The sequence below is a fragment of the Astyanax mexicanus genome, chromosome 19 (genome assembly GCF_023375975.1).
Source record: "Astyanax mexicanus isolate ESR-SI-001 chromosome 19, AstMex3_surface, whole genome shotgun sequence".
NCBI classification, from domain to species: Eukaryota; Metazoa; Chordata; class Actinopteri; order Characiformes; family Acestrorhamphidae; genus Astyanax; species Astyanax mexicanus.
The window spans coordinates 17,663,043-17,766,338 of record NC_064426.1 but is presented as its reverse complement, the minus strand read 5'-3'; the positions used below and the strand labels follow the sequence as shown (position 1 = coordinate 17,766,338).

General features: G+C 37.8%; 1 protein-coding gene across 4 annotated transcripts; it reads left to right on the top strand.

Annotated features, from left to right (window-relative positions):
• The first annotated feature begins 25,090 nt into the window (after window positions 1-25,090).
• ppfia3 (PTPRF interacting protein alpha 3) lies at window positions 25,091-100,450 on the top strand. Of its 4 annotated transcripts, none has more exons than XM_049467975.1 (32): window positions 25,094-25,261; window positions 33,688-34,797; window positions 47,647-47,748; window positions 50,227-50,391; window positions 51,195-51,269; window positions 51,580-51,639; window positions 51,747-51,875; window positions 53,656-53,748; window positions 59,225-59,277; window positions 62,791-62,884; window positions 65,415-65,549; window positions 67,817-67,900; window positions 69,612-69,743; window positions 70,145-70,207; window positions 70,992-71,071; window positions 71,178-71,343; window positions 71,529-71,722; window positions 72,778-73,018; window positions 73,109-73,242; window positions 73,722-73,873; window positions 74,924-75,017; window positions 75,682-75,763; window positions 75,949-76,149; window positions 77,899-77,961; window positions 79,221-79,247; window positions 81,038-81,213; window positions 83,201-83,298; window positions 89,758-89,933; window positions 90,524-90,592; window positions 92,330-92,492; window positions 92,864-92,919; window positions 98,899-100,450. In XM_049467975.1, exons 2-31 carry the CDS (start codon window positions 34,465-34,467, stop codon window positions 92,908-92,910), a joined length of 3,681 nt encoding a protein of 1,226 aa, XP_049323932.1. In that variant the 5' UTR covers window positions 25,094-25,261; window positions 33,688-34,464; the 3' UTR covers window positions 92,911-92,919; window positions 98,899-100,450. The 4 variants fall into 4 exon arrangements, with proteins under 4 accessions (XP_049323933.1, XP_049323932.1, XP_049323930.1 ...); XM_049467973.1 differs by having other exon boundaries at window positions 25,095-25,261; window positions 71,178-71,361; XM_049467974.1 differs by having other exon boundaries at window positions 25,095-25,269; window positions 71,178-71,361.
• Window positions 100,451-103,296: the final 2,846 nt, after the last annotated feature.

Here is a 103,296-nt window from a genome sequence, read left to right as displayed (position 1 = left end):
TGAAATTAATTCCCAAAAAGCCTGTTTCCACAGGTCAGCAAGGATTAATTTGACCAATATCAGAGTTGTAGTATGTCATGTGGGTGGGACTTGATCTAATACAACTTGTTCTGCATCAATAACCTTAACGGTTCAAAAGCTATTAAAATTAATTAACAAAAAACTGTTGCTACAAATCAGCAAGGGTTAAATTGACCAATATCAGAGTTGTAGTATGTCATGTGGGTGGGACTTGATCTAATACAACTTGTTCTGTTGTGATACCCTCAACGGTTCAAAAGCTATTGAAATTAATTCACAAAAAACCTGTTGCTACAAATCAGCAAGGGTTAAATTGACCAATATCAGAGTTGTAGTATGTCATGTGGGTGGGACTTGATCTAATACAACTTGTTCTGTATCAATAACCTTAACGGTTCAAAAGCTATTAAAATTAATTAACAAAAAACTGTTGCTACAAATCAGCAAGGGTTAAATTGACCAATATCAGAGTTGTAGTATGTCATGTGGGTGGGACTTGATCTAATACAACTTGTTCTGTTGTGATACCCTCAACGGTTCAAAAGCTATTGAAATTAATTCACAAAAAACCTGTTGCTACAAATCAGCAAGGGTTAAATTGACCAATATCAGAGTTGTAGTATGTCATGTGGGTGGGACTTGATCTAATACAACTTGTTCTGTTGTGATACCCTCAACGGTTCAAAAGCTATTGAAATTAATTCACAAAAAACCTGTTGCTACAAATCAGCAAGGGTTAAATTGACCAATATCAGAGTTGTAGTATGTCATGTGGGTGGGACTTGATCTAATACAACTTGTTCTGTTGTGATACCCTCAACGGTTCAAAAGCTATTGAAATTAATTCACAAAAAACCTGTTGCTACAAATCAGCAAGGGTTAATTTGACCAATATCAGAGTTGTAGTATGTCATGTGGGTGGGACTTGATCTAATACAACTTGTTCTGTTGTGATACCCTCAACGGTTCAAAAGCTATTGAAATTAATTCACAAAAAAACCTGTTGCTACAAATCAGCAAGGGTTAAATTGACCAATATCAGAGTTGTAGTATGTCATGTGGGTGGGACTTGATCTAATACAACTTGTTCTGTTGTGATACCCTCAACGGTTCAAAAGCTATTGAAATTAATTCACAAAAAACTGTTGCTACAAATCAGCAAGGGTTAAATTGACCAATATCAGAGTTGTAGTATGTCATATGGGTGGGACTTGATCTAATACAACTTGTTCTGTTGTGATACCCTCAACGGTTCAAAAGCTATTGAAATTAATTCACAAAAAACCTGTTGCTACAAATCAGCAAGGGTTAATTTGACCAATATCAGAGTTGTAGTATGTCACGTGGGTGGGACTTGATCTAATACAACTTGTTCTGTTGTGATACCCTCAACGGTTCAAAAGCTATTGAAATTAATTCACAAAAAACTGTTGCTACAAATCAGCAATGGTTAAATTGACCAATATCATAGTTGTAGTATGTCATGTTGGTTAGACTTGATATAACTTGATGTGTGCAGTCCACACCTAGTCAGTATTTTCAGCAACCGTTAGATTTCATCAAGAAATTTTTGCTTTGGTTTACATAAAGGCTCATTTGCAAAACACTAAGAGCTTTTCAAAGTAAACAAGGTATTGGAAGTAATTGATATTGTTACAACAAAGATTCAGCAAGAAACAGATAAATAAAAAATTTATTAGAAGAAAAAAAATAACATTAAACAAAAATTAGTTAAAAATACAACTCAAATATTTAGACAGTAACATTTATAATTGTCCAACTTTGGTGCCACCTGCTGAAACAATTGTGCAAGTGAAGAGGTATTAGTTATATTTCATAATATTTATTTCAGAAGTAGTCACAATAGAATGTAAACCTTTTAATACTATCATTTGACAATTCTTACATGGTTTAATTACGGTTCTGTATACTCAACTAAAATTAAACAAACCAATGGTTACTACCCACCAATGACAGTATTACTATCAACAGTAAAACAGAAAAAGAAACCCTGAAAGCCCTCTGTTGAACTGCAGGTCAAATGACAGTAAGACTTGCAAAATGGGCTACAAGTGATTATTTGATAAAATATATACTCAGTTGAAACTTTGTCACAAAATCAGAATGAAATACTTTATGAAATATTTTTTAAAAAGGTTTTTTAAAAACAGTTACAAATTGAACAAAAAATGAGTGTAACCTTTATATTTTTAGATTGTTTTTAACAAAACAATTATTATAAAAAAATATTGTCAGGAACTCCTGAAGTCTTGTCATTTGTGACCAGCTAAAAACACTAAAGTACACTACACTTTCATATAATGAAGCATAAAGCATTTGCCCCGCCCATCTTCATTCGCCTTTTTGCTGTGTCGCGTAGTTTGTAGACGGTCCCTTAGCTCTCGTGCAGGTCGCGGCAGCCCATAGACGACAATGTGTTCTGTGGTTTTCTAAAGGCAGATGTTTGAGAGGGGAAAGACGTTGTAGCTGCTTGCTTTGGATGTCAGCATATAAAATAAGCAAGTATTAACCATTTTGTACGGTGGCCGAGAAAGCCCAACGCAGTGCAAATTGAAAAGCGCTGCAAAAGCACAAAACACATCCATCAAAATTACAACACAGGCGCAGCAAATAGAAAAACGCGCTGCAAATAGAAAAACGCGCTGCAAATAGAACCACAACACAACGGAAGTGAGTCACAACACAACGGATTTTTCCCGGGGGACCTTAAAAGATGCTGTACAAAGGACAATAAGTGGCAAACAAGGCGTTTTGTGAAGCAGAACTTTTAATAATATGCACACAACCGTGGTAATCACAGGTAATAAACATAACTTACTTTTCAGAAGCTTGTTTGCCACTTATTGTCCTTTGTACACAGCTGGTACAGCATCTTTTAAGGTCCCCCGGGAAAATTCCGTTGTGTTGTGACTCACTTCCGTTGTGTTGTGGTTCTATTTGCAGCGCGTTTTTCTATTTGCAGCGCGTTTTTCTTTTTGCTGCGCCTGTGTTGTATTTTTGATGGATGTGTTTTGTGCTTTTGCAGCGCTTTTCAATTTGCACTGCGCTGGGCTTTCTCGGCCACCGTAATTTTGCACACACAGTTCAAAAGCTATTGAAGAAAGAAATCCGAATATGCGAATATGAAACCAACTTTACCGGAGTGATCCTGATACCCAAATCTGCGCAGTGGAGACCAGAGGAGGGAGAAAGACTGTGGAGAGCAGCCTGCAGAGCGGAGAAGCTGACGGTCTGTTATTGGTCCCGCCCATAACCAGCCCTTTTACAATAACCACACCTTTTTTAATAGAGCTGAAAAACATTTTAAAAACGAATTCTGTGGGGATATAAAAATTTACAATATAAGCAGAGGTTACACTCGCTGTTGCATTTAAATAAAGTAGGTAGGATTACAGTATATTAGAAAAAAACGTGATTGAAAGTTGTTTGTTTTGCCCTTGAAACCTATGGGGATGGGTGGGGTTACACAGCTTTCTGAAACCGAACAGCAGGGGGAGCCCGACCTGTGGTGGCTTTACTTTTGAAAGAGATGCTCTGTCCAGCTATATACAGTCTATGCCCCAAACCAGGGGTCACTAATAGGCGGACCGCGGTCCGGATCCGGACCCAGACGTTGTCCAATCCGGACCCAAACCGATAAACTACTGAGAAGGATTTAATTCTGACAGCGTTTATTTAAAGCGGCGGAACGTTTGTTGTCTTTACGGTTTACGTGCTTTACAGGGCAGTATATGGAAGTAAAACAGTGTCAACAGATTTTGAATTTTAAAAGCACTTGAATATTTAGCACTGAATTATTTTACATTGAATTATTGCATGTGATTTTTTTTGCCTCTGAATTAAACACTTTAATTTTTCAGTATATCATTTTCACTTATTTTATTTTAATTTTATTTTAGTGTACTGGCCACTGTCTAAATAAATATATTAAGGTATATTACACTTACTGTACCCCTCTCAGGCCGGTCCTCTCATTAAATAAAGGAGATTTATTAGAATTGCTTTTTGTCTCTTTACTAACTAATTTAACAGAGATAAATTAAGATATGACCAGTATTTATTTTATGATATTGATTTTAATGTTTATATTTAATATATATTTTATAAATTTGTTAACAATTCAACTCAGGCTTTAACTGAGGATATCAACAGTAAATAATAGTCCTAAAATGCTTGTGTAATTAAGATACAGCATGATTAGTCCTGTTTACTAGTGCATCTCAATAGTGAAAAATATATATTTGTGTTTAATATCGTTCAGTAAACGGTCACATTTAAGACTGAATCGATTGCTCATCCTGTGTGTCCCGGATGTTTACAGCGAATTTTGAGCGTTGTATTTTAGCAGTCGAATTTGACAGGTCGAATTTGAGCAACCTGAATGTATTTTAATTGAATTTTTAAAACTTGAATTTTTGCTTTTGAATTTTTTTACATTAAAATAAAATAAGTGAAAATGATATACTGAAAAATTAAAGTGTTTAATTCAGAGGCAAAAAAAATCACATGCAATAATTCAATGTAAAATAATTCAGTGCTAAATATTCAAGTGCTTTTAAAATTCAAAATCTGTTGACACTGTTTTACTTCCATAGGGGTGGGTTTCCCGAAAACGATCAACCTTAGCGAATAACGAACGACCTAACGAATGACGTGAGTAAAGAACGAGCCAGTTCTGCGAGTGTCTTCCAAAGAGCTTCGCAAAGCGAAAATTAACGAAGGAGGTTAAAGAACGTCTTTGTTGACTCCTCCCCCGAAACAGCGCACTCAATCGATCCACAAATATCGATCCAACACTGCCAATATGCAGTATTTATTCACTATTACACCCTAAAAACGTAGAAATGTGTTATACAAATTATAATATTTAAATTACAAAAGGATGTATTTTGGCATTAATAAAATACTCCTAAAGATACATATGACTAAATAAATAGTCGAAAATCTAATCTATTTTAAAACATTAAACTTTTTTTACTTTAAAAAAAATATTATTGTTAATATATATTATATTAATAGATATTATACTAATATTATTAATAGTAATATTCATAGTAATATTAATTAATTATTATTATAAATATTAATAATATAAAAATAATATAATAATACATACATATATATATATAAATATATATTATATTATATTATATTATTATATTATATATATATATTATATTATTATGTTATATATATATATATATATATATATATATATATATATATATATATATATATTAAAACCAACAGGAGTATGTTTTATTATACTTTATACACTCTGTAAAGCTCCAGCTCATCCTAAATCACCATCTCAGTTGGGTTTAGGTCAGGGTATTGTAGATGTCATGCACCTTTTTGTTTACTAGATAATTCCATATGCGTCAATTAATAGTTTTCATGGTTTTAATATTAATCGACAATGTAAAAAAAAAATAATAATAAAAACATTGAATGAGACGTGTCCAACTTTTGATTGGTATTTATGAGCTGACACACCCCAGAGTTTGCCCAGATGAACGGCCACCTGATCAGGTTAGAAGCACCTGATTAATATTAAATATTACCTGCACATTCACTGATTCCCTTTACAATATGTGTAGGTGTGATTTAAGACACTGCAGGCGTCCCCTGCACCGGACCTACAATACCAGGAATTTTCCCAATAGCTTGGAAATATATTGTGTTGTGCTGTAATTCCCTGGTTGGAAGTGTATAAGTGTGTATATGGCACAGTAACAGCCTGATTACAGAATCCACAGACTTGGTGACTTTGCAGCTTTGCTTAGACCGTGAACATCATCCGCAGGAATCTGGATTTTAATTATTTATTCGTGGGTTTGATTGGTCAATTCCAATATGCCCAGTTAGACTACAAGCCACAGACAAAGTTGGCATTATAATATAATATAATATAATATAATATAATATAATATAATATAATATAATATAATATAATATAATATAATATAACTCATTCACTCACTCATCGTCAACCGCTTTATCCGTTAAGGGTCGCGGGGGGTGGCTGGAGTCTATACCAACCGGCATTGGGCGGAAGGCAGTATACACCCTGGACAGGCCGCCAATCCATCGCAGGGCAGACAGACACACAGGCACATCCACTCACACACTCACACCTAAGGGGCAATTTTTATCCGACATCCAATTAGGCTGAAGTCTTTGGACTGTGGGAGGAAACCGGAGCACCCGCAGACACGGGAAATAATATAATATAATATAATATAATATAATATAATTATACAATTATATAATTGATTATAATTAATTGTAACATAATATAATTGCTTCAACCACGGAAATTATAATTTTTCTCCCTCAAAATTGGCGGTCCCTGGTGTTTATGGTGCTGAACTGCCAGTCGAGATCCCCAAAGAAGCTCTTAAAAATAACGATTGGGTGAGGGCACTCCTTAATCGTTTACGTAGTACTTTAGTTACGCACGGGTTTGGGAAACACTCTTTAATTAACGATCAATCTTAAGTACGAGTTAACGAAGTTCTTAGCGTTACGAAGCTTTCGGGAAACCCACCCCTGTGCTATATTTAGTTTTAAATTGCAAGTAACATATTTCTGGGGGCTGTGGAAAGTGCAAGAGAGTTCAGTAGGTAACTAGCTGCTGCTCGACTGTATAGACTATACAGTCTGTGCTTGTTATTGATTTTAGGAGTGGAGTGAGTGCTGGTTAGGTGTGGTAGTGTTCGCAGCAGAGAATATACTCCAAGCAAGATGAAGACAACTGTTTTTTTCTTTATTAGCCAAGGTAGCTCCAAAACTAACCCATACAAGAGGAAGATTTTACCCAACTGAAACAGTGTGTGCTGAACTCTAAGTAGCAGCCAATTAGAAGCCCCTCCCCCATTAGATTGAACACACCTGGTGCTCATTCCCTTAATTACGTCTCTGATTGGCTGCCTGGCTGGCCTTCCTAACAGTGCTCAAATCAATTACCTAAAGGGTCATATTTAAAAAATCTCAACAAAGCTAAGGCAGAGAAGACTTTATTCATTTTTTGAATAATGTTTTGCTTTAATAATACTTTATTACTTTATTTACTTTAATAGTAAATACACTTAGTTAGTTCTAATGATTTAAAATATGGCATAAATGCATGGGGTCTCTGTGGGCTCCATCATTAAAGACTAAGCTAAGTGGAGTCCAGCTGTCTGATGAGAGTTTTAGCTGGAGGAATTTGGGTGAGAAGCTGTAAAAGTTTGTTCTACCAAACCTCTAAAATGTGTCATGTTTTGTGACTAAATGAAAGAGTTGTACTAATCGCTGCAGTAGTTTATTACATGGTTAAATACTGTGCTATAGGCTGTAGGTTTCTTTTAGTATTATTACCCTGTGTACATTTAAATCACCCCAACATTTTAAATTCTGTTTACCCATTTCACAAGAAATCATTCTCACCTTTATACTACTGATACTGACAGCTCTCTACAACTGCTCTCAACTTCAACAGCCAAATGGGAAGTTTATCTTCTGACGTATTTCTTTTTGAATGTACCAATATTTTTTGGTGATTGATTAATTGCACTGTCATCTTGGATATTGTTCAGAAATATAATGTATAATTTGAAATGTTTTTGTTTTAAATGAACATGTATAAATAGATAGACTCATTGATTATTTCGCTAACCTATATGTACTTGAAATGGTAAATTTATTGTCTGAAATGTGTTTGTTTTTAATTGTATCAATACTGTTGGTTACACAGGGGTTTCAGAGATCTAGATTTTATTTTTTAGTAGTTAGGTAGAGACACAGGGGTTTTTAAGATGTAGATTAAAATTTTAGTTGGTAGGTACACAAGTGTACCAATATAGATAGACAGATTGTGAGATTGATTCTTTCACTATCATCCATGTACTTTTTGGAATTTTGTCCAGAAATTATACATTTATAGTGTAAAATGTGTAACAATAGTTTTAATTATACAGAATTTTGAAAGATTTAGATAGATAGATAGATAGATAGATAGATAGATAGATAGATAGATAAATAGAAAGGGGTATAGATAGGTAGATAAAAAGGGGATGATAGATGAATGGAAAAGGGAGGATAGATAGGTAGATAGAAAGAAAGGGGCACTGATTTTTTTCCAGAAAATGAAGTATTTCTCCCAGACAATTATTACAATTACACGTTTTGTTATACACATTATTTCCTTTGTGTGTACTGGAACAACACAAAAAAACAGAGGAAAAAATGGCAAATTTGACATAATTTTACACAAAACTCCAAAAATGGGCCGGACAAAATTATTGGCACCCCCAACATAATATTTGGTTGCACATGCTTTGGTATAAATAACTGAAATCATTCGCTTCCTATAACCATCAACAAGCTTCTTACACCTCTCAACTGGAAACTTGGACCACTCTTCTTTTGCAAACTGCTCCAAGTCTCTCATATTTAAAGGGTGCTTCTCCCAACAGCAATTTTAACATCTCTCCTCAGGTTTTCAATGGGATTTAGATCTGGACTCATTGCTGGCCACTTTAGAACTCTGCTGGGTCTGCGGTTGGCGTGGAGCTGGACTCTGTGGTAACGGTGGCAGAGAGAAGGACACTGCACAAACTGCTCTCCATCATGGAAGATAATGGTCACCCACTGCATTCCATCATCATAGATCATAGGAGCAGTTTCAGTGGCAGGTTCTTGTCACAGAGCTGCTCTACGGACAGACTGAGAAGATCGTTCGTTCCGAGAGCCATCAGACTCTTCAACTCCCCCCAGTGGAGCCGGAAGAGAGAGGACAGATGCTTTCTTAATCACGGCCTATTTTTATCTCTACTGGAAAAATACTGTACCATGTACATCTACACCCTGGGACTTTTTTTTTTTTTACTTTTTTTCTTTTTTTTACATTTTACTGTATATACTGTTCATTTGCACCCCTGGACACTTTGTCACTTTACTGTACATCCTGTACATTTGCACTCCTGGACACTACACTATGCACCTTACTTAAATGAAATACATGGACAGATTTATGTTTAGTTTTTGTCATATCTGCTAATACCTGTTATCTCCTATACTAAATTTAATGTATTCTGTTACTGCACTACCTCATATCTATGACTGATTGCTTCCACACTTTGTATAGTTTTTGTATTTATATATTTATGTATCTATCTATCTATCTATCTATCTATCTATCTATCTATCTATCTATCTATCTATCTATCTATCTATCTATGTATCTATGTTTCTATCTGTCTGTCTGTCTGTCTGTCTGTCTGAGCTTTAATAAATAACTCTAATATTGAGGAGAATACCCGTTTTTTACCACCAGAGGGCGCTCCACAGTGAGTTAAAAATGAATAGACCGTTTCAGAGGAATATTCATGAGCGCAGGAAGTGACGTAGCTGTTCCTAAGAAACTTCCGTTTTGCAGTAAACACTGTTCAAAACAGTGGATGTAATTTAATTTAAACCTTGCCATACACACTGTTCCACAGCCACAAGAACTGCTGCAACATGACTGCAAACTAAACAAATAAATAAATGTTGAAATAAATAAATAAATATATAAATAAATGCACATATAAATGAATGAATGAATAAATAAATAAATAAATAAATATATAAATAAATTAAAACATGCATAAATAATTGTATAGGTTAATAAATACATTTCTTATTATTTATTTATTTATTAATTCATTTATACGTGCATTTATTTATTTCAACATTTATTTATTTATTTATTGATTTATTTCCACATTTCCACATATTTATTCATTTATTTATTTACCTATTCAATTATTTACATGTGTATTTATTAATTTATTTATTCATTTATATGTGCATTTATTAATATATTTATTTATTTCAACATTTATATATTTATTCATTTATTTATATATTTATTTATTTCTACATTTATTGCATTTATTTATTTATACTTATGTTATTTTTGGTCCTCCATAGTAAACACGCCTGCTTTCGTTTTTCTCACAACGTCTCCCTCCTTCTTATCTATAAATCATGCAGAGTACGTGTTGGACAGCGTTTGACTTGCTACAACCTCATCATACACTATAGTGATGCCTTCTCTACTATAGGAACAAATATTCCCAACTTGTCCACTGAGAAAGTAAAAGTTTTAAATCCGAGGAAAAAAACTCCCTCTTAAATCCTTATCAAAAGGATCAGGAATTTGATCACTTTTTACTAATTTCTGACCATATGTTTTTGCTTTGTGTTCGGGAGACTTGCAAAATATGCGCTCTCATTTTGACAGCTGTATACTTGAAAGTAGCGCCACCGGAAGCGTCGAAGGAACAGACATGCGCAGTAGCTTTGTTATTGTTTTCCTCATTGAAATGGTCTATATGTTCATAGGAGCAATTAGGCAAAATCCGATTTTAAAATGTTTAATCTTTTTTTTACTGAAAACTCATTTTCTAAACACAGAACTATAACATGTGTCCAAAAACATATTTATTAAATCTTTTAACCTTATTTATAAACTTTTAAAACCCAAGGGTCAACAACCAGTCAGAAATGCATTTCAGAAAAACTGAAATATATAAATACGTTTTATGTTATTTATTAGCTGAACACGTTAATGTACTTTCAAAGATTAAAGGAAAATCCTGGACTATTTTACTATTTTTATTATTTGTATTATATATTTATATATTATTTTTTATTATATTACTTAGCTTTATTCACCTCCAATAATTGTGGACTCACTCGCGGGCTCCCTCTAGCGGTTATCAGTGATTTTCTGATGTAACGGGGGAGATAAGAAGTGAGGCTCTCCATAAACCAGCTCTGGTTTTACTGAACTTTCACTGAAGCAGGACTGTGCACTGTTAACCCCAAAAGTTATTAAATTATATACATAATGCTGGTGGGTTTGTGTTTCAGAAAAATCTAGTCCATGAACCATACTTACAGTATCAAAATATATCAGAATAGATTGAATGGAGGGTTATTTGTGACAGTATTATATAAATAAATGAATAAAGAAATAATGTATTACAACGTTAAATAATTAATTAATTAATCAGATTTAATTAATTAAATTCTTAATGTATTTACTTAAATATGAAAACGAAGCATAAATCATTTTATGTAATTATTTTTGTTTGTTAGTTGATTGGGATATTTATATTTAATTAATTGTTGAACTTTAATAATGTAATTAATTATTTATTTATTTAATGATTTCATGCGCACCGTTGCACTATGAAATAACAAAAAATCTGTCAACATCAACCATAAAGCTCAGTGGGCGTTCGGTTCTCCGATCGGTTCAGACTGATTAGTTAGATTGCACAGTAAATCATGATAGAGAGATTACAGATGCTCGAGAGCAGCTCTAACATGCTTTCATTCTTTTCTAACTGCGATAAAGACAAAATAGCCTGTTTTGTGTTTAACTACAGTGGTAAGGATTTGTGGCAGAATTGGACAAGTACCATACTGCATTAATAGTGGAAGTGATTTTATGTAATCCCATAAATATTTTGGTTTATATTTGATTTGTCTTAAATTATTTATTTATGTATTTAATGGACTCTTTTGTGCTAAAAAATAATGAGCTGTTCATCCACCAGTTAGTGGGCGGACCTCCAATTGGTGCAGGTTGATTGGCTAGTAGATAGATTGCTAGTCAGTTGTATATCAGTTAGCTATGTATGTTTTGTGCCATTTTTTTATAAATAAATACTTATTAAAATGAGAAATACATTGTTAATATTTTTATTAATTTGATCTTTATTTAATTTTGCTCTTTATGTTTATTCAGTTGTGTAATTCAAATAATTAATTTCTTTATTTAATTAAATTTTTTCATGGGCACTTTATGAAATAACTATATCTGTCAACATCATAAATCAGTTAGTGAATGGGCCTGCGGTACTTCTGACTGATGCAGTCTGATTGGTCTGCAGTTTCTCTTGTCCACAACATGACAGCTCCATACAATTCAAGGATGTTTAAGAGATATAATAAATACATTTAGAAATGTAGAAATACATCAATCAATAAATATATAAATACAATATTAATTAATTTAGTCATCAAGACAAATTTTTATGTATGTCTTATTTATTTAGTTATGTATTTTCCATTTATATGTGCATTTATTTATTAATTCTTTTCATCCTCCATAATGCATAGGGTTATGTATAGGTTTTGAGGAGGTTTTACATGGGTGCACACCCTTTTCAGTGACAGCAGTGTGTGTGCGTGCATGTGTGTGTATGTGTATGTGTGTGTGTGTGTGGGCATGCATGCTCCTAATCACATGACACATTCCAGCCTCAGATTCCTTCCCATATCTGTTTGACACCCTATAACCCTTGTGACCCCGCAGCTCCGCCTCCAGCAGCTGTCACCTGTCAGTCAAACCTCAGTGCAGGGCCAGGGTGTGGCAGAGTGTTAAAGCTTCACTGAAATGTTCACTTTTACAGCTTCAATTCTTTACCATCTGTGACTTTTATTACTGACTGTTGTTTTCCCTCATTACTTCCAGTGGTTGAGTTTGATACACTCTGTAGACTAAAGTGTTGGGACAGCTGCTCATTCTTGTTTCTTCTGAAATTAAGATTTTTAAAAAGAGTTTATTCTGCTTGTGTTGGAGGAACTGTCTCTACTGTCCAGAGAAAGCATTCCAGTAGAGTGTGGAGCACTGCTGAAATCAGTGAGAAGGGTTTTAGAGAGATGGATGTTGAGTGATTACGACCCCAACTCTGGTGGTGGGCTGTAACAAGTAAACGTAATTTGTTAAATAAATATATATATTTTTTTCGTATATCTTTACTGAAGTACTTCTTGTTTGTTAGTTATTCATAGTCACTTTGTTCGACTTGATATGAACTGTTTGCCTTCAATGTGATAGTATTCAATATGATTTTTATTTATAGATTAATTAATGAAAGAATAAGAATACTTTTGTACTTTTGTTCAAGTGGGAGTTTTTTTTTTTTACTGGAGTGATGTTTTACTTTGGGTATCTCTACTTTACCTCAAATATATAGGTGTACTCCATTGACCACTGCCCATCTCCTCAACCCATCCCAAAGCTATGACCAGTATAATCACGCTAGTTTAAAATCATGACCAGAATAACTAGCCTGTTAAGTAAAGAGGTCATCCAGTATGTCCAGTAAAACATACTGGGCAAGCAGTATGATCAGTCTGGAAATGTTTGCCCACCAGCATGACCAGCTTGTCCAAACTAGTAAGCCAGGATCACCAGCTTCACAACCAGCTTGTCAACTAACTAGTACATGAAGCTCAAATAAAAACAATAATTAGGAACTAAGCTGGTCAACTTGTTTAACCAGCTTTTGAACCAGTATAGTGTACGTTTTCCCCTGGATGACCAGCTATTCAAGCATTTTGGCATCATTACATGCATAATAATCAGTTTCTTTGATTTAGCTATTTATAGGTTTATGTTTGAGTAAAATGAACATTGTTGTTTTATTCTATAAACTACAAACAACATTTCTCCCAAATTCGCTTTCAGACTTCAAATAATGCCAAGAAATCAAGTTAATATTCATAAAGATTTAAAAGTTCAGAAATCAATATTTGGTGGAATAACACTGTTTTTTAATCAAAATTTTCATCGTGGCATGTTCTCCTCCACCAGTCTTACAGACTGCTTTTGGATAACTTTATGCCACTCCTGGTGCAAACATTCAAGCAGTTCAGCTTGGTTTAATGACTTGTGATCATCCATCTTCTTCTTGATTATATTCCAGAGGTTTTCAATTTGGTAAAATCAAAGAAACTCATCATTTTGGTGGGCGTCCCTTATTTTCATTTCTGAAAGGTGGCAACCCGAAGGCTGGTATGCATGGCAGAAAAGACAAACACTCACTCCCCACAGTCAAATTTAGTGGTGGCTCCATCATGCTGTGGGGCTGTGTAGTCAGTGCAGGTACTGGGAATCTTGTTAAAGTTGAGAGTCGCATGGATTTCAGTAAATAGAAAAAAGATTCTTAAGAACAATGTTCAGGAATTAGTGACAAAGTTGAAGTTGTGCCGGTGCAGGAAAAGCACCCCCTCTTGGGAGCGCACACACACGTCTTCTTGGCTTTAACTTTACTTAGAAAATGGAAATACCCAAGATACTCTTCTAAGCTATGAAAAACAAATAATGAAAAAGAAACATGTCGCCTGCAGCCTCTCCCGAGAGAGGGTGCTTTTCCTGGAGGGGGTGCTGAATTCGGCACCATAGTAGTACCTAAATCTGCACCCCTGCCATAAAAAGCAGCCCCTCTCAGCGGAGATAATTGCTTGAACTTAGAAATACGCTCACGAGAAGGGGTGACCTAAATATTATTGAAAATTTGTACTGACCTGACTGAACTAGAGATGTTTTGTAAATAAAAATGGTCCAAAATACCTTTAACCAGAAGCCAGACTCTCATTGGGAGCTATAGGAAGCTTTTAGAGGCTGTTATTCGTGCAAAAGGAGGATCTTCTAAATTTTTATGTAATATTTCTGTTCCGTGCCCTCATTTATGCACCTGCCTAATTTTGTTTAAAGAATTATTGCACACTTTTTGTAAATTCTATAAACTTAGTTTCACTTCTCAAATGTTACTGTGTTTGTCTGCTATATGATATATTTAACTGAAATTGCTGATCTGAACCACCAATGATCTCTGAAAGAAAATCCTAAAAATTATTAGGGGTGCCCAAACTTTTATATACCACTGTTGAGGTATGAACGCCACAGGACCTCTGAAGGTGTCCTGTGGTATCTGTCACTAATGTTATCCCGTAAGTTGTGATGTGGAACCTCTATGGATAGCATCAGTGAGCTTTGGGTCTCCATGAGCCTGTTTCCAGTTCACAGGTGGTTCCTTTTTGAAGATACTTTTGGTAGGTACTGACCACTGCAAACCACCTTCAACGTTGAAATGTGGTTGAAATATGACTAAAGTAATGTATGTTGTTGTTTCATGAACATTTAATGTTCAATGGTTGTGCTAACGTTGAAATTTTAACATTGAATCAACATTTAATGTTCAATGGTTGTGCTAACGTTGAAATTTTAACATTGAATTAACATTTAATGTTCAATGGTTGTGCTAACGTTGAAATTTTAACATTGAATTAACATTTAATGTTCAATGGTTGTGCTATCGTTGAAATTTTAACGTTGAATCAACATTTAATGTTCAATGGTTGTGCTAACGTTGAAATTTTAACATTGAATTAACATTTAATGTTCAATGGTTGTGCTAACGTTGAAATTTTAACATTGAATTAACATTTAATGTTCAATGGTTGTGCTATCGTTGAAATTTTAACGTTGAATCAACATTTAATGTTCAATGGTTGTGCTAACGTTGAAGTTTTAACGTTGAATCAACATTTAATGTTCAATGGTTGTGCTAACTGAAATTTTAATGTTGATTCAACATTTAATGTTCAATGGTTGTGCTAACTTTGAAATTTTAATGTTGATTCAACATTTAATGTTCAATGGTTGTGCTAACGTTGAAATTTTAATGTTGATTCAACATTTAATGTTCAATGGTTGTGCTAACGTTGAAATTTTAACATTGAATTAACATTTAATGTTCAATGGTTGTGCTATCGTTGAAATTTTAACGTTGAATCAACATTTAATGTTCAATGGTTGTGCTAACGTTGAAGTTTTAACGTTGAATCAACATTTAATGTTCAATGGTTGTGCTAACTTTGAAATTTTAATGTTGATTCAACATTTAATGTTCAATGGTTGTGCTAACTTTGAAATTTTAATGTTGATTCAACATTTAATGTTCAATGGTTGTGCTAACGTTGAAATTTTAACATTGAATTAACATTTAATGTTCAATGGTTGTGCTATCGTTGAAATTTTAACATTGAATCAACATTTAATGTTCAATGGTTGTGCTAACGTTGAAATTTTAATGTTGATTCAACATTTAATGTTCAATGGTTGTGCTATCGTTGAAATTTTAACGTTGAATCAACATTTAATGTTCAGTGGTTGTGCTAACGTTGAAGTTTTAACGTTGAATCAACATTTAATGTTCAATGGTTGTGCTAACGTTGAAATTTTAACATTGAATCAACATAATGTTCTCAACCTTCTGCCTTTTCAATCAGCATTTTACATATCAGCACCATATCATTTCTAAAAACGGTTGGATGGAGGGATAAACCTCATGTTCTAATAGTTTTACTGTTTTCATGTTTTTGACATCAGATGTTGAATCAGATTGGTAGTGGTGGGTAACTTTCGTTATGCTCAGCTTTACTACAGTGATGTAAGTTTATTGTTAACACTTTGATAACCGTAGGATTTTCTAATTTTAGTGAGCTATGGTTTATTAAAGGTTGAACGTATGACGTTGAAACAACGTTGCCATATCAACGTTGATTCACTTTTCAAAATCAACAGTTGATTCAACGTTGATTCAACCATAACATCAACGTTGATCAACGTTTATTCAACGTTGCAATGCCAGCTGGAAGTAGGGTCTATTTAATATTTTTTTTTCTTCTTCAGCACATCAACTTAAATAATGGCCAATCAAGGACCAGGCATCATGTGATGTCATTTTTGGGGCTAAATCTGGTTGGTTTGTAATGTACGGTGGCCGAGAAAGCCCAACGCAGTGCAAATTAAAAAGCGCTGCAAAAGCACAAAACACATCCATCAAAATTACAACACAGGCGCAGCAAATAGAAAAACGCGCTGCAAATAGAAAAACGCGCTGCAAATAGAACCACAACACAACGGAAGTGAGTCACAACACAACAGAATTTTCCCGGGGGACCTTAAAAGATGCTGTACCAGCTAAGCTTCATCTTCAGTAACGTCTCGGACTTCACTATGTGTACAAAGGACAATAAGTGGCAAACAAGGCGTTTTGTGAAGCAGAACTTTTAATAATATGCACACAACCGTGGTAATCACAGGTAATAAACATAACTTACTTTTCAGAAGCTTGTTTGCCACTTATTGTCCTTTGTATACAGCTGGTACAGCATCTTTTAAGGTCCCCCGGGAAAATTCCGTTGTGTTGTGACTCACTTCCGTTGTGTTGTGGTTCTATTTGCAGCGCGTTTTTCTAGTTGCAGCGCGTTTTTCTATTTGCTGCGCCTGTGTTGTAATTTTGATGGATGTGTTTTGTGCTTTTGCAGCGCATTTCAATTTGCACTGCGCTGGGCTTTCTTGGACACCGTAGTAATGACTTTATTTAAACAAATTAGTTGTGCTAAATTGTTGAAAGTTGGGCTTTGTTTTGTGCGTCTAAATTCTTTTTCGGACCACATTTAGCGCTAACGTTAATGACTGTTTACTTGCTGCCTAGCATATCCACCTCTTGACAGATCCCACTATGTTAATGTTATGGCTGATCAGCTGCTGTAATGGTAAGTTGTGTATGAAATGATGGCTGCTGCTACGGCTACTGTGTGTGAAAGAGGATGGGATGGAAATTTAGTACAAAAGAACCCAAAGAGATGAGTCAGAGTCTGTGGGAAGAGTCAGATTAGTGCGAGCTGTTTCATGTGTTGATAATGTGGAAGGCTTTGAGTCATTTGCATGGCTGAGTGGGCTAACTGCGTTAGTGAATCATTCCTGCTTTGTTGTGCCGCCTGTTTCTGTTGGAGGCTAACGCAGGGTGAGCGAGGGTTTAGCTCCTGCAGCTCAGCAGTGTGCAAAAGTGTTTCTCTCATCCCCACTTACACACACTCCTTATTATCTGTTTCTAAGATCATTTGTTGGGTGTTTTTACAGTTTGACACAGTATAACATGCAGTAACCCTGTTTATAAGAACTGAGAGAACTACTATTTCTACTAGCTCTATTAGCTAAAATGCACTGTTGGGCATTCCACCGTATGGGTGCCATTTGCTTGTTGTAAATAAATTTTTAATTTTTTTTATCTCTGATACACAAGTATTTACACATGTATCTGATAACACACTCTCCAGGATGTACAGGGGTTGGACAATGAAACTAAAACACCTGTCATTTTAGTGTAGGAGGTTTCATGGCTAAATTGGTAGCCACTGGTAGACAATCTTCATTAATTACACATTGCACCAGTAAGAGCAGAGTGTGAAGGTTCAATTAGCAGGGTAAGAGCACAATTTTGCTCAAAATATTGCAAATCACACAACATTATGTGTGACATACCAGAGTTCAAAAGAGGACAAATTGTTGATGCACGTCTTGCTGGCGCATCTGTGACCAAGACAGCAAGTCTTTGTGATGAGTCAAGAGCCACGGTATCCAGGGTAATGTCAGCATACCACCAAGAAGGACGAACCACATCCAACAGGATTAACTGTGGACCCAAGAGGAAGCTGTCTGAAAGGGATGTTCGGGTGCTAACCCGGATTGTATCCAAAAAACATAAAACCACGGCTGCCCAAATCACGGCAGAATTCAATGTTAACCTTAACTCTCCTGTTTCCTCCAGAACTGTCCGTCGGGCCAGATTAGACTTTACCAAAAAAAACTTCTCAGGAAGCCAGCTCAGTTCTGGAACAGCGTTCTTTGGACAGTTAAAATTAAAATCTACCTGTGACAGAATGATGGCAGGGAGAAAGTATGAATAATTTTTTTTAGGCACAGAAGTTAAATATTCTCAGTCAGCAGGTCTAAACCATGATCAAGCAGCATTTCCCTCACTTAAGACAAAACGAAAGTCAGAAAGACTCACAAACCTGCAACAACTAGATCATTAAATGAAAAAGAATGTAAATTAATAAGCAACATTTTACAATATTTTTTTAAATAAATGCATTGTTTATGCTATTGTTTCCAGTCATTGTAATTGTGTGTAAATGTGTACAGTCAATGTAACCATTATAAGTCCATCTTTAATATTTAAATATTTTCCATTTGATCCAGTAAAGAAGTAATGTGTTTTCATTTTCTTATTTTTAAGATTTTCATTTTTGCCTCTTACAATCAGAAATACAGGAAACAGGAAAATACAATATTTTTATTCAGATTTGTTTTAGTTTGGTTTTTTTTTTTTTTTCATTTTTTTCAGTTTTGTAATAAAAAATCTGATGATATAATCCAACATATTTTCTAATGAAAAAACTATTTAAAAAATATATATATTTTTTTTATTTTCCTGAAATTCAGATTCTTAAGGGCAAAAATATAAAAGAAGAAGAAAAAAAAAAACCAGATAAAAACCAGCATCTTATTGACAATGCCAAAACAGACAAAACACAATAAATTGTTTTTACAACCTACAACTTCCTATTTTCAAACTTAGTTTAAAAAAATCAGAAAATGTATTTGATAAACATTACACTGACCGTATATCATTACATTATTTAGGTTTACCTTTATTATTAGCTTCATTACCAATGCAGTTCTACTGTTAAACTAAAATAAATCATAATTAAACAGTGAAAATATAAATGAAGTCATTCAGAGTGAGTTTGCTGTGAAATTGTGGTCTAGAGGAACACAGTCAGAACTGGGGGTGGTGAATGGAAGCAGATGTCTCTAAAAACTCACAGAAAGTTAGATGATTATAAATATACTGTTTGATGCCAGATACACTGCACTGTTTTTGCCATATATTCAAGGCTGATAGTTTTTTCACACTTACAGGGCTGTCAGAAGAGTGGTTTTGGCCGAAGATAAATGAGCTGTTATTTATACAGAAGTCTCTATGTGGGCCACATTGCTGTACCACTGCTAACCATCAGAGGGCGCACTAAACACACCAACACCACTCTGCAATCAAAACCTGCTCTGCAAAATACAGAACACAGAATACAAACTACAGAACTTCAAAATAAATATTCACATGCTAACGATCCCTCTTGTCTTCATGATTCAGCAGTAACATAAAATAATTACCAGAATAATATGAATATAAATATATTATATACCATCACTGATTGTAGAAACTTCACACTAGACCTCAAGCAGCTTGGACTGGTCTATCCACTCTTCCTCCAGACTCTGCTCCCTTGATTTACAAATAAAATGTAATTTTAAAAGTTACCGATGATCAGTAATGTTTTGGAGATTCATGTCATTTGCTGGTGTTAGTCCTCTGTCAGTGTAGTGTTTTCCCAAAGATTCTTACAGCACTTCATGCTTCCCACTATTGACAACTTTTATGAAGATGTGGATTTCATTTTCCAGCAGGACTTGGCACACTGCCCACACTGCCAAAAGTACCTTTTGGTCTTATATAACATTATAATTTTCTGAGATACTGATTTTTGGGTTTCTATTAGCTGTAAGCCATAATCATCAACAATAATAAAAAAATAGATCATTCTATGTGTAATACATCTTTATAATATATGATTTTAACTGAATTACTGATATATATATATATATTTATATATATATATATAGAGAGAGAGAGAGAGATGGGGAGAGAGAGAGCTTTTTTTATAAATTGTTTGTTTGATCTTCTGACTAGTTTATAAAAATATATGAAAAATATAGTTATAGCTCCTGCTTGATGTATATGTTGTATCATGTTGGATACATTCAGTGGACAAATCTGCCTGTAATTTTACAGATAAACTACAGATAAAATCATAATCATATGCAGAATACCTGTATTTAATTTTATTTTGTTATTTATGTAATAATTGTAATTTATTTAATGTATTGTACATTGTTATGTATTAATTATGTAATAATTACAAGTATTTATAATTGTTTTCTTCATTATTAATGATTGTTTATTTATATCAAACTCACTCATGCATCACATAAAATACACTTGCTTTTAAAGTCTAACACATAGATGATTATGTTTCAATTCTACTTTAATTCTACCAATAAAGTGCGGAGCTACTTTGACATGATAATGGTGTAAAAGTAGTGATTTCTTTGCGTGGACAGCACTATGCCCCTATCACTAGCATTGTAAGCCTGTTCGAATCATTGGCTAAAAGCTCTGTATTTCAATATGCTGGCAGTGAATGGAGGTAAACAAAATGTTTACTCATTATCATGTTTCAGTACACCCCAAGTCCATTTCACACCAGATTTCTCCTTTAAATTGGGTTCAGGCTCAAACAAAACATACACGGGCTCAGGTAGGGTCGGCCCAATCTAAGCTTTGGTTTGGTAATGTTGAGCAATGTAGCCTGAGACCAGGTCAGCCTACAGGGCTGTACAGAAATCCCAATCCTGTTTCAGTGGTACTGAGGAACAAATTACTGCACTATTTTACTTCCCTGCTAAAAAAAAGTCAGAATAACATCAGCTTCATCTACCTGGTTTTATTTAAGCTGGTCCTTAATGGTCAAGGTTTCAAGGTTCAAAAGCTGCTCACCCAGAGCAAAACATACCCTTACACTGGAAATTGAGCAAGCTGAACAGCTTAGCTCTTCAACAGAACATCATATGATTTTATTTAGTTGATGGTAAGCTTAGTGTGAATGAGGTGGTTGACCAAATTGACAATGCTGCTTATTATGATGGAGAAGCATGGTAAACAGCTGCTTCTCAAAGTAAACTTGCTTATATCACTTAACTACACTAAGGAAACGTGTTGAATTGGGCAGCTGTAAGATACTGCAGTCCAGTAAGACTATGTTGTTAAGATTGCTAAGAGGGAGTGGGTCAAATACTGATATTGCTTTCAATTGCATTTTGTTTTCAAATGTTTTTTATTTTGTAGAATTTTTCTAATGCCAATATAAACTAATCATAAATGCATCAATAGATCAATGTTGCCGTAAAAAATATCCACTATTTGACCAGCCACTATTCAGTCCTTCTGGTGTGCCCGACGGGCCATAGCTATGTGTGATTGATTGGATTGTTGATCTTTTTATTCTTTTACAATAAAGAATTCCCACCAAGATGGAAAGCACAGAATGTCTTTCTCTCAGTGGCTGCATGCACATGCAGGTACATATAGAACAGTTGTGGGGATGAGGAGGCAGGGCTTAAAGAGGTGTGTTTAAACCTGAAAAAACCCATACACAGACTTTAAAAGGAAATGCTGACATAAAATCAATGTGACATCCTGGCCGGACGCATGTTTAGATCCAAGAAGGAGGACTTATGGTCACCCTAATTTAAAACAATGACAAAACAGCAGCACTAGGCTGGACCACCTGCTTTGACCCCTGGCCCTGACCTTTTTCTGACCCCAGTGAGAGTCAGGAAAAGAAAGAAGGGGGGAGGGGTGTCCCAGTGTCTCTGGGAAGGGGCTTCCCCCGTCCCGCATGCTGGCACCAGGCTGGGAGGTGATGCTGAAGCTCCAAAAGAGCCCCGACTGCCGTGCCTGCTGCCTCTGTTGCCATGGAAACCGGCAGCCTGGAGATGCTGAGAGAATCAGCTGCGTAGACGGAGAGCCAGCCGGTTAGTTAACAGGGCTGATAGAAAGAACCACACCACATTAATGCAGTGTGTGTGTATTCGTGTGTTTGTGTGTGTGTGTGTGTTTGAGAAAGCGAGAGAGAGAGAGCACGCGAGAGAGAGAGACAGAGAGAGAGAGAGAGAGAGAGAGAGAGAGAGAGAGAGACGAAAAAGGGGCACAATGCTGTTTCCTTTCAAACAAATCCTAAAAAAGACACCAAATGAGCAATATCTGACCTAAACACACACACGCGCGCACACACACATACCTCTGTCCTCGCACGGCCCCTCACGTGCATCTTCAGATCCCCCCCCCTCCTCCTTCCTCCCCCATTTCTTGTGCCTGGGGATGACATCATTCTCTAAAACCACATTACGTCATCCATTTTCAGGACGCTTCTCGCGCTACCCCACCCTATTGCACCCCTTTCTACACACACGCGCGCAGGCGCGCGCGCACCCGTACTTATTCACTCTCGCTTTTCACTTCCATTGGCTCGTTATCGGCACGCTGTCCCCGCCTCTTCTTCGCTCCTCATTGGCTCAGAGGTCCCCTGTGGCTCATGCTGATTGGCTCGTTCCTGTCTGCTGCTCGCGGGCCGTTTGGTTTCCAATGACGTCACGTAGTGAGATTCCCATTATCAATATGCAGAAAATAGAAAAAAATGCAGAAAATAGATTTGCAATGAAAAATAGTGTGTGTGTTTGGGGGGGGCGAACACACAAACACATAAAATACTGAAGAGGAAACCGTACATGACACATTAAACACACATATTAAGCACAAATATTAAATTATTATAAATACAATAATTAAATAATTATTTATTATTGAATTATAATAATTTGGACATTATTATAAATTATATTATATGAATATTATATTCATTAGATCTTTTTACTTTGTAAATTAAATTACAAAAATAATTTTGGCTTAAAATGAATTAAAAGTGTGTGTGTGTGTGTGTGTGTGTGGGCACATGTGTGTGTATGTATGTATACTAAGTGTGTCGTGTGCATGTGTAAACGGTTTATGTATATGAATAATGTGTGTTTTTTAAGAAAGTTGAAGTGTGTATATGCAGTTTAAGTGTGTTTTTGTGCCTTTATGAACATTGTATACAATGTTTGTGTAGGGAGGGGGTGAGATGTGTGTATGTGTAATAATAATGGCAGGTATCTGGGAGCACATCTGAATTTTAATCTGAAAGTATCTCAGACTGTCTTCATTGACGTTACAGCTCAAAAGCAGAGTGAATTTTCCCCCTGGAAAACCCAATTTGTTTAATGTAACGTTTACACAGCAAAAGTTCAGTTCATGAGCAAGTTCAAGTTTCACAACAATTCAGCTGCTCCATGTAACGAACAGAAAAGGTGTGATACAGCTTGTGCAGATGGTCTATTCAGTTTGTATCTGTTTTAAATGATACAGCAGAATACTGTAAAAACTCATTTCTGGGGGACAAATGTGCCAATATTAGCACAAGGAAAACGAACTGTTGAAATTAGAAACAGGAGGTGGAAAGAGAGTTTGGATAAAAAAATAGGCGGAGGAGAAGCTACACATCATAATTTAACCAGTCTAGAACGGTTGTGGCCTTACTTTCAAGAGACATTGTGCTGTAATTGCTGTATCTTAAAATAACTCAAAATACAAATTTATAGCTATGCTATATGAAACCCGGGGTGCCCACTTCAATTGGAAAGTGGATTGGTTTAAAAGTTACATTAGTTGCTTATATATATGTTTTGCAATGGTGGTAAAACTGTGGTAAAACTGTGAAAATCAAATAATAGCAAACATTTTACAGCATCACAGTATGTGATATTTATCGTTATTAATTAAAACTAATAAACACTTAAAGGGATAAAAAAACAGAGTTTCTTTAGTTGAACAAAAGCTTTGGTTTAATTGATTGAAAAGTGTGTAAAATGTCTCCCTTTTCATTATGGATACATTTTCTGATTTATAAATTTATTTAATTATTTAGACTATTTGCATATATCAAAGACACACATAAGGATAGTTCTGGAGAAGTTTTAACAAACACAGTGAAGTAAAACACTACTTTTTGTATGAATGTTATTTAGGCTCAGATAAGGAGCTTTAAATAAGCTATAATTTTTGTAAAGGTTTTTTTATACAAGATGTGTGCAGGCCGTGTATGTAGTTTGTGCCTGCGCTTGTGCGTGCGCGCTCCCGCGAGGTGGCGCGCATGAGCGTGCTCGGGCTCCGGTTGTCCGTGGTAACGGCGCTGATGTTGTTTATAGATGTGTATGAAGGTGGGGGGATGCAGGTTCAACCACACACACACACACACACACACACACACACGCACACACACATACGCACACAAACACACACACACATACACAAACACACTCTCTCTCTCTCTCTCTCTCTCTCTCTCTCTCTCTCTCTCTCTCGTGCACACACACACCTGTCATAACCATGGGCAATGAGGTGTGTGTTAAAGGTGATGGCTGAGGTTTCTTTTATGTAAGTTACTAGACTGGGTGCGTATATATTCATATGTATGTATATATGTATGTATATATGTATTAATATATGTATATATTTATGCATATATGTATATACGTTTATGTATGTAAGTGCACGCGCGCGCGCGTGTGTAGTCTGCGTGTGCGCGCATGCGCGTTCCTATAGAAGAGGCAGGGTTTCTTTAAGACCGCGCGCGCACCTTTTTATTGCATGGGGAGAGAGGGCGAGAGAGAGGGGTAGAGAGAGGTTGAGTGTGTGAAGTGTAGAGCTGAGAGAGCGAGAGAGAGAGAGGAGAGAACGACAAACCGGAGGAGAATAACGACGAACTGGTTCGTCGCTCCGGTTTTCACGATGACCTGCAGAGATTCTGGACCGTGAGCGGGGTGAGCGCGTGCGTGCTGTATTTTGCAGCTTTTTTTGCAGCGTGTGCGTGCGTGCGTTTGTCGCCCAGCTGTGAGGCTGTATGTATGGATGGATGGGATGGATGGATGGATGGATGGATGGATGGGAGGAAGGAGTGGGGGTGGGGGGTATATATAGCTAAGGAGTGGGGGAAAAGGGTCTGAATGGGGCTCGTGCATGGATATTCATCGATACAGTAGCTGAAATTGGCATTATATCTTTATTATATATATTGTTTTGCAATGCATGTGCACTGGCTTCGTTGATTCTGCGCGAACACGAGCACGTCATACACACACGTATATATACATAGTGTTTATAACATTGCACATTATGTCAGCTTTCCAATTGCATTGGAAACATGATGCTGATGCTCATTATTGCACAAACACAAACCAAACACCCATCTGTGAATGTTTTAATCATATATATATATATATATATATATATATATATATATATATATATATATATATATATATATATATATATATATATATGTAATGCTTCCCAATCCCCTCCCTGTCTTCAGTTTTCAGCCATAGCTCTCCACACACCACACACACACACACACACAACACATACACTCTCACACATCATCATACAAACATACACACTCAGCCTCACCGTGCCTTTCTCTCTCCTGCGCCTCCATTATTATTAGCCTCATGACTAACAGCTCAGCTCTGCACAGGAGAGAGCAGCTACAGCCTTACATCACACAAATCACTCACATATCTGCCTGACAGGCCCTTTTTCTACCGAGAAAATGCGTCTGCTATGTAGCTGCAAGTGTTTGCGTGTGTTTTCCTGTGAGTCCGTGTGTTTATATGTTTATATGAGATGAGAATAAAACAAATGGAGCCAAAAAAATAAGAAATAAACTCCAGAGCTGCATGTGTCTATACAGACAGCTGGCAGTAAAAAGGCATTTTTCCAGTAATGGGTTTATGTTGTCTTATTTTGTTTTCTCCTTCTATCTCGATCCTGGTGTAGATATATAGGCTACATATGGTGTTGCATGGTTTGTGGCCTACCGAGACTAGCTTTAAGCCTCAGCCCTAGCTAATGAGTCTGGCTAATCTAGCTAACCTAGCTGTGGGAAGGCACTGCCAGCATTTTTCCAAGCACTGCTAGTTTTCAGCGTGTGTCTTCAGTGTGTCTGTGCCGTCTGATACTTTATGTTAAGATTTTGAGCTTTATTAGGTCAAACAGATAATTCTAATGCTAATTCAACATAAATGAGTGAAAACAAAGAGCCACAAATGAGAAGTAAACAGATGAATGATAAAATAGATCTGCTAATGTTGTATATTGTTAATGTTCATTCATTGTTAGCAACATTGGCCTGTTCAGTCAAGTTGTATCTTTCATTTTCTCACATTTAGATACATCATCCGAGCCTGCATTTTTATGTAGGGCTCACATGGGTGGAACGTGGGTTTCAGGTCAGTTTTAGGTGGGTATGGGCTCTCAGTGGGTTTATACCTGTGTTTTTACTGGGACCCAGTTGGGCTTTCCAAATGGGCACCCTTGTTACAGCCAACCTGTGTGAGCAAACCTCACATGGGTCCCATCTAGACCAACAGTTGTGTAGTGTACAATCTAGATGGGGCCCAAAGAGCCCATCACTGACATCCATATGTGATGTCAACATAGCCCCTTTGGACAGAACTTAATTGTTCCCATGCTGTAAGCCTTGATGAGTCAAATTTAACTAAATTTAAGTAATGTTTACTGAAAACTTGTGTTAGACTAAAAACTTTTAGTTATGTCTAAATTGTAAGTACATTTGATTACATTACATTTTTTTTACATTTATTTATCAATTGCTTTGCATAATAATTCTACTTTGAATGTTATGGTCAGGTGAATAAAATAGAAATAAATTGTATTTAGACTTCTCTCTGATTTAATTTAAGTAAAATACATGTTTAAAATACTAGTAGAAAATTAGATAGAAGATGATAGAAAATGATATAGAGAGAACAGTAGAACAGTACAGCCAACACAGAATCAGCAGCATGCTTGTTCTTACAGCCTACAACATAGGGGCGAAGCAGTTAATCATCATATATGATCTACAAGTTCACCAGAGGTAGCTCGGGGGACAGGGTGTAACTGTACACTGATGAGACACACCCAGTATGCAAATAGTTTGTGCTAAAAGCCAATGGAAAAGAAACTGCCAATGGCAATAGACTAAACTAAAAAGTTATTATAAGTTGATTAAACTCAAAGATCTCCACAAATGTTTACCTAATGTTTGGAAATATCCAATTTTGCATAAAACAGACAACATGCAGTTGGGCTTCCAGTTCAGACAGTTGGGCCTCCCATAGCTTCCAGAATGAAACATTTGTAAAGTACTCCTGTTGGCTTTTCTTATAATTCTTGAGCAGTATCTTGTCGTAAAACAGTAGTAATTGTCTGTAGTAATTAGGGGTGTCACGATTCTCTAAATCCTCGATTCGATTTCATTTTCGATTTGAGGGTCACGATTCGATTCGATTCTCGATTTTCTTGTTTTTTTTTCTTGTTATTATTTTATGCCTCATAAAATTTAAATAATATATTTATTATTATTATTATTATTATTATTATTATTATTATAAATATTATAAATATTATTATTATTATTTATTAAGATATATATGGTAATGCCATCTAGTGACTTTTTTTGGTAGCAACAGTGTGCACTATTAAAACAAGCAGTTTATCAGAGCTGTGTGTGGATGGCTGGTGAAACTGCTCATTACATGAAGCTGCAGTTCTTCATCCAACCACTAGCAGCAGCAGCACAAGCCCCGCTCTTTTCACTCAGTCACTACTTCAGTACAGCCCAGCCACGGGCTACAGAGCTCAGCCAGTCCGTTTTTACTGTTTCTGTAAACAAATAAAGGTTTTAACCCCACTAACCGGATAATACAGCTCACTACAGTTCATCTTTCAGCCCAAGCAGCTAACAGCAGCAGGTTAGAACAGCCGACACGGAGGCACTGCTCGGAATACATTATAAACAGGTCAGTTAGCGCGCTGCTAACCTCAGGATGTTTATAACTACGGAGTTTAGTGGACACACCACGGCCGCCAGGTAAGTCTTTTAAAGGCTACTGAAGACTATTAAAGGCTATTAGAGTGTAACCCCTGGCTCCCAGGGGTTACAAGAGGTTATTGAAAGCATTATTGGGGGGCAGAAATCAGTACAGGCTGGTTAGATAAGTGATGTGGGTATTGTCTTATAAATATTTACACATAACTTATATCTCTCCTGAAAAGCTTTTATTTTAGTCAGAAACACGCTTGTGTTTACTTTATCTGAGAGAAAGATGTTTTTTTAATTCAATGGAAAGCAACAGGTGTAGTCAATTATAAGTTTAAGATTTTTAATCCACCTGACTGTGATCTATAGTCAGTGTTCTCAAGTCACACTGACACACGCATTTCAGCGAGTTCACACGCTCTCACCTGCGCGCACCCACCCCTCCGTTAGATACAGATACAAAACCTGCGCGCCCAACCCCCGCCCCCCCTCCCCCGTTGGCCAGATAAAAACAGTGATCACACTCCCGCCGACTGCGCTCATGCAGTGGCTATCTCTATTTAAATGAATAGGATGCGCTGTGTTGGTGCCGCGCCATTTGCGTAGCGCGCTGCGCTATTTGCGTAGCGCGCGCGGGAGGGATCGTCGATCCTCTTTTTGACTTCGATACTCGAGATCGTGACCTCATTTCGATTCGATTTCGATAAAATATCGAGATCGTGACACCCCTAGTAGTAATGTATAGTGTTATCATCTATCTACAGTACTCAGGCTATTCTGATAAACACGACAAAAACGACTTAAACAGGCTGACATAACTATGTATAGATGAGAAATTCTAACTACTACAAAGTCTCAGACAGAGCCAAAGCCAGTTGTTAAACATGCCTGTAGTATTTTGCTGGGATATGATATGGGGCTCACATGAGTGGAACCTGGAGTAGGTGGGTTTTAGGTGAGCATGGCCGAGTGGTTTTATACATACTGTCCGTTGTTAGTGCGACCCAGCTGGGCTTTCCAAATTGGCCCAATCATTACAGCCCATCTTAATCTCAAACAGATCCTATCTGTTTCAATATGGGCCCCAAATACAGTGTACAACCCAGACAGGGCCCATGTTTAACCCCCCTGGTCCCATTACAGATCTGAGTAGGCATCTCTGTGTGGGGCAAACAGGGAAGTTCCTAGTTGGGCTTACCCGTACAGGCCTCCCACGGGCATGTTATCTGGGGTTCATTTTCTTCCACTTTTCCATTTTGTTTACAATGTAAATACTGAAAAAACGGACCTGACTATTTAAGTAATATACATTGCTTTAAAATAAAAATCAACAAACAAAACGTAAAAAAGCCTGTCACAATAATTTTTTTTAGATATGTAATTCCAGGAATGATTGCGATAAATGATACTATTGTCATTTTAAGACCAATAAATGCCACTGATATAATGATAATAGAATAGCATAACAATTTTTTATTAATCATAGATTGGGAAATTACATAACTACTGCAGTTCACTCTGTGTGTCTGGAGTCACAGTTATTAAAGCATTGGTCATTGCATGACTGTCTAAAATACTGTTCACTGTTATACATGTGAACACATACAAATAAACACAATAGACGATTAACAAATATTATTGAGGCCATTGACAGTTTGCTGACCTGTTTTATAGTAATTTATAGTAACAATTGTAGAATATCCTGTGGGAAAAATAGTAACTGTCGGTAAGCACTATAAGATTTCTACAGTGCTACCACTGATCTTCTTCTATAGGGTTCTTATCTGTTATACAATCTGTGTGTGTAACAATTTTACAGGATTTTGGTTAATTCTGAATGATGTTGTGGTAACTGAGGATTACTGTCTCCAATATAGACAATACTGTATTCTACAGTCCCTGATTATGTGCTGGTGGCCGACTGATAATGTGTTTGCAGTAGTAGTAGTAAGTACAGTAATTAGCTCCCATGATAGAGAGTTAAATACTATAAGAAGTAAATTTAGTTTAGCTACAAATACCCATGACAGTATTACAGTAGTAAATACTGTTATAACTACCTATACCTGCCACTAAAATGATATATTTACATTATACAATTACATATTATTAACTTATTATAAAATATATGGACAAGAGCTCTATACATTTTTGCTGACCTTAATGTAGCTCATCGTGTTTGTTTAGTAAGAAGAGTCCATAAACCTTAATCAACTGTATGTATGCATGGATTTATTTTATGTCTGTTTTATTTATTTAGGACATTCAAGCATTGTCTTGATATTACTAGTTCAGCAGTTGTTCTTTAAAAGTAAAATATTATCATGCTATTGTATTATCATTATATAAGCAATATATAATTAGATAATATAATATAATTAGACTTTCAGTTCAGGTAGTGAGTGTTGATAAATGCTTGGTTGCAGGTGTAAATAGCTAGGTGGCAGATGGTTATACTATAATTAATTACATTTCTGTTCACACACAATGCAATTGTTTTGTATCTTAATTTTCATTTCTGGCAGATATATAGTATGTATTATTAAAAAACTTCATGATAAATGGACCAACAGGAATTAAGCATCACAAGCATTTCCAGCATGCATAATTGCCCTGACATATATCAAATAAACCTTGATGTAACTAATATGTACCTAGTAGTGGTCAGTAGTGGTCACGAACATCCTTAATCACAAAAACTGACAAATGGAGCAGTATGGTTTTAATATACATAATTTGTCCCTATTGTGTTGCCTTGCTGTGTATACAGCTCTGGAAAAAAATAAGAGACCGCTTCAGTTTTCAGAATCAGTTTCTCTGATTTTGCTATTTATAGATATATGTTTGAATAAAATGAACATTATTGTTTTATTCTATAAAATACGGAAAACATTTCTCCCAAATTCCAAATAAAAAATTGTAATTTAGAGCATTTATTTGCAGAAAATGAGTAATGGCTGAAATAACAAAAAAGATGCAGAGCTTTCAGACCTCAAATAATGCAAAGAAAACAAGTTTATATTCATAAAGATTTAAGAATTAAGAAATCAATATTTGGTGGAATAACTTTTTGGTGTTTTTTTAATCACAGTTTTCATGCATCTTGACATGTTCTCCTCCACCATTCTTACACACTGCTTTTGAATAACGTTATGCCACCCCTGGTGCAAAAAGTCAAGCAGATCAGCTTGGGTTGATGGCTTGTAATCATCATACATCTTCCTCTTGATTATATTCCAGAGGTTTTCAATTTGGTAAAATCAAAGAAACTCATCATTTTTTTAAGTGGTCTCTTATTTTTTTTCCAGAGCTGTATATTTTTATAATCCCTAATCAGAAAAGTTGGGACAGCATGGAAAGTGCAAATACACTGTTTCTTGCATTTATTTTGACCTTTTTTTATGGGTAAGAACCCGAGTTCATATTTTGTCTGCTGAAACTATGCAATACATCTGCAATACATTCCAAAAAAAGTTGAGACAGAGACAATTTAGGGATAGCAATGAGGTAACAAACGTAATGATGTTATTTTAAATGGGTAATAATAATGATTTGGTATGAAGATAAAAAATCAATGAGAAGACTTGGGCAAAGATGGGCATTTGATCTCTAGTTTGTAGCAAATTCATGAATATTTTCTTAAATATTTAAAAACGATGTTGCTCGGCGCCGAGTGGTCCAGCAGTCTAAAGCGCTGCCACTATGAGCGAGAGGTCACAGGTTGGAACCCCCGCTCATGCAGCTTTGCCATCAAGCTGCTGGCACTGAGAGGGAGCATAATTGGCCCTGCTCCCTCCGGGTGGGTAGATGGCGCTCTTTCCCCACATCACTCCTAAGGTGATGTCGCAACACAGGGCGACTGTGAGCTGATGTATCGGAACCGAGTTGCTCTTAGAAAGATTGGAAGGAATTTGCATTGTGTGCATTTTTTGGAATAAATTATGGACATGAGCTTCAGACCAAAGATGAAAAGAAATATCCGGACAGTTATCAACAACAAGTCCAAATACCAGGATCTGTCCTGGTATGGGGTATTGTTAGTAAATTTTTATAATGCAAGATTAATTGAGAAAAGTACATTACGATCTAAAAGCAACAGATGTCTTGTTTAAACAAGACAATGCAAAACCACATGCACCAAAAGCCTTTACAAAGCCATGGTGAAAGAAGGGGGTAGGGGTACTGGATTGGCCTGCTTCAGCCCTGACCTGTCCCTGATAGAAAATGTATGGAGAATTTAGAAACAAAAAATGTGGCAATGTCTTCATATTATTGCACACCTTAAGACGTGTTTGCAGGAAGAATGGAACAAAATAACACCTGAGACACTTCAGGTGTCACTTCAGGAACATCGCTTGGTATTATCTGTGCCAAAACATTTAATTTAATCTTTTAATTGTTCTGAAAAGGAGTGGCAACTTTATAAAGTGGGAAATGCTTTACTGACACAAATGTTTTGGTGATGTGTTACAGATCTGAAATATAGGAATGGATGTACTGTATACTAATAAATAAAGGAATATTAAATATACTGACTGCTATCAAATAAAGAGCAAAGTACAGGGGTTGGACAGTGAAACTGAAACACCTGGTTTTAGACCACAAAAATGTATTGTCCCGACGGATAGTTCTGTTGAGGTGCACATTGAATTCTGCCGTGATTTGGGCAGCCATGGTTTTATGTTTTTTGAATACAATCCGGGTTAGCACCCAAACATCCCTTTCAGACAGCTTCCACTTGCGTCCACAGTTAATCCTGTTGGATGTGACTCGTCCTTCTTGTTGGTATGCTGACATTACCCTGGATACCGTAGCTCTTGATACATCACAAATACTTGGTTGGTCTTGGTCACAGATGCACAAGAGCAAGACATTCACCAACAATTTGTTCTCTTTTGACCTCTGGTATGTCACCCATTATGTTGTGTGCTTTGCAATATTTTGAGCAAAACTGTGCTCTTACCCTGCTAATTGAACCTTCACACTCTGCTCTTACTGGTGCAATGTGCAATTAATGAAGATTGGCCACCAGGCTGCTCCAATTTAGCCATGAAACCTCCCACACTAAACAGGTGACAGGTGTTTCAGTTTCATTGTCCAACCCCTGTAAATCTATGAAACACTGCACTTTTTCCTTGATTTTTTTGGTAAAATTTTGTAAAGTTAATTTTATAGTCTGGTATTAGTGTATGCCAGTAGTTCACAACTGGGTCACATCCCTATTATCCTGTATTTGGTAGCGTATAACATTTGTTTACTACTTATGTTATATAAATTATACTATATCACGCATCTTACTGGAGCAAATGATTAGCATTTTAATTCTGCTTTTAATTCTTCTTCTTTTTTTTCTGTTTTCCTCAGCTCTCTCTCAGGCGTCTGATGCCCTGGCCCATCCGTGGATACACAGCGGACCTCTCCCACCTTCTGCTGCTACTGCTTCCAGCTTTCAGCTAAAAACAGGACCACACCCAAATTCTCCACCCAAAAAAGGATCAAGCTCCTGAGAGGCAGATCAGTCGTTACTGAAACTGGGGTGCCAGAGCTGGGAAGAGCAAAGCAACGAAAAATGGATGATTTGAGGACAATTCGAGACAGTGACAGGCTTGTTGTGAATGTTGGCTTGTGAAGAATCTTGTGCAGAGGTGTCACACGGATCGCGAGAAAGCAGAGCGGAAGGGAAAAATACTCACCGTGTGTCACACACTTTCTGACCACCTCCTACAGACAAGCACACACACATGATTAAGCGCTAATACATTCATCTTACACTCATCCATGCTCACATTCACACTGACAGATGCACACAAACATACACACACAAGCATACATACACACACAAATACACATGCATGTGCAGATGCTATTTGCATCACCCATTAAACTCTAGTAGTTTAGGCATTATGATTGCAAACTGAATAAGCTTTTCAATAGGCTGTAGGCTCCCCCCACACACATACTCATATACATACATACTTTTATATTGATAATTCCCTTACATTCCTTACTCCATTCTGCTTACTAATTAGGGGGCCAAACCCTTTTTTTTACAGGCTTCAGAGGCCACACACACACAAACACACACACACACACACACACACACACACACACACAAAGACCAGTCTACTCTCCAGCCTCAAGATGATGTGTGAAGTGATGCCCACTATATCGGAGGATGGACGTGGTGGAAGTGGCGGGGGTCCGTCCTCTCCGGCCGGCAGTGGCGGCAGTATGGGTGGCGGAATGGGAGGTATGGGTGGTTACGGAGGCCGCGAGCAACGAGGCGGAGGCGACGAAGGAGGCAGTACAGGAAATCTGGAGAGTCTGATGGTGAACATGCTGACGGAGAGAGAGCGGCTGCTGGAGAGTCTGAGAGAGACACAGGATAGTCTGGGCACTGCACAGCTCCGGCTCCGAGAACTGGGCCACGAGAAAGACTCGCTACAGAGACAACTCTCTATCGCACTGCCACAGGTACAGCACCCCTGCCTGTGTGTGTGTGTGTGTGTGTCTGTATGTGTTTATGAGACACATAGATAAGTTACACATCTCAAAGTTCATCTTGAAAAATTTGAATATCATTACAACTTGTATAAAAAAAATGTGAAACTCATATATTATATAGATTTATTACAGACACAGAGTGATCTATTTTAGGCCTTCATTTCTTTTATTGTTGATGATTATGGCTCACGGCTAATGCAATCCCAAAAATCAGTGTTTTTGGACTTTTTAACACAGTGGACCAACACCAGCAGATTACATGGCTCTTCTGAGGTTGGTCCACTGTGTTAAATCAAGTCCAAATTGATCAAGTCAGTGCAGTGTTTTCCCGTAAAATCTTCATGCTTCTCTCTGCTGAGAACTTTTAAGGAGATGTGGATTTCATTTTCCAGCAGGACTTGTACCAATAGGTCTTATATAATATTCTAACTGATATTTTGGGTTTGGATATTACTGGTTTTTGGGTTTTCATTGGCTGTAAGCCATAATCATCAACAATAAAAGAACTAAACGCTTAAAATGGATCACTCTGTGTGTAATACATCTATATAATATATGAGTTTCGCATTTTAATCTGAATGAATACAAATAAAGTAACTTTTCAGTGATATTCCAATTTTTTGAATGACACTAGTCCTTAATTCATGTGTGACATAGACGGATATGCCAGATTTTGAAGTGAATATTAATGCCATTGCCTAATGCTGCGTTCTATATGAACTGGGATGTCGGAATTCTATAGTAACAGTTTTTAACTGAAACCTTACTACAGGTCGGAAATCCTACTCAGAAAGTCAGAAGAGCCTCACCAACCCAAATCCAAGATATGGAATCCCTTCCATATCAACAGAATTAAAATCACTAGTATTATATTAAGTCAATCATACACACAGTAGTGTCCAACATCTCTCTGTGGACATGCTTTAATGAGGTTTAGATGGTACAGCAGTTACTATTATGACAGTGTTCAATTTTTTCAGACATAGGTGGCAACCCTAATGATAACTGTTTCATTACAATGTAACAAACTCGGGTGTGATGTCATTCCCTTTTCGACATGCGAGGTAAATGAAATATAGCATAAATTCTTCATGGTAATCTTTTACTAAGATATATGCTATGCATCTATATTGTCCAGTATGCACAGGTAATGAAAATTCTAATCCATTTAGTTCAGTCTTGAGTATCAAGTATTTTCCATCATAAGATAGAATAGATATAATTTAAACTGGCTCCAACTAAAGCTTGAGATACTGGATACCATTGGCTTGTTTTAAAATGATATTTTACACAAATTTGAACGCATTTAATGGGGTAGATGCAGAATTTAGGGTGGAATAACTATAACAGTAAGAAACCAGCTTGTAACCAGGTTGAATTTAACAGCTTCATTGTTTAAGGTGGAACACAAAAAACAAACAAGCTGCTGGCCAGTACTAATTCTATAACAGATGCAGAACATTAGGTGGAATAGAAGAAAAAGAAGCCAACATATATGTTTATTCTCAAGCTTTCAGCTTTATGTCACCTTAAACAGTGCAGCAGTTGCATCCAGGCACCTGTAACTGCTTCAGTGTTTAAGGTGTAACTGAGATGTAAAATAAGCTATTGTTAGTGTGAATATAGTGACAGCATTGTATGTGGAACTGAAACTTTGAAGAACTCAACTTAGAGTGGAATGGAAAAGTAAGTTTCAGAGTGTATTTGGGGGAGTTTATAAGAGTACTAAACAGTATAAAAGCATCAATATGTGTTCACTGGTCACTTTGCCAGACACAGACTTTTTTTTCCCAATCGTGCATGTGAGAGAGAGGAAGAGAAAGGCACTCGTGCATACTCATGAAGTGCATGCAAAACAGGGAGGGTTCTGATTTCAGTTTTTAGTGTGGGCAGGCAGAGTTTTTTTCTACTCCTAAACAGGATGCGTTCAGGAGCATCATGGCTCCCATCAAAATTCATTTCACATCTGAATTCTCTAAAGTAAATGCATGTCTGCTAAAAGTAAAAAGTACAGTACAGTACTGTACAGTTTGTAATAGTGATTTTAGCATTGCCCACAGGGGACTAAATGAGAGGACTAAACTCATAAATGAATATGAGTTTGGTTTATGTATGCTTACTGTGGATCTGCAAAGCTTTTAAAGTTGTGGAGAGGTTTTCTTTACCACTTTTCATGTCCTGAAGGATAGTTTCGCTTTATCTTCTGATTAACATGGGACACTAACTCTCCCTAAGTTGACGAAAACAGTGTGCATTGTGAGAGTATAAGTTGGTCCAGCTCTGACAGAATGATCTGTCAGATCTATAGTGTGCAATAACTGATGTTAAATTGTGTATTTTATTTATGTCATGCTAGATGTAACAGGGTTTGTATTGGAGCCCATTGACCTGAGTGACCCATAACCAGACAGAGAGATAGGTGAAGAATGCAGTTTAGTGCATAAGAGTGTACTGAGAGAGAGAGATGGAAATAGAGGAGGAAGACAGTGACCCGGTTTAGCTTGCACTGACCTGTTCTTGCCTGAATCAGACTCGTCTGGTGTGTGATACTGTGTGTGTGTGTGTGTGTGTGTGTGTGTGAATGGAGTGGCCTGCATTTATACTACAGCCCAGCCAACAGATACTTTCTCAGTCTGCACTGGCGAGGCGAGGGGGTGTGTTCTGGTTCATTTAGTTTCCTTGATCTAATCTGAGAGTCGTACCTGTCTGTGATTTGCTGTTGACTGTCTTATGCTCAAGACAAGAGTGTGGCTTTGGTTCCTCGGTACTATTCTCAAAATGCATGAAAAAATCTGACATAAGGCATTATATTTGTGCGGGACGATATTACATTAAATTAATATCACAATTAATTAAACATTTTACTATGTTAATGATTTAATGAATGGTCGCCTAAATAAAAAAAAAACAGACACAACACAAGATTTATTAAAAAAAGATGAGATTAAGGCAGAGTTTCTGTGTGTTTGGTTTAACTACTGGTCAGTGCTCACCTGAAGGTCAGCCTTTTTCCCAGTTCCCTTCCTACACATAGATTGTGTACTAATACCTTTATTAAAGTGAATTAGAATGAAGATCTGTAAAACTCTAAATAATATTCTTCTAACTGTGTTTTCTACTCAACATGCTGATTACATTACTGACTTCACTGCATATTTATACTATAAGGTATGTAGAGTTTTACAGGCAAACACTTAATGTTTATTTGTAGATATGGGTTTATTCTATACCGGACACTCACAAAAAAGGTGCTCCAAAGGGTTTTATGAGCAGTGGCATAGTAGAACCACTATTACCACTATCACACCAGTTACCTTTACCAATTACCATCCATTGCTTAAGAAAGCACTGATGAAAAAAAAGCATCCAAAATGATGTATTTCACTTCAACTGTCCTGTCTTGGCATAGCCACCATCCCAACACTAGCTCTTAAAGGTGCTGTGTTTTTCAATAAATGCAGTATAAAAGCAGCTCACCACAGTTTAATTTGCTACCAAAATGAGTGAACAAGATAGTATTTTACTAGGGATGCATAATAACGTTGAAACTATAATGATATTGGCAGAAAATAGCTTTTTTTAGTCATGATGCCTAGATTTCAAACCCATACATGTTAATACAATTGTCCAACACTGTCAATGCTACTTTAAAATAGCTAGGCATTGTTTAAATTTATTTAAAAGATATATTGTTTTATATAAATAAAGAGGATATAACAGTGACCGGTCTATGTAAGGACCAGTTAGCTTAATAAATGTGGGGAAAAAAATCTCTGGAGACACCTTTGGTTTTATTTTTTGTTTACAGTTTACAGAAATCTAAAATGTAAGGTTAATAAATGTTACATTTGGTTCTAAATTTATTCCAGAATGTCGAATCTAGGAAGATATGTATATACAGCTCGGAAAAAATAAGAGACCACTTCAAAATGATGAATTTCTTTAAATCTACCAAATTAAAAACCTCCGGAATATAATCAAGAGGAAGATGAATGATCACAAGCCATCAAACCAAGCTGAACTGCTTGAATTTTTGCACCACAAGTGCCATAAAGTTATCCAAAAGCAGTGTGTAAGACTTGTGGAGGAAAACATAATAATACAGTTAATAAAAGATGTACAGTGTGTGTGTGCGAAAGAAGAAGAGCTGTAATATGTTTCTGGTGTTTTTTGTCTGTGACTGATCAGCTGTTTGACTGTGTGTTTGCTCAGCCTGGAATAACAGATATTATAGGGCAGCATCCAGCAGCAGAGTGACTGGACGTTTAAGGGCTATATCAGGAGGAGCTAAATCAATATAACTCAGAGAGAGAGAGGGAGAGAGACATGGCAAAAGAAAAGAGAGAGGAATCAGGGAGTGGGAGAGGAAAAGGGGGGAGGGGAAAAGAAGAAGAGAGGGAGTGTTGAAGTGAAAACAGAGAGAGGGAATGAAAAAGCAAAAGACATAAGAGAAGGAGATGAGAGCTGGTATAACAATGATAAGGAGAGGAAGGACAGAAATCTGGTTTAGTGTTTCAGATTAGATCTGATTCTATTGCTGCGTTCACACAACAAATGAAAGTGGCATAAATACGATTTATTGCCCAAATCTGCTTGTTTTGTTTGGTTGCCTCTTTTTCACTTCAGAACGAACGCAATATAGTTATAGTTTTAGGAGCATGGAGTATAGTAGTAAGAGTGGCTTTTCTACACAGAAACAAATTCTTTTCAGTTTGTCTGTTTGCATAGACTTTTAACAGCAGTCACATTTTTTGTCTCCCACTGCACTGTCCCAAGTGGGTGGTAATGTCTTCTATTATATATTTCTGGCATGCAGGTGACACTGTGTTTGAAGAAGGTTTAGTAGCCGCACAACTACAAAATAGGATGTTCGATCCATCTGGCACCCACTTTCATGGCAGTATATTTACACTACATGACAGTAAAAAATGGTACAGAAATTGTTTTTGAAAATAGCTTTCAAAAAACTTGCAATTCTCCATTTTGCATTTAATTAGTATGCTCCATTTTACAAATTAGCATGCCAGCTTGCTAACTCTGTGAAATTAGGGTGAAAATGTGAGACTGGCACATCCGATGAGAGCAACTGTCGCATAATTATTATGTGATGAAATGCACTTACTGAGCCTGGTTTAACAAAAAAGTGCTACTCAAATGAGTCTTTGACATTTTCATTTCTGAATATTTTCTTTTAACAGTTCAAAAAGTGTTTAGTATCTATTAGAGGATCTCAGAGATGTTTGCTTATTGGGTATTTATTGTATTTCCATATTGATAACAAACCTGTAAAATATTAGGAAGAATGGCCTACCGTATTTTTCGCACTATAATGTGCATTTAAAATTCTTTTAATTTTCCCAAAAATCACCAGTGCCTTTTAATCCGCCTTATGTCTGAATTTTACAAGTCAGGATTTAAGGAGCAGTAAAATCACTCCGCTGAAGTAAGTTACAGTGTTATAAGGGAGTTTCAGTGAAGTTTCTCCAACGCTGAGCCTGCATTAGCATTAGCCGCTAACTGCAGCGCTAGCTCTTTCACTGTTCAGAGACGAGTATATCGGACTGTAGTCTGCATGTTTACAGTGTTAAAACAAGCTACATGGGACGAACCGCTAACTAATAGCACCCAGGGTTACCGGAACACTCAGGGTTCTTCAGTGTAGCTCTGCTAACTGGGGCTGTTTAAGCACTTGCTATCCGTGACTAGCGGTCACCCATGGACAAAATACTGGAATTTGTAAGCTTACTGTAAATAAACAGAAGTGCTTTACTAACCCAAATTAACTGTTTTCAGGAGAAAAATCTGTGCAGGCTAATGTTCAGTGCTGGTTGGGAAAGAAAAGGGTTGCTTTTGTGGAGTCAGTGGAACCACCTTTTCCATGAGCAAAGTCAAAGTCAAAAAAGTCAAAGTGGTTTTTATTGTCATTTCAGCTATATACAGAGTACACAGTGAAACGAAACAACGTTCCTCCAAGGACCATGGTGCACATAAACACAGTGTAGACAGAACAATAGTGCAACAGTACAAAAAGTGCAGACAGACAATACAACACCATACAGACAAAGAATAATAAATAACAAGACAGTGTGCAAATTTTGCAGTGTGCAAAAAAGACCAGGTGAGGTAGTAATTACTCTATTGCACAGTGTGCAATAGAGTCCAGTGAGGTAGTAGGGTTTTTAGTGCTTTCCATTTTCTGGGGTAAGTGGGGTGTAGAGTGTGTGTGCATGTACAGAAAAAACATCAGTTCAGTCTCTGCAGTTAAGGAGTCTGATGGCTTGGGGGTAGAAGCTGTTGCAGAATCTGGTCGTGCTGGACCGGATGCTGCGGTACCTTCTTCCCGAAGGCAGGAGGGAGAACAGTTCGTGTGAGGGATGAGTGGGGTCATTCACAATGCTGGTTGCTTTGCGGATGCTGCGGGTGGTGTAAATGGAGGGGAGAGAGACGCCGATGATCCTCTCAGCTGTCCTCACAATACGCTGGAGGGTCTTGCGGTCAGAGACGGTGCAGGTCCCAAACCAGGCAGTGATGCAGCTGCTTAGGATGCTCTCAATGGTCCCTCTATAGAAGAGTGTGAGGATGGGTGGAGGGAGACGGGCCTTTCTCAGCTTCCGGAGGAAGTAGAGACGCTGCTGGGCTTTCTTGGCTGTAGAGCTGGTGTTCAGGGTCCAGGTGAGGTTATCTGCTAAGTGGACACCAAGGAACTTGGTGCTCTTAACAATCTCCACAGAGGACCCGTCGATGTTGAGTGGAGAGTGGGTGTGTTGTGCTCTCCTGAAGTCAACAACCATTTCCTTTGTCTTGTCCACATTCAGGTGAAGGTTGTTGACTGTACACCAGTCTGTCAGCCGCTGCACCTCCTCTCTGTATGCTGACTCGTCGCCTTTGGTGATGAGACCCAGCACGGTTGTATCATCGGCGAACTTGATAAAGCTGTTAGAACTGTGTTTTGCAGCACAGTCATGAGTCAGCAGGGTGAACAGCAGAGGACTCAGGACACTGCCCTGGGGGGCCCCCGTGTTCAGTGTGATGGTGCTGGAGGTGCTGCCCCCGAACCGGACTGACTGGGGTCTCCCCGTCAGAAAGTCCAGGATCCAGTTGCAGAGGGGGGTGTTGAGGCCGAGCATGGACCAAAACAAAGATGAACATACAGCATATTTAGAATGATGAACTGTTGTTGCTTCAAACATTTACCCACTACCCTGTACTCTGCACTACCTGGACCCCCTGCTCATCCTGCTGACCAATTTCCATAAAAATGCAGCAAATTGGGGCCAGACAAAAATTCAATTTCCATATGCATTGCAATATATGTTTCAATTATAGTTTACTGTTCTTTTTAGATTCTGTTCTTTACAGTATCCATTATTTACAGTATCTGTCAGTGTTTGATGCTCAATACTTGAATTGTGGAATTTCTTTTTTCACAGGTTTGTAGGTACAAACTGTGAAGAAAAACTTAGAATTATTTAGGAAACCAAAGTGTTAAACAAAGCAGAATAAATGTTGTATTTTAGATGCTTTTAAGTTTTTTAATGTGTTTGAGAGCATCAGTTGTGTTGTGAAGAGGTAGAATTGGTAAACAGTGACTAAAACCATTTGAGTAATGTTCTAAATAATGGCAGGAACTTTGAAAGTATCCTAAGGTGCAGTTGAAAGACCATCAAAAATGTTATGATGAAACCGCTGTCATCAGGACAACCCCACGAAGACAGAGTTCATTAGAGTTGCCAGCCTCACAAACTGCAAGTTAACAGCACCCACCTAAATTCATTATAGAATATTTTGGTTTGTTTTGGTTTAACACTTCTGAGTTTACTACGATTCCTTATGTGTTTCTTCATTGTCTGCATGACTTTAGTATTAATTAAAAAAAAAACTTTTGTCATAGCATCTAGTCCAATGCAAATAGCTATACAGATGATTCCATTAAGCAGGCTTAGTTAAATTTCTCTATTTTGTTTGTTTCGAAATGGCCACTAATCAGGGTATCTAACATTGTCTTATTACTGAAGTGAATGAAGACAAAACTTATTTAATAATTTTGTAGTTATGCATATCTTTTGCGAAACTTTTGGCTGGAAACCTGGATAGTGTAGAGGTGATGTGTTAACAGTTCTGAATGTAAAGTTCTGGGTTCTCTGTTAGATAGTAACTGTCAGTTGTCCTTGTCAACATGTTGGACATGGAGAGGAAATGAGCAGCCTGAAAACCTCAGACACTTTAATGGGGGTCAGATTGTTATATCTAGATAACTGGGGCGGAGCATACATGAAGAGGTGCTACAACACACAGTGCAGCACCCCCTGCTGGGTATGGGACTGCAGAGACATGGACATGTCATGCTGACCCTATCTACAATTTATCAGACACTCACTGAAATACTAATGTCATGTTTTTTTATGCATCATGTGCACGGCCAAGTGTGTGTGCTTTGTTTACCTGAGGGAGGTGCTAGAACAATGAGACTCTGCTGGAACATCTTGGTGCTAAATCGAACAGAGAGGGAGGGACATGTGAAGGGAGGGTTCATTATGAGGCTGGTGGTCATAATGTTTTGCCTTATTGCTTGACATCTTGTGCTATTTAAGGCCTTTACACACCATACCTGATTTATTCATGCCTTTATGCAGACGTCTTTTAATAATTGAACACAAGGAAACGGATGATAGTTTCCAATAACTGTCGACCTGGCGTTGGCATGGCAACCACCAAGATGACGGATCCACTGTGTCCCAGCAGTGAGAATTGTTCAACAAATGTTTAAAAGTTTCACGTGTCATCTAATGGACTAAAATACATAGCATCCAGGTAAACACGTTCTCTGTGATTCATTTGTGTTAAATGCGGTACCTGGTATTTAAGCCTGAACAACTTGATTAAGCAAATCGTTCAAAGGGCCCTATTTTAAGTGTGTCTTTGATATTGTGTGGAAAATATGCCTTGCGTGGTTCGAAATGCACAAAAAGCATGTACTAATTCTCTTAATAGGTGTGTTTTGGCCGTAACGTGAAATAAACATATCAGCGTGTCACTTGCCATTCCATTTGAACTTGCCAATCTCTTTAAGGTCCACGTGCACTCTGACTTTGGAGTATTGGTATCTTAATGGCGCAGCGCTTCTGTGCGTCTCAGCAGAGAAAAATTTACCTGCTCGTTTATGTTGTGGGTTGGGTAATTGGCTTTGTAAATTTTGGAGAAAAAAGTGCAGATAAAAAAAAGTGCAGGTGCCAGTCATGAAAATAGACTGTTTGCAGGTGTGAGATAGCATTGAGCATTGCAACTTGCCTTGCACAGAGCTAGTTGACCAGTTTGGTCAAGTTAGTCATACCGGTGGACATACAGTGTGTTCATGGTTGACTAATGGTCATGCTGGGCAGTCAGCTTAGTTATATTGGTTGGTCATGCTTAAAGACCTGCTAAACCTGCTTGAAGAAAAGCCAAACTTTACCTCTGACTTTACATCTACATGGTGGAGCAGCTAGGTAGGAGTGTCTAATTGGGTGATAGTGAGTAAGCAAAGTGTTTAAATCAGACACACTGCTGTACCAACACTTGTACCAGCATAACATTAACACGTCATGACCCAAATAATACTTTTCTCTGTGGTGGTCCGGTAAGGTCCTTACCATTAAAGAACAGGCTGAACAGGCAGAAAAACTTTAGCATCTCAAATCCTGAATTTTGTCTGCGCATTTGTTTATGTTGTAGGTAACAGTGAAAAATATAGTCTCAGAAATCACATCAAGTCTACTAGAGAGTACTAAACAGTTACACTCACTGATAAAAAATAGTGCAACCTGGATTTCTGCAATACTGACTGATTTTGTGGCCAGGCTAAAGGTGACCCAATGGGATACTAAAGCCTTCTATCTCACAGTAAGCTTATCCTATCACATTCTAATATTTTAATCATTTCATTCATCATCTATCCTGTAAAGTTTCATTCCAACAAGTACTTCTTTGTGCATTTATTTGTCAACGAGTGTATTACGCTCCTAAAATTGTAAGAGCTATAATTTTCTATTACCTATTTGGAGCTACATTTAAAGTAAGAGAGAAAACTGTGAATTTGATGCTAAATGTAGTTCCAGGTTTCTCTCAGTTATTTCCACAATGCCGAAGTGCTACAGACCCACTGTGCTACCATCTGTACTATTGTCCTAAGCTTTTTTTCTATCCCTTCCTTTTTCTCTTTTCTAATTTCTTTATCTTTCTTTCCTTTTTCCTATTTTTCCCTTTTTTATTATATTTTTCTTGCTTGTTTACTTTTTTTCCTCCCTCTCCTATCGCTATTTTTTTCGCTTTTTTTAACTCTCATTTTCTCCCTTAGCTCTTCTGTCATTTGTTCTTCGATCATATTCTAATTTCTCTCTCCTATTTTCTCCTTCTTTTCTCTTATTTTTTTCTTTTTCATGTTTTCTCTCTTTTCTTACTTTTTATTTGTTCTCATCTATGCTATCCATTTTATTCATTTCTATATTTTCAATACCTTTTCCCTCGCTCTTGTTAACTTTTTACTTTTCCTTTCTTATATTTTTATTCTTTCTCACTCTTTCTTCTCTCCCGCTTTTCACTTTTCTCTGACTTTCTTTTTTTTGTTTCCCTTTTCCTATTTTCCCTTTTGTTTTTCCTTTCTCACTTGTCTTATTTGTTCTCGCTTTTTGACACTTTGTCATATCTTTCCTCCCTATTTTATTCTTTTTATTTCTGTTATATCTCTTTCTGCTGCATTTTGTCTTTAATTCCCTTTCTTGCTTGTTTCTGCTCTCTATCTCACCTTTTCTCTTCATCTTTTTCTCCTCTGTATCTGTTTATATACACGTTATTGTACTTTTTGGCCTGTTGTGCGCACATACACACACAAATACACACACACACACACACACACACATGTAGCATGTGTTGTGTTACGTCAGAGTGAATACGTGTCAGGTGTGTACTCAGCCAGTTATGGCGTGAGGAGTACAGTAAGTGGCAAATGGGGCCATATGTCAGCTTACACAACGTGGTGTGTGTGTGTTTGTGAGTATGTTTGTGTGTGTATAAAACCCTCCAGCCAGTGATCTGCTCACTGAAGCATTGAGGATTCAGAATACCCAAATACAGCCAACACAACAAACGCAAACACGCGCACACACACATGTTCGTTCCAAAACCATTTAGAATACAATCTGTTGAAAGTTCAGATATTGTTCTTTAGTCCTTCCTCTGTAAAATTATTATTTTAGAGATATATTGTAAGTCGCTTTGGACAAAAGCGTCTACCAAATGTAATGTAATGTAATATAAGCTGCATTATGTGAAAATATATATATTTTTTTTTTTAGCCCCCTCAGTTGGGAAGTGTAATTCACTTTTACTTTATTGCAGTAAATACTAATCACTCTTTGATTGTCCCCTTATGAACAGCAGTTTACATGCATTTGTTGGCAAGCTGAGAGATACAGAACTGTCACATACATTGTATTTACCATTATTAGTCATGGTTTAGTACCAAAAACCACTCAGTTCTTGTTGCTACCAGTTAGACCAGACCACAGAACCTGTAGAGATTCCCAATACATTCAGCCAGACTGAAGTTATTATCCAGCCCACCCTTCCTCTCTGAACTGTAGCAGTGCTTTGGTGCTTCTGTGTTACTAAACAAGTTCCTCCAGTAAAAAATGATCTTGTGTCTATCTGTCTGCATTGGAAACTGCCAGCAGGCCCGACAGAACATCACATCCTTCTGAAAATCACACTCCAGACGCATGTTCTCTCTTCCCCTCTTCTCAAAAAGTTTGTGGACACCTGCTCATCCAATGTTTCTTCTGAAATCAAGGGTAACACAGGGAGTCTTTTCTATTTGTCTTCAGAATCAGCTTCTACTCTTCTTCAATAAAAAAGTGTACTAACTTGCAACTAAGCTTTACTTGTTCACAAAAAGTTATTTACAGCAAATTGGTTCTACCTGATGGAAACTGGTTGGCTTTATTGTTTTGTGATTATAATTTTTTTTGACTAAAATTATTTCATTAGCCGTATAATAAATCATGGTAGTTTTACTTTTGATACCTCAGTACATTTTAAGGCAAATGCTTTTGTAGGTAGGACTGGAGTACAATTTAACCTGGGATAACTCAACTATATCTCAACTACATAGTTTGTGTTCTTTGTCAACCAGTGATGTTTAGACATAAAAAGCCATTCAATTAAGCTCCTGGTGTTCAGTTCTTGTGCCGATGTTGCTTCTAAAGGCAGTTTAGAACTTTGTAGTGAAGTGATTCTCTTCACAACAGAACTCAGTAAACCCTGTGTGAGTTTTGGCAGTGTGCTGCTTTGTGATTAATACAGAAGTTCCTGTTGCCGTTTATGATCCGATTCACAGTATTTATCCCAAACATTAACATCCGCTGGATGTTAGACCCAACGCCTAACAGCTAAGTTGCTGTGGCCATTTATGATTCGATCAGCAATGTTATAAATTAGTATTAAAAGTGGACTGTTGTTGTCTTCACTCGTTTCACAATAATACAGTATCACCTACAGTTGACTAGGGTAGCTCTAGCAGAACCAAGACTTCTACTGCCTGTGTGTGCCTATAGAGACACAAAGCGCAGCTATACACCAACAGACGTGGCTGAAACCCCTAAACTCAATAAATTGAAGCAGTGCTCACATATAAGAAATGATGTCTGCCTGTGATAAGTAGATTGTGTGTCTATGCAATGTATTATATATATGTATTGTTGTGCTGTGTAGGTGTTTTTAGTGTTGTGATGTTTGATAGGTATGTATTATTAATGTGTGTGTGTGTGTTTGTTTGTGTGTGTGCAGGAGTTTGCAGTGTTGACCAAAGAGCTGAATGTGTGTCGGGAGCAGCTGCTGGAGAGAGAGGAGGAGATCGCTGAGCTTAAGGCAGAGAGGAACAACACACGGGTCAGTAAATATACTACTATATTCTGTGTGCGTGTGTGTGCGTGTGTGTGAGGGGGAGTTAAATGTGGATTGCTGCTGTTTCTTGCTTTATGATGCTGTACATGATGTACAATCCTATTATGGCTTTTTTCTGGGGGTCAACTGATATGTGTATTTTGAGGGATTATGGGTAAACAAGAGACAAATAGAAATTACCACTACACAATGTGTAAATTAATACTATAGCTCAAATTAGAAAAAATTGGGACAGTATTAAATATGCAAACAAAACAGCATGTAGCACTTTGTAATGCTAACACTTAAAATGTTTTGCCACTGAATATAGCAAATAATGGCATGTCTCAGGTGCTATTTTGTTTCATGATTCCTAGTATGAAGATGATCCATGGCAGAGACTCAAGAGAACTTGAAAAAATGTCCCAACTAAGCTTCTTTAATATATTTCCATTGCACAAAAAGGCATATATTTTCAATGGGCAGATATGCGGCTAAGACAGGGAGCCTAGTGCATTTAATATAACATTATATTTTGGGGAGGGGGATAGTGGCCTAAGCTTTTGTCTTTGATGCCATTTTTCCCCTTACATTACTTTATTTTTTTTATTTTAAGTTGTTTGAAAACAACAAATTTTAGTTTTTTACTTAAGCAAAAAGCGTAAGTTGATACTTTACCTTCTACAGAAGTATTTTTTTAAACCCTAGTATCTATACTTCTATCTGAGTAATGAATGTAAATTCTTTTCACACCTTTGCTTTAGTTCCTTAAAAATAAAGCAGTGTGAAGGTTGTGTTGCCACAGATACCAAAAGTGACAGGGTGGACAGGGAATTATTGGACACATTTGAATAGCTTGATATGTGTATGTTTATAGCTGTATATAATTAAAATGCCTTAATTATTACAAAGCATCTTAAAAACTTTAAGAAAAATTAATTAAAAAAAGGTTCCTATTAGTGGTCCAGCGGACTAAGGTCATGCCACTATGATCACTGGTTGAAATCCCAGTCATGTAGCTTGCCATCGGCTGCTGGAGCCTCGAGAGAGCACAATTGGTCTTGCTCCCTGTGGGATGGTAGATGGTGCTCTCTCCCCACATCACTTCTAAGGTGATTTTGATCAGCACAGGATGTCTGTGAGCTGATGTATCGAAACCGAGTCGCTGCGCTTTCCTCCGAGCCCGCTGTGATGCTTCTCAGCAATGCTGCATCAGCAGTAGTTTGAAAAGAGGCGGTGATTGTCTTCACATGTATGAGAGAAGACATGTGTTAGTTCTCAACCTTCTGGTGTTGGGGCATCACTAGTGATAGGGGAAGTACATCTAAAGAGTGTGGGTGGGATTATCAGCATAGCTAAATTGGGGAGAAAAGTAGGATAAAATTTTTAAAAAGATGCTATTTAACTAATTAAAATTAATAATATATATATTTTAACAATGATCACTTGTTAATTAAAAACTTAACCAGGCAGCACTGCAGATATTGCAAGACAAAAAAGCCCACGTCATGGCTAGGCAGAACTCAGAAACATGCAGAGGTAAATTAAAAAATACTTTTTTTTATTTAATAAAGTATCAGATAAAGGGGTAATCAAAATGAGCAAGGTCAATACCGGTAAACAGTAGTAGGACAAAGTAAACATACCAGAATCCTAATACTGTCCAAGTGTCATACACAGCAGGACAAGCAAAATCTGTGTCTGTAAATACAAAAATAAGGTTAAACGCAAGAAATTTAACACAGGAAAGGCAGGGAAAATTTGTTGTACAAGGATAAACCATTAACACTCAGCAGGAAGTAAGTGAAGTGTGTGGGTATAGAAAATGGGTATATATAGTGTGTGTAACAGGTGAAATAAATAATTAGGTGATATGCTTCTGGGTAGTGCCATGTGCAGCATCATGTGTTTGTGAACGCGAATGATGTCAGTGTGTGGTGCATCCTGGGTACTGTAGTCCAGAGACTGGAGATTGCAGGTAGAGCTGAGTAAAGGAGAGAAAGAAGTGCCTTCTGCACCAGGCGTGACACCACATCAAAGAAAACTGTATAAAATGCACACAAAAATAATGTTTTATGGCTATATACTTTAATAGTAGTAATAGAAATAATTTTTTTTTAAGTTATTTTTTAGTTATCTTTATTTATACAAAGCCTTTTTTCTGCTGCCTCCGAGGCCAGTTTATTCAGTTTCATTCTCTGCATTGTTAAGTGATCAGTTGAAAAAAAAGGAAAAATATTGACTTTGATTATCTAAAAAATGTTAAATATTGGTTCAGATTATTATTATTACTATTGGTTCAGATTTTCAGCTTTTATTGTGTTGTATATGTATGTGTGTATGTAAAGTCTTTTAATAGATACGTTCATGACATATTCATATTATCTCTCTCCTTTATCCTCTCTCTCTGTTCCTCTTGTTCTCTGCCTTCATTTTCTTTGCCTCTCTTTGCTGCTTTGTATCGCTATCTTTCTCTGTGTGTAGCTGCTGCTGGAGCATTTGGAGTGTTTGGTGTCTCGTCACGAGCGTTCTCTCAGGATGACGGTGGTGAAGCGTCAGGCTCAGTCTCCGGCTGGGGTGTCCAGTGAAGTGGAGGTGCTGAAGGCCCTGAAGTCGCTGTTCGAGCACCACAAAGCTCTGGATGAGAAGGTGAGCGTTACTTGGTGATGCATCTTGCTTGTTTAATAGCTGATTCAGTCTGTGAGTTATGCCTATTGTTGCATAACTTTAAAAACACTGATGGGTCATAAATGAAGTGAATAATATGATCTGATGATCTGGCTTCAGTGGAGGGTGGATATGATGCAGGAAAAGAAACAGTCATTTCTTTTTTTCTTTTAGAACTTTTATCCCATTTCCTCCCCAATTTACACGGCCAATTACCCAACCCACTCATTAGGACTCCCCCTATCACTAGTGATGCTCCAACACCAGGAGGGTGAATCCATGTGAAGTCAGCCACCCAATTTTTCCCAAATGCTGCTGATGCAGTAGCTAAGTAGCATCACAGCGCACTCGGAGGAAAGCGCAGCAACACGGTTCTGATACATCAGCTCACAGACGCCTTGTGCTGATTGACATCACCCTTTAAAGTGATGTGCGGAGAGAGTGCGCACAACCCACCCAGAGAGAGCAAGGCTAATAGTGCTCCCTCAGGGCTCCAGTAGATGAAAAGGATTCAAATCAGTGATATCCTGATTATAGTAGCAGCACTTAGTCTGCTGGACCACCTGGAGCCCCCAAAACAGTCATTTATTAAAGTTGATGTGTAAAAGCAGGACAAATGTTTGAAAAGACAAGAACTAAACTGTGATGACTAGATTACTCGGTCAGACTATTGCAAAGCAGAAACACCCGACAAGTGTTGTGGGCTGTTTCTGCTTTGCAATAATCAGTAGTCCAAGCACAGACAACTGCTAAATGTCTTTTTCATCTCTCCTTACTTCCTGTAGGTGAGGGAGAGATTGCGTGTGGCTCTGGAGCGAGTGTCCGCCTTGGAGGAGGAGCTGGAGACTTCATCCAATGAGGTAATGATTAATTTACTGCTAATGACTATATTAAATGCACGTTAACATCTATGTATGATTTAATTTCTTTCTGGAAGGGTAAACCACGTCAGTAAAAACATCATAGTGAAATAACTAATATGTTCTTTTCCACTGCCTCGACTGCTCCTATAAAGACCTTCTGTGACTTGGTGTCTGGAGTCATATGCTTCTATGAGCTGATTGCATGACTCCCTTTTTGACGTTTGACGTTACAATAAGGAACAGTGGCACCACTCCTCACTAAATCTATGCTATCCCTCCCTCTGCTATCCCCTCATCCTTCTCACAGGTGGTCTCTTTGCGGGATCAGATAAAAAGAAGAGAGCGAGGGATGGACAACGGAAAAGAGGTAAGACCCCCAATCCCCTAAATGGAATTCTTCTAAACTTTTCCTGACTTATTTCTATTAATTTTTATTAAATTTTATTGATCTTTTTTTCTTATTTCTTCTGGTAGCGTCTCCCCAACGGCCCGTCCTCCCTCCTGGATGATGGAGAGATGGACAGACAGAGAGAGGGAGAGATAGAGAGGCAAAGAGCTGAGCTGTCACAGCTGAAGGAGAGACTGGCGCTAATGTGTAGACAGGTGTGTGTTTGCATACCTGTACCTGAGAGAGAAAGAAAGAAAGTAGCACACTAAACACTGATGAATTTTGCTTATTACAAAACCATCCAGCTGGCCAATCAGAATAAGAGAAAGCAGTTGTAAGATTGCTATAGAAATAAAGACAGCAGGCTTTGCTCCCTCTGGTGGCTGATTGCAGCGTTACAGTCAGACACTGTTTCTTCAAATGCATAGAAAAATAGGTTTTACATACTTTTCCCAGCAAAAAGTAAAATATTTCTCTGAAAATAAAAATTACCTTAAAATGACAGGAATTAGCCTTTTTTAATGTGTAATGTATGAAAATCCTGTATCAGTGAAATACAACAATTATCTGTTTTTAACAAAATAATTTAAAGGGAAACCATATTTTATTTGAACATTTTCTGTAATTTTACAAAAAGCTCCTTTTCTGTGCAGATATATCACTATCAGATATAGTTTACAATTGAAGAAATATACAAAAAAAGATGAATACATTTTTGCAGACATACTTTTACATTAAGTGTAGCCTAAATCAAAAACAAGACCCATACAGATAATGTAATCTGTAATCAGTAAGGACACAAACATCCTGGTATTTCCTTCACTTTTTGAATTTTTAAAGAAACAAAGCATCTAACATAGCCTCTTATTTCTGTTATTACTAGTAGTATGTCCTACACATGATTGAGATTCACTATCTTCCAGCAAGCTTTATCATCAAAGTTGATTACTACCGTATTTTTCGCACTATAAGGCGCACTTAAAATCCTTTAATTTTCCCCAAAAATCGTCAGTCTGCCTCTGATGCGCCTTATGTATGAATTCTACCAGTCAGGTTGTAAGGAGCTGTAAAGCTTCTCTGCTGAAGTATAGCGTTATACAGGAGTTTCAATTTAGTTCTTCAGCACCAAGCCTGGAGTAGTATTAGCATTAGCCGCTAATCGCAGTGATAGCTCTTTTATCATTCAGAGGTGAGGTAGTCTGCTTGTTTACCATGTTAAAACAAGCTATGTGGGACGAACCGCTAGCTGATAGCGCCCTGGCTTACCGGAACAATCAAGGTTTCTTATTGTAGTGCTGTTGTGATGCATTTACTAGCGCTAAGTGCTGCTAACCGGGACTAGCGATACTGCTAACTGTAGCTAGCGCTGTTGCTAATTGTGGCTAGCAATGCGGCAAACCACGCCGTTGAAAATATTGCATATCTAAGCTTACAGTTAACAAACAGAAGTGCTTTACTCACCCAAATAAACAGTTTTCAGGAGAGAAATCTGTAGATTAACATCTAGCGCTCGTTTAACTTTGAAAGAAAATGTTTTTTTTTTTTTTAAGAATTACAGTCTTTTTTACTTTTTGCTCCCAAAAGCGAGACCTGATATTTAGAAGGTAAACATGATGACAACCCTTTCCTTAATATTTTTGTTCATTGATGTTCGTTGACAGTGCGCCTTATAATATGGTTTGCTTTATAGTATGTAAAATATGGTAATAAATTAAATAAATGAACTCTTCCTATGTCCTCTTTGACAGCACAGTGGGATTCAAACAAATAGTATAAGTGGTGCTTGACTGATCCCAGACCTATGTTCACAAAAGTGGACAGAAATAAATTGCCTGATCTCAGGATGAGATGTGATTTTCCACTTCCAACTTAAATATTTACAGGATCCTTTAAAATAGGTGTACTGTTGGACAGGGATACTAAATTGACAGGGATTCTTCTTGCCTAAACATACTCTGGTGCTGATCTTATGTCTGTATGTTTGCCAACCCCCAGGTCGGCGAGATCGAGGAGCAGCTGGCCTCTGCCAGGAGGGAAGTGACCAAAACAGAAGAAGCCAATCAGAAACTGCAGAGAGAGATTAAAGAGGTACAGTACAAAAGATTAAAAAAAAACTTCTAATTAATTCAGTAGTTCAAATACAGGAGTAGAGTTTGATATGAAAGTGGGGTTTACTGTAATAAAACTCACCAACAGATTTTTTCAGATTTTAGAGTCACCATGATGACAAGATAATGATCTTTGTTTTTTTTGTCCAAACTTATCCGTGAACCTACAAATGTCTTATAATTTTGATATGGAATGTTGCTGATGATAAAATAGTGGAAGATCTTGACAAATACTGCATGTTTTCTATGGGAACTATTTTTTCTATGAAGTGCCCTACATGTATCCCTTCACCAGGAACAGATTTAACATACACTATCTATACTGCCAAAAGCAGGTAAATGTGTCTTAGTTTTTGCACATATAAGAACTTGAGTGACACCCCTTTTTTAATCCATTGAGTTTAATATGAAGCGCATTTGTGAGGTCAGATACTGATGTTGGACAAAAGGGCCTGGCTCACAGTCTCCGCTCTAATTCACCCCATAGGTGGGTCTATATTTGGTTGAGGTCAGGACTCGTTGAGAAAAATCTGAACAAAAAAAAATTATATGCTAAAGCAATAATAGTTTCTTTCACTAAAACTAAGGGGTTGAGTCCAGCTTTTGAACAACAACCATATATCATAATCCCCCTTCTTCCAAACTTTACACTTGGCACAGTGCTGTCTGATAAGTAAGATTTTCCAGGCAGTTGTGTTAACCAGACTTACAACAGTCTAACGGATTGCCTGATGAAGCGTAACTCATCACTCCAGAGAATACATCTCTGCTAGGGGCGACGTTATTTACACAACTGGATCTGACTTTTTGCAATTGGTTATTTAAGGCTTAGAATAAGCTACTCGGCCATAGTAACCCCTTCCATGAAGCTGTCTATAGCCCTATCTGGACATGATTTGTTTCTCAGGGGGTCCTGGGGTAATTTTTTCTTTTATGGGGGGTCCTCTGCGGAATTTTATTACAGGCTGAATTACCTGCTGTTTTCCTATGAACTCCGTGGTCATCTGGTAATTTTAGTTTGTGTTTAATAAAATAGCTAATATCTGTCCACTGCCGCACACCATAATTACACTTTGGGCATGCGTTTCCAAGGAGATCCACATAAACACAACAACAGCAAGTGGAAATGGATACAGCTCACAAATGCGTTTTCATACGGACTTGTACTTTCGAATTGTTGCTGAAATTTGGCTTCGACCCAAACCGAAATAAGAGTGTCTTTTAGAGCATTTAGATGCTGGCATCCTGCTCCGTGTGCAAAACTTGATCTCACGTGACAGCGCGATGTCATGTGACTGAGAAAACCTAAAAACTCAATGGTCCTCCTGTTTTTTCAATTGCAGTCCGAATGCAAGAGTTTTATCACTGAGTAGAAGTGTAAAATATTTTTCACAGACGTCCCCGTGAGAAACTAATCCTGTCCAGATTGTGATATACTGTTTTTGGGCTAATCTGAAGGCCACATAAAGTTTGGAGGTCTGAAGTGATAGACTTTGGAAAAATCTGATTTTCTCTCCGCACTGTGCTCCTCAGCATCCGCATCGTGGTTACATTTCTGTCCTTTCTAATTGCTTCTACTGACAATTAAGAAGTCAGTGTTTTACACAAAACCCACTCAGAATTGAAGTTTGTTTATTGTAACCAAAACTCAGAAAACATGTTGATATTCCCCATTAACCAATTGCACACAGTTTATTAAATGTTATTATAATTAATGAAATAATCCAAAATGTATGCACTGTCTCCAAAATGATGCTGTATGTTGCACACAAGCATTTCTACACAACATGTATGTGTGTGTGTGTGTGTGTCTATGACTAATAGACTGTACATTGGTTAATCTGGATATGTGTGTGTGAGTGTATGACTAATAGACTGTACATTTGTTAATCTGGATGTGTGTGTGTGTGTGTGTGTGTGTGTGTGTTTGTGCTCCAGTGGATTCCATCAAAGCATCACACAAATAGCTGTCTGTCATTTGTCTGTAAGAGGTGTCTAATTTTCTATAATGATGGTGGTTTGTTATGCTTTGTGCAGCAGCTTGGCAGCGTCCGCCGCTTCATGTCACAGCGCAGCTGTTCTGGAATTTTCCTTTTGTGATAAGAATCTTCTTTATGTGAAACGCTTTGGGCGCATTTTCACACTCGTCATTCGCACATTTCTGACATACTGAATGTGGAGGCTTCTCCTACTTCTCCATCTCCTCTTCTTTTACTTTCTTATACAGCTTACAGTGCTCTATATCTCTTTCTCTTTCTGTTTTCTTTAATTTACTCTTAATAATAATACGTTAATCTTTACTTACATTAATTTAACATTAATGTAGTATTAATTAGACATTAAAATATTGGGACACCGGCTCATTAACTGTTTTTGCTAAAATGAAGAATACAAACAAAAAAGATTTTCTTGCTTTTGTTGCATTAACTGTATTTAATGTCCAGGAAATGCGTTCTACATGATTGCTGCGAGGATTTGATTGCATTTACAGACAAAAGCATTAAAAATGTTAGAAAATTATGTAATTGTCTAATTCCCAGCCCCTCAAAAGGAATGGATGGCTGGATGGATGGATGGATAATTTCGTAGAACACAGTTCCATTTCTTCACAGCTCAATATTGGGGGGACTGGTGCCAACAGATTCATGTTCATCTGCTCCAGATAGTCCTATTCTACTGGCTTTACTACTCTAGAGGGACTAGTCGACCCTTGTATTGTGTACATTTGCACATGTGTGTCAGCAATAGGTGTAACTTACAGTAGTTGCATTTATTAGAAGGGGTGTCCACAAACATTTGGTAATAGATTATGTGCATCACTTTTTATACAATAAAACAAATGAGCAAGAGATGAAAATAATAAAAAAATATATAAATAGAGCAAATGCAGTGATAGAAATGAGGAAACATTAATTATAATTATAATTTAATTTCAATTGTGTAACCCTTTAAAGCCCGAGCCATCAAATAATTCTTATTCTTTAAAACAGAAGTGTTTATTTAACATTTCGATGAGTTTAATAAGTTAATTAAGTTAATAAAAAAAATGAAATGACAGGATAAGTCTTAAATGTTTATATCATATTTATTACATAATGGGGTTAGGAAAACAAACATTTTAAATATTAAAAAACTACATGTATTTTTGTTGTGCATGCAGTATATGGATAATCCACTGGGGGCAGTAAATCATCATTCTATTACATTTGTGTAATTAATTATGAATAATTTAATGTATTATGTATCAAGGGATCCATTTAACAAAAAAATAATGAACAAAGTAAGGAATAAAGTAAAGAAAACATTTGTAGAAGCTGAAGTTAATAGGTAATGTGTTGATGTTGAACATCTTTGGTGCATAAAAACAGAATCTCTTCCTGACAGGTTCTCCTCTTTCTCTGTCTCTCTCTCTCCCTTTCTCTCTCTCCGTTACGTAAGCGCCTCTGTTCTGCTGTTCTGTCCTGCTGTTTCTGGCTGTTGTGCAACAGCTGATTTTAGTCACCCACGTTTCAAGTAAACAAAAGTCTCTAAAGCGTGCCATTAGCATTCCCAGCTACTGTGTGTGGTTATGTACTCAGCCACATCAGTGCTGCCCGGTGTGTATGTGTGTGTGTGTGTAGATGTCAGAGTTATACATACTGAGGTACATATAGTTAAGAAAGGTTTAGACACTCCTGAAATTAGAATAAAACCAAAATGATTTACTCAATAAAACACTAATAGTAGAATAAATGTATGAGATCAGGTGAGCTGGTGATGGAGCACATCCAGTGGGGCACTGGCTGGGGACTATGGGTGGGACAATATATTGGTATATCACTTTTTTTCATTACTCCACGTGGTGAAGCTATTCAAATGTATAGGGTAAACCTGCAGTATCGAATATTTGTTGTCAAATTCTATGTAACTTTGCTTATTTAGGAGTATTTTTTCTTTACTTAGCTCTCAACTTAACTTTTTTCAGAATGAAAAACAGTATTTACATTTACATTAATAAATTCTATTGTGATTTGCAGTTTCTATAGTGAAAACTTTCTTATTGCTTAGATAATTTTAAATATTTTATATTAGAGCTGATTAACAAATAAATATCACAGTTTGCTGAGATTAATCACATCTGTTCCTTCTGAACACTGAAACATTTAAATATCATTGAATATCAAACAAAAGATTCCATGTAAGATCATCGCTGTGGGACTTAGTTATACTATAATATGTTTGTTTAATTCAATCTTTTAAACTTTGAGCTCAAACTGCATTATGTTCAATGCGTTAATGTTAACAACACTGTTTATTTGACAGATTATTATTTATTTTTATATTGTCTATTTTTATTTTATGTTATGTCATATTGTTTGATATGAGCAGACAGTTATCAAAGCAATTGCTGGTTGTACTGAGAATGACTTGTTTTGGTGAGCAATTTGATTTGAATAGATTAGATAGTCTTCTTGCTAAAAAAAAAAAGAGCCACGTTTAAAACTTCCAGAAAAAGTTTTAACCAAAAGTATTTTTTGAGGAAAAAATTAGGTAAAAAAAAATATTTTTATCTTCAATATTTTTTTTCTCCTCAATTTACAAGGCCAATTACCCAACCCACGCATTAGGACTCCCCAATCACTATTGATACCCCAACACCAGGAGGGTGACTAGCACATGCCTCCTCCAACAGATGTAAAGTCAGGCACCTTTCTCTTTTCAAACTGTTGCTGATGCTCAGAGGAAAGCACAGCAACTCGGTTCCAATACATCAGCTCACAGATGCCTTTTGCTGACCGACATCATCTTTTGGAGTGATGTGGGGAGAGAGCGCCATATACCCACCTGGAGAAAGCAAGGCCAGTTGTGCTCTCTCAGGGCTCCGGTAGCTGATGGCAAACTACATAAACGGGATTCGAACCAGCAATCTCCAAATAATAGTGGCTGCTGGACCCCTCCGAGCCAAAATGTAACTTTTTTATCAGATTTATTTTTTGGATACTGTCCATAAAATAAATGTCTAGGAATCCAAACAAGTATTAGAATCACTGTTTTTTAAAGATAAAAATAGAAATTAATAACAAGTGACAAACTAGAAGTCAGGCTAATTTACATGAGGTGAAATCATGGCTGGTGATACCGAGACGGTTGTAACACTTTGTGTTTAGCAAAAATCAATTAAGTTGTATGGAAATGCACTGGTTAATGAAATTAATGCTTACTGTTCCCTCGCATTGCTTGAACACCAAATATTATTATATTACTAGAAATATCACAGAAATTGTTACTACCATCCCTGGTCTCTTCTATTTATTCAAAAACTAATGTACAGTCTGTACGCTTGCTGCAGTGTTATATACTTTAATTTACTTTTTGGCCCTTTCTTAAATTTTTTATTTCATTTATTTTTTTCATCTACTCGTCTCCGTCTCCCATCTTTCTCTTTCTCATCTCTCTTTCTCTCTCTCTCTCTGCAGGCTCTGTGTCAGAGAGAGGACATGGAGGAGAGGATTACTACACTAGAGCGCAGGTAAAGGCGTCAGTCTCTCACGTGCGTCTTTATGACATGATTGATGCACTTTTTGTTGTTTTTGGAAAGAAGACAATGGTCACATCACTGACCAGGTGGTGAGTCACAGTGTCACGCCTGTGGAAAGATGCGGGTGGGTTTAGTCAGAGCTGGTTGAAAGGTGAATAGTGTCCAGATGAATGAGCAAGTGAAGAGATTGCGCAAAGACTTGAAGCACTGTAGTCTCACCCGGTCCCAACGGCAGCACCCACACAGTGTGTGTTTTAAAGGTCTCTCTGAGAGTGTGTGTAGAACAGCTGCTGTCTCTGAGTGGGTTCATGACTTTGTTTGCAGTGACAGTTTTAGCCTCAGTTTCAGACACTATAAAAACACCTATATGCAGCTTTATGCAGTATCTGGTTACAGAGCGTTTTTTGAGTTAACTCAACTTCGGTTATAAAATGTTCTCCTAACTCCCTTTCTTTATTTCTGCACATCAGTTTCATTAACTATATATAAGTTGAATTCTGACCTTGTAGGATTGTGGTGTTGATGGGATTTGAACTTTGATTTGATTTCCTTTCTCTTGGCCAGCATGCAGTTAGACTGTCGCTCCACTCTGGGGCTGTGAAACCACTGTGAAAAAAAGGAAAAAATAATTTTAGCATAGAACAAAGTTTTCATGCTCCTAAGGCTCAAATAGTGTTCCTTTCTTTTTGTGACATTGTTTAAAGCAACAGAAAATTTAATAGAAGAAACAAATTACCGTTTTTGAAACTGTCTAAACGTCTATTTTCTGGTCTATTTTAATACACAAGGCGCAGCGGATTATAAGGCGCATTTTATGAGACACTTGAGGAGCTTCTAATTCAGCAGGTCTTGCCGCTGGGTGATAGTGGGTTGGGGGTGGTAGCTAACTAAGTAAAGTAAAGCTTTAGCTAAGTAAACAACACTGTAATAAGAAAAAGACTTTCTTTTAAAGTCAAACAAGTGCTGGATGTTAATCTACACAGATTTCTCTCCTAAAAAATGTTTATTTGGGTGAGTAAAGTGCTTCCATTTATTTACAGTCAGCTTAGATTACCGAAATTCTCCAGCACTACGGCTAAAGCATTAGCAGCTAACTGCTAGTGCTACACTGAGGAACCCTGAGTGTTCCAGTAAGCCACGGCGATATTAGCTAGTGGTTCATCCCACGTAGCTTGTTTTAACACGGTAAACTCACAGGCTACAGGCTGATAGGACTCACCTCTGAACAGCAAAAGAGCTTGTGCGGTTAGCAGGTAATGCTAAGGCTGCTCCAGCAGTGCTAGTCAGGGTTAGCAGCAGGCTACAGGCTGATAATACCCACCTCTAAAGGCTAAATAGTGGTTAGCTGTTAATGCTAATGCTACTCCAGCCCCGGTGCTGAAGAATTAAACTAGAACTCCTGTATAACACTGCACTTCAGGAGAGTGGCTTTACTGCTCCTTACAACCTGACTGCTAAAATTCATACATAAGGCTCACTTGATTAAAAGGCCCGCTGAAAAAATGTGGTTATATTTTAAATAATATCTTGGAAATGAACAGTAATGTAGAATTGAAATTAATAATTTCTTTTGCTTCATAGAATGTTACCTGTTTCATAGAATGACTCATATAACAATAATCTATCATTTTTTAAAGATTATGACTTTGATACTCTCATCGTCAAAGACATACAGTACCAGTTAAAAGTTTGGACACACCTCTTCTCATTTAATGTGTTTTTTTTTCTTTTTATGATTTTTTACATTGTAAATTTAATATTGAAGACGATGTTAAATATATACAGGGACAAATGCTTAAAACCACAATATGTTTTATACTTTAGATTCTTCTTAGTACCACATTTATCTTTGAGGACATATCTGCACACTCTTGGTATTTTAATCTCAGTGTCTTCATGAGGGAGAGTCACCTGGAATAGTTTTCTCAGCCTCTTGAAGGAGTTCCTGGAGGTGCTGAACAATAGTTGCTGCTTTTCCTTCATGCTGTGAAGCTCCAGCTCATCCCAAATCACCTCAAATCACCATCTCAGTTTATCAGGTTTAGATCAGGGGATTGTGGAGGATAAACTAATTTTCACTTAATACATAATTCCATATGTGTCCCTTTATTATTTTGATGTCTTTAATATTAATCTACAATGTAGAAAATACATTAATTAATGAAAGAAAGAAATGAAGAAAAAAATGTAATAAAAAGGTGTGTCCAAACCTTTCTCTGGTACTGTAGTTGCAAAAATAGTTGCATGTATAAGGAATTGTGGGTTTGCAATGCTATTTAGAAGAAAGATAAAGGTTACCAGGAACAAAATGGCTTAAAAGTTTATATTATTAATGGCAACTATTAAGCCTGTCACAATAACAAAATTTTTAGGACGATATATTGTCCAAGAAATTATTGCGATAAACGGTTCACCACTATAGAAAATGCTTTTTTCCTGCTTCTGGGCTCCCAAAGGTGCTTTAAGACAATGTGCCACACTAATTATACTAGCATAAAACTATTACAACATTACAAAATTAAAGTTAAACTAACTTTATATTATTAAGTGCAGACATTGGGCTCCAAATATAAAAATATTTTAATATCCTAAATAACTAGAACAAATAAAGGTTCGGAAAAACTGCACTAAATATTAAACAGACCCTTATTCAAACATAAAATAAAAACAAACAGATTAAAGTAACATTTACATTATTTATTTTTTAAAAACTCTGAACACATGGGCACTTGCAGATTCCTTTTTCTGATCACATATGTATATGCTGTAAAACACACATTAGCTTAGTACATATGATCGAAGACACACAGATAGCTCAGCAGGCCACATTGCTCTTGCTATAAATGTATTTTTAATGTAACTGTCAGAAAATTCTGAGCAAGAAACATCAGCATGTTTACCGTGTGGGGCTTGAGGCAGGATCTCTCTGGAGTAACAATGTTTATATTCAATATTCAGCTGGATAAATGGGGCTGGATGGTTGTGCTTTAAATAAAATCTCAGGTTAGTAGTATTGCCACAGCCCATCCCGGACTAAACTTCCTCAAACGTTCTGTAAAGCTGTTTAGTTTTGAGAAAGTCCAATTAGGGAGAACCATGTTTGTTCAGAAAAGTATGGCCTGGACATGGTTTCAGGACATTATTCTGATAATTCTGGACTGTTAAAGTGCCTGTAATGAAGACTAAATATTATCTGGAGCCGTACGAAATTGCACACCATCCCACAACATGACACCAAGCTTTCCTGATGTTTGACACATGATAAAAAAACACTAATCAACCAACTTTCCTTTGTAATTAAAAAAAACTATGATATAGCACTAAATGCATTCCAATACATTTAGTGTCAGACAGCTTTGTTTCCTGATCACGTTCCAGCGTTCCATTGCTGTCAGACACAGCTCTGAGTATATCCAATATGAACAGAACTAACACAATTGTGCTGTTTAAACATGATTCTTTGGTGTATATAATGTTCTAAACGTGTGTTTTAATCTCCTGCAGGTACCTCAGTGCCCAGCGGGAGGCGACGTCTCTCCATGACATCAAAGACAAGCTGGAGAATGAACTGGCCAGCAAAGAGTCTCTCTACAGACAGGTATATGAGAGGAAGACAGCTCAGCTTTCACATTCTGTTCTTTCTGTGTATAGAGGTGGGTAGAGATGGGTTATATGCAGTAGAAATTATTTTAATATGTCTGTAATTTTATTTTATAGCAATATATACTAATGATAGCATGTGTTTTTTTTTTTTTTTGACAAATTTGCTTTTTTTCCTGTGTGTAGATATTGCATATACAAGTGCATCTCTAAAAAAATTATATCATTGACAAGTTATTTTATTTCAGTAATTCAGTAAAAATGTAAAACTCATATATTACAGTTGCTTGCAAAAGTATTCAGACCCTTTGAACTTTTCCATATTTTGTCACATTACAACCACAAACATAAATATATTTAATTGGAATTTAATATGATAGACCAACAAAAAGTGGTAAACATTTTTGAAGTGGAAAGAAAATGATGCATGATTCAGAACATTTTTTACAAATAAAAAACGGAAAAGTGCAGTGTGCAATAGTATTCGTGTGTGTAATCTAATCTCAGTACAAATACAGCTGCTTTGTGACGGCCTCAGAGATTGGATAAGAGAATAATCGGGAGAAAAAAAAACACACCAGACAGGTCAGGAATAAGGTTGTGGAGAGGTTTAAAGCAGGCTTAGGCTATAAAAAAGCCTCTTCCAAGCTTTGAACATCTCACTGAGCACTGTTTTATTCATTATCCGGAAAAGAAAAGAGTATAGCACAACTGTAAACCTACCAAGACAAGGCCGTTCACCTAAACTTACTGGCCGAACAAGGAGAGCCCTTATCAGAGATGCAGCCAAGAGGCTCATGGTGACTCTGGACGAAATGCAGAGATCTACTGAGCTCAGGTGGGGGAATCTGGTCCACAGTCAAAATCCAGACCTAAACCCAATTAAGAACTTGTGGCAAGATCTGAAAACTGCTGTTCACATACGCTCTCCATCTAATCTGACTGAATTTGAGCTGTTTTACAAAAAAGAATAAGCAAAAAATTCTAGTCACTAGATGTGCGAAGCTGGTGGAGACATAGCCTAAAAGACTTGCAGCTGTAATTGCAGCAAAAGGTGGTTCCACAAAGTATTGACTCAGGGGGGCTGAATACTTTTACACACCACGCTTTTTAGTTTTTTATTTGTAAAAAATGTTTTGAATCATGCATCATTTTCTTTCCACTTCACAATTGTATACAATTGAAAGCCCGAAAATCAGTGTCTCAAAAAAGTAGAATATTATATGAGACTGTATGTTTGGTACGATTGATACGATGACATGGCTCTCCAAACCATCATTGATCATCAGTAAATTTTGCAGTTGATTTGGAAATCAAGAGACCAGAGTCTGGTGGAAGAGTGGAGAGACACACAGTCTAATTTGCTTGGCTGTAACATGATATACTGTGTTGGTCTACTGTGTTATATCAAGTCCAAAGTCAGTGCATTGTCTACCAGTAGATTTTACAGCATTTCATGCTTCCCTTTGCTGACAAAGCACTCACCAATAGATCATGATGCTCCAGAGCAGCCATGAGCACATGACCCTAATGTCACTATAGTAGTTCCAGTTCCAGTTCCATTCTGTACCTTAAAAAACACATCTTATATCAATGTTCTAACATCTCGCGGATATCCTGTAGCATTTGCACATATGTTCAGCTTGGACAGAACTCCCAACTCAAATTGGAATTCCAGCCGTCAGTACAGAGATGGACAAAACAAACCAGGCAAGCCAGGCCGCTCTGATCCTGACGACTATAAATCATAGGAGTGGTTTGAGGTTCTGTACTGTTTGTGATCAGAGTCTTCAGATGTGGATTTGTGGAATTTTGTTGTGGGTTTGTGTGTAGAGTCTCAGCGTTTGACACTATGGATTTACTGTGACCCCAAAAAAGAAGAATTATGGTCCTGTGGTCAAAGACATTGTTTGTAGTCTGGTTTCCTATCAAAGTGCATTTCTAAATAGTTTTGTCCACACTGCAGTTACTCACTGTCATAACAATACAACATACATTTTAGTGTCCTAGTAGATACTAAATAATTTCTAGCATATACTGAAAAATCCAAAGTAGATACTGGATAATTAAAAATAAATACTGACTTATTCATAGTCACTGCTAAATAATCTTATATGCTGGCTATTTCATCGTATACATACTTAAGCAATAATTCACGAGAGCAGCACAGCAGTGCCAATATTACATATTATAGCACAAACCTCGAGTGTATTATTAAGATTATACCACAGTTCCTTTATTGCTGTTAATTGAAAAAAAATTAGTTAAGAGGACAAGTAAATATGATCTGTTTGGTTATAAACACTTCGCTTTAAAATAGTTATATTACTGCTCTGTTTGGTTTGTAAGTGCTGCATCGTTGCTAGGTTACCTGTATGTAGCGGAGTAATACAAGGAGAGCTTTGGTTACAGTGCATTACCAGCTGATAACGGCACTCATACAACGCCTCTCAGCCAATCACATTGCAGGGTCGGAACTAACTGTGGTAAAATAACTCATTAACTCTCTCTCTCCCTATGTTTTGCAGAGTGAGGAGAAAAACAGGCAGCTGCAGGAGCGTCTGGACGATGCTAAACAGAAGCTCCAGCAGACGCTGCAGAGAGCTGAAACACTGCCAGAGATCGAGGCTCAACTAGCCCAGAGAGTAGCTGCACTCAACAAGGTACTGACCATACACTGACCAACCACTGACCATACACACTGACCACTCACTGACCTCTTACTGACCATACACACTTCGTGACAAAACATTGACTACTTACTGACCATACTTAATGACCGCTCACTAAATACTCACTACGCACTCACTGACCACTTACTGACTAGTCACTGACCACTCACTTAGCACTCAATGACCACTCACTGGCCACTTACTGACCATACACACCGACCACTCACTGACCTCTTACTGCCTATACACTGACCACTCACTGACCATACACACTAACCACTCACTGACCCCTTACTGACTATACACTGACCACTCACTGACCATAAACACTGACCACTCACTGACTACTCACTGACCATGCACACTGACCACTTACTTACTAGTCACTGACCACTTACTGACCACTTACTGACTATACACACTGACCACTTACTGACTATACACTGACCACTCTTTGACCATACACACTGACCACTCACTGACCACTTACTGACTATACACTGACCACTCACTGACCTCTTACTGACTATACACTGACCACTCACTGACCACTTACTGACTAGTCACTGACCACTCACTGACCTCTTAGTGACTATACACTGACCACTCACTGACCACTTACTGACTATACACTGACCACTCACTGACCTCTTACTGACTATACACTGACCACTTACTGACTAGTCACTGACCACTCACTGACCTCTTACTGACTATACACTGACCACTCACTGACCACTGACTGACTATACACTGACCACTCACTGACCTCTTACTGACTATACACTGACCACTCACTGACCTCTTACTGACTATACACTGACCCCCTCACTGACCTCTTACTGACTATACACTGACCACTCACTGACCACTAACTGACTATACACTGACCACTAACTGACTATACACTGACCCCCTCACTGACCTCTTACTGACTATACACTGACCACTCACTGACCACTAACTGACTATACACTGACCACTCACTGACCTCTTACTGACTATACACTGACCACTCACTGACCTCTTACTGACTAGTCACTGATCACTCACTAAGCACTCACTGACCACTCACTGACCACTTACTGACCATCACACTGACCACTCACTGACCATTACACTGACCTCTTACTGACCATACACACTGACCACTTACTGACTAGTGTCTGATCACTCACTAAGCACTCACCGACCACTCACTGACCACTCACTGACCTCGTACTGACTATACACTGACCACTCTTTGACCATACACACTGACCGCTCACTGCCCATACACACTGACCACTCACTGACCTCTTACTGACCATACACACTGACCACTCACTGACCATACACACTGACCGCTTACTGACTCTACACTGACCTCTTACTGACCATACACACTGACCACTCACTGACCATACACACTGACCAGTCACTGACCTCTTACTGACTATACACTGACCACTCTTTGACCATACACACTGACCAGTCACTGACCTCTTACTGACTATACACTGACCACTCTTTGACCATACACACTGACCAGTCACTGACCTCTTACTGACTATACACTGACCACTCTTTGACCATACACACTGACCAGTCACTGACCTCTTACTGACTATACACTGACCACTCTTTGACCATACACACTGACCAGTCACTGACCTCTTACTGACTATACACTGACCACTCTTTGACCATACACACTGACCAGTCACTGACCTCTTACTGACTATACACTGACCACTCTTTGACCATACACACTGACCAGTCACTGACCTCTTACTGACTATACACTGCCCATACACACTGACCACTCACTGACCTCTTACTGACTATACACTGACCACACACACTGACCACTCACTGACCTCTTACTGACTATACACTGACCACTTTTTGACCATACACACTGACCGCTCACTGCCCATACACACTGACCACTCACTGACCTCTTACTGACCATACACACTGACCACTCACTGACCATACACACTGACCGCTTACTGACTCTACACTGACCTCTTACTGACCATACACACTGACCACTCACTGACCATACACACTGATCACTTACTGACCTTTTACTGACTAGTCACTGACTATGAGCACGCACTTCGTGTGTGTGTGTGGAAAAAGCACAAACCTCTAATGTGAGTCTATTTTAACAAAATAATCTTTAGACTTTCTCTCTGTGTGTCCGTCTGTCTCTCTCTCTCTCCTTCTCTCTCTCCTTGTCTCTCTCTCTTTTTCTGTTTCTCCTGGCGCAGGCGGAGGAGCGCCATGGCAACTTTGAGGAGAGACTGCGACAGATGGAGGCACAACTGGAGGAGAAGAATCAGGAGCTGCAGAGAGTGAGTCATGCTTTTCTTTAACTCCCTCCCTCCCTCTCTCTCTCAGACCAGAAGAGTACAGGGGAGGATCAAATGTATTCAGACACCCTGTCTAGACCTCCATAGTAACTTTTTAACAACTGCCCTAGAAGTTTAACAGTTTAACACAAACACAAACAAATTACATCTGACTCTAGTCTGTCTTTGTTGGATGGGGTGAAATAATAATAGTTATGCTCGCTGCACAGTTTTTGTTCACTGTACAATTTGAACACTGACTTTTTAAATTACCTGTGGTGGGTTAACCTACTGCAGAAGCATGATAAGGTCAATTTAAACAGTGAAACTCCAACTTGTCAAATGTCAAACTTTAAAATGTACTGCACAATTGGTCTAGGGCCCCAAACCTTTAACAGGCAATTTGCAGTATAAATAAATATGTTTGACAGAATGGGGGAATCTGGAATGCTTGGGAAAATATAGAGTGTTCAGGGTATTTGTAGATCTGTAGTGTTTGGGGTATTTGGAGGAATCTAAAGTGTGTGGGGCATTTTGGGGTATTCTACAGTGTTTGGGAGAATCTATAGTGTTCAGAGTATTTCTGGATCTGAAGTATTTGGGGAGAATCTGGAGTATTTGGGGTATTTGGGGGAATCTGCAGTGTTTGGAAGAATTGTAAATGTTTGAGGGTATTTGGGGAATCTAGAGTGTTTGAGGTGTTTGTTGATCTGCAGTGTTTGGGGTATTTGGGGAAACTGCAGTGTTTGGGAGAATCTGTAGTGTTTAGGTTATTTGTAGATCTGAAGTGTTTGCGGGGAATCTGGAGTGTTTTGGACATTTGGGGAATCTGCAGAGTTTGGGAGAATCTATAGTGTTCGGGGTATTTGTGGATCTGAAGTATTTGGGGGGAATCTGGAGTAATTGTGGTATTTGCAGAATCTGCAGTGTTTAGGGTATTTAGGGGAATCTGGAGTGTTAAGGTATTTGTGGGGGAAACTGGAGTGTTTGTGATATATGGGGAATCTGCTGTGTTTGGGAGAATCTAGAGTGTTTAGGGTATTTGGGGGATCTAGAGTGTTTGGGGTATTTTCAGAATTTGCAGTGTTTAGGTTATTTGGGGGAAATCTGGACTGCTTGAGGTATTTAGGGGGAATCTGGAGTGTTTGTGGTATATGGGGAATCTGCTGTGTTTGGGTGAATCTGGAGTGTTTAGGATATTTGGAAGAATCTGGAGTGTTTGGGGTATATGGGAAATCGTCTGTGTTTGGTAGAATCTACAGTGTTTAGGGTATTTGTAGATCTGCAGTTTTTGAGGTTTTTTTATGCCTTTTATATGCTTTTTTTCAAGGGTATAATGATATTTTAAGTGTGTAGTTGAGGGTATTGTTCATGTGTTTGTTCATACAGTCAAGTGTGTTCTATTTGATCTTTATCAGTGGCTCAACAGACTGAAAACATGCACTGATCCAAAGATGACGATTCAGCTGATTTTGACACGTTACAACAGCTTATAACAGATTATTATAATATTCATTCAAACGAAGCCAGAATTTTAAGTAGTTCCTCCAGCTATATTTGTGTATTACGGTGTAATTTTAACATTAATTATGAATCAAATCAAATTAAATTGAGTTGAGGCAAAATTTCACAAGGCATTGAATTAACAGATAAAACAGATAAAGCCACAGCTGGAGATCTACACCCTCTAATGATTCTCTCTCTGTCTCTTCAGGCCAGGCAGAGGGAGAGGATGAATGATGAACACAATAAGCGACTCTCGGATACAGTGGACAAGCTGCTGTCTGAATCAAACGAGCGTCTGCAGCTCCACCTGAAGGAGCGCATGGCTGCGCTGGAGGAAAAGGTGGGTTCACTGATCTCAGCTGTGGTTTGGTAACAGGTGTGACATTTTTAAACACATTAAATACCTTTTAGAAACTAATTAAAGCAGGTTTACCTGAAATTATGTTCATTGCACTGCTGCCACATGATTGGCTGATTAGATAATTGCTTGAATGAGTTGACGGATCTTCTGCTTCCAGTAGACTGCAGTTATCTTTCATCTTTTTTATTTTTATTTTCATTATAAAGGAAATGTTCATTAGAATTATGTTGTTTAAGATCATGTGTGTATTAATTTGCTGTAAGTGTGTATCAGATCTCTCTGCTCTTTTTACTTACTGCTCAAAGAAGCTGTTTGATATGTAAAGTACAGTATTTTAGTGAGTTCTCTCTGACTGACTGGTGAAATTGTTTGTTCTGTAGAACGCTCTGTCTGAGGAACTGGCCAATATGAAGAAGATCCAGGATGATCTGCTAGCAAACAAGGTGCCACCATTTTTTCCTTTCTTTCCTGTCCTTTCTTTAATTTTTCTGTCTTACCTTCTCATGTCTTTCCCTTTCCTTCCTTCCTTTCCACTCTATTTCTTTTACTAATTTTACAAATTTTATTTTTAATAATGATCTTTTTTTTCTTTAAATTTTTTATTGTCCCCCTTTCCCTTTTCTGTATTTTCTTTCCATTCTGTTCCTTTTTTTTAAGTCTTTTTCTTTTCATTTTTATTTGTCTTATACTTCTTTCTACTCATTTCTTCTCACTTCTTCTCATTTTCATCTTTCTTTTATTTACTGTTACATTTATTTTTTGCTGTGCCACATTACTTTTTTATTTTTTATTATAATCCTTTTTATAATTTCTTTTCCTTCCTTTATTTCCTTTTTTTTCTTCTATTTTTCTTTACCTACACTCTATTCCTTATTTTCTTTATTTGCATGTCTTTCCTTTTCTGTCTTTTTCTTTTGTTTCCTTTCCTTTAATTTAAATTTAAATTTTCATTATTTTCCTTTGCTTTTTCTTCCTTTTCCTGTCTTTTTCTTTCAATTCTGCACATTTGATTTCTTTTGCGTCTTTTCCTTTTCTTTCCTTTCACTCTATTCCTTTTTCTTTCTTTTTCTCCATATTTTTTTCTTTTCCTTTTATTTCCTTGCCTTTTGATTTCTGCTTTATTTCTCATTTTATTCTAATCCTTTATTTTTTTTTTCTTTCTGCTCCATTTCATTTTGTACCGGTCTCTTCTTGTCTTATCTCTGTGTTTTTCCCTCCTCTTTTCAGGACCAGCTCATTGCAGAGTTGGAGCGGCTGCAGTTAGAGATGGATCAGCTCAGGGGGCGGTCAGGTTCCGCTTACTCTCGGTAAGCTCCTCCTCTATAAAGCTGAGATTTGTAACAGTTGAAAAAACAGTACATTTAGTGGTTTACGGTATAATTTAGTTCTTTTCCTCTTCTGCCCTCTTTACAGGTCTCTCCCCGGCAGTGCTCTGGAACTGAGGTATTCTCAGGGGGGAGGATCCTTACCTGCAGGCTCCACCACCCACCTGGACCACTACGGCAGCACAGGCTCAGGGGGTGTGGTCAGACGGACGCACCGTGGGCGCTGGGGTGGGGCCAGGGAGGACGCCAGCAAGGTGAGGAGCTTTAACACGGTAAGTTGTTGCAAACCAACAAAGATTATAAAGTGCATCATTAAACATATGAAACATGAAGACACAAAAAAGCAACCTGAAAAACTATGTCACCAAACTATTGCACATTGTGAATTAAACTGTAACTATAAAAGCTTCATAGCTCTACCTCCCTCTTTGTGCTGCAGTATGGAGAGTGGGACAGCGGCGCTCTGTTGGGCCCAGGCTTCGAGGGCGGGGTCGAAGGCGGATGCTCGGATGATGAGGAGGACCGTGAGACGCTGTTCGGCTCGGAGCTCTTGTCCCCCAGCGGACAGACGGACGTCCAGACACTGGCTATCATGCTGCAGGAGCAGCTAGAGGCCATCAACAAAGAAATCAAGTAAGGAGAGGGGTCAGAGGAAGTGGTTGGAGGGTCTTTACATTGAGTGAAAGAGTGGAATGGTTTAATTCAGGGCTTAATTTTTAAACACCACAGGAGCATGAACAGCCACAGATTCTACACAGCAGTTCAGTGCTAGTGCTTAGCTGCTAATGCTAATGCTGCTGCACCCAGCTTTAGTGGAAATCTGGACATCTAAGCTTGCTGTAAATAAACAGAAGCACTGTACTCACCCAAATAAACAGTTTTCAGGAGAGAAATCTGTGTAGATTCACATCTGGCGCTTGTTTGACTTGAACAGATTTTTTTTTTCAGTTTTGTGTACTTAGCTTAGATTTACAGGTCCTTTTTAATTGCTGAATTAAAAGGAAAACATGGTGACTAGTGTCACATAATGCGCCTAATAATCCAGTGCATGTAATGTATGAAAATAGACATTTTTGACAGTGTGAAAAATACGGTTAAACATTTAACACCTTGCCAGAGTTATTTTTTTAGAGTTTTATTAGTTTAACTCCGTAAATTAGTAAAAATTATTAGAAGTTTAGAATATCAATTGCTTATTCAAGGAGGGTTAGCTGTTTTTCAGGAGCTGCAGTCAGGAAACGCGGATATAAACAAGAGAAAACGCAGATAGACAAAACAACAGGAGAAGGCGCAAAGACCGACAAGCAAACACTGACACAGGAGGACTATATAACACACACAGGAAGTGAAAACACCTGGGGCTAGGGGGCGGAGCTACAAATTAACACAGGTGGAAAAGTACTGGGGAAGAGACACAGAGGAGCACGGGTCACGTGGGGGTAACACACAGAGACATGAGAATAAACAAGAAACAAGGCAAGGACGTGACACTTTTTTTTTTCTTAATACTGGATAACTTGTTCCTGCTTTCCATGTGCCAGTCTATTTTCCAATAGAACAAATAGAGCAAATGTAAATATATTCAGACATTTTTGGTAGACTTTACCTTATTTATCACACACACACTCTTACTCACTCTCTCAGTGCCTAATTCTGTCTCTCTTTCTGTTTGTCTGTCTGTCTTTCAGGTTGATTCAGGAGGAGAAGGAGAACACAGAGCTGAGGGCTGAGGAGATCGAGAGCCGGGTCAGCAGCGTGGCTCTGGATGGACCTCCAATACCCCCCTCCTCTCTGGGCCGGGACGCCAGCGGCAGAACCTTCATTCCACCATCCCTTACCTCCTCCACACTCGCCTCACCCTCTCCACCCAGCTCGGGACACTCCACCCCCCGCCTGCCCCACTCCCCCGCACGCGAAACTGACCGACAGGTAGCGCACCTGTGCATGCGTGTATGTGTTTTTCTCTATTAATGTTGTTGCTTCATGCATTTCATCATTCTGTTTTCATTTATTCTTCAGAACAACAAGGATGATGATAGGTCACTGGCCCTGCTGGACTCCACCCCTCCCCCCACCCCTCGTGCACTACGATTGGACAGGATGAGCCACACTCACCCTGGTGCTATGCTGGATGATAGCCGCGAGTTCCGCAGGTGCGTGATTCAATTAACTTTGGTCATTTGTGGCATTATCCAATAACCGCTAGCGGTTAGCCGCTAATGCTAATGCTTCAGCTTTATTGGAAATCTCTAAATCAAGGCTTACTTTAAATAAAAGGAAAGGGCTTTACTCCCCCAAATAAACAGTTTTCAGGAGAGAATTCTGTGTAGATTTACATCCAGCACTTGTTTGACTTGTCTAACTCGTCAGAAATGTTTTTTTAAGAATGACTGTTTTGTTTACTTAACTTAGTTTAGCTTTACAGGTCTCGCTACCCAGTTCGAAAAACATGGTATATGGAAAATGGCTTTTGTTGGGTTAAAAATGTGTATTTGTGTAAAAACATTTGTATAATTTCATGTTTACTTTCAGTTTAAAACACTGTTGATGGTTCTTTAACAGCATGAAAGTGAATTTCATTCATCTCTCTTACTGTTTAATATGGACTCTCTCTCTCTTTCTCTCCCTCCAGCCTCTCAGCAGATGGCAGCAGCTCCAACAGCAGCCAGGATTCCCTCCACAAGGCCAGCAAAAAGAAAAGCATCAAGTCTTCCATCGGCCGCCTCTTTGGAAAGAAGGAGAAGGGCAGGATGGGCCAGCCAGGCCGAGAGTCCTCCTCACTGGGTGAGTCAAGACAGAAAGGATTCACATCTAAATGAAAATCTAGTTAATTCAGAAAATTAACTATAGCAGCCATCGGTCCTTCAATCATTTGATTTGTTTATGTAATAATATTAATTTATATATTGCCTCTGCCTTAAAGGCTTAAATATGTAAAAAATTGGGCTTTTACACCAGCTTGATAACTACATATAAATAGAATATGATGTTTAGAACAAACATATATATTAACCATGGCAACACAACTATTTAGATGTTCACAGCTGTGTTATGGTGTCTAATCCTAATTTATTCCTTCCCAGTAGACTATCCAACCATGCTCATACCCATCTATACACTTTTATAACACACCCATGCCCATACCCAGCCTTATCTATACCCATTCAAACCCATCCATGCTCATCAAAACTCATTCATACCATCTATCTCTACCATAGCAACCAATACTCATCAATACCCAAACTCACCTGTGCCTTATAACCCAATACCTAATAATATCATCAGTACCCATTCATGGCCACCATATCTAGCCATCATTACTTATTCATACCATCTATCCCCACTACAGCTGTACCATACCCATCAATACCCAATACCCACCCACCATACCCATCCCATTCATACCAACTCTACACATTTATTGCGAACCATGCTCATTAATACACAAACCCAACCATAGCCACCCATACTCATCAATACCCAAACTCACCCGTGCCCATTCTTTCTGAATAATACCATCTTTACCCATTCTTGGCCACCATACCTGCCCATCGTTACTCATACATACCATCTGTCCCCACCATAGCTATACCATACCCAAACCCACTCCCCATACCCATCCCATTCATATCATTTTTACACATTTATAGCCACTCTTACCCATACCCATACCCGTCTCCATCATTACCCATACCTATTCATACCCATAGCAACTCATCCATGCCCATTCTTTAGCCATTTATACCATCTCTACACGTTTATAGCTATGTTCACTGATATGCCATCTGCATTATTAGTTAGTAGTGTTAACTTTGACCTTTGTTCTTGTTTCAGCATCTACTCCCTCTGATGACCTTGGCTCTGTCGATCCTTTGGGTCTCACTAAGATGGCCGGGCCTGTGGACAAAGACCGACGCAGCAAGAAAAAGTACAGTGGAATCTGAACTGTACATCTCTGTTCATCACTCTTGTCTTTATGCTGCTTAATGAGAACACGTCACCCTTTTTATTTTAATTTTTTGTTTAAATTTTATCCCATTTTCTCTCCATTTGGAAGGCCAATTACCCAACCCACTCATTAGAATATATGGGAAGCCATGCTGCAACATTTCCTTTTAACCTGCCACTGACAAAGAATTACTGAGCAGTCAGTGCACTCAGAGGAATGCACAGCTATCCAGCTGTTGAGCTGATACAGATATTAACAGATGCCTGTGCTTACCAACTTTACCTTGGGAGTGATGTGGGGAAATTAGAGCTTAGATCAGGCTCAAAATATCCTGCCCGACCCGGCCCGCACATTTTTATATTGAGCTTATTGTCTATGTGCAAAAAAAAACAGTAATAAAACTATGAACTGCTCTGCACAGAATTACAAGTCAAGTACGTAATACAAACAAGTGGAGTGTGCACTCACTTTTTTAAAACATTTGTTACTTTGCTATATTGTGATTATCATGGCATAGCTTTATATAAAATAAAAATATCATACAAAAAAGACGCCTAGGTCACAGATTATTTTCTTGAGGCCTTTTTAATAAGTCAGGATCTTTCTTAACCTTTCTCTTTTTTCTGTTCCTGTGTTCATTCAGGCATGAGCTGTTGGAGGAAGCCTGTAGGCAGGGGCTTCCCTTTGCCTCCTGGGACGGACCTACAGTGGTGTCCTGGCTGGAGGTATGATTATATTTCTGTCATGTATTTTTTTATCCTTTGTTTTTTGTTTTTTTAATACATTGAATGAGATCAATAGAAATTCATAGTGGGATCTGACATTTAAATCGTGGTTCATTGTAGAGAAACCCACTTCATACTGTCTTCAAATAAAAATGATACAATCTCTCTTTCTCTCTCTGTCTTAGCTGTGGGTGGGCATGCCTGCATGGTACGTGGCAGCATGTCGTGCTAACGTAAAGAGCGGTGCGATCATGGCCAATCTGTCGGACACAGAGATCCAGAGAGAGATCGGCATCAGCAACCCTCTACACAGGCTCAAACTGAGGCTCGCCATCCAGGAGATGGTGTCACTGACCAGCCCGTCAGCACCGGCCAGCACACGCTCTGTATGAATACATGCAGTCCAGAAAACATATACAATAAATCCAGCTAAACAGACTAGAACACTAGAAAAACATGCAATTATAGAATACAGTCAGCTTTCAGCCTCTTTATCTTTTTATATTATTTTAATACCAGTAGATTAGAATTGCAATAACAATAACATGAAATTAAGCCTTGATACAATAACATACATGTTGTCACTGTCAAATGTTACATCTCCAAAATGTCAACTTTACAAAAGATTAAAAAATGTTTTTCATTTCAATGAAAGTAAGTAAAAATATTTAATTCCATGTCATTTTAGATTATTTTTATTGTGCTACTCATTAAGGAAGTGTAACAGAATACAGTACCATTCAAAAGACGCACATTTCTCATTATTATTTTTTCTTTATTTGTTTTATTTACCACACTGTAGCTTAATATTAAAGACTAAAAAAACTGGGTGCCGAGTGGTCCAGTGGTCTAAAGTGCTGCCACTATGAGCAGGAGGTCACAGTTTCTGTCGCAGGTGCCATCAAGCTGCCGGCGCTCAGATGGAGCACAATTGGCCATGCTCCATCTGGATAGGCAGATGGCGCTCTCTCCCCACATCACTCCTAGGGTGATGTCCACAGCACAGGGCGTCTGTGAGCTGATGTATCGGAACCTCAGAGCGAGCGACGATCAGCAGCGGCTCAAAAAAAGTGGTGGCTGGCTTCACATGTATCGGAGGAAGCATGTGTTAGTCTTCACCCTCCTGGTTTGTTGGGGCATCACTAGTGATAGGGGGAGACCTAATGAGTAGGTTGGGTAATTGGCCGTGTAAATTGGGGAGAAAATGGGGAATAAAAAATAAAAAAATTATAAAAAAAAAATACTGAAAAAAAAGACTGAAAAACTATAAATGAACACATGTTATGAATAGCAGACAAATAAGATAAGAGTTCAGCATCTCTAGAACTCCTTTAAGATGGTTGGAGAACCATTCCAGTTTCTACCTCATGAAGCCGGCTGAGAGAATAATCTTAAAATTGGGCAAAGTTGGCTTCAAACTACTACTTCGAAGAATCTCAAGTAGTTATAAAACTTATTTTGGCTTGTTTAATCCTTTTTTATGTTTACTCCAAAATTTCATAATTGTGCGTTCCCTCATAGTATTTATGTCTTCAATATTAATCTGCAATGTAGAAAATAATAAAAATAAAGAAAAACAATCTACAAATGAGAAGCAGTGTTTCCAAATTTTGACTGGTACCGTTTAAAGAATAACTGCCAGATTTACATTATTTTAGAAAGTGAAAAGCAACGGAATTTGACATACATATATTTTATCATTTTCACCTAGAATTTAACAGGCTGCTTTTTATTACTGTGCGTTTAAGAGTGGTAAATGTAAATGAACTATGACTTAATTGGCCATTACATTTACTAGCAGAGATAAACTTATTCATTTTTGTGACATTTGTCCCAGATTGTCTGTTTTGCAGCCTAATGTACACATAAGGAAATGTATACAAGCTGGGGAGTAAATAAAAAAATAGCTGTTTTATAAATAGAACTATCCAGATCTAACAATATATCAGAGCCATTTCAGCGAGTACATTTAGATTTGGTACACAAAGTCAACACTTACTGCTATTTCTGGGAGATTGTTGGGTTTCTGAGTTGTGGGTTTTAAAGACAGCAATATGATTTAGATTAAGATTAAGTTGCAAATTAAAGTGATTACTGCTAATTTTACTCTGTTTTGTGTCTATTCCTGACCACAGTCAACCAGTAACGTGTGGATGACCCATGCTGAAATGGAGTCCCTGACTGCAGCCACCAAACCAGTAAGTTATCCTTATTTTACTGCCTCATTGGTCAGCATCATTTCTGTGTTTTTACATTTATTCTTAATTCAGATTTTTATTATTGTGCATTTAAGACTAGTATATGTAAATAAAATATGGTAAAAAGGTAGAATATCGCTGTTAACTTCATTATTTACAATAGTATAAATTACTCAATTTACTTAACTTAAATTAATTAATTAGACCTTTCCTCTATATTACTGATTAACTTGAAATTTCGATGCCACATTTTGACATATATCAATGTATTTTCACATACTATCTTGAATTATACAGTACTAGTCAAAAGTTTGGACACACCTTCTCATTCAGTGTTTTTATGTTTTTCCTACACTGTAAATTAACACTGAAGTCAGGTATCATGTAGTAACTTAAAAGTGTTAAACAAACCAAAATACTCTGTGAAGCATTCCTGGGGTGGTCCTTATGAAAGCCAGTTTCATCATGTCACGTTTTTTTATTGTCTTTTTGAATGCACTTGGAGATACTTTTAGTATTAGATGACTTTAGTATCAATCTAGAATGCTTAACATTTTAAAATAATAGTAAAACACTGAATTTAAGGTATGTACAAACCTTTGACTGATACTATATATTGCAGGTATTTTTTGGGCATTAAGGAGATTTGTATTCTTTTGCATGCGTGTCATATATTACACATATTTTGGATTATTATTTTGGTTGTAAGACCTATATCACATTATCACATACAATATTCACCCATATCAAATATATTTAAGATTAGAACATGTATATACATATCTTTCCTTTGTGATTTGGGCATGTATATTTTTGCATGTATTGTGTATGTATACTTTAAATGTGATGAACTATAAGTGTGCATACGTTTTTTAATGCTGTTTATTGGTAAGAGACTGTGAAAGCTTGTTCTCCCCCTGCTGGCCACCCTGAGTAAAGGTCGGGGGAGCGAACTGGTTGCACATGTGTTGATGGATGTCTCTCTCTCTCTCTCCCTCTCTGTGTGTCCTGACTAGGCTTTAGTGTTAAGCATCTTCTGCTTTCCCTCAGATTTCTGTTTTAGTGTACACTGCTTCCGCCTAATGACCCGGTCACTAACAAACTGTTCCTCCCTTTGTCCCTCTCTTCCTGTCCTCTCTCCACATCCCTCCTTCTTCTACCCTTTCATCGATATGTCTTTCCTGCTGCTCTTCTGCTTTTCTCCTCTCCTCTCCCTGTGTTGCTCTTCTTAACCCCTGCGCCTCTCCTCCGCCCTCCAGGAGCTGAAAGAGTTCAGCTGGGATCAGGTACAGAAGATTTTTTATTAATAATTCATAATAAATTAAATCACACAGACTACTGATTAACCATTAACCAGTACTACTTTATGTGTCCTTCAGTGTAAAAAGTGTAATAATTATACAAACTCAGTTCCAAAGAGTTGGTACACTGTAAATGTAGACTGAAACAAAATATAGTGATTAGCAAATCTCATAGATACATATATTATTTAGAATAGAACATAGAACGCAAATTAGATGATAATAGTGCAAGCTGAGACATTGTGCAATTTCATAAAACACTTTGGGCCCTATTTTAGCAATCTATTGTGTATTGGTATTTAGCAATATGCGTGCAATTGTGCAGCGCATAGCTGGATTTAGGGCGTGTTGGTGTGTCTTTGGTATCATGAGGGTGCACAAAATGCGCCTTGTGCGTCTTGAAACGTGCAAAAGGCATCTATTATTTCTCTTAATTAATTAAGTGTGGGTTTTTTGGCGTATCGTAAAATAAACCAATCAGTGTGCCTGTGTTTTCCGTTGGGAAGATAGCAATACGCCAGAAATTTACCTGAACACTCCTCACTTCCAAATCCCGAGGCCCATCGGCAAAGTTTTCTAAAATCTAGATCTAATATTCCTAAAATCTAAAAATAGCCTGTTGACAGGGTGAAAAATCATCATTAAAATATAGAAGGAGCTTCTGAATATTTTTACGCTGATGGAAGTGATGGTCTGGAAGTGAGGTGTGTTTGGGTAAATTTCTATTATTATCTATCTAATATCTAGTAATTGCTATTTTGGCAAGAGAAAATAAAGGTGCATCATTGACTGATTCAAACCCAGACAACAGTTAACAGTCAGCCACCCAATTAAATCTTAGGGATGTATTAAAGCTGTGTGCATTTCGGATGTCAATGCATACACAGAACAATTTCATATTGGAAAGTCATGCAATGTTTACTATATTTATATATATATATATATATATATATATATATATATATATATATAGTGTTACTGAACACTGGGAAACTAGTGCTTGTCTACAGTATGTGAGGTCAAAAATACAAGGGAAATCTAATGGGAAAAAGTGGGAATTCAGGGAAATAAGAAGAAAAACATAGCTATACAGCAGAAACACTGTATTCAGTTTTGTTGCTATGTGTGCTGGGATGTTAAAAATGCATTAAATTAATACTTTGTAGTTTTGTAATTTTGTTTGTTTTGGGTATGGCCAAAGAGTTGCATTTCAGTTCATTGCCATTACAGTACCACTTACTTTTCCAACATTTTGTATCCCAGTCCCAACTTTTTAAAATGCATTACTGCTAACAAGTTCTAAATAACTTAATGTGTTTTTTTTTCACTTTCAATTTCTCACTTTCAACATCTGAATCTGTGAGACTTGCGAATCATTTTTTACTTTTTTGGAATTCTGTTTTGTTGGAATCTCAGCTGTCAGCTACAAAGTACTTAATCAATTAGTACATACATTCAAAAGTAGCACCTAAACTGCAAACTAATACAAACTAATAATGCAACTGAATAAATCATTAGCAGTTAATGCATACTTAATTTTTAATACTAATGTTGTAATAACTAAATATTTCTGATGATGGTAACCATCAATTTTCCCAAACTGTAATATAAAATATGAAAATATAAATGTTGCTTTTGCTTGTATGGAAAGATTTGCATCCCATCTGCTAAACACAGAGACAGTTCTGTTATCCATCAGATCAGAGCTGAGCAGATTGCCATGCCAACTGTCTTTAATGTAAACACTTGATGTCATGCTCGTCTGTCTGCTGTAGATCCTTGCCTATGGTGATATGAACCATGAGTGGGTGGGCAATGACTGGCTGCCCAGTCTGGGTCTACCCCAGTACAGGAGCTACTTCATGGAGTCTCTGGTGGACGCCAGGATGCTGGATCATCTGACCAAGAAAGAGCTGCGTGGGCAGCTGAAAATGGTGGACAGCTTCCACAGGTATGAGCAATCTTCTTTACACACTGACCTCTGCTTCGCTTCTGTTGTTGGCAGCTTTCTCTGTTTTGCTTTTTTACTGTTTAACTGCACAATAAGATATTTAACAAATACACTTATTGTCAAATACATACAGGGGTTGGACAATGAGACTAAAACACCTTTCATTTTAGTGTGGGAGGTTTCATGGCTAAATTGGACCTGCCTGGTGGACAATCTTCATTAATTGCACGTTGCACCAGTAAGAGCAGAATGTGAAGGTTCAATTAGCAGGGTAAGAGCACAGTTTTGCTCAAAATATTGCAATGCGCACAACATTATGGGTGACATACCAAGTTCAAAAAGAGTTCAAAAGAGGACAAGTTGTTGGTGCACATCTTGCTGGCGCATCTGTGAACAAGGTAATGCCAGCATACCACCAAGAAGGACGGACCACATCCAACAGGATTAACTGTGGACGCAAGAGGAAGCTGTCTGAATGGGATGTTCGGTTGCTAACCCGGATTGTATCCAAAAAAAACATAAAATCACAGCTGCACAAATCACGGCAGAATTCAATGTGCACCTCAACTCTCCTGTTTCCACCGGAACAATACATTAATGTGGTCTAAAACCAGGTGTTTCAGTATCATTGTCTAACCCCTGTAGTTGCAATGTTATTTAAAAGAAAGATAAAGGTTACCAAATCCTTAACAGCCAGATGTCTAAAGCCAGACATCTCAAAGTGAAGTTGTAGAGATTCCTAATGGTGTCCGGTGATTATCTATACTATGCAGCTTAAATATCCACTTATCCAATAGCTTGGACAGAAGTTTCCCACACATTATAGCATAGTATTATAGCCATAGCATAGTATCTGTGTCAGCAGTATGTGGACAAGCATTGTCCTGTTAGAATACAGTACTGGAGCGTGCATTCAGAAAAGGTAAAACCACTGCTTGCAGAACCCAATTAAAGTGTCCTTGGGCTGTCAAAGATCCTTTAATTAAGACCCACTGAGTTTTTTTCGATGTCAAATGTAGTAATTTCAAAAGGAAGTGATTTTCTTACTATTTTTATTGCTTTATGATGTCCGATTCTGCTGGTTTCTCATTTGTATGGCCACTAATGCACAAACAGCCTCGTGCTACAAAGCCACATATAAATTAAGGAAGATTCTGTAAAGATTGTACAGTTGAGCTGTACTATAAAATGAAACTAAAAAAGTGTAATATTTTCATAATTTTACAACCACACCAGCAGCCTGATGTGGGCAGGTTTGACATCTTTTTGCTTTAGCAGGACCTCAAAGCATGAATTCCACATCTGTGAAGTGAATTTTGTGCCAAAAGTTTTACGCAAAAAAATTATAAAATAATAAATAATAAAATCCTCAATCAAAATGTTAAGAATCAAAAGGAAAAAGTGCATGTTGCAAATTCAAAAAAGAAAAAAATACAGCAAATATATATTTTTAAACATACTTGGTTACTTTCTTATTCTTTGCAGTTATTTGAAAATTATTTCAGTTTGGATTTTGCCAGTTTGTGTTTAAATTTTTTGTGGATTCTTTGTGGATTTGGCTGCTAAAGACTTTTGCATCTGTTTTTTGTTTCTGAGTTTTGACACACAGGTGGGTGGGGCATAGTTTTGGTCAGCTTATTTTGGACTGATAGCTGATACCCTGAACCCTTATCTGAGACCTACCACGCCCACCCCGCCAGCTTCAAGCATTTTTGGCAGTGTTTTTCCAATTAATTCTTAAAATGTTGATTAGGGATTTCATTTTTGGCATAAATATTTTGCCACTCCATACACATCCCAACTGTAAAGGAAGCCCAGGAGCAAGAAATACCAATTCTCACATTGAGCTGCTTTAAGCTGAATGAAAAATGCTTGTACAAACCTAACCATAGTGCTATCCACAATGCTGAAGAACTGTTAAATCCAAAAATGACATAAAATTTAATCAGGTGTGTATCCTTGACTCCTGTGACCTTCTGACCCCCAGGGTGAGCCTACATTATGGGATTATGTGTCTGAAGAGGTTGAACTATGACCGGAAGGAGCTGGAGAGGAGGAGAGACGAGAGCCAGCACCAGAATAAAGGTGTAGTATCCTAATGCAAACATTGAGCTCATATTTCTTACATGGAACAACCCACTGCTTTGCAGCTGTGTGACTGTAAAACTGGCTTCATGTTCAAGGTTGAAATTACACAGTATGGAGTAATCAAATGCGTAATTATGTGAGTAGCTTGTGTAAGTTGATTCAGGAACCGAGCGGTTTGTCTGATACGGGTGATTGACTCAGGAAATGTACGCTGACTTCAGTTACGCCCAAAGTTTAAAGCTTTCTCAAATTTACTATTGTCTGTGAAAGCTGATATGGCGCCTTAGTCACTGCCTCAGTCAGGAAACTCTACAGAGGAACCACTCGAGAAGCACAATTTAAAACATCTGATTTCTGCTGTGAGGCGGATACAGACAGGGGCGAGAGCGGAAGGGAGGCTGCCCAGAATTCATTCATTAATAATAATAAAGTCTGTGCTAGTGCTGCTGATTTTGGACCTGGTCTAGCTTTCATTTGAAACACGGACGGAGCTAGATGTTTTTTATTTATTATTATTTTATTTATTCATTTATTAACGGCAGCTATATGAACTATTTTTATAACCACCTGAGACAGTAGAATACCTTAACAAATATGTACACTCTTTATGAAAAACATCTTAGTAGCTCATTCTGAAGAGCTAAATCATTTAATGGAGATTCATATTCACATCATATTCTTTTATACCATATCTAACTGTTTTCCAACTGCTTATCATTTCCCAAACCCTTACAGAACAAATGTTGAGACTGACATGTATTTAATTTCTGCCTCCTAAAAAGAAAACTGCCTGAGGTTTAATTTAAATAGCATTGCTACAGTACAAAAGCTGAAAAAATAGACAAGGTGGTACTAAAAGCTTTCTGTAAAAAATATTTGAAATGGTTAACTTAAGTGGCAAGAAAAAGTATGTGAACCATTTAGAATGTCATGGTTTTCTGAACATCATTCAGGAAGAATTTTAGTCCATTCTTTCTGGCAGAATTGCTTTAACTCTGTTATATTCCTTGGACACCTCAAGTGGACGGCTCTCTTCAAGTCAGTCCATAGCACCTGAGATCTGGGCTCTGATTTGGCCAATCCAAAATGCAGATTTTGTTTTTCTTAAGTAACTCTGTTGTGGACTTGCTCCAGTGTTTTGGGTCATTGTCCTGTTGCATCACCCAACTTCTACAGAGTTTCAGCTTATGTACAGACACTCTCACATTTGTTGATATTTTTATACACTTGGGAATACATCTTCCCCTCAATGACTGTAAGCTGGCAAGACCCTGCTGCAGCAAAACAGGCATCGATCATGATGTTTCCTCCAACATACTTTATGGTTGAAATTATGGTTTCATGGTAATGTGCAACAGTAGTTTAATCTTAGTGTCATCTGTTTAAAAAAAAAAATCTCCGGTACTTTTGTGGAGTGTCAAAATGCTCTTTGCGTGTTCAAGATTTTATGCACTGTAGACACATGTTAGCCTGTACAAATGATGCCTTTAAATCTTTGGCTGTCAGTCAAAGTTTTTTTTTTACATCATTGATGAATCTCCATTGTACCCTTGGGATCATTTTGACTGGGCGCCCACATCTAGTAGACAGAGGAGCCACAGTCCCAAATTGTCTTCATTTGTAGATTGTATGTCTTACTGTGGACTGGTGATTTTATAAAGTCTTTGAAATCATTTTGTATCCCTTTTTATCTTTATGTTAATCAACAATATTTGATAGTAGATACTCTGAAAGCTGTTTTTGGCATGGCATGGCTTACATATGCATATACTTCTTGTGCAGAGCAAACTCAAAAAGATTTTTTTTCTTTTTTTATTATTATTCAAACTAGCTCTAGTTCACACCTCTGAACTAGCAAGACTCCAGGTATGCTAACACTCTAATTTACTCTAATTAGCTTTTTTGGTAACACTTTTCTTGGATGGTCCATTTTATGGCCTTGTTGATGCTCAACTGACATTCAACTAACACTAAATTGAATGTCCATTAAATTTAACTTAACCCTATGTTGAATGTAAATGATTCAAAATAGAACCTAACTCTACACCTAACCCTAACCTTAACCCTTAATCAACCCTAAAATCAAACCCTACACCTAACCCTTACCCTAAACTTAACCTAAACTTAAAATCTAACCCTAAACCCAATCCTAAAATATTAAGATAAGCGTTTGGATTAGAGTTGAATGTAGGGTTATATTCAATAGAGAATACTTTACTTTGACCTTTTAGTTAATTTGCATTTAATAGACATGTAGTTGAATGTTAGTTGAATGTCAATTGAGCATCAAAGAGGCCATCAAATGGACCATCCAAGTAAAGTGTTACCGCTTTTTTTGAGATCATTAACACAAGCGTTCTAATACTTTTCCACTAGCACTACGTGGTTGTTCTCAATGAAGACCCGAATGATCCTAATATTTTGCTGTATTTTTATGCACACTGTATTTGTCAATACTCTTGATTTGGATGGAGTTCAGCTACCATAAAATGATCAATTTATGTAGAAAGCCTTTTTGTGCTTCTGTGTATTTATTTCAGGCTTTAAAATTTTACTTTGTTACATATATAATCTATTTTTTGCACTAAAACTGTATTTTCAATTACCAAGCAGTGTTGTTGTTGATGTTTCTCCAGTACCAGATATGGAAATCTAAGCTTACTGTAAATACATGGTTACTTTTCTATCCTATGACTGTTTTTCATTCATTTAATTGAAAAAAAATCATGTCTAATCTTTATGCAGTAAAACTCAACTTATGTTAACCAGAGCTTTAGTCCAAGGGTTTTGATGCTAGCCGGTGAGCTAACCGATGCTAATTATGCTAATTACTTCACCCACTTACTGTTGACTCTGATGTTGAAACATCTTTCCACTGTTTATCGATGGATTTTGGAGTTGTTTAAGCTGAATCTGTTTCTGTGGCTGAGGGTTGTGACTCCTTGTGAAAAAAACGTTCTTATATCCATAGTTAACATAGCTACTGTTAGCCATCTGCTTTCTACCAAGGGACACAGTTTTGTGATCCAGTTCAGTCAGAGATAGTGAAAAAAATTAAGTTTATTATTTAAAGAATAGATTTAGAACTTTTGAGGCCCATAAGCAACTTGCGATGCTCCTCATATGGTTTGACTAGCGAGAGAACAGCATGTCACACATACTTTCTACATGATGTTCTTTCCAGATGTTCTGCGTTTGTTTGATTAAGCTGTGAATGAGAAATTATTAATATACATTACTTTGTTTGTTATGAGTGGAAACTGGCATCTAAAGTCAAGTCAAGTCAAGACAGGAGATTTTTATTGTCTTTCCAACTGTGTACAGGTATACAGTGGAGGGAAATTACATTCCTCCAGGACCAGATGCAACATGGCATTTCTATAGAATACTGTAGTTGTGTAGTCTTTGCTAAATGTTTCCAGGTGAAGTGTGCAGGAGACACAGGCTGAATGTGTGAAATATGTGTATTGTGCAAGGGGTTTTCCATCCAGTAAAAACAGAAAATTGTACAAGGAGAAATTTTAGTAAAGGAGGAAGAACTCATTTTGTATTACTATGCTCACTGCCAAAATGAATGCGCCCATATTGCTGCAAAACTCTGCATGCATCTATATCTCAGGTAGATATGTAAACGATTACAGGTATGTCAAATCAGACACAAAAGACATAAAAGTGCTGCTCCCACTGCCCTATAAAAAGGCTCTCAGAGGCCTTTTTGGGTAGTGTACCTCTTGGTGAGAGATTGTTTACTGCTAAACATGCCTCTTCAACTGACTTAGGGTGTTTTCTCACCTGTAGTTGGTTTCTGTGGACTATATCAGTTGATGAGTTTGTTTGGTTTGGTTTCACACAGGCAATAAAACTAAACACACCAAAATGCGCACCAATAAACCACATAAGTCTCCTCTGATTGGTCAGAACTCTCTGGCACTGGAGCAAGAAAGTAAGTATAGTGTGAACATTCTGTGTTTTAGAGCGTATATCTGTGCAGTGTGAATCTGCTTTAACACAGGATGCTGAATATTTGCTGCTACGATTTCCAACACAGTGTTTTTAATGGGATGTCCAGGTCAGATGTACATGTAGTAAACAGAGTTACGCAGCTGCAAGTGGTGAATGCTGCACATACCATGCATGTAAACATCATGGAGCAGCAGAGACAGCATTTGTTCATAGCAGTATAATATCTGGCTAATATATCAGATTAAAGTGCGCCTATTCAGCAGTTTAGCTCAAATAAATGGACTATATTTAATAGCTGGGTCGAATCGAGACCGGATCACATTCTACCTGATCTACACCCGAGTGTGATTACTGTTTTCACACCTGCTCAATCGAACCGCGTTAAAGGTACAAACAAACCAGAGTCAGTTTTAACCGGACCAAATAGTGCTGGTGTAATAATGTCCTCAAAGACATTTTACAAATTGCAAAGACTTTTACAGGGGGTGCATCATTTCACGGCTGACTCTCAGTCATTCACCATTGCCTTTGTTTGCAGTGTTTTTGTGAACGTTGTGGCCACAGTTTAGAGCTTTCCAACTGACATTTTTCAGCAGGATAATGCTCTGCCACACCTCCACAAGATTATAAAATTTCTTGGCCTGCCTTGTTGCCAGATTTTTATTGGCAATTTTTATGTGTTTATGTATAAAACCTGGCTGCAACATCTTTGTGTAAATGTGCAGCTGGATGCCCTACAGAACCTGTACGCCTCAGTGCCCAATAACTTCTCATCTTTTATCCAGACTAGAGGCAGCCCATCTGGGTCGTACATTGTGAAAATCTTTTTTACACCTACTGCATACCTGCAGAGGGTGGGAGGGGAGTGTTGTGTGTCATGGTGAAAACCTCACACACATTTACCGGAATGCTTTTTCTCTTGTGTGCGTTTTTATCATTTTGGAATCTTTCCTAGTTCAAGACAAGTCTAGTCAGGAGATAATTTCCACCCTAATGCTAAAAGGCCTGAGATCAGGAAGCAGACCTTCAGTCGATAAGCAACAGCATGTGTTCTTATGTAACATTTCAATTTTTGCTAAACCTCAGAGTGGTGCCCATTTAATCGTACACTGATTCGCTCTGAATAAAGTGTTGCTTTGCAGCAGAGCTTACGCCAAACTCCAGGAGAACTGTTGGTGAAGATGGTGAAAACACAAAATAAGTTTAGATGGGAAAACACAAGTTTAAAATTTCACAACAAACCACAGAAGCTGGTCTAGATGATCTATCAGTTCCTGATTACAAAACAGTCCATTAGCAATTTTAGGATTAGTATCAAGTTGCAGTGTTGGGGTTATATTTGAGCTTAGGTTAGATTTGGTTGAGATTCAGGTTAAGAAGACTAGGTTGAATTTAAGGTTAGGTCAAAGTTTTGGGTTGAGTGATCAATTTAGGGTAAGGTTAGGTTTAGGATTTGAGTTGATTTTAAAGGTAAGGTTCAGGCTTTATGTCAAAAGTAGGTTTAGGTTTTGAATAGATTTTTTTTAAGTTGTGCATTGAGTTTAATGATCAATTTATGGTTTTAGTTAGGCTTAGATTTTGAGTTGGGGTAAAGGTTAGATTTAGGTTTTAGGCTAAAGTTTTAGGTTAAAGGTTTAGATTTTTACTTTTGCTTAAGATTCAATTTTATGGTTAGTGTAAGGTTTGGTTTCTGAGTGGACGTTAAGGTTTTGGGTTGGGATAATGATTTAGGTTTCTGTTTGGGTTTGAGCTTAGGTTAGGTTCTTAATTTGGGTAAAGAAAGGTTTTTGGTTGATTTTAATTTCGGTTTATGGTTGAATTTTCGTTTAGGGTTGGGCTTTAGATTGGGCTAAAAGTATTGGGTTTTGGGTTCAGTTTTAACCTAGATTTAGGTTTTAGGGTGTAGTTAAGTTTTGGTTTTGGTTTTGGATTGAGGTTAGGATTAGATATATGGTTAGAGTTAAGAGGGTACCACTTTATAATAAGACTACCTTTATAAAGGCTTTATAAGTGATTTACAATTAGTTTATTAATGGTACTACTTAGGTTGTAAATGCCTTAAAAATAATTAAAAACAGGTATAACACATGTAGAAAGGGCAACAATATAGATGGCTCTGGATTCATTACTTGGCAAACAACAGGTCATTGTTGCACTTTCTACATATGTGTTATAACTGATTATTAATGATTTTTAAGGCATTTACAACCTACATATTAACCATTAATAAACTAATTGTAAACCATTTATAAACCCTTTATGAAGATAGTCTTATTATTATTAAGTGGTACCGTTAAGAGTAGGTTTGTGGTTGGACAGAAGATAAACTGAATTAAAGTCTACTAGATTAAGCTCAGTTAAATGTGAGTTAAGGTAAATTAAGAATGTCACTGGATCATGGGAATGAAGTGTTGATGTAAATGTGAGAGATTTGAGTATGTGAGTATAACTAAATGTGAGTATATCTAAAGATTATGCCTATTTTGTGTGCAGATGTGATGGTGTGGTCGAACGAGCGAGTGATGTGCTGGGTGCAGAGCATCGGACTGAAGGAGTACGCTGATAATCTGACCGAGAGCGGCGTGCATGGAGCCCTGCTGGCCCTCGACGACACATTCGACTACACTGACCTGGCCCTGCTTCTCCAAATACCCAACCAGAACACACAGGTACACACCACCTTTTTTTGGAAAGCTAAAAAGTAATATAACTAACAAGTAATATAAATATATGCCAAGTATATATACTTTATTAAATTAGCATGGTGCTAACTGCAGACCTAAATAGGCCTGTTGCAATAATTCAGTCATTGACTTACCATAAATGAACATGGGGTCATTTATCATTTTTGCCACCCTCTATATTGCTGTTGTGTTTGTTTGTGTGTATTATGGTGAAGATGTTACTTTAAACCGGTCGCACTCTTCTGTTCTATCATCTGCTTATTGAGGGAGGAGCTTAGAACCCACACTCACACAGATTACAATTTTACTGCTGCTGTAGTCTTTTACACAATTTAATTAAACAATACGCAGATATCCCACAGACAACTTCTGTTCAAAATGAGACAAATGGAAACTGCTTTTACTTTCCTGTTTAAAGCCCAGGAACATAAAGAGCGGGAAAGTTCAACCTACAAAAAACAATCACAACACATGTTATAATGACACACACACACACACACACACACACATACTGACAAAAGTTTGGCACTTCTGATGACACCAGCAGTACTAAAGTATTTGTTCTGCTTTCTCAGGCACGACAACTCCTGGAGAAGGAGTACAACTCCCTGATTTCCATGGGGACGGAGAGGAGGCCGGATGAGGTGAGTCAGTTAGTGATCTAGGATGTCTTTTTGACCCAGGTTAGTCGAAGTTAGGGGTGAAACGATTACTCAAGTAATTCAAGTTACTCGATTAAAAAATTGATTGAGTAATTTTCTGTGCCTCGAGTAATCGTTTATTTAATTTTAAAAACTCAGCGCACGGTAATTCTCGCTTTTAATGTGACAACGTGCTTAGCGCTGCGTCACCCGCGCACAGGAAGAAGGAGCGGGCGGCAGAGGTTTTAGAAAAAAGGGTATTTTAAAGCAGCGCGGGGAAAGAGCAAAAACTTAAGTGGAATAGGGCAATAATAATGGAGCATTTTAGGCTAGACAGCGTGTATTTGGTGCAGCGTGGCTTTTGCATCCCACAAAAGCACTTTTTTAATGCTGCACCGTCTCAGCCAAGGACACAACTTAATTTATTAAAGTACTAATTATTAAATTATTATTATTCCATTATTTATTTCTATTTGTGTTTGCAGTTTGGAAATGTATGTTGTGAATTTGAAAAAAAAAACTTATCTAAAAAAGGAAATCAATTGGTCATTCATTATTAAGTGAAGTGTCTTGTTTTCTCTTGTGTATTTTTTTAATTACTTTTTAAGCAAACAAATATTTTTTTATCAGATTACTCGATTAATCGAACCGATTTTTCAGTAGAGTACTTAATTACTAAAATAATCGATATCTGCAGCCCTAACAAAATTATCTTTAATTTCTTGTTTAGGCAAGTAACCTTAGATTCACTTTTCAGTGCACTTTTAAAAAAATTATTAGATTATTTAGTAATGGCTGTGGCTTTATACAGAATCAGGCTCTCAGAGGCTGCTTTTGGATAGTGTACCTCTTGATGAGAGTTTGTTGACTGGCTTTACGAAAAGGCACATCTTCGAATTAAAAGAAAATGGATGGATGGTAATTTCAACAAATTGCCTCCCATCTAGGCCAACAATCAACCAATCACCTTTGTTGGCATTGTTGTAATGAATGAGAAATCTGGACTTCTACTCACTGGAATCCTATTGTGTTTAGTGATGAATGCAGGTTCTGTTTGGTATCTGGCGATGGTCAGGTTTGATATGGAGGCCTTTGTTCTGGAGCAACATACTGCAACAAAAGATAGTGTTATAATTTGGAAAGCCATTGAATCGCATTCATTTACCCCTAGTAGTGATACAGGGGACCCATACAGCTTAGGAGTGTGTTAAGGACATCATGCTGCCACAGATTTTGCCAACTGGCATTTTTCAGGAGGATAATGCTGCTTTATACAGATCAAGGGTTTCCCAGGAATGCCTCTGCCAGATTGCCACACTTTTCCTTGGTTTACCCATTCGTTTACTCAGATTTATCATAAATCAAGCATTTGTGGGATCAGCTTTGGCAGCCTATATGCAGGATCTACAGGCCCATCTGCAGCATTTGTTGGCAAATATGCTGCATGATTCCATACAGAACATGTATCCATGTCCAGTCATATTTTATCTTGTATCGGCGGCCCAACAGAGTACTAGAGCCTCCTTTTTAATTGTACAGTTTTCAGTTTTCTGGTTATTAAATTCCACTCTAATAAATTAATTACTTACATATACGATTTTTACTTTCACACATTTAAAAGTTTAATTGTGTGTCAATGTCAATGTGTGTATTACATGGTTCTCACACACAGATACACACATTGAGGCATGTCTTAAGGGAATGTGACCTCTCTACCTGACCCGTTTTCCTCTTTCCCAGGACGGCACTAAAACCTTCACTCGCTCTCCGTCCTGGAGGAAGATGTTCCGGGAGAAGGACCTGAGAGGGGTGACCTCCGACTCAGCAGAGACGCTGCCTGCCAACTTCCGTGCCTCGGCCATCTCCACGCCCTCAGTGACCCTGAGGAAGGTCCAGAGTGAAGGTGGGAAACACAGAGCTCTTGTGCTGTTAGACATTCTAGTGTAGTACTAGTTCTCTGCACACTTTTATACCCAGAGTTAACTACCATTAAGGCAGTAATCAATACCAGAGGAGGACCTACACCATACCATACATTTTCTTTGCATTTTATATCAAACTCTCATGAGGCTAATAGTAGTAAATCTGCTGGTGTGGAGCTCCTAATTGATAGCAGATGCTGTTTGAACTTACTTCATTGCAGTAAGAACAATAAGAAACAAATTCCCATCTTTTGTTAATCAGTTTGATGAAAACCATTGTCTTCTGTTTCTTCTCTCTCCCTCTCTATTTCTATCTCTCTCTCCCTCTGTCTCATTGTCTTTCTCTCTGCAGTGTCTCCTAGAGGAGAATCTGGATCAGTGAGGACGTACTCTTGCTGAAGGGCTCAGGTGAGAAGGCAACTGATTTTTATTGATTGATTGATTGATTGATTGCATTTATTCTTGTGTATAAAACATAAGGAACCCCAATTAAAAACTTTGTCTCTTTGAGCACATATGGACAGTTGATAAATGTCGAAAGATGGAGCTAATATAATTAAACACAACCTTAACTAAAACAAAATGTCTTATAAACATCAAAAGTTAGGAAATTTCCACATTTATTACTAGTGCTGGGCGATATGGGAAAAATCATATATCACAAAACGGAATTTTTTATATCACGATAACGATATATATATCATGATATACCACATTTAAGTATGTTTTCAGTTATTGTTAAAAAAATATGACAAAAAAATATCATTGCTTACTTTTTCCCAACTTTATTTCAAAGTGACATTAAACCCAACTTTCACAAATGAGAATTACTACCTTTTAGTGCAGCAATATATATGTATCAAATGAAAACAGGTGAGGTAGATGCAGTAGCTAATTTTTTTCAAAAGAACAATGCGTCTTCATTGTTAACCTCTCGTGAGTTTAATAACGCAAACCGGCATGTCCGCACGTATCCGTAAAATAACGTAAAGCATTTCATGCCGCAGAACCACATTATGAAGCTTTTTTGCGAAGATTACTTTATTATCACTTATATAAAGTGAGTTTATGCAAAGTGACCATGCAAATACATTTCATCGTAGCCTACTTTATATATTTGCATAAATAATTGATGAAATTACTGTAGAAACGATAGGGACGATAGAAGGTAAGTAGCTCTTGTTTATTGAAATGAGTGGATCACCATGGTCAGCCTTCAGAAAAAAAGGTTGTAGATGCAGATGTCTAAGAAGGGATTTTAAAAAAACAGCCGTTTCACTCTCCGCTAAACCATTTGCAACTAGAGAATATGTAAAACAACTGCCAACATGGTCAGGTCAGGCAGTCCTAGCAAGTCCTGTCTAAAAGAAAACCAAAATATGGGTAAAGAATCTCCAACAACCCTTAATCCTTGTGTCATTATGGGACCCACTGATTGCTCCTCTCACAGCTGATTTCAAAGTACAGCATCCACCATCAAAAAGAGACCAAACAAGTTTTCTTTGGAGAACTGAATGGACCTCATGGACCACATGAACCACTGCTGTCAGAAAAAATAGGCCAAGATTAAAGATTTCCAGAGAATCCCGAGACAAATATTGAGATTTCTTACTGTATCAAAGAGGCCTTTGTGGGACTGTTTTGTTTAAAATACTGCACCAGAATGCAGAATCTGTCCTGATACCACCAAAAAATGGGCATCATTTGTCAATGTAAAACATTTTAGTCTGGTCCTTCCTGCATTCCCACATACTTCACAAATAAATAATCACTTTTCTGAGATAATACAGCTAGCACAAAGCTCCAAAGACCCATCCCTGCCTGAGGCTCTCAACACGTTCTACGCCCGCTTTGAGAACCCTGACACACCCCCCAGCACCAGACTCCCACACTCACCAGGAGAGGAGCCCCCGGAAAGCTGCCGGCCCGGACAACATCCCCGGACAGGTGCTAAAAGACTGCGCAGACCAGCTCTCGGACGTCCTGGCCGACATTTTCAACGCGTCCCTCATCCAGGCAGCTGTCCCCCCTTGCCTGAAGACCGCCACCATCATCCCGGTCCCCAAGAGCTCCACAGTGACAGGTCTGAATGACTACCGGCCAGTAGCCCTCACTCCGATAGTCACAAAGTGCTTTGAAAGACTGGTTCAGACCCACATCAAAGCCACCATCAACATCACTGTGGATCCACACCAGTATGCATACAGGAAGAACCGATCCACAGAGGATGCCATTTCCTCCGTGGTCCACACTGCCCTCACCCACCTGGAGCAGAAGGATTCCTACGTTCGGATGCTCTTTGTGGACTTCACATCTGCTTTCAACACCATGATTCCTCAGACACTGATAACCAAACTCTCCTCACTTGGACTGAGCTCTTCCCTGTGCAACTGGGTCCTAGACTTCCTGACCAACAGGCCGCAGTCTGTGAGGATTCACAACATCTCCTCCCCCTCCATAATCCTCAGCACTGGCTCCCCTCAGGGCTGTGTGCTGAGCCCCCTCCTGTTCACACTGCTCACATATGACTGCTCACCTCTCCATCCAGGCTGTCATATTGTGAAGTTTGCGGACGACACGGCAGTGGTTGGATGCATCACAAACAGAGATGAGTCCAGCTACAGGCAGGAGGTGGAACACCTGGAGGATTGGTGCAGAGAAAACAACCTCTGCATCAATGTAAAAAAGACAAAGGAGATGATTGTGGACTTCAGAAGGGGCAAGCATGCCCACCTCCCCCTGCACATTGGAGGATCTGCGGTGGAAGTGGTTGACAGCTACAGGTACTTGGGTGTGCACCTGACCAGCAACCTCACCTGGAGCAACAACACTTCCACTCTGGTCAGGAAGGCACATCAGCGGCTCTACTTCCTCAGGAGGCTGAGACGAGCTGGACTCGGAAGCGCAGTCCTCACCTCCTTCTACAGATGTGTGGTGGAGAGCGTTGTGTGCTCCAGCATCAATGTGTGGCATGGAAGCTGCTCTGCTGCAGACAGGAAAGCACTGCAGAGGGTGGTGAAGGCTGCACAGAGGATTGTTGGAGTTAGCTTCCCCAGCACCACAGACATTTACACCTCCAGATGCAGGAAAAGGGCCACCTACATCAGGAAGGATCCCACCCACCCACCCAGCACACGCACTTTTTGTCCCACTCCCCTCAGGCCGGAGGCTGCGGAGCATCAAGTGCAAAACAACAAGACTCAGAAACAGCTTCATTCCGGAAGCTGTAAGACTCTTAAACTCCACTTAACTGCACTGACACCAAGGACAAATTACTGTTTACTGTTTACCAACATGGTCACTTTACTTGCACTGAGACACTTTATCTCCACTGCTCTAATTCACATTATCATGCTGCTATAGCACACTTGCACTCTGGACTTCATGTTGCTGAACCTTTCTACTCTCTATTTATTTTTTTTATTCTTTGGGATATTTATCTATCTATTTTGTATATTCTATTTCTTTTATTGTATTCTTTTTTTATCTATATATCTATTAACAACAGCTCTTTGGGTGTAAAACTGGATCGTGAGATCACAATTTCGTTCCACCTCATGTACCACATGTGATGCGAATGACAATAAAAATCTCCTTGAATCCTAGTGGACATCAGGTTATAAGAAACATATACAGCTCTGGAAAAAATAAGAGACCACTTGAAAAAGTTTCTCATCATTTTTATTTTCAAATTTTCGCACCAGGAGTGGCATAAAGTTATCCAAAAAGCAGTGTGTAAGACTGGTGGAGGAGAACATGTCAAGATGCATGAAAACAGGGTTATTCCACAAAATATTGATTTCTAAACTCTTAAACTTTATGAATTTCAACGTGTTTTCTTGGCATTATTTGAGGTCTGAAAGCTCCGCATCTTTATCTTATTTCAGACATTTCTCATTTTCTGCAAAAAAAATGCTCTGAATAACAATATTTTTATTTGGAATTTGGGAGAAATGTTGTCTGTAGTTTATAGAATAAAACAACAATGTTCATTTTACTCAAACATATACCTATAACATATAAATCAGAGAAACTGATTCAGAATCTTAAGTGGTCTCTTTAAATATCAGCTATTAGGAAATTTCTGTTACTTAATTTCATTACTTTCATCTCTGAATATTATTCAATGCACATGTTGTTCAAACATCCATATTTATAAATGCACTATATGTCCAAATGCCTATGCAGATTTCTTCCAATGAATGAATGCATTTAGCTACTTCAGATGTTTTCAGATGCGCTCACATACAGCTTGTATAGAAAAGAAGTATTAGCAAGGACTATCTGGAGCAGAAAACTTAAGCCAAAGCATAAGTTTGGCTTAAACCGTGGAACTGTGTTCTCTGCATTGCTTACAAACAGTAATAAAAAACAACATGGCAACAAACATGACAGCTTTCCAAACATAATAAAAACTACCAAATTCACATCATCATAAAATAACTTGTGGGGTGAAGGAATTCTTATAAAATGACAACATCCAGTGCTATCTGCAGCTTATAAACAGTCAACATACTAACAGCACAAGTAGCACCAACCACACACTCTCTCACACACGCAACCCACACACAGGCATACATTTCAAATGCTGCCCGCTCCATATTTACGACTTTAACAGGAATGCTTTGACTGTATTGTTGGGTTTTGTTTACGAGGCTATAATGCCATAATGACTTTCTGCTGCAGTTCCCACATGTGCGTGGAGCCGCAGTGCTCACATGCGTTCTGGGGCGCTTTAAGCTCAGGGCTTTGGGGAGGCTTTTAAGAATATTTGGTCAAAGAAGGATGATCAGTGCTTTATTTTATTTTTAAGTTTAATTAAGGTCACGCCGAACCCCCATCCACACAATTCTGGACGTTTTTGAAAACGCATGTAATCGGCAGCATCAACTTGAGAACGCTGAAACATCATGGCAGCCCAGCAGGGGGCGCTAGCAGATTATAAAGTTTGACATCAAATTCAGGGTAAAAGTAGCCAAAAACAGAAGTATTGTTTCTTTAAAATAATGCCTACTCTGGGTGTCGAGTGGTCCAGCGGTCTAAAGCGCTGCCACTATGAGCGGGAGGTCGCAGGTTCGAACCCCTGCTCATGCAGCTTTGCCATCGAGCTTCCGGCAAAGCTTCCGACATGCTAAGGCTTTTTAAGCTGTGTAGCCGCTGAGGTTTAACTGAACTAGCTCTGCTAGCTCCTTTGCTGTGCTGCGCTCGCTGTACGTGCTGGCAACCTCGATGGGCGGAGTTAGTGTTGGGGAACGAGCAGCAGGCGGAGTCAGAATACAAAACTGACACAAACTCCGGGACGGACTGCACACTTAAAATAGTTGCTGAATCCCTGCTGACAAGAGCTGCCAGTGCTTTCACTCAAAATGTTTCCTTAATATCTGATGATACATCCTGATCATTTTATCATTTACTACTGAAAATTAGTTACAAAGTGGTCCTTTAAAAAAACAGTTATATCTTTTTTTAATAACATTTAATGTGTCTTAGTTTATTGCGACGCCATGCTTCATATCTCTATACAGGTTTGCAATGGACACTTTACTCAACATGCTTGATACATTTATTTATTTACAAATAAGTGTGAAATTTACCCATACTCACTAGTTCAGATGTGATGCTCTAATACACATAGTGATAATAAAAACACAACAAGCAAAATGAATAATGTAAGGAAAAACCAGCCGGTCTGACCGGAGTTCAGCTCCCCGTTATAAGAGCCTCTTCCTCAGCCGGTAATCACGTTCATCACTGGGGACAAAATAATATGCATTTGCTAGTATTGACCCACGCCCTTGACTGGGCAGAGAAGAAGAAAAGAGGGGGAGCGAACTCAGAGTATTTGGGGTGGAGTTTGGGGTAGCTTCGCTGTGGGGCGTGAAGCCAAAGACCCCCCCCTCACACGAAGAGAAACATGAGAAGAGAAAAAAATTAAAGAAGGAGGAAGATGGGGGAGGAGATGGGTGCGAGGTTTGTTCAATGAGCAGGTAGAGAGGAAGTGAAGGTTTAAATAGGGAAGGAAGTGGGAGGAGTGAGGGCGTGGATCAACTCCCAAAACTAAGCTAAAGTACATAGGTCCACTAAGTAACAGCACTTCATAGAGAACTCAATCATAATTCCACTATTTACACATTAAATCACTCAGTTACAGGTTAATCTACAGTTATTATGTCTAACAGTTAAACCTGTTACACTGTACCGCCGCCTGTCGCTGCTAGTAATGCTAGGAAACCCGGCTAAAGGGAGATTAGCTTAACCGGTGATTTGGCTAACCCGCTAAGCTAACGGGAATCGATGTCGGATAATTCAAATGAAGATTGATTTAGATCGTAGAATCGATTTTTTAAACACACCCCTAATGACAATGACTTCTATGTTTCTCCACAGGTGGCGCTGTTAGCACTGGAGTGGAACTCTGCTGTTATGTTTCATTCACTTGGAGGGGAAGAGGAGGAGAGAGCAGAAAAAAGCAATGAATATTTACATTTCTTCATTTAAAACCTACTGGTCCGACCATTCTGCAATAACAGAAGGAGAGAGGAAGAACAGAAGAAGGAGAACAAACAAGAACTTGATGACAACAGACGTGACGAATGTATGACAGAGGAAAAAGATAACGAGGCGGACTGGCGCAGGAGGAGCTGAGTGACTATTTTATCTTTCGCTCTATCGTTCATTCTCTCGTCCCTTTTTTTCTGTCTGTGCCGCCGGGGTGTGTGTACATGAGTTCTCAGTCGTTCATTTGTGCGGAGTGTGTTCCTCCCCACGCCTTTCGTTTGGACTGAACTAAACAGGGGGGTGTTTCGCTCGGAGCGTACCGTTGGTGAGAACAGGGGTGGGGTGTTTTGCATTGGTTTCTTCATCCTTTCCCACTCTGGACGGGACGTGGGTGTTTACATATATAGCGTAGCGTAGCGCGGGGCGAAGGGCTTTGAGACTGAACTTGTTTTATATTAGAGCCGTGACGCTCGGTGCGAAAGCAATACGGTTGATATTTAACTCAAGACAAGTCCAAGTGCTCCCAGTGGTCCCAGTGCTGCGGCCCTCAGCTGCACCAGTACAGACAGAGGAAGGAAACCAATGTGGAAAGAGCTGCATGGGACTAATAGGCACAACTCCTATTAAATAGCTCCCACACTCCCACCAGTACAGCTGTAGATTAGAAACCTTTGGGTTGGAGGGTCCGAGAAGTGACGGCAAGGTGAGAACAGATCAGAGAAAAAGAGAGAGAGAGAGAGAGAGAGAAAGATAGATAAGGAGAGAAAGAGAGGTTGAAAAGAGAAATGTAACAGCAGGAAGTGTCCAAACGGACAGAATCACTCTACTATCAATGCAAGCCATAATGTAGGACAAAAAGGGGGAAAAAAAAAGAAAACCAAACAAAATAGAGAGAGCAGAAAAAGAGAGAGAGAGAGAGAGAGGAAGAGAACGTTCAGCTTCTGTGTTGCGATGCATGACAAACATCCAAGATGACAATGAACTAAACCTTTCTGGGTAATAATAAGACAATGTGAAGTCAAAATATGAAAAATCGATATGTGTACATTAACGTGCGAGAGCTTGGGGAACAATTTGTAAAATGTGTGTATTTTCATTTTTATTTTTGATTTTTTATGACAACTATATTTATTTTCTTTATGTATGTATTGAATAACTGTATGTACATGTTCATTTAATACTTAATTCTGACTATAATTTGATTTGATCTAGTTTAAAAGAAGCATAAATATAAAAAAAAGAAAAGAAAAACTTGCTCATTAAAATATGCTACTTGTATGTGTACATTTTGAGAACAGAGTTGTGTTATGATTAAAAAAAAAACAGAACATTACTGACGATGAGGATGAGTGACATCAGAAATGAAGATCTGCAAAATAAATCGTGATGATACTGATGATAATGGAGAATATAAAAACAAAATAAAGTGGTTCTAATGGTATACTGGGCCTTTTTGTTGATTTGTTGGTGTGTGTGAAATTAGAGTGTGATTTAAAAAGGGGATGCTGTTCTGTCCTCGTGTCCAAAAATAAAACAACAATTACCGGTCCGTCCTTATCTGAAGGTTATTTTTTTTGTTGTTGTTGTTTTTTTTGCCAGTGTTCTCACCAGTTTAGTCATTTCCATTTTTCACCCACTTTTTGAAGCCCCGTCACATGATGCTACCAGTGCTGGAACAGTAAAGATTAAAGCATGACCTTTCTCCAGAACATGCAAACAGGTTCCTCCACCACATCTCCTCAAAAGCCCCCAGTAGAGCAGTGGTACAGTGCTCCGTCCAATACTTTTTGAATGATTTATGGAACTTTTAAGAAATTTAAAGGTTTAAAGAACCTTCACCTTCATGTTATGATAAATAACTATTACAATAAACATGGTTCTAGTTGGAACCAATAGAGGTTCAGAGTTTCTTTTATGGTAAGGCTTGGAAATTCTGGCCCTGTAGGGATAGATTCCTGCACAATTTAGTGTTTTTTCTGCTCAACACACCTGATTAATTAACTGCTAGGCTATATTTAGACTGTCAGCTCAGCTTTTATATCTAGACAGATTTTTTATAGTCCGCACAGCCAGAAACAACATTTTGCATTGGTTTAAAATTAAAGTGATTTATAGTTTCAGGCAAAATTCTGGACACACCTTAAATACAGTGACTTTTCATTATTTAAAAAATGTTTTATACATTAATATTAAAGTCATCCATACTATGATAAAAAAAAAACATATGGAACGATTTATTGTTAAATGAACCAGAATATGTTTTAAATTTTAGATTCTTCAAAGTAGCAACACTTGCTTAGATGACAGCATAAACATCTTTCCATAGAGTCATCTGGAACAGCTGGTCAGAGTTGATGGAACGATGGATGGAGCTAAAAACATGACAATCCTGGAAGGAAACCTGTTGGAGGCTGAAAAAGACTTGAGACGATGACAAAGCAAGACAATGACTTTAAAAATACAGCCAGAGCTACAGTGGAATGGTTTAGATCAAAGAATATTCACTTGTTAGAATGGTTAGAAAGTCCTGACCTACTTGCCATTAAGCTTCTGAGGCAAGACATGAAAACTCCTGTCCATCCAACCTGGCTGAGCTTGAGCTGTTTTTACATAGAAGAATGGGCAAAAATCTCAGTCTCTAGATGCGCAAAGCCTCTAGAGACAAACCCCAAAAGACAAAAGGTGGCTCCACTAAGTATTGATACAGGGGGGCTGAATACCTTTGTACACCACACTTTTCAGATATTTTTTTGGTTAAAATTTAGAAAAAACGTGCTCCGAGTGGTTTACAGCGGTCTAAAGTGCTGCAACTATGATCGGGAGGACGCTGGTTTGAATACCGGTCATGCAGCTTTTTATCAGCTGCCAGAGCCCTGAGAGAGAACAATTGGTCTTGCTCCTTCTGGGTGGGTAGATGGCGCTCTTTCCCCTCACCATTCCTAGGGTGATGTCGATCAGCACAAGGTGTCTGTGAGCTGATGTATAGTAACTGAGTCGCTGCGCTTTCCTCCGAGCATGATGTGATGCTACTCGGTAATGCTGCATCAGCAGCAGTTTGAAAAGAGGCGGTGGCTGACTTCACATGTGTCGGAAGAGCCATGTGATAGTCTTCACCCTTCTTGTGTTGTGGCATTAATGGTGATAGGGCATATACAGCTTGCCTAGCTAAAATTGACCTAGCTAAATTTGGAGAAAATTAGGAAAAAATTAAAATAAAGAAAAAAAAAGTAGAAAAACATGTAATATTATCACAATAATATGCTACTTTGTGTTGGCCTATTACTTAAAATCTCAATAAAATACATTTAAGTTTGTGGTTGTAAGCTGAAAAAATGTGAAAGTTCAAGGGTATAAATACTTTTGCAAGCTTCCGTAGACTTTTTTTTTTTTTGGTCTTTTTTTGTCTTGGTCATGGCACATCTGCTGACACTTAAAAAAAACACTAGAACGTGTGTAAATTCCACTTCAGCTTTTATTTGAATGCGTTTCTTACCGCTTGCTCATCTACTGGTACAAAAAAAAAAAACTGAAAATATATATATATAAATATCTACTCTATGTATGTGATTTTATTACATGGTCTGTTTTTCTGCAAAAACACAATAATACATCCAAAGTAAGTCCTCTATAAATCTTTCCTGTAACAGTAAATATTGAATTGTAAATTCAAAGTCAGCTCTTTAACAGGTAAGGCACATGGATTTGCATATATATATATATATATATATATATATATATATATATATATAATCCCAAACGAGTCTCTGTTCACTGCAGAGTTAATGGCAGCCCACAAAGATCATCAGACCATCTTATATAAGGCACCAGACAGGGTTTGGAATATGCAGCTCTAATTACAACCACTAGAGGGTTCCTCACACTTCTCAGGAGCCCACATTAGGTTTTCATCTATAAATATATACATAATTACATACTTACATACAAGAATATGGACATTTTATGGACATTTACAGAAAATAGAAATATATTAATATCACAAGTACTCATGCTTACATACTAATTAACTTTAAGTAATAACTTACAGTCTGTTTAATATAATATATACGTTTCAAAAAAAGAAAAACATAGTTCAACAGCATTTCAGCAACTCATAAAAAGTGTAGATTTGACCTAAATCCTGAACTGAGGTTATCTTGTTTTAACGACACTGGTTGGTGAAAATGAACCTGCACGTTTCCCCTTCTCACTGTAAAATGTAGTCAGTTACACGAGACAACATTGCATCTTGTACACTCACGTTTGAAGGTTAATGTAGATCGCAAACAA

Coding starts and splice junctions, on each gene's coding strand:
- ppfia3 (XM_049467973.1), top strand. CDS start 34,465: ATGATGTGTGAAGTGATGCCCACTATATCGGAGGATGGACGTGGTGGA. Junction 34,798..47,646: donor TCTCTATCGCACTGCCACAG/GTACAGCACCCC, acceptor GTGTGTGTGCAG/GAGTTTGCAGTGTTGACCAA. Junction 51,270..51,579: donor TGGAGACTTCATCCAATGAG/GTAATGATTAAT, acceptor TCCTTCTCACAG/GTGGTCTCTTTGCGGGATCA.